Source organism: Corvus moneduloides, chromosome 2 (assembly GCF_009650955.1).
Source record: "Corvus moneduloides isolate bCorMon1 chromosome 2, bCorMon1.pri, whole genome shotgun sequence".
In the NCBI taxonomy this organism is placed as follows: Eukaryota; Metazoa; Chordata; class Aves; order Passeriformes; family Corvidae; genus Corvus; species Corvus moneduloides.
The window spans coordinates 1-141750 of NC_045477.1; the positions used below are offsets into that span (position 1 = coordinate 1).

Below are 141750 nucleotides of genomic sequence, written 5' to 3' on the forward strand. Positions count from 1 at the left end.
GGTTTTCTCTCCACAGCTTCTGCAGAAAAAGACACGATCAAGAATACGTACTCCAAAGTCATGGATGCGTATGGCCTCTTGGGGGTGTTAAGATTAAACCTCGGTGAGTCAAATATGTAGAACTTGACTTTTTCATTTGGGGAAGAATACTGTGCTGCTCCCGTAAAACTGGATCTTTGCAACAGGAACTGGGCTCATTTTTTTCTATTTGGTTTGTTGTTTTGGTTTTTTCTTTGTAGAGTAACTTACAAGTTTGGAGCCCTCCCAGAAATGAGGTAGTGGACAAAAATAACTTTCGGTTTTGCAATCCCTGCTCTTTGCAGTGTAGTTTCTCCTTTTCTTCTGTTGAACTTGGGAACGTATTCTAGATGTTGGTTCTTTTTGTACTTTTTTCAGGCAAACTGAGGTGGGCTTGCATGCCTTTAGCACATGAATGAATCAACATCCTACTATGCTAAGATCCATTCTCTTACCTGTGCCTTTCCTTGTTTTGCAGGGGACACACTGTTACATTATCTGGTTCTGGTAACAGGATGCATGTCTGTGGGAAAGATTCAGGACTCTGAAGTTTTCCGAGTTACTTCCACCGAGTTTGTGTCATTGCGAGTTGACCCAACAGATGAGGATCGTATTTCAGAAGTGCGCAAAGTGCTGAACTCCGGGAACTTTTATTTTGCGTGGTCTGCAACTGGTGTCAGCTTAGACCTGAGTCTCAGTGCTCACCGCAGCATGCAGGAGCACAGTACTGACAATAGGTTCTTTTGGTGAGTTCAGAATTGGTTCAGCAGGCGTTATGTAGAGTAATGAATCCTTCCACAAAGTAATGCCTGGCAAGTTTTTATCCTTGTCTTTCCCAGCTCTTACACGTACACCTTTCTCCCACAAATCTTGAGGAGATAGAATAGCGTTACTTGAACTCTTAAGGGCAGAAGTATGGTACTAATGACAGGATGTTTCTGTGAGCGCTTTGAGTTTCTTAATCGGAAGACACAGACAGATTTTTTTACTGCTTATATTGTATTTTCATCTGAACATCTGCTGTCGTATTGTGTTTCAGTTTTGGTGCCTCTTAGTTCTTCATCAGTTGTGTCAGTTTTTTAAATGGGTGTGGTAATGAAGCTTCAAAGAAAAAAAATTACTGTTTTGTACATTCTGGGTTCCAAAGTGGTGTCGTGTTTATAGGTATGTTCCAAGAGGGTTTTCAACTTATGAAAGCACTTCAGAAGTTTTGTTACTCAGAAAATTGCTGATTTTATTGAGACGGCAGGTAGGCTGTGCTACAAAGTGCACTTTGCTTGGCTGCTGCACTCACTATTCTTTTACTGGATATTTTTGAATAAAGTATAAGTTTTCACATAAAGAGTTTTTGGTAGAAGGAATCCTGCTGTTTCTGCCAATCAGCAGCTTAAATAATGCCAGTAACGCACACTGTCGTGTCAGAAATTCTGGTCCCTTCAACATCTGTTAAAAACGCTCTGTGTGTCCAAGAACCTCGGAAGGGTGCTGAAGGCTTGGCTTTACGCTGTTAGAACAGGTGAAAAGCTACATCCTTCCCTCTCTTCTGGCCAAAATACACCAAGCCAGCTCTGGCATATGAGCCAATGCTTCTCTAGTCTTTGCCACTATTTTGGTCAGGTAGAGGAATCTGATCAAGTATAAGACAAAATTATGAAGGTAGAAAGTAAGCTCAGGTCTCTTGTAAACTTTGCTATTTCAGGGACATTTAAATGAGAGTTACATCACAAAACTATCGCATGCCTATTTTCCTGTTCTTATTTGTGCTAGTAGCTGTAAATTGTAAGGAGTTAGTAGTTGGCTTAACAGTTTGAGCTGGATTGTAATTCCTTCCACTTACTTGATGGTTGTTTTCTCCCTGATAGGAACCAGTCACTGCATTTACATCTGAAGCACTATGGTGTGAATTGTGATGACTGGTTGTTACGTCTCATGTGTGGAGGAGTGGAGATCAGGACAATTTATGCAGCTCACAAGCAGGCAAAGGCTTGTCTCATTTCCCGACTAAGCTGTGAACGGGCTGGCACCAGATTTAACGTCCGGGGAACAAATGATGATGGTCACGTTGCCAATTTCGTTGAAACAGAGCAGGTATGTTATGCTCCAGTGCCCATGGCTTGGCTGACGAGCCAGTATAAGCCCACGTGTGGTTAGATTTTTGCTCTAAATCGACAAATCTCAAGTCAAGCCTGCCACCAGCAGATATTGGAATAGTTTCTTTGGTGCTAAATTAGGAAGCTAAGTAGGTTACGTAACTTGATCATCTTGGTTTTTAGTGTGGCTTATGGTCAGGGCATGCCTGGGTCTGAGTTGCAGTAGCTTAAGAAGGTGCTGAACTCCTGTGGGTAGCTGTGCTTCCTCTGAGCCCCTTGAGCCGCATGGCCGCATGTGCCACTTCTGGCCTGAGCTAATCTAAAGTAAAGAAACGGGCAAAAGGGATTTTTTGGCAAATACCAAAACACTGGTGTCTGGTGGCTCGGGAAAGATGAAAGCATTCCACTTAGCACAGCTCCTCTGAAAGGCAGCTTGTAAAGCCGCTGTAATTCTGCTGCCTTGGATTTCATAGCTCTGCCCTCATTATACAGAAATGGGAGAACCTGCTAAATCTTTCTTTGCTAGCTTTCCTTGGCTCACTTTCCATGATAACCTATTCCCGAGGGGTTGGTCCTGCAGCCGTGTTCATGCTCCTAGGTTTCTCTGGCTGACTCACTGACTCCTTCCAGAACCCAGGTGACTGAAGGAGGGCTTTGTCCAGGAAGGGCTCTGCTTCTACACCTCCAGTTTGAGTGTAGTCAGAACGCTCTTGTTATGCTTTCTCTGCCCGAGTTTCCTGGCGTGCCAATGTCACTGAATGGCTGTGGCGTGTTATTCCACTTCAGGTGTCCTTTCCTGGATACTTCATGGATGGTGATATGTTGGTTTCTGATGCAGGAAATCTGTGCAAGTGTTCTGAGTAGGCTGCATGGTGATTTTCTGTGCATTGGTGTTTATTTTAACTGTTCCTGCAGAGATGTCTTACCAAGTTATTTATCTTACTCCTAGTGCAGAAATTACTCAAGCCCAAATAATAAAAGCTGTATTTCCTTACAAATTGTGAATTGTGATTCTGCAAGGGAGCGTGAGAGCGACGGAACTTTTTGTAGGAATTGTTCAGAGAGGATGAAGAGAAGTCTCAGAAACGCAGTATTTTAGCTGGTAGTGTGGAATGTGTAATACATAAATATTTTATTTGCTCCACGTTTAGTTAAGGCTAAGAGGTCTAAAATCTTACACTGTGATAATTACTAATACTATGCTTTACTTCCCTTAACAGGTGATATATTTAGATGACTCTGTGTCATCTTTCATACAGATTCGAGGATCTGTTCCATTATTCTGGGAACAGCCAGGGCTGCAGGTAAGCAGGAGATAGATATAATTATACAGATAATTCTTATTCGTGTCCTTTTAAACATCATCTACTAGCCTTTGGGCTCTTCTTCACAGTTGCCTGTGAGGGTGAGGTGATCCTTTGGGAGCACGTTGGTGCTATTGTGACTCACCAAGCCTGCTCTTCTCAAATCCAAAAGTTGCTTTGCAAAAAGAATGTCCATTCTTTTTTCCATGTCTTCTCTTTGAAATTCTGACTTTTTCATCTTTTAAATGGGTTATCTAAGGGTGTCCAAAGAGACTGTTTTCTTCTGAGTTGTTCTTGAGAAGAAGTCTTTTCAAGAAGTCAATAAGGATCAAGACCTACTCTAGTAGATTTTCATCACAATTTTCTTGAAAGAGGGACTGGTTCAGCAGCTACTACCATGACTCATTTTTTACAGGAAGGGTTAAAAAAAAGTTTGTGCCTTACGGGGACTCTAGGTTCTTTAGACATTACCAGTATTTTGCAGTAGAACTGCTGAAACGTTTACATGCCTTTTACTCAAAATTACAATTTAATGTAATCTCGGTGTCGTAGGTGGGATCCCATCGTGTCAGGATGTCAAGGGGTTTCGAGGCGAATGCACCAGCTTTTGACAGGTGAAAAATGTCTAAAGCTTTTGTTAATGCACTGCAAACCTCTGATAAGTTCTGCTGCATCACAGAGATGGGATATGTTATTCCGAATGGGAGGCTTTGTCTGTACAAAAGTGGGATTCAGCAAAGCTGGGAACTGCCTGGGGATTGCTTATGCCTTTGAATGCTTCGTTGGAAAGTGTGAATAAAATTGATATTGAATACTTTGCAACATCTCACTCAGTGTTGCAGGTGTTGCTGTTCATTTTCTGCGTGCCAGAAGATGACTGTGGAATTTTTCTTCTGTTAACAGGCATTTCCAAACCCTTAAAAATTTATATGGCAAGCAAATTATTGTAAATTTACTTGGGGCAAAAGAAGGGGAGCACATGCTCAGCAAAGCTTTCCAGGTGAGTGTGACAGTTCTTTTGCTGTGCATATCCTTGGAATTTGCTTGTTTGCAAGGAAGCTTTTACATAGCGTTTGGAAACCAAATCCCAGGTGTGCTGTGCTCTGGGAGCTAAGATTGGATTTATCATAACAGCACTGCTTAAGATACATGATGTGAAATGAATTGTTAAAAGCTCTCTACATGATTCCTCTTTGATTCTGTTCAGATTGGTTACTGTACTGAAAAACTATTAACAGCAACATAGACAGTGTTGAGGGATTTTAAGTTATTTTCATATTTCATCCTTACTAGTGTCTTATTGAGAACATAAGTCTTCTTTACCCTATAAAATTGATGAATAAATACATGATACTTTATGATACTTAATGCTGTGATATTCTTTTAAGGATATTTCTTTTGGAATAAATGGGTAAATCCCTTAATATTCTTTTAAAAACACAATCTATCACCTTAAAGCTGCTTTGTGATTAGCAGGAAATGTTTGTTCAGAAGATGTTAACTATAAGTGGCTGCTTTCATTAAATCCCACTGGTTAGTTTAAAAGACAACGTCAGAACACTCTTGTTATGCTTTCTCTGCCTGAACCTTGCAGTTCATAAATACCAACCATTTGAGGAGCTCTGTCTGAAGCCAGAGAACATGGCAGTAGCCATCTGTTATTTTCCTTCTCCCTTTTCCCTCTGTGTTGTAGTGATTGAATAGCTGGGGACATTCACTGGGATATTTCCTGTATCCAGCCCTCCTGGTAGGATACAGGAGGGTTCCCAGATGTGCATCGATACCCAGGGCTTTGCCAACACTGTCTGAGCACTTAAGGGTTTTTCAGGAAATATTAGGGAAAGTTTTGCTCAAGCCACTCTCCACAGCAACCTAAATAATTTGGGTGGGTTTTTTATCAGTAGTAGTTGTTAAAGTGTTTACTTAACCCCCATTGCTGACAGGCATGTCAGTGACTGTTGGCAAAAAGGGGTTTCACTGAAATGACCTTGTGCAGGTGAAAGCATTTGACAGCAGAAGAGGCTGTGGGCTGCCTTGGTGACCCCTGGGGTAGCAAGGGGAAAACCTGACTTTGTGACAAGGGAAACAAAAATACACATGGAATGTTAATCAGTTCTGAGTGATTTGTTTCAATGGTGGTAAAAATGGTTTCATTTTACCTAATAGAAAGCAAATAAAACAACTTTAAAAATATTTATAGTCTCTTGTTTAGCTCCTACTTCTGTATGTTGAGGTACTGGTATATTTATACTTTTTTTTTCTGTTTACAATGCCAGAGCCATTTGAAAGCATCTGAACATTCAGCTGATATCAAAATGGTGAACTTTGACTATCATCAGATGGTTAAAGGTGGAAAGGCAGAAAAACTACACAGTGTGCTTAAACCTCAAGTCCAGAAATTCTTAGAGTGTGGATTTTTTTATTTTGATGGAAAGGAAGTGAAAAGGTTTGTGTGTATAACTTCCGTACGTTTCCTCAGATTAAACTGTGGTGCTGGGATGTGTTTCACCCCTCAGCAAGAAGATAAGAGAAAGAATGTTGCTTCTGTTATTGTGGTTTTAGTGTATCCTGGATGATGCTTAACAGCTGAAATATGAGTCACTTATTTTACTCTGGTAAGATCTTGTTTCATTCTGTGTATGCTCTAAAAATTTTCAAGGAAGATCTCTGTGAGACATTCAAGGGGCAGGAATTCATTTCAGGCCTTTGACCTCACAATTTTGTGAAAATGGTCGATTGTCCTTTTTCTGGCGGGCAGCCACATGGGATTAATGACTATTTTTCTATCTTCCTGTATAATATGCTGAGTATTTCCCTCAGTGATGGAACATACCATTTTCTGTGTGTTGTGAATGTTCATGTTCAGGGCAGTGTTTTTGACTGCACCTGAATCCCCCGCTTGAGAGATTCCTTTCTCTCAAGGCAGGATTGAGATGCATGTTTCCTGCTCTGCTCTGTACTTGTTCCTGATTCCTGGAGCAAAGGCTGTGCTTATCTCGACAGGAAAAGAGAAGCAGGGCAAGAAATAGGCAACATTCCTTCTCTTCTCCCTTCCACACCCTTCCTCCTTTTAACTCGTGTGGAGCGAAGTGCTGCGTGAGGTTCTCCCTGAGAAAGAGTTGCTGAATGATGAGGGGATGAGCTCCAAACAGCTTTAAAAGTGGCATGTGTTTTTTTCTTGGGTGATTCAAATAATGCCATCGTAAATCAAAATGCAACAGGCTGAAAGCAAAACAAAAAATTGTGGCTTGTGACAGCTCAAAGATTTGTGTTAGTGAAAGGTACAGTAAAAATGCTTGTGAGTTCATGGACCGTCTCCTTTGGGAAATGTCAGGCTTTTTGCTTTGTATTTCAAATCAAATGCAGAGATAGTAATGCCAAAGAAAAAAAAAGTCTTGAAGAAAGTTCTTCAGAACTTGCTGCAGCTTGTGGTTAGTTCTCCAGGTAAAGGTGCTGAAACCATACTGACCTTGGCACACGAAGTGGGCAGTGGGAATGACAAAAGTAAGGGGTAAGTGTGTGTCCTTGGGAGAGTCACTGGAATTTTGTACTCCTAGCTGAGCAAGCAGTACATGGATGCTGATTAACATGATCCTTTTGAGAGGTTTCTAGCAGGAGTTAACTGGGCTTCTCCCAAAGGAAGTGGAGCAGTTCTGAGTGCCTATGGGCCTCAAACATCACTTGAGCTCAAGGAGAGAGGCTTGTTTTTAATTTTTATGAGCAAGTAATGAGGAGTTGGAATTGGCTTTAGTTATATCACAAATTCTTGTTACTTTTAGTTAAACAAATTCGAGAACTGTCTCAGTAATTTTTTTTCCATTTTTGTTGTAACTTAAGAGTTACTTCTCTCTGAGGTTCTTTGGAAGTGCGTTAGTTGAATTGTTTGAAAAGAAAACTTAATCCTGCGTAACACTTTAACTAACCAAGCAAGGAGGATTGGGAGAAACTGAAGCAGAAAGACTAATGTTATTTGCAGAAAATGCCTGAGCTGTGTTCAGTGAGCACTTGAAGATCACCCTCTGTTGCTGACACGTTTATAAATATCCTTGTGGGGCAGGAATGTCGCACTGACAATGCCCTGATTTACTGCTCTGGTTCAGATCTCCCTGTCCCTGCCTCTGTTGAGGAGATGTGTGTTAGATGAGTTGTTTCACTTGTTTTCCCTCTCCCGTTGTCCTTGGCACAGATCCCAGAGCGGCACCGTCAGGACCAACTGCTTGGACTGTCTGGATAGAACAAACAGTGTGCAGGCCTTCTTTGGCTTGGAGGTAGGAAACTCACATCCAGCTGCTGCTTCTGGGGTACTTAGGCTGTAAAAGTAGTGTCACCTTCCCTAGGAAAGGTGAATGAACTTTTCGTGGGTGGATTTGTAGTGTGAGATGCTCTGACTTCTGAGAGAAGACCTTCAGCATGTTTGAAAGTGAAAAAGTATGGGTGCTGTAAGGTCAAACCTAGGAAAGTCATGATTTTTTTCTTTTCTGAATTTTAGTTATTTAAAACGCTCTTCTTAAGAGGAATTTCTGCGAGAATTGTACAAGGCATTGGTTGTAGAACAGACATATCTGATTCTGGAATATGTAGTGCTTGGCTGCTGCATTAACGCGAGTTTTCTATGGCATAAGAATAAATCTTTCTACACTCTTGATGTGTAGAGTACTTACATGTCAAACTTAGCTTTGAAGGTCTGTTTTTTCCTTTCTTACCCTTCTAAGAACTGGATAAAGATAATGTTTTTTTAAACCCATTGTGTCAGATTTTTCAGCAATGAGAATTAAATTATGATTTCAGCTGAAGTATGAGAGCTAAAAGCATAGAACTAATTAATAAGAAGGGAAATGGTTAATCCTGAAGAACTACTTACTTAATTTTAAAATTCTATTAAGTGAGATATATGAATTCTTACTTTATTTAGTACAGTTAGATACTTAAAATAACAGTACTGAACTCTGGATGACCCCCTGAAATAAGAGCAAGCACCCAATTTCTAAAACTTCTTGCTTATTTCTTCCTAATTTTGTCTTGCAAGTTTCCTTTTGTATCTTTCGTTGATTCCTGTCCAACCTTCAGAATTTTGCTTTTGTGTGTCTGTTATTTTAGGCTCCTCCTTCTTGCTGTCAGACACCCTAAGGTTTTAAAGATTTTTGAAAGCTCTTGAAAATAGCTTCTGTGTTTAGTTTGGTGAACTTTAAGATGAAAATATGTACAAATCTGCTAGATAATTATTTTCCTTTTTTACTACCTATCTTCAAAAGAAAATGAAGTGTTGGTGCTAATTACATGTATGATGCAGCCTTTCAAGTGTGATATGGTGACAGTTTGCTTGGAATGATGCATATAAACCCCAGATTTGTGGAGTTTTATGCATATATGCTGAAAAATAGGATGTGCGTTTTAACAAATATATTTAAAGTTTGGTTTTTTTTTTTGCTAATGTTGTCTTCACCTGTTGCAGATGCTAACAAAACAGCTGGAGGTATTAGGATTAGCTGAGAAGCCTCAGTTAGTTACTCGCTTTCAGGAAGTTTTCCGATCCATGTGGTCTGTGAATGGTGATTCTGTCAGTAAAATTTATGCTGGAACCGGAGCCCTTGAAGGAAAGGCCAAGGTAAACTACATCTTTTCAAATGTTTTAGCAGTGTTCACTATGGGTTTTAATAAATTCTGCCATTAATATAGCAATGGCAAGATTCTCTCTTTAAAAAATGTGTTCTTTGTAATCCTAAAACAATCCCAAACAAAAGGCAACCAACCGAAACAATTAACTTCAAATGGTTGGTTCTGTTGATAAGCAGGTCACGTTCCTGTACATCCCTTCCTAGGCGCGCTCCTGCCTCGCAGATAACACCATTCTGTGTAAAGGATAAGGCTCAAATCTTCAATTTCTTTAGAACATAGTTCGGAAAAGTGTATAGTCAAATTGGCTTTAGTTTCTTTTGATTCTTTTCACGTTTCCTCTGTGCCTCTGCTGTTATTTCATTCACTGTATCTCCTTTTCAAGTGTGTTTGATATGATGTTGTTTGTGGTTTTAGTGTTTAATAGTGTTAATGCTAAACAAGTTGTAGCTGATGGGTTTTGTTTGAATGTTTGTCCAGCTTTTTCTTTTTAGTTCTGCAGTTACTGAAAACACCACGAATTTCATTTCTACCCTGCTTTCTAACGCTGTGACAACAGTTCTGTGTTCCATGACGGTGTAATGTTTCTCTTCAGCTTGTTTTGTCTTGGTTGATGCCTGGGTTGTTCCCATGTTCTAATGCTGTCTTTTGGGTTTTTTTTCCTCAAAATGTTGCTTTTTTGTTTCCTTAATCCTGTCCCTTGCCAAGTGATAACCTGTCAAGACAAATAAATGTTGAACTTGTAGCAATTTTTGCCTTTAGTTCCTTCAAAACATCTTTTCACATTGTTCTTTCTGCTGAAGAATGTGCTGCTTTTCATTCCATGTTATAGCCGATGTACCCATAGCCAACTGTTTTGGATTTTCCATTATTTGTTCATTCACACTGTGCCAGGGTCCTTCTCTGCTCATGTAGGAGGTATCACAGCAAAACACATAAGAAGAAAAGAGCTCAGATAAACTTGTTGCTTATTCTGCCCCTTGACTGATGCATACAAGACTTCTCATTTGGGAATGCTTGTATTTTACTATAGAGTGGAATGTGGTTCAAGATGTTTAGTTTTATTTTCTCACAAAAATGTCACCCAGACTGCCAGGAAAACAGCAGTAAGTATTTTATGGAGTGTCTCCCCTTGTCTTGGCTTTGCCATTCAACCTTCTTAATTCTTTTTCCTAAATTAATAGTTTTCTATTTCATCTAGTTCATTTGGCTATTTGTTTGTTTTTTTTTTTTTACTTTAAAAAATGCATTTAATGTATTTACATTTCCATTTTTAATGTTTAAAACATAGAGTAGATGTCCTGGTTCCAGACTGTTAAACCACGACAGTACATTTACTCTGCTGTCTTTAGAATGATGCTGGATCCCTGCCCGGGACAGCTCTAATTAGTATCACATCTCATAAATCATACCCTAGCATCTCTGACACAAATCCTGTCTATTCAGAGAGGATCTTTAATGCTTGCAAAGCCATGCAATACTCGCTCTTGTTTCAATGCACATGACGCAGTATGTTTTTGAGTACTCTCAGTATATACTTTAAAATGCAGTTTTTAAGTTGCATTTCTCGTTTCTCAGATGAAAGTTTGATGCTTGAAATTGTTCCATTTCTTACTTGTCAGTTTGATTCTTCAAAGCCCAAGGGTACTTAGAAGTAAAATTGCAGAAAATTTCACATAGGAGAAAATTATTTAACCCTAAACGTGTTAATATACATTTCTATACTGAAAACCAGTTCTTTTTAAAGTATTACAATGCTCGTTACATCTAACTCCTTACTTGCTCTTTTTTTTGCTTTCTCTGGGTTCCTTTCAATTAATTGCCTGATATGTGAATGGTGAGTGTGGTTTTGGATCATCAGTTGTACATTGTCTGCCAGGAAGGAGCATATCCTATCAAAATCCTTCAAAATCCTGTTGCAGTAGAGTGCTCTCTGCACCTCATCCCCATTGTCTGCGAAAAGTTATGGTGTCAATTTACTTCCACTTAGCCTTGCCAAAAGAGTAGCTTCTGTCTTGTCTAGCACAATTCATAGAACTAAATCCTAGGGTAGTTTTATTAAGCTTTTACCTTCTTTTCACATGCATTTAATAGGCTTTCATGGACAATGCAAGCTGTAAACTTGGGAGTATTTTTTTATAATGACACAATCCCATGCAGCATCCCTGATGGATCACAGTCTGTATTTCATGTACCTGCAGTAGTGTGTGTTTACAGACACCTCACAGGCAAAGTACATGCAACAGCATGTGTAATCAGAATGGTGGTTTTGTGTGCCCACGTCAGCACTGTGAGGTTTGGAATTGAGTATGAGACTGCATTACGTGTTAGTTACATTATCCTTTAGGTCTGTGTGACCTTCGGGTACGTCTGCAGCAGCAGCACATTTTTCTGGAGACTCTTGTTTAGCCCAGCTGTGGACACTGTTCCTCTGCCATGCGAATTAGTCAGGCCAGAGTGTGCGGAGACGGTGTCCGGGTGTGTCTGTAGCCATGGATTAGTGTCTGTGTTCCTTCTGGGATACTGCATGAGACTTTGCATGTTCTTTCAACAAGTTAAGGGGTCTTAAGTTGAAGCTCTCTCTGGTTTTTTTAACATGGTTATTCCAGAATGTGACTTCTGAATTCCTATGTGCATAAACATATACCTTCATGTATCATGGTACTTGGACTCGAGCACTTGCTCATCTCTCACTGTTTGGGGAAAAGCCCAAAATCCCTGTCGTGGTCTAAACATGGCACTGTATCAAATTACTTTTTCAAGACCATGGGTTTAGGAAAAAAAAAAAAATTCCCCTCCCTGCAGCATTTTATTTTATTTAGTTTAATTTAAATCTGCTTGTTAGATACGCCTTGTAGGTATTACTGTGTTTACCATTTGGGGGTGGGGGGAAAGCACATGTAGCACAGTAGGCTCAGACAATTTGATTTAACACTTAAAGAAGAAAATTGCCTTAGCCCTTAAAATCATTAACACAGTTTACATATGTGCTACTGAATATTGCCAATGTATTATGAGCAGTGTCCGACATAAAATATTTTATACGTGTTCCTCTCTAACAGGCTGGAAAGCTGAAGGATGGTGCTCGTTCTGTGACCAGAACGATCCAAAATAACTTTTTTGATAGCTCCAAGCAGGAGGCCATTGATGTTTTGTTATTGGGAAATACCCTAAATAGTGATTTAGCAGATAAAGCACGGGCTCTCTTAACCACCAGCAGTTTACGCGGTATGTGTCTTTCAGGATTTTAATCTCTGATAACTATTTGGTGTAAAAAAGCTGTATAGAGTTTGTTTTCAAAGCACTGTTGGAAAGTATAAATGCTATTTTATGTTCTTTTGGCTTACTAAAAGACGAAAGTTACTTCTGCTTTACTAATAGTGGCAAACTAATGTGCTGCAGAAATTTCTTTACCTGTGTATGATTTGTGGGTGAAGTTCTGCATCAAAACCAGAGATATTTTGATAAGAAACTCTGCTTGTGCAGAGCAGCCACATGAGTCTTGAGGGTTTGGTACCAGGAAGGTGGTTCCCCTCATGAGAACAGGGTACTGAACCAGAATCCTGCATCCCCAAAGAGATGTAGCCTCTGTGGTCCCCCGGACTGCAGTCAATCCCATCTTCTGCAGGTCTGGTGGACAAGAAAACAGTGGCTCAGTTGTAGGGCTGGGTTCAGTCCTCTCCTGGGACATAAAAAATACAGGAGCTCGTATTTGGGCAAAGAAGGAACTTAAATTTGCATCTTGTTTCCAAGATCCCGAGTAATAATGTTCTGGGTTACTGCAATTTTTAGGGATTAATAACATTGTTAAATTTTCCTTTTCATTTTTTTTCCTTCCCCCTGACCCATCTCAACCTAGAATGAGGAAGAGTATGTCAAAGCGTCAGCGAAAATCTCTGTCTCTAGAAGAAAATCATTGCCAAGTTGTAGTCTTCATCTCGAGGGTCCACACCTTCATCCGATGTGGAATCCGAGTAGTTTTGTCCCATTTGTTTAGCACAAGGTTTCATGTTATTGTAACTTTTCTTATATCTGAAACCTGCTAAATTGACCTTACCTCAAAATTAGTTAAAATTTGTTTTCATTTCTTCTCACTTTTCCTGCGAATGTAAGCTGCCCTTTCCACGTTCGCAGCTCCTGACAGCTGAGGAGCATTAATCCCTCTTCCCTGAGATGTCTCTGCATTCTCTGCTAGGTGGCAAGTTAACTAGTGGGGTACTTCAACATGTGTGAATCCCTTATTAATGAAGAAGGAAAAGAGAATTTGCTAATCCTGTTGTGAAACTTTGTAGATTTTGCAGCATAAAACGTGTGCTTTAACTGATGCAAATGGTTATGTGTAATAAACTGTATATTAACAGCATGTTTTCTCACACATTGCTGGAAAATCCTGAAAAGCAATGACTTATTTGACTAATTTTTTCTTGTTTTCCTCTTACTGCATCCGTAGTTTCAGAGCAATCATTACAATCAGGTATAGTATAGTACAGTAAAATAAGCTGTAAATACCTGACCAGCGGTCGTTGTCCTCTGGCTTTTCTTGTGTCTGTGTAATATTTGGCTGTGGGCTCACATTTTCCTGGTGGTGTTTGGGTCTGACATTCCTGTATCCTAACATCCTTTAATCCAAGAAAAGTGAGAATCGAGGAGCTGAAAAATGTTGCAGTTGAACTTGGGTGCAAGTTAGGAAATGAGGTAACCAATTTGCAGGGGTTTATTTTTGCAAATGCTCTGGCTGTAAAGGAATTTGCCTTTTTATTTGGAAGCTTCTGTATTTTTTGCTTTGTTTAGGATAAGAGGTCAAATTCTTCAGTACAATTCGTTATTTCATCTTAATTGCTGCTAGAAGGCTCCACATGCATGTATTTGTGCAGGAAACTAGTCAGCTGTGCAGCACCTCGTGTTCTTGTTCCCAGAACACATTATTTAAAATAAAATATTTCTAATCTCTTCTCTTCACATTTTATTGCATGCTGAGCAAATTTAAATGGCCTTTACATGTGCCAATTTTGCTTTTCCTATATGTGTTTTACTCTACCTACTTAACTCTTAGGGAGTATCTAAAGAATGAAATCTGAGTCACAAGTAATGTATGTCTGAAATTGAGTGATTCACTGGCATTTAGTCAGTGTAACCAAGTGTTTATTGGAATGACCGGTCACACTCTCACTGATGGTATTACCTTCCAACTCCGAAAGAGGAGTCAACTATTTTTATTCATTTATAAATTATTATTGTTATTCTTATATTTTTATTATTTATTAGAATACCTATTTTTGTAGGAGTTATAAATCAACTGGTTTTTAGCATTTCAGGGTTTCACCTGGGTACAAATTGCATATATTGAAATATTCCTACAGGAATTTGGATGTAGCAGTAAAACAGTTCCATCAAGTTCAGTTGCATGGAATATCCCAAAGAGAATTTTAAATTAACGATTCCTTTGTAGAACTGATTTCCAAATTTCTGCTTGCCTAGGAAGAGCAGCAGCCGAAGTATTTTTGCTGCAAAATAACAGAAGATGTAACTGATTGGATTTCTGATGTTGGAGAGTGAGGCACAATTTAGCTGAAGAGATAAATAACTAGAAATATGTAGAAAAATCATGGTCTCAGGAGCCCTGAAAAGCACTTGGTTCACTCAATATTTTGGAAAGCAGTAGAAATTTTTATTTTTAATTACTCTAATTTATAAAAGGAGTCATTCTACAATTTAGGAAGACGGCTAGTTTAAAGATATCAATTTTTTGTTTGCAATAAGCTTGTTGTCTGTTCAGTTCTAAAGTTAGAGTCTAACCCGGTAAGGCTTTTCACATTAGGGTCTCATAACAACATCAGGAGTCAAATAGGCAATAATTGAGTTTTGCAGCTTTTCTTAAAAGCTTCTGTATAGCAACTGAATGATTTGGAGTGACTAAAAGGAAGCTGAAATCTACTAAATTTTCAAAAGAGAAAGAAGGAACCAGAGATGAGAAACCACCAAACTCTGCTATTCAACTTGCTTAGAGTGCTGCAAAGGCTCATCTCTGCAGGCCTGCACAGCTGCCTACGACACCAGTTTGGGTTCCTGGGGTTCAGCCAGCCCTTCGGATGATTTGGGTTCTTGGATGTGTTGTGGTGACAGCACTTCTGGGATTGTTTTCCCTTCAGTGGCCGGGTGCTGAGGTAGCTCCTGTCCTTGACACTCTGTGGCCTTTTGGGCATGTGCTCGAGTTCCTGGCTGGAGTCACCTGGGGTGTGGGTCAGAAGCAGATGTGGTATTTGGCTCTTGCCTGGAGGGCTCAAGTACCCTGTTGGCTCCTTACTGTCTTCTAGACTGCATTGCCCTGTATTTTCATGAGGAAAGCATGATCCCAAGTATGATCTGCTTGGAGCACCCCAAGGAGACGCCAACCAGTTCACTGTCTTTTCTGTGTGATTGGCCCGTTTATGGGTGTGTGATTTGTTCAGCAGGGAAAGAGTTCACAGCCAACAAACACAATATATTTTCCTCTCTTGCTTCCAGTTTTTGTCAAACCCAGTAGGGAGAGAGAATACCTGAGTTTTGTTTTAACCAGGTAGCCAAGATGATAAACTTAGAACAACTGAAAAGACAACAGCAGCTCACTAATGATCTTATTTTGGGGATTTAAATGAAAATACTGTTTCCAGCAACTGCGTATTTTTCTAGGCAGCGACAAGTGAAGGGAAGAATTCCATCTAATATTGTTTATGTTGTTCTTTTGGAGTCTGATAACCATGAGAACATTCAAAATAGGTAAATTAATATTGCTTAGGTAAAGTACCTGACCGTTGAACCAGCTTTTTTCTTTCTGTGTTTCTCACAATGTCCTGTACAGATGGGTTGTTCCTCTCTCTCCATCTGGCAGATAAAAACAAGGCACAGGTAAAGGCTGATGGGACAGAGAAGTGAGTTTAATTATTTTGAATCCCAGCCTACTGTCCTCACTAAAGCAGCTCTTTAGGAATTCAGCTGACCTAAAAATAATTGAGATTTGTGGTTTAAATAGTCATACTGTGATATGATGAAATAATGTACCTTCTCTATTTTGTTACTTGTAGTGTATCAGCCACTTTTACACTTCCAAAAACGAATATATCTGCAAGTTGGCTCTGTAACAGAGATTGGATTTCATAAATTTAATCTGTGAAAATGAGGTAGATACCCTTGTTGGTATGTATGAAAAATTATGGTTTCCTTAGAGAGTCACAGATGAGGTGAAAGAACAACAGATATTTATAAAACGTGGAAATTGTTTCCTTCGTGTATTATTTTTTCTCTATATAATTTTGAACAAATCACTGCTGGTTTTCAGTCAGTGTCTTACCCACACAAGTAATGTGTCTCTAAGGGTATTTTCCCCTGGGAAAGCTGCATTCCATGTGCTTTCACAGTTTAACTTTGTGCACTTTGGAAAGATCTCACTGCCGAGTTTTCTGAAGAATCATTCACTATGAAAATAATGTCTTTTCAAATGTTTTTGCAGCATCTGTAAAAGTACTGAAGAGCATGTGTGAGAACTTCTACAAGTATGCAAAACCGAAAAAAATCCGAGTCTGTGTTGGGACATGGAACGTCAATGGGGGGAAGCAGTTTCGAAGTATTGCCTTCAGAAATCAAACCCTCACTGACTGGCTTCTGGATGCACCAAAATTGGCTGGGATCCATGAATTCCAAGGTAGGATTTGTGTTCTGTCATGAGTTTTTCCTGAAAACTGTGATTTTTCTAAGTAGATCACAAACATTGAAACAGATATCACAGAATTGTAGAATTGTGTAGGAAGGGACCTTAACGATCCAGTCTCAACCCCTGCCACGGGCAAGGACACCTTCCACTAGCCCAAGTTGTTCTGAGCCCCGTCCAACCTGGTCTTGGACACTTCCAGGGATGGGACAGACACAGGTTTTCTGGGCAGCCTAGGGCCTCCCCACCCTCACAGGGAGGAATTTTTTTCCAAATAAGGAATTTCTTTCTTAAAATGAATATGTATGTGAGGTCTTCATTCTTAAGTTAATTAGAAACAAGAATTAACTCTTTCCATATTTACCTCGAGATCGCAAAAGCAAACCTGTGGACATATTTGCCATTGGATTTGAAGAAATGGTGGAGTTAAATGCAGGAAACATTGTGAATGCCAGGTGGGTGATCCAATCCACACAGTACTAGTTTGGCTGATAATCACCTTTTTTAAGTCACGTGTTATTTGAAATTTTGGTTTCTCCAGTGCTCGCAGTGTTCTGCAGTTCCTGTGTTTTGTATTGCTGGGAACAACAAATCCCGTGAAAATCTTCTCAAAAGCACGTGTTGTTGGTATGCTGTTCTGTATCAGATTGTGATCTGTTTAAAGGAAGGCTTCCTTCCACACTGTTAGTTTTCACTGCCATTCCATATATTGCATGGATATGTTATTGTGGAGTTGGGATTTTTCACTCCTAGCAGACTGGGTCATGGAAATACATTTTTCTCAGTGGTGGGTGATACCAGTGATAAATGTGTGTGTAGTCCTAGCACCATATTCCCTTTGTCCATTGTTTTCTCTGCCTGTTTTGCATTATTTCCTGGTGTTAGGGAAGGTTTTAACTCATTGGGAAGAGCACCTGAAGCCTATAATGCTGTAGCCTTTGTGCGGATTTTTGTCTTTTGGGTACCAAGTGTTAGCCTTGTCATCCCTGTTTTCACCATACGTGTAGTTAATGCTGTTTCCAGGCCTGATATTTTTCATTTCTGTCCAGTGCTGGCTCTGAAAAACCATAGTCTGTTAGGTCTCTAAGGATGTTTTCTTCTTGATCTGAGACTGTGGACACCTGTTTTATCGATTGAGCTCTAGGCTAGGAAGTTAACTCCCTAAAACAATTCTTAGGTTTTGCTCCTCTAGTCTAGGCTCATAAATACAGGAAAGATAGCCATGGCTCCTAAAGTTGTCTGTGGTGTTGGGAAAAGTGAGGCAGCAATTTGTAGAGGCTGAATGTGAAACAATTATGTCATGACAGTCTAGAACCTGTTGTGTCTGCTGGGGAGGGATTTGAGCACTATTTGCAACTTGGCCTTTGGTTTACTTCCTCAAGGGTTTACTTGAGGTTCTTGAATGTAGTTTAGTCAGCTCAATCACCAGCTAGAAACCTGCTCAGTTTTGTTTATTTCGAAACCTGGTGTTTTTAATCTCACTGCCAGCACCACCAATCAGAAGCTCTGGGCTGCTGAGCTGCAGAAGACCATCTCCAGAGATTACAAGTATGTGCTGCTGGCTTCAGAGCAGCTGGTGGCGTCTGCCTCTTCGTGTTCATCAGGCCCAGCATGCTCCCTTTATCAGGTCAGTGAGCACAGCTGGCTCCAGCTTGGGGCACCGTCAGCTTGCTTTCTGTTGCAGGATAACACCCAATGCCCTCAGAGCCATGTGGGGCTCTGAAAGAGCTGTTCCACCTTCTGGTGGAGCAGTGTTTAAGTTCTTTTATCTTAGTTTTTAAATGCCTCCTTGGTTGCCCAGGGAGCTTGAAAAGCTGAGGTTTTATACCTGTTACTGCTCAGTGGCTGTTGGAACTCGTTAAAACTAGCCCTGTGGCTGGAAGAACAATGTGTCCCTCCCAGCCCAGTGTCACACTCGGAGCAGTCTATGCCAGGTTACTGGAATGTTTAATAGTTGTTTCACTATTTCAGGGATGTTGCTGTTGATACTGTCAAGACTGGCATGGGAGGAGCCACTGGGAACAAAGGTGCAGTGGCCATTCGGATGCTATTCCATACCTCCAGCCTTTGCTTTGTGTGTAGTCATTTTGCTGCAGGGCAATCCCAAGTCAAGGAGAGAAATGAAGACTTTGTAGAAATATCTCGCAAGCTTGGTTTTCCAATGGTAAGCACAGTGTTCAAATTCCATAACAAATGAGAAGTGAAGTGCTTGGAGCTCCAGAAGTGTCATCCCAAAGCTCCATTTGCATTTTCCCCCTTCCCCAGATTCCTGTGGAAATCAGATTTCCTTGGGTTAGAGATCTCAGAGATAATTGAGTTCCCACAATGTTTATTTAGCAAACTAGAAGACTGCAGAAAGAATAGACCTTTCCAGTGTAATGATGGAGATGATGGAACATGAGTTGACTTGCATTTGGAATCACAGGACTTCACATAGGAAAGAGACCTTTGCAGATCCTTGACATGCAGTAGAACTTTTTGTAGGCCCAGGAGACAATCACCTATGAGAAAAAAATCGCTGGGAAACAGCCCTGTTTTCAGTACACAGGAGTGATTCTATGCTGTGTTCTCATAAACACCAAGGTGAAAATTTTATCAGTGCCAACAAAATGCTTCCTTGAGACTTAAAGCTGTTTTAAATCTTGTCATCAAAACTGTCGTTTGTTAATTTCTTGTGGCACCTGTGCAGGAGTCTTACATCTTATTTTACAGGGATTTTTTTGTTTCCTAAATTTGTCCCCACTGTCGTGTTTCAGTTTTCCTAGCAAGTACCATATCCAGCTGTTTCCTAAATGCTGCTATTTCAAGCTGCCAGTGTATCTGCTTGGTTTTACTTATGGGCAGTGAAAAAATCAAAACAAAGGGGGACATAAAAGTTTCTCACTCTAAACCCTGGAATTATACATGCTTCACAGCTAAAAACTGAATTTCTGAACCTGGAAGTAGTAAATTTGTCACTCGGTTGTTTTTAACTCCAGTGTGTGCTGCTGTTGTACAGGGAAGGATGCTCTTTTCCCATGACTATATTTTTTTGGTGTGGGGACTTCAATTATCGAATAGATTTGCCCAATGAGGAGGTGAAGGACCTAATACGACAAACAGAACTGGATCCCCTCATAGCAGGAGACCAGCTTATCAATCAAAAAAACTCTGGACAGGTATGTTCAAAGGTCACCATGCTTGAGAATACTTCATTTTTCTTACTGGTTTTAGTAATTCTATGATGATCCTGTAAATCTCTATCCTCAGCCTGGAGTTTTCTAATTACCATATTTTTCTTTTTATCTGATGCAACTATTTTAAAAGAATATTTGTCATGTTTGGCAAACGTTACTCTTTAGTTCAATTGTAATACGTCTAATGCTGTTACTGTTGGGAATAGTCCAAATGGCAACCTTCTTACTTGCAAAGAAAACACAGTAACAAAGTCTGAAGAAAGCTACAGCTTTTAGATTTGTAGGGTTTCTTGGTCTCTCTTTGCAGCTCTGTGTGGGAAGGCTGGAGATGGTAAAATGAGTGACAGTCCTCTACTGTTGGTTCATTCTGCTCGCCAGCACTTTGATCACAAGCAGTGCTTTTTCTGGTTTAGAGTCCCCTTCCATTTGTGCTGGTATCTTGTGCCACCAGAACAGGAGGCAAAACACTGGATATTTTTATTCTCTTTTGTTTGGGTTTTTTTTTTTTTTTTTTTTGTAACAGCTGTTTCCTAGAGAAAGCAAGATGTACGTTCACATGGGCAGACGGCATTGATTGTCTGTTAAGTGGATCAAAACAAGAAGTGTAAAGGTTTTGGAGACACCTCCAGCAGTTATAAAGCTGGAGAAATCTATGGAAGCTACCAGAATATGAAAAGGACTCCTGCCTGGGGAGCAGGAATAGCATTGCACTGTTGGGTTGATATTCCATGATTAGAAGCTGCTGGCTGGGTAGAAGCAGCTCCCTGGGGGAGCTCCACGGCTGTGGGCAGGTTCACCCCTATACCTGCTGCTCAGGGAAGACTGTTTACATAGCAACTCGCTCTGTAAAAGTAGGCTAGAAAATAATTTACTGAAGGCAAACAAATTAATTGTCTCAGAAGTTGTGGAACTTCTAGCATTTCTGACATTGATCTTCTGACGTTGGCTTTTTAAATTCACTGGATTTCAAATTGTATTTCTGACAAGAAAAGCAGGTTAGCCTGTGACTTGATGCAGATTCGACTGTAAGATCCAAGTTAGATTTCTATTTTACAGCTCTCTGAAGTGAAGGAAAGCTGCTCATACAAGGTTGAACTCAAGAATGGAGCTGGCTGAGTTAGCTGAAGGGTTTTATCTTGTGTCCAGTTTAAACACTTAATGAGTGAGAAGCTCACTTTGAATACATTGAATGTATTAAGGACTCCATTTTTTTCCTTTTTTTTTTTTTTTTAACCTCCTGCTTATTTGAGGGGGCATCTTGTGTCAACTTCTCCCTGGAAGTGTTCAAGGCCAGGTTATGTGGCACCCTGAGCAACCTGCTCTAGTGACCCCGTGGCAAGGGCTTGGAACTGGATGATCTTTAGGGCCCCTTCCAACCCAAACCAGGGTGTGAGTCTGTGAATTTGCGAGAACATTTGACATGTTCAGATAGATAAAATATAAATCTTAATCCCCAACTTTTGCTGACACAGGAACATCTAAGCACCAGATTAAAATGCCATGTTAAAGCATGGGTGTTCTGGGTGACCTCCAGTTGGTAATGACATTGAAGGAACAGTAGGTTGCTTGTGGGCCTGGGCTTAAAGATGTAACTGCTGGCATACTTCTGTTCATTGGTGATTGTCTGGGGCACTATTTAGTCATAGTGTCAAATGTTTTAAGGTAGATAAAATGTGGAGAAGAATCCATATTAACAAATAACAGGTTTTTTTGTTTTGTTTTGAGGTGTTTATACAGGTTCTCAGTGTTAGAATAGAGAATTCTGATTCGTTTCAAGCTGTTTCCCATCTCTTTCTGTCTTCTGTTGCTTACAGATTTTTAGGGGATTTCTGGAAGGGAAAATCAATTTTGCCCCTACATACAAATATGATCTGTTCTCTGATGACTATGACACCAGTGAAAAGTGTCGCACACCAGCGTGGACAGATCGGATCCTTTGGAGGAGAAGAAAATGGCCGTTTGACAGATCAGGTTTGAGGGTTTCCTTCAGTTGTTTAAAGTGCTCTTTAAGTGACTTAGAGGATCCATTTAGTGATGTTAACAGTGCCAGTGATGCTGAGCTCCTGTCCCTGGCTCATTAGGAGACAGAACACTTGTTAACAGACCTTCAGTAAATGCAGTGAGGCTGAACAAAGGGCCATGAATCAGATCCCAATTACTGTCATTTGAGGAGTGCAAAAGAAACTTGGGGTGGGGAGGGGGGTTCTGTAGGAGGCACTCAATTTGGATTTACTTCCTATGTTTTTACTTTCTACAAGTAGCACATCCTTTCAATCGCTGTATTTTTCCTCTTTTGTTTTCACTGCTGATTGTAGCTGAAGACCTGGATCTCCTGAATGCAAGTTTTCACAGTGACAGTAATGTCCCTTATACGTGGAATCCTGGCACTTTGTTGCACTACGGAAGAGCAGAGCTGAAAACATCTGATCACAGGTTCCAGTTTAATTTTATACATTACTTCCTAAGATTTAATCTTCATGCTGTGTATTTTGTTGCTCAGATACTCTGCTGACAGGATTTTCTTGTCTGTTTTTTCCAAGGCCTGTGGTTGCACTGATTGACATCGACATATTTGAAATTGAAGCAGAAGAGAGACAAAAAGTGTATAAGGAGGTGATTGCAATGCAAGGACCACCTGATGGTACTGTGATGGTCTCCATCAGAAGTTCTTCAGCAGAAGAAAACTATTTTGATGATAACTTGATTGATGATCTTCTTCAAAAATTTGCAAGCTATGGTGAAGTTATACTTATAAGGTTAAAAAAAACTTCTTACTTTTAATCTCTACTTAGAAAATCATGGAATGTTTTTGGTTGAAAGGGATCATCCAGTCACACTTGCTGCCATGGGGGACACCTTCCACTAGACCAGGTTGCTGTGACCTGGCCTCGGATGCTTCCAGGGATGGGGCAGCCACAGCTTCTCTGGGCAGCCTGTGCCAGGGCCTCCCCACCCTCACAGGAAAGAATTTCTTCCCGGTATCCCATCTTACCCTCTGGCAGTGGGAAGCCCTTCCCCCCCCCTTGTCCTATCTGGACTTGGAACTGTTGGAGCAAGTCCAAATGCATCTTCATTGTTCCCACCAATAATTTTCCTGAATACAGTTACTTCCTTAGATGATCTGTTTCGTTTTTAACATTTGTATTTGAACTTAAATGTCTCTAGAATTCATTTTACATACCTGTATGTGTCTCCGTTTTCAGACATGATTCTCCCAGGTACTCTTATTTTTGAGAATTTTCATATAAATTTTGTATTCTAGAATTAGGTTTAGTAGTTTCAAAGAACTGAAAAATGAGGATGTTTCGTTTTCACTAACCTGGCAATTGCACTATTAAGTGTTGTGGTATTTTGCTGATTATTGTTTCCAATTAATTTTGCAGGTTTGTGGAAGACAAGATGTGGGTAACATTTTTGGAAGGAAGCTCTGCTTTGAGTGTTATGAATTTGAATGGCATTGAGGTAATGTAAACATGACTGAACCTTCGTATAGCAAGAGAAAATCCAGGTTTTTTAAGTCTTCTTGTGTGGATTGGATTTTTTGTTTGTTCTGTTCCGTACTAGACTGTTGCATCTTTTCTTTCCTTTTTTTTTTTTTTTTTTTTTAATAGCCTCATACCAGTATGTTGAGTTTCAAAAGCCACATAAAAGGAGTATCAAACTTAATTTATTTTTAGGAGGAGTACTGTTAGACAAATTAAAGATCTCCTACTGAGGGGCATCTTCATCAAATGAGGAGTTTGGGGTGCTTTTTTATTATTTAAAAAGCAGAGTTTATTTTCTAGAATGAACCAGTTTAACATATTCATAGCCTGCAGTTATTAAAACTTAGCACTTCTCTACTGCAAACTCTTGAAAAATGTCAGAATTTCAGCTCGCATGGACTTCTATGGGGCCAGGATTTCATCTTTGTGAAAATTTAAACTTCTGACGTTCAAATTTTACTCGTCTGTGGCTGTTAGACTTGGAACGCCTGAGTTTACACATGGGTCCTTGGATCTGCTGAGGTGTCACTGGCGGCTCAGAAAGGAAGGGGGCTCAGGGTAGAATGTCAGTTTGCAGAATGAAGACCTGCTCTGTGCCATCCTCTAAAAATGACTTTATTCATGTTGTTTATGAGCAAGTCTGTTTTTCATTATGAAGAATAGTGTTTCTGTCAGAGTAAAGAAACCGGAAGCTTCCTGATGAATTGAAAAAGAGAACCGTAGGAGATGAGTTGTTAGTTTTTTCTACAAAACAAATATTAAATGGTGGTAATGAACAGTTTTAAATTACATAAATGTAGTTACTTACCAAAATGAAGTGAAAAGCAGAATGATTTTTGTTTAGTTGCAGGAATTCTGATAACCTTATTTGTGATATTTTCAGGAATTTTTTTTTTTTTCATTTTAAATCTAAAATGCTGAGCCTTAATATTCCCTGCTCTTAAAAACTTCTATTTTGTGCATACCTTTTTTGGCAATTCAGCTACAAGGAAGGATTATAAACATCAACTTGAAAAATCCAGATTGGATCAGAAGTTTGGAAGATGAAATGAATCTAGAGAAGATTAATATTGGGCTGCCTTCATCAACAAGCTCCACTTTACTTTGTGAAGATGCTGAGGTTACTGCAGACTATGATATGGAAGGTTTGTTTGAGATAAAGCACTCCTTATTTTGAAATGCTTACAGTCCTAAATAATGTGGTTAATTTAATGCGTATCTAAATACCTAACAAGTTTATGCCCATCTAAAACAGATTAGAAATCACATTATTTCCAACAGTATCTTGACAATCTGCTTCACTCTCATCTACATTTAAATATATTCTTAATTGACAGCTTACTCTTCAAAAGCACATCCACGTTGAGCCTTTTTTTTCAACACCATTCCACCTTTTGCAAGCAGAATTTATCAGAAATAGCAGATATCTTGCAATCCCCTGCCCAACCTTCTGGAGAACAAGTGAAGCTTTCCATATTGCAAACCAAGGAAATAACCTGTAAAGCTGATTGTTTCTTAGATTAATCAATTTCACAGTTGCCACACTGTTATAATTACGTTTACTATATATCTATCATATATATTATGCATTTGAAGTATTTTCAGCTGGTTTGAATACATATGCATTCTTCATGTATAATTTTGGGATGCAAGAATCATACTTTGGTTGCTGAGCTAATTCCTTGGAACTCTGGGGCTTTTTTTTCATGAAATCCCATGCCCAGAATCAGTTTTTACGTACTTCTCTTTTCTGGGGCTTGTTCTTCAGGAGACATCGATGACTACAGTGCTGAAGTGGAAGAAATCCTTCCTCAGCACCTACAGCCAGCGTCAAGTACAGGGCTTGGAACCTCGCCGAGCTCTTCCCCGCGTTCCAGCCCCTGCCAGTCCCCAACGCTGTCGGACGGACCCACGCTCCCGGTGAGACCCAGCCGAGCCCCAGGAAAAACTCCTGGACCACCTGTTTCCACACATGGTGTGTATTGCATGGCTCCCCTGCCTCTGGAACTGCCACACACAAGTTCTGTTGCAAAGTGTCTGTAGAATCCTGGTTCGCTCCAGTCGTACTCCCAGAATACAGACCCTTGCAACCCTTGCTCTTGTCAGCTCCAAGATATAAACTGTGATCAGCACATTTGTAAATTGGGACCACAATAAGAAACTTCTGTTTAAACACAGCCTTTTTTTTAAATGATGAAGTGAACCTGTGAACACAATGATGGTGTTTGGAATAGCTTCTAATTGAGTTTATTTTAACTGCCCAAATGCCTTGAGAATTCCGTTTGTAGCACTTTTTTCCAGAGAACGTAGTTCACAGATGGGGGTCAGAATCAAAATTTGAGATGCTGCAATTGGTAAGATTGTTCAGGATTTCATGAAAAAGCGTAAATTTATTAAACACACGAGACAAAAACTTTTTAGGAAATCTGCTTCTTTTCATCATTGGTTCATTCCTCGTTTTCCCTCTCTCAAAAACTTCTGGATTGTTGTTTCCAAGGCTGGGGACTTCCTGTCCTCTCCATGAGAAGAACTTGCTATTAGAAAAGCTTTGCTGGGATTAGAATGTCCCAAGAGATTAATTTTTGTGTTGTTGTCTGTCATATCCTTCAGCTGAATTCCAGACTGGTGCCCAGCAGAAGGAGCCTCCCCAGAGCCTGGAGCCAAAGCGTCCTCCACCTCCTCGCCCCGTCGCTCCTCCTGCACGTCCTGCTCCTCCACAACGGCCACCTCCACCCTCAGGTAATTTGGGGACCTTTTCAGGTACTCAGGAGTATTTGTTTTCAAGTCTGTGTGATGAACTTGAAAAGTGCAAACCCAAACTGCATATTACACTTGGGGCTCACTGTTTTTTAACTGAAATGTTTAATTGGTACATTTAAAAGCAATAACAGTATGAGAAATAATGGCATATTTACCATTTAAATATTGTTAGTTGGATAAGTTTATAAAAACTTATTTTCAGTTTTAAAAATGTGAAGTTTTACAGCAGATTTTACTCAACATTTTCACTTTTTATAGCATCTAATTTGAACTAAAATAGGAATGAACTTGTGCATTCATTGATTCATTGGTGTTCCTTTAATTTTGGCATCAGTCTATATGCATTTTATCATGTCCAAGTTTTTAATGTAGTCTTCATTTGTATCATCTGACGATGTGAACAATTGAGCACTAAGAGAAACGGGATATTCAGAAGCATTTGAGCAGCTTAGTTAATAACAAACTGACCCTTGTGATTTTTAACTTTCTTATTCTTTTTCTTCCCTCCTACTATATTGATATTTTTCATTATTGCTGCATTGATTTCTTAAATACTGTCAGGCGGTAGGAGTCCTGCACCTGCTAGAAAAGAATTTGGAGGTAATGCTTTTAATTGTTTTTGAATATGACTGCATAGCAAAACTGCTGTGGGGATCTGTTGTGACAATACTTAACGTGATGATTTCCAAAGGTATAAAAATGGGCAATTCTCCAAGTTACAGAATTGGATAATTCATGAATGTCAATATCATTTCTTTCTTCCCCCTCTGAGCTACGTTTGACTTTTCAGTGAAATAGTATTTCTCCAGAAGTTGGTGTTTTAAAGTCAGAGGTCTAAGTTGTTCCAGGCTTTTATTGCTTCGTCCTGGGTGAATACATTTAGCTATCTTTTCTAAAGTGCTTCTTCAAAGTAGTCTTTGTCCTTCTCTGTCATACGTTTTGCTGTCCTGCTTGGACTTAATTCAGCTCACCAATATGTGAGAGAGGGTGAGAATTGTTGGTGGCACTGAAGTACTTCCAGGCACTGCCCCTCAGTTGGTAGGAAAGAGGGTTTTTTGACAAAATGCTTCAAAAGTTTTGAGCAATCTCAGAAAATACATAAACTATTTTAATTTTACATAGTCTGTAACTATCAGCTAACTTTGGTGTCAGGCAAAAATGCACTTGACTCTTAGATACTGGTGAGACAAAGAGGTTTTCATGCCAAAAGTGTAATATTTCAAATGAGTTAAAATGCAGAAGCTTTAGAAAGCAGTTGATAGACGACACTCAGTATAGTTGATATTTAATTCAGTGTTCTTCAGTCCTGTGTAGTCTTCTGTGCACTGACAATCCTGTTTGCCTAGTTTGTCTCAATTGTGCAAAGACTAGTCATCTTCTTTTATCTTCTTTCCCAACATAGCTTTCCATAGAGTTGTAACTTGCATAAAACTTGCTTTTTATGCAATCATTTGAGACTGGAGTGTATTTTTTCATGTATTATTCCAACCTAAAGCTCTTCACTTTTTTTCTGCTCTTCATTTTCCACTCATGGTGTACATGTATATAAGTATGAATACTTTGCTTCTCAGGGGTATCTGAGCTCAGCTCTGAGCAACGTAGCACAGGGCTGGAACCAAAATAAATGTCCTTATGGGTTACTTTAGTGGGGAAAAGTCACCTGTTTCTCTTCCCTAGGAGGAGGGCTCCTAAAGCTCTGTGAAAATATCCCCGTACAGTGTGTAAGTGGATCAGACTTTGGGTTTAGACTTCCGTAGCACATGCAAAGGGACATTGATCATGTCTTTAAAATGTTCTGCCTTTTAAATATTACTTTTCCCCCTCACGTCTTTTGACCTTTTTTCCCCCAAGTGCTTCAGTCCCTTCAATGCCTATGGCACTTTTCCTAATGGCTTTGAAGATGAGAGGAGGATTTGGGCGTCTAAGTGTTTTAATTTGCTCATATTTTGTATCAGGAGCAACTCAGAATTCAGGTGAACAAGGCTCTGCACTCGTTGCAGGGCTTTACAAAGTGTAGACCTTTTGTATGCTGGTAAAAAAAAAATTTACTGAGGGTTCTATAAGCTCCAGTAAACAATTTAGTTAAAATTAAAATGTTGCGTTCTGTTTACACAAGATATTTTTAATACATTACAGATTAAATTTTCAGATAACATTAAAAACTATAAAGGCTGCTAATTTTCAGTTGAAGTTAATAAACTGGGACAGTAACATTTGTGGGTTTTTTTCCTTTAATACTAGTAGTCAGAGTTTTCCTGATTGTTGTGGTAAAGGTATTTATCATTGGTTTAAACTATTTTTCATTGTCTGTAAGATTAAAATATTCCTCTGCTACCCATTGTGATAGCATTATTGCAGCATGATAATTTTGCTTTATTACTGTTGAAGAGTATTATGAGTGAGTAAAATCTCAGGTATTTACCCTCTGTGCCATTTCTCTCCCATGTAGAGAATATTTTTAAACTTGCCCAAATCATCATGCCCAGAGATCTTGCTCTCCATCTGGTGCTCCAACGTATGAACCTGTGTCCCTGTGTCTCCCTTCCGCTGAAAGGAGCTGGCTTTAGTCATCATCCTGCATAAAACAAGAGCAGTGGAATGTTCTTGGGCAGTGCCCTGCCCCTGTGCAGCTTCACTGCTGCTCCTCTCAGAGAGACGTTCATGGTCAGAAACTTGCGATGGGAATTGGCAGAGCCTGGATCTCAGCCAGAAGAGATAACACATGCTAGAATTTAGCATCTTTGAAACAGGTGATCAGCCAAAGCAGAGCTCTGACATCTCTGGAGACAGTCCCATTTCAACCTCATGTGCAGCCTTCACTCTGCCCACTCTGTGACAGAACTCACAGATCACAGCTCCTGGGCAGATCCCACACATGGGCACATGGTGAGAAAGCAGGAGGCTGTGTCATAGCTAAGGGATGCCTTCAGTATTTCTCTCATGTCTGTGTCCTGCCATGTTTTTGCAGTATAGTTTTAGGAACCCAGTATATGCTTGATGATATTGCAGAAATAAAATAATTCATCATGGTTATGCATGTTTGAAAATCATCTTTCTCTCAATCTGAACTGTTAAACCAATTGATACAGCTGTCCCAGATGCACAGTGCTGCATGGAGGCAATTTAGTGATACAGTTCTGCAGGATACAATACATTCTACAAAGTGGGAAGCATTGCTTCCATCACATTGCTTATTCAGATGTACCGTGGCAGAAACAGACTACTCAGTGTTCTGAATGACAGGGATCAGGCTTAATGTTGCAGGGTGTAAGTGCCGTGCTCATTTATTCCCTCGTGTTTGAGTACAGGTCTGTGCTCTGCTTTATGAGAGGTTCAAGACGGGCATGTCAGATCACACTGGATAGCTAAAGGTTTGTGGAGAGTGAACATTTTGAAGAAATTAAATTCTCTTTCAGCTGCAATGTAAAATTAAAATAATAGATGTTACTAAACACGATTGTACTTGCTGATTTGTAATTCCTACCGGTCTGGTTCCCCATGCTGCTGCAGTTATTTCCTACAGGTGACTGTAATCTATCTAGACCAGAGTTAAAGTGTGTAAAGCTGTCTTGTGGCAGTGTTCTTTCTGGTTTTTCTTTCTCAATCTACTGCTTTTCTTATGCAATGTACAGCTTCTCTTCTTTCTCTGAAAAGGTCTTGGAGCTCCTCCCAGTCCTGGGGTAGCTAGGAGAGAAGTAGAAGGTAACATAACGATTTTTGTATTCTATAAATGGATTTCTAATTTCACTTGAGCAATATTATTACCCTTTTGATACTAAAGGTGGTTCCATGAAGGTCTTTGTCATGTAGGCTCTTTCTTCTTTTATTTAGCGTAGCTTTCACACAGCCAAGTTGCTTCCTGGTTTTCAATGATGGTGGGAATTGTTACAGAAGGCATGTGTGAAAAACTAAGTGAAAACTTAGAGTGCCCTAATCCAGAAGGCTTTTAAGGCTGACTCTCAGAGGAAGCTGTAGCTGACTGGTCATCAGAGTGACTCTTATACCTGTAACTAAATCAGGAATCTAGGGAGCCTGACTTTTCATAAAGAACTACATATTCTGAGGAGAGAAACTTCCATTTAAACCATTTGGTTTGTAATTTAATATGTTGCCTCTTTCTAAAGAGCACGATGTAGGTATTTTGATTCTGATAGCCAGCCGTGTGTAACACGGTTACGAGGAGCATTTCTCTTGCACCATTCTGGTTGGAGTACATGGGACTGCTGCTGGATGGGTCGTGCTTTAGCCATGCCAGCAGAGTCACAGGCTTGGGTTTCTTCCTCATCCTTCAGGAATGCATCCTTCACAGCAAATAGCAATACAAGTCCTAGTAGAGTCACTGGCAGGGTTTCCTCCTCTATGCTGCAATTAATTTTGGCCGCATTGTTGGTTCATTTTTCTAAATTGGCAAAATCACTCTATGCATAGAATATTTGAGGTTGGAAGGCATCTTTGGTGGTTATCCACTCCAGCTTCCTGCTCCAAGGAGGGTAAACTGGCACCAGAGCTGCATCACTGAGAACAGTACCCAGAAGCCCATTCTGACTGATTCCAGGGCAGTCTAATAGTTGGGAGCCAATTTGATAAACGGTGTGATGCACCACAGAGTTCCTTCAACGTACTGTCACTGACATGGTGACTTTGCCTTCCTGGGAAATAAGCAGCAGAGGCACAAGCCAGAATCCCGAACCTCTCTGCCTGTTAGAAATTGTGCACTTGTCTGAGCTAAAGGTAATTTTTTCATCTCTTGCGCTTACCAATTTGAATATTGCATCTGAGGTTGTCATCAGCATGGCCATGGGTGAAGCTGGTGCTCTAACAGATTTATCCCATGAATGCAGAGAGTGGGGTCAGGAAGTGTTAGATCAGTTCCCTTTGTTTTAACCACTGCTGGTAGAACATCTACAGAATACACCACAAAACAAAACAACTTTCAGCATAACTGAGAGCACAGGGTACCTGTACCAAACGGGTGTCTTTAGCTTGCAACAAATAGGATGTGATTTGAATAATTTGTAATAAAAAGGGTCAGATGACTTCATGTGTGCCATGGGATAAGAGTGTGTTAGTGACAGCTGGTGGGTATGTAATAACTTTTGAAAAAATGACTGGTATCTCCTTGCTTCCATTCTCAGTAGTAGTAATGTGACATCGCCATCTAATACCCATTTGTGGCTTATCTAACACAGATAATCTACTTTTTTTTCCATGCTTCAAAGCACAAAAAAGCCCTGGAACACAAAGAAAAGATAACTTAGGTAATAGATACATGCTTTCTACTAATTATGATACAGACAGAAGTTGATTTTGAAATAAGTGCTAAGTCAGTAATCTCTACTATCTGTTACAGCTCGTAATCAGCCTCCACATTCAGTGAGTACAACCAGACCGGTAAGTATTGCTTTCAAGTAATCTTCCTGCTAAGTGTCTGCTCTTTATTACATCAAGTTGTCTGTAAGTCATAACAGACATTAGAAATCTGCTAAATTGGCTGGAGGGTTTACAGCTTCTATGAGTTAATTATCTCAGCAATTCCTGTCTATTCCTGTCTACGGGGGTAAAAAAGCAGCGCATATATATGTGTGTATGTGTGTGTGTATATATACACACACACACACACACACACACACACACTGGATGTAACTTGATTGTTTTGCACTCTGCAATCACATAATAGGCTCCCAGATACACATTTGACATCTCCTTTCAAATAACTGCGAAGTTACTCTTTGTATTGTACATTCTTACTGGTTGGTGTGATAAAATGCATTCTCTTCTGTGCTGGAACGTAATTTGTGATAGTAGTTAATTGCTTACAGGCCAGATGGATTACATAAGTGCTTGACATCTTATGATTACTTGGTGTGTTACGGAATTTTGTACCGTGTGTTAAAGATTAATTCTCATAAAGGTCTTCGTGTAAAAATGAAACATTCAACTGTTTCAACATATATTAGTTCTGCATTTCATTCCTTTATTTGTGGAACTGAACTGAAGGAAGGGAATGAAGGAATTTATGGGCATTCAAATGCTTCACTCCATGCAGGGAATCAAGAGATGGAAGATACCTGCCTAATTTTTCTTAACAGTAGCAAGTAGGAGCCTTGTGAGAGGGAAGAGGAAAGTGTTTTAATAGGTACAGGTCTTCTTAAAGAATTACGGAGAAATGGGATTGTTTGGTGATAATTTTTTGACTTTGCAGCGTATTGCAGTATTGGAACTGCTGGAAACTACTGTTGAAAGTCTCCATTGAAATAAATTTTACTGATTGATTTGTCTTAAAGAGATTGATTCTCACAGTGAACAATTCATGATCTTGGCTCTTTTTTTATTTTCCCGGAAGTGTAAAATGGCCACCTCTAAAATTTGGATGAAGAAGAACTGGTGGATATATATAGGAAAGAATGTATTCATTCATCATGTGTGCTTCCCTTTTTTTCCATTTTTTTTCTCCTCATAATCTGGAGCTAGCACAGGATTTGCCATTTTTAAATCAGAAGAAAATCGGATGTACAGAAGAGTCTTCACCAGTGTCTTGGAACTGGCATAAGAGCAACATTTTTTTGTCCATATTATGAAAACAGAAAGTACAAAACAAACCAAAAAAGGCTCCAAAAACCCCAAACATAATAGAAGGCCTGAAAAAACATCTAAGATGCCTTAGCTCAACCCTTGTTTGGATTTCCTATCTAACATTCCAGGACTTGAAGGGAGCTACAAGAGAGATGGAGAAAGAGGAACTGTTTCCGAGGATCTGGAGTGCCAGGACAAGGGGGAATGGTTTCAAACTGACAGAGGGCAGGGCTAGATGGGATATAAGGAAGGAATTGTTCCCTGTGAGGGTGGGCAGGCCCTGGCACAGGGTACCCAGGGAAGCTGTGGCTGCCCCTGGATCCCTGGAAGTGTCCAAGGCCAGGTCGGACGGGGCTTGGAGCAGCCTGGGACAGTGGAAGGTGTCCCTGCCTGTGGCAGGAACTGGATGGGTTTTAAGGTCCCTCCCAACTCTAACCACTCGTGGATTCTAGGAATGTTTCTTTCCTTTGTCTCAGGTAATTTCTGGGTTTCATTTCAAGAATTTCAGGACCAGGGACAGTAGCTGCAGTGGGTGCTGCTTCCCACTGAGGGATCCTGAGGGCTGATTGGCACTTCCTTTCTTTCCTGTTCCTGTTTGATTTTTTTAATACATTTTGGTGTATAATCCAATCATCTTCCTGCCTACTATCGGAGTATTCAAAGAAATAACAAAACACATCTTGGCAATCTCAGACCAGACAGGAATTTCTGAGATCAGGTGGCTGAAAAGAGTTTGGAACGTTGGTGAATGGACTCAGCCAAGCATAAGGAATCGAACAATATACAAAGTCAGGGACACGTATCTAGTAAAACTAAGATCACAAATCACACCTTTTTTATAGTGGTAACGTTTCTTTGCTTGTTTCTAATTAATTTGTGCAATAGGATTTGCTCTGAAAACCATTCCTAGAATGTCTTCTGGTACACAGCATTTTACAGGGAACAAATCTTACAAACTATCTCATCTTACAGTCTTTTTGCCCTTGAACTCTTGCATTTTATCCCAGGGCCTTTTATTCAGCTTTCAGTGTGGTCTGTGTAATTTACTCTTCTTCAACTGTAATCTGGAATAGCTTCCTGTGTCTCTTTAAGTACTGATGTAGACTTTTAAATTTACGTTCTGAACGTATTAACTTTTCTTCCATCAACTTTAGGGAGACTTCAGCCTTCAGATGAGGCAGAATGTGTGTTTCATTAATAGTGCTTGTTGAGAAACAGGAGACTTCCAAATAAAGTAGTTGTTCTTGTTGGTTTTGTTGCTTACAACAATTCACAGACTTAGGTAAATTATCTTATTAATACTAGCAAAATAGTAACTGTTTCTAACATCGTTGCACAGGTAAGTATTTCTGTGAAGTTGAAAATGGTTGTAAAAATCCTTTGCTTTGAATTGAACCATCATCATGTTTTGAAAATACATTCTTTGTTTTTGCCTGTGCATAAAAAAATCGGTTCAGTAGCTGTTATCAAAGAATTTATTTTTCACAGAATCCTGATTATCCTGAATCATTTAGCAGTAGATGACTACAGATCCAAAGTAGAACTAAAATACTTTTTTTTTTTTTTAACCAACTTTCCTGTCAGACTGTTCCTCCTCGAGCTGGAGTTATCAGCGCCCCACAAAGCCATGTCCGTCCCTCGGGGGCAAGGCCAGCACCTGAAACTCAGACCAAACCAGTCGAACCACCCAGGGGTAAGTTTCCTTTGGAAGTTAAATATAAATGTCACTATTCAGTCAAGAGCTACGGTCCGTGGTTTGAATGCTTTGTTTTCAACAGATGTCTCCACTTTTCACTAGAAATTGAGATTCTTGAGTGTAATAACATTTCACAGTTTGTGTTAAGCATCCAGAAGTATTGCAGACCCTTTCTAGATGCTGATCTCAAGATCACATGAGATCTTGACCCACAGATTTCATGGTAGCAGAGAAACTCTGCAAAGATGGTTTTGGTCTGAGCATGCTGGTGTGTGCCATTGTGGCTATTGATGACCAGACTCTCTATGCACTGGTTGTTCTGTACTCGTAAGATTTGGAATAGCTTTTATATCTGACTCTCAAAGCAGCTTCCTAAACTTACAGTTTAAAAAAACCCTTTATCTTTATAAATACATAAATATACATTTTATAAAAGTGACTTCCAAAATACTTTTCGATACAACTGAAGTACATTTAGGAGTGACGTGGCTTCTGGTTCTCTGTTTTGTGTAAAATCACAGCATGGTTTGTGTTGGAAGGGACCTTGAAGATAATTTAATTCCAAGCCCCTGCCTGTGGGCAGGGACACTTTCCACTATCCCAGCTTGCAGCAAGCCCCATCCATCCTGGCCTTTGACACTTCCAGGGTTCCAGGAGCAGCCACAGCTTTGCTGGGCAACCTGTGCCAGGGCCGCCCCACCCTCACAGGGAAGAATTTCTTCCTTATATCCCATCTAACTCTGCCCTCTGCCAGCTTAAGCTTTAGTAACAATTTTTAATGGAGATCTGCTGAGTTTTTGATGGTTTCTAGTCTCATTGCCATGAACACCTGCTGTTCTCACAGCCCCTTCCTCTGCAGTTCGCTCTGGTGCTTCTCCACCCTGCCATCCTTCAGATTTGTTACAATTAGTTACCCTGAAAATCACTGGAAATGTACTTCCAGGCTCACCATTGCTTCCTGAACCGCTAAAGCCTCAGGCTGCTGGACCTGCTCAGCCCAGCGCTCCCGTGCTCAGGATGCAGGAGCCCCTGATCCCTGTGGCACCGCATCAGTCTCAGGCAAGTGCCCCACAAAGTCTGGAGCGCCCCCAGCCGCCGCCCCGTAGCCGCTCATCTCACAGTTTGCCTTCTGAACCTGCTCCTTCCCAGCAGCAAGTAAGTAAAAAAAAAAAACCCCTCATAGATACATTCTTTCACTATGTAAATTAACACAGCTTGTACTGGATGCTGCAGACTTGTGAGGAACCCCTGAAGCAAACACAGAAACAAAAACAAGGGTCCAAAGATGGGATTCAATGGTTGTGGGGCCCTAGGAGAGTACTAATTGCTGATGTATTGTCCATGAATAACATCTTAAATACTAAACATTGAATTAAGGATTTCTTATGATGGGCTTACAACTTATGGACAGCTCATTCATGAAGTTATGTTGTCATTTGGCAACTTTGAATGGAAAAACTCAATCTAAAAAATTAAATTTTATAATGATATGTGCATGACAAGCTGTATAGTAAGTAGCTAGCACAGGTTTTAAATAGTTACTGCATGATGTGGTGCTTTATGTTGGTGATCATTCATTATTTATCACTGTATGATAAATAAATGAATAAATTAAATCAATATATTAATAAATACTTAAGAGAAATAGAATTCTCCCCATTCCCCAGTGTCAGTTAAAATACAGAAACCTATCCAAATAATGTGAAAAATTCATACAGCAACATTAACATTGTGTTCTCTGGGACCATTTAGACTGTTAAAATAAAAAACCACCAATTTTTTCTAGGAAAAGCCATAGTTTCTTACTACTGCTTAAAAATGCAGATGCAGGTTTTCAGTGCTGCTCGGGTTTTTCCTTATGCCCACGTCTGTAGCCATTTTTTGCTACAGCAGTTAATGCCTGTTTTGTACCACAGGGAAGCAGCCAAATTCAGTCCTTAGTGAGCTGATTTTTGAATTCAAATTGAAAAAAATCTTTAAATGCTTTTCCTTTCTTTCTCCTGAACCTCTTTCTTTGCCTGTAAACTGCTTTTCATTTTGGAAACTTAGACAAAAAAATGCAGTTTTCTGAGGAAAGGTCTTTAAAGAAATACAAGGTCTTTTGAGAGGTAGTGAATTCCAAGCCCATCCTTCTGTGCAAATCTTGATTGTGATATTGAAGAACCTAAATCTCTCCTTATAAAAATAATTGCTTGTACAGTGTGAATATTCAGGACTCTGTTTGCATCCATACATTGAAAAAGAGAATTAGTTATTGTAAATAGATTGTCTTTATTGTAAAGAAAGCAGATTCTAGTTTTTCATAGAATGAGAAGCATTATGGCTTTTTCGGCTTGCAAAACTGTTACTATAGATGAGGGATTATACCAACACAGTTCCCAGAATGAGAGCTATGGGCCTTTTCATGTTAATAGATTACTAGAATGAGACCATGCCTGCTCAGATCCTTTTAATTCGTCTCCAAAAAGTAGCACAATCAGCTGCACAATGAATGTCTGTATGGAAATATCATTAGAATGGACTTGAGTTGGTTTTCTTTATGACCCTTAATGGCCAAGCTTACAGTAGAATGCAACAGAAATTGAAAATTTAGTGTAGTGTGTGTAGTAAATACTTGTGGTTTGTATTCATAGCTCAAAACATGGCTTTGTGAAAACTTCTGGAAGTATTTTTAACATGAGGTTGCTTTGTTTCTTGGATTTTCTTCCTAACTTTCTTTCCTTTGATGTCTGTTTCTCTTTCACAAGCAGGAGCAACCGTCAGGGTAACAGGTATCTGACTATTTACCAATCTTGTATGTGGTCTCCATCTATTCAAGCAGAAAAGATGTATGAATGATGTTTTCATACATCTGCAGTCCCATCCCTGTTAAAAACCACCTGTCTGCATTCATGGATTGACTGTCATACCATAGTTTGCTTTTTCCTTTCATAATGGGTTTAAAAATGAGACTGCATTTATTAGTGCCAGAGAAGCTATTTTGCATCATCATCTTTTGTGAAACAATTGGACCCTCACCTATGTTGCTTACTCAGTGCTGAACCTCCTGGTCTCAGTCTGTTTGGGGAAAAAAAGATCAGCGTTGGCAATAAATGTCCTCTTTAAAGCAAATAAATCCTGATGCTATTGCACTGTCAAAATATTTTTCAAACTAAACCCCATATTTCACATTTCTCAGGGAACAGAGAACTTACTATGACCCAAAGTAAAATAAACTGTTACAATTTTAAAAGCATTTGGTTCCAGAATTACTCAGAACAAATTTTTACTTAGAATAAGGAGCAATTTGGATTCCTAGTTTCTTTGGGATCTTGTGCTTTTAAATGGCCACAGAGTTTAACCAGCTGGTGCCAGGCTGCATTTGATTTCTATTCCTTCTACAGTTCAATTTTTCACATTTTCCCTTAAAGTTACTCAATGCCTTTGTTTTAATATTATTTTGCAAAAGGCTTCAACTATAGACGGCTAGTTCAACTGTTTGGGTATATTAAGTTTATCTGTTGAAATCATAAAATCTTCTTGTAACATTTGAATTCTTAGAAGCTGTTTTAACTTCGGCTTAATTCATTTGATATGGGGAAGTTCCAAACTCTATTCTGTCGGTGTGCATACTGAACAAAGTAGGTACTCCACCTTTTTGGACAGTTCATACGAGGTAAAAAAGTTGCATTGTTGTTTGAAGCAATGTATAAAAACAGGAATATTTTGGTTTTAAAAGCTGAGAAATTCTGTGGAGAAAATGATCTTCTCCAAGGGTAACTTGTTATTTTAAATGTGAAACCAGTGATTGTCCCTTTCCATGCCAAGAAGTACTGGAGATGCCTACGGATGCCTGTCTACATAGAAATGTCTGACTGCATATTCTAATAACACTAATGTTTCCTTTCATTGTAGTGCTTTAATGCTGCTTGTAACATCAGTATGATAAATTCCCAAACAATGTAACCTGGAGCTTTTCATTTCATAGTTGTGCTGGGCTATCCCTTGTTTACTCTACAGTAGCATTTCCCGAACATTTTCTTACCCAACTTTCACTTAGTGTTTTTTGCTAGGATTGTGACCTGCAGGAAGCAGGTTCCAGCTGCATCAGCTGCTGAGGGGAGGAAGTGGTGTTTAACAACTTACAGGCTTTTTGTTAGGCAGGGGGTTCAGGCTGTTGTTTCTGTTCTAGTTAAAGCAAAATTGGGTTTAAGCTTCAGCTGACGAGTGAGAATGGGGGAGATAGGAATAACCCAGAACCAGCTGTGATTCCTGAGCACGTTGTTTCCTTTGCAGCTGAATCCCAACGGGACATGCATCACTAACCCTGAACCCCAGCTCAACAGTGACCCTTTTGAAGACCTGTCATTACAGCTGCTCGTGTCCAAGATGCAGACGTCTGTCCGAACATCACCTGCTCCAACCTTAAACCAGAAGGAGTTGATACAGTTGCCTTCAGCAACACAAAGAAGTGCTGATAATTCGAAAACTGTAAATTGCATGCCAGCAATGCCTCCTATTCCAACCTTTCACTCATCCCAGGAGCATCAGCACAGCTCTCCAAATCCCTTTATTACTGGGCTGAACTGCTCAAATCCATTCACTGAAAGAACTCCTAACGCTGGGAACCCCTTTAGGACAGAAACGCGGGAGTCTGGGATAACCTCACAGGTACTGGTAGGACCTGCTGCTTCCCACCCATTCCCTTCTCTGCCCCCCCCCAGCTGTAACACAAGCAAGCCTGTATTTCCTGTAGATGCAACTGAAAACACATTTTGCTTGCGAAGTAAATCTCTCAAGGTAGAAAACATACAGCCCAAAGGGTGGGTGACATTTGACGAGGATGAGAACTTCAACATGAAGCTAAAGCCATCTGCAAGTGTCCCGGATTTTAAGCGACTCGGCTCCGGGAAATCAGCTGGATGCCCAAGTTTGCTGGGAACTGAACAGAAGACTTTCCTTGGTTCGGACTTTAACTTTGATGGTGACTGGAATAAAAGTTCTACTGATTGCTTCTGTACAATGCCAGCAAGAAAACCACCTGCACCCCCTGTACCATCCAGAGCAACCAGCAACAGGTCCCCCGCAGATCCCTTCCCCTCCCCGGCACCCAAGGTGTCACCAACTCATGATTTTACAGAAAGATAGATGGTCAGAGATACATGAGGTAATATTTGTTGCTACATTTATCCAGTAGAATAATTGGGCATTTGAGATTATTCTGTGTGCAATAATTAATTGTAAAATGCACTGAAACTTAACTCTGCTCATAAAAAGCCACTTCTGCTTGTGTATAAATTTTGAATATGTATATATGGTGGAGCACAAAAAATTGTCTGAAGTTTATTAAAATCCCGATGTAATAGTATTTGAATACACAAAAAGAGATGGGTGAGCTACTGTCTCACTAAAATCTATCAATCCTGGACATAGATTTTGCTTAGGGAGCTCTTTCATTTCTGTTCCCCTTTGTGGAATTTCACAAGAAGAGGCTCCCTACTGGTAGCCTCCCCCCTCCCTTTTGACTGTTTTGTTAGTTGATATTTATAAGTATTTACCAAAGAGCTGCCAAAGTTTATTGAGATTTGAATGTTGACAAGTATTGTTTAGAAGCTGTTTAATTTATAACAGAGGCTATGGATATTTGTGAATCTTATATTTGAATTTGAGGCACAACAAAAATAGTTTACTTTCAGAATAGAAACAAAACTTTGCATATTAATATATTAAATTACTCTCCTGCGTCAGTACATTTCAGTTATTAAATCCTATTGTGACATACACTCACTAGCACTAATTCAGAATAATTGTTCCATATCATCCATTTATTCATTACTATTTTAACTATACTTCTTTTTTTTTCCACAAATTGGAAACAGCTGATACAGCAAGCTTTTCCTCAACCTCTGGAAAAAAAATCCCCTTGGCTTCTGAGATACAAAGCAGTATTTACCAGTTGCAGCCTACGTAGCGTGCCAGCCAGGGGGTGAAACAACACGCTTGGATTGTATTTAGAGTAGTGAAACACCCCAGGGCAGCACACTTTTTACATCCTCAAATGCTCTCACAGTATGATCCGTGAAATAATCCACTATTCCTTCGGACAGCCCCTGGTCAGCCATGAGCTGCAGCCGCCTAGAGGAGTGACAGTGAGTTTTCTATTGCGCTTTTTTCCGTTCAGGTCATTCAAGTTGTACATTTGGAACAGCAGTGGTACTACTTGTGCTTCAGTGTGTGAGTTACCTTGTTTTATGCTGTTGCTGCAAACATCTGTGTGGTTGATGTTTTGGTATATTCTTACATTAGCAAACCAAATTTGGGGGGGAACTTTTGCTAGTGGGAGTCACGTGATCAATATGTTGTCAAATATTTAATTGCAGTGATTAAAAACTATCTGTCTGAACTGTACCTGGTGTGCGGCACCTCTGCACTTCACAGGACTGTGGGGACCACGGGGAATGCTCCAGAATTCCAGCACCTGTATAAATATACATATATATATATATATATATATATGAGCTGTAGTAAGGCGCTGCCGTGTGTTGACGGGGGCAACGAGCAACAGTAAACGCTGTGAAAACACAGAGGATGGAGGTGGGACCCACTCCCCACATGTCCCTGGACTCTGTTCCCGGTGTTCCCTGTCCCAGTCCCACTCACCTGTCCATGGCTGTTTCCCCTGGGACACCCAGGTATGTGTGAAATATTCCTGCCCTTATGATCCCGGTGGTTCCTCTCTCTCTGTGCCCCTGTGTTACCAAATCCTCTAAAATGTTCAGGATAAATAAAGCCCTCTAAGACCATCTTTTTAGTGTCAGCGAGTCAGGCATTACTTTACTCTTGGCCAGGGGATGTGTGGCTGACAAAATTCCAGCCTCCACACAGACCCTGACACAGAACTTTTGCACTTACTGATACGTTTTAGTAAACAAAGACGTTAATGTTTACTGGTTCTAAATTACATAATTATCTTTCATTCATTAGTAATCTGTCCTTTAATGGTTACTGATTTCTCACTTCTTACGCTAATTAGTCCATATTTTTAGTCGTCTTCTATATTTCCCTTTAGTAGGGAATTTCCAATGCTGAATCTTTATCTGGTAGTTTCTGCAGTGTCCTTGTGATCCATAAATTCTGCTTTCTAGATGTCCAACCTCACCACTCCCTCTTTCTCCCCCGGGCTTTGTTCATGGGAGCATATCAGAGTTAGTTTCTCGAAACGGAATGTTTCAGTACTTTTGCCAAGCTGTTCCCACAAAAATAGCTTATGACAATTTTTCTAAATGCTGGCTGAGAGCAATTTAAGAATAGTCCACTATTTATAATTTATATACGTATAGGTGACGATTAATTAAAATAATTAATTTAAAAGGCAATTAAACTCCTTAACTGCAATTATTGAGACGTTCTAGTGTTTCCAACACCGGGCGCGGCGCGCGAGCCCTTCGAGCGGCTCCCGTGCCCTCACGGGGTGGCCGGAAGCGGAAGCGGCCGCGGGACCGGCGGAGGCGCCGTTGCGGTGGCGGCGTCTCCGGAGTGGCCCGGCGGATCCCGAAGGATCCTGGTGCTGCCGGCGGGGGCGGCAGCGGCCCCACCGCGCTCTCAGGGCGTCCCGAAGCGCCGGGCGCGGCCGGTCCCCGCGCTCCCTCCGTGCCTCCGGTATCCAGGGACTCGGCTCCGTTGCTGAGCGGCCGCCCCGCCCCGGCCATGGTGCGGCTGCATGTGAAGCGCGGCGGCGAGAGCCAGTTTCTTCTGGAGACGCCGGGCAGCGCCCGCCTGGCCGAGCTGGCGCCGCTCGCCGCCCGCATCCACAACGGGCGGCTGAAGGTGCAGCGCCTGTGCTCAGGTACCGCTGGGGGCCGCGCGGGGCGGGAACGGCCCTCAGGCGCCGCCCGGGCAGCGGGAACGCGCCGCCTCCCCACTTAATGGGGCCGTGATCGCACAGTGCCACCGCGTGTGAATTCCCGCCTTTGGTATTATAAGTGAGGGCACTGCACAGCGCTGAAAATTCTCTCGCTGTGTGTGCCGGCAGCGGCTGCTTAAGTCACGGAATCGCGGAATGGTTTGGACTGGGAGGGACCTGAAAGCTCATGCAGTCCCACCCCCTGCCGTGGACAGGGACATCTTCCACTATCCCAGGTTGCTCCAGGCCCCATCCAACCTGAACTTGGACGCTTCCAGGGGCAGCCACAGCTTTTCTGGGCAACCTGTGCCAGGGCCTCCCCACCCTCACAGGGAAGAATTTCTTCCTGATACCCGATCTAACCCTGCCCTCTGTCAGTTTGAAGCCGTTCCCCCTTGTCCTGTCACTCCAGACCCCTGTCCAAAGTCCTCCTTCAGGGCACTGTGAAGTGCTCCCTTATGACCAGCAGTCCCCCAACAGGTGTGTGAGGTTATATTGGCCACCACATGCATCCCCTGACATGCAGTGGAGTCTGTGATGTGTCTGAATTAGCGCTGAGTTCACTTCCGAGGCAGCTTTGAAAAACCTTTCCTGCCCCACCGTAGGGCTGTCAGAGTAGAGATTCCTGTCAGGTGAGCCTGACCTGGGGCTGCAGTTGACCCACACCTGCTGTGCACCAGCCACGGTGTTTGTGGGGTGTCTGAGGCCATACTGAGGCTGCTCTGAAATTTAAAAAATCTGACTAGGGAAATACCAAAAAGAAAAGGTTTATGGCCAGAAAGTACCATGCAGGTTTGTGTCCCTGCAAGTGTCATTTGTTATGTTGTTTTACGGGTATGTGAAATGTATAAATTTCAACATTATTACAGCATCCGTATCTATATATATGTGTTTATAGCCCTCATTATTTATTCCCTGTACTTACTTGTTGAAAAACTAAAAGCTAGGGGCACAGTTTACCTGCATGTACATCATGTGAAAGCCTTTTGGAAATGGACTATAGTAACAGAGACTTTTAATCTTGTTCTCTAAACACTCTAAAGAGATGGAGGAGCTAGCAGAGCATGGTATTTCCTTGCCATACAATATGCAAGGACTGGCAGATGAGCAGATCCAAGAGCTGAAGTTAAAGGATGAGTGGGCAGAGAAGTGTGTCCCAAGCGGTGGAAGCGTCTTCAGGAAGGATGAAATGGGGCGAAGAAATGGATTTGGTAAGTCAAATGTAAATGCTTGCTTCTCTCCCTTCAGACACAGATAATCCATAATATAATAGGGAACAACAAATCCCTAATTCTGGAATAGGATAGCCAAACTAATGGTTAAACACACAGGAATTCTGTCTTGGGTTACAGCCTGGGGTAATGCTGATTTACAAGCCTAAAGAGCAGTATCTCTCTTCAGCACATAAACAATCACCAGGAGCAAGTTTGACTGTTCCAGTTTAGTTTACTCTCCCGATTTGTAAATGTACACTTCAGAACTGGTTTTCTCCGGGGACTCCAAGATACATTAACAAGTTGTTTTTCTAATATTTCTTTTTTCTCATTGCCTGGGACTCAGATTCACTGAACATGTGTTTGTAAGTGGGAGGACAGCCTTATGATATTGACAAAGTTGGAGTATTGAACAGTGTGTATATGTAAGCCAAACCAAGTACTGTCAAATGATGCACTTAAGTGGGACATAAGCTGGGAATGAGTATGCTTTAGCAGTATTTTTGTTTTTGAGGACAGGCTTGTTATATCAACTAAAACAGGTAACTGTGATATGAAATGTACAGTGAATTTGCAAAACTGTCTGTGCTATTAGATTGAGATTTTAATTAGAACAAAACACAACTGCAAGCTGTTATGCCCACTTAAAGCACATCCGCTAGTACGGTCCACAACAGGCCAGCAAGGAAGGAGCCTTGGTTTATGTTTTGGAGGGTATGGGATTATGTTTGTTGCTTTCTACTTAGTACCTTTGTCCCAAATGAAGTTCCAGGTCATAGAACCATGGAATCACAGGATGGTTTGGGTTGGAAAGGACCGTAAAGCTCATCCTGTTCCAGTCCGCTGCCATGGGCAAGGACGCTTCCCACTAGACCACACTGCTCCAAGGCCTGTCCAGCCTGGCCTTGGACACTGCCAGGGGTCCAGGGGCAAATACCAGTCGCATGTCTTTGGGGAAAAGTGAGTTTATTTGTCCTGTGAAAAATACTGCTTGTTTCTTAAGTTAGTAAGAAGTACAGGAATGAACTATCCAACTGGCAAATAGGCTGTAGCTTGGTGGTGTTTCTCCTGCTTTACGATTTCATACTGTTTCATTTGCTCACACTGGGGTCTGGACAGGTTGTGTGCTTGGTTTCTTGGCAGTAAGTGTAAACTATGAAATATGTATCTTACTTTTAGCTCCAAATGAAAAAATGCAGCAAGTTATAAAGAAGACAGTAGAGGAAGCCAAGGCATTAATCTCTAAGGTAGGTTTCCTCAAGTGGTGTGTGGGGCTTTCCTAAAAAGTGCTGTGGAGCTGGGCATCTTAAATGAAACCAGACTTTTCAGTGCAAGGACTGACAGTTGTTGCGAAATGCCATGAAGTGAATAGCATAATAAAATCTGACATTTTGGTTAATGATTTTCTTCGAGGCTTTTGGTGAGTGGTTCAACAGGTTAAGGAATCAGATACTAAACTCCAAGGGAATGCTGGCAGCCGAGCCCGTGTGGAATGATTAAAGCACGTTCACCCAAAGAACGCATCCACGCAATTTGCTATTGATGTGTTCTTTGGGTGAATGCTTGTCATGCTTTCTGGTGAAAAATTAACTACATTCTGTGCTGTTCTTGGAGTTCATGAAGTCTTTTGACTTTTATGTGCAATTAATTGAAAAATGTGTTCTAATCTCTTAGATTATCACAGAATCACAGATGATTTGGTTTGGAAGGGGCTTGAAAGGTCATTCAGTCCCACCCCATTGCCGTGGTTAGGGATGCCTTCCACTAGACCAGGTTGCTCAGAGCTCAATCCAGCCTGGCCTTGAACACTTCCAGGGATGGGGCAGGGATTAGGCCTTGGTTTGGCAAGCACTTGGACTCATGCTCAGTCCTGCTGAGTGTGTGCGTCCAAAGACAAGCACAAGGTTTGCCCTGATGGCATGGTGTTCTCAGGTATTCGAATTCACATTACCAGATCTATAGGTGCTCTGTGTTGTGTTTCAGCTTTTGTAGGACTTTGCAACACAAATTTAGTAATTTGTGAATGGAGTTAAGGATAGTTTGGGAAGTGGTTTATTTGGTTCACCACTTGATAAAGACAAAAGAGAAGAAATGTGCCTGTGTATTTGAGGTTGCACTGGCCAGTTAGCCAGATCAAGAACGTCCACAAGGAGGCAACATTCCCTTACCCTAGTACTTAAGAAACTCTTAAATCTGTTGGGAAGAACTTAATTTCTTCTCTTCCAGATGTCATGTTTCTTCTTTATCTCTGCAGTAGGATTTAGAATGATCTCAAGTACTTGGTCTTACACGTCTCTGCATGAGCTGTGCAATTTGCCAAGCTTTACACTTCTGCTCATGTGTGCTTTACTTTTTTCTCAAGTTTTAAGCCCCTTCTCTATCCCTCACTTTAATTCTGCTGGCTTGAATCATGTTCATGAGTCACAAGTGCTTGGAGCCAAAGCATTCCTGTCTGGTATCTGTGGTCATATGTGTCCTGGTTTGAGTCCTGTGTGCCACAGGCCGTTGTCTCCTGCACAATTTAGTGAAGATCTCCTTTTTTTGTTTCCTCCCCCATCCCATGTAAGCAGGCGAAACAGAGGCGCCAAAGGTGAGAGATGTATTCCAATGAGGAAATTTGCACTCCTAATATCTTTGTGCAGCCTGTTAGCTCTGCTCAGATAGCCCATCACTGAACCTTTGAACTAGGCACAAAGCAAAGTCTTTCTGCAGGTTTGTTTGTATTGCCAATGATCCTTGTCTGTATTTCAGAAACAAGTTCAGGCCAATGTGTGTGTTAATATGGAGATGGTGAAAGATGCGTTGGAGCAGCTCCGAGGGGCTGTGATGATTGTGTATCCAATGGGATTGCCTCCACATGATCCAATTAGGATGGAGTTTGAAGATAAAGAAGACTTGTCAGGAACTCATGTATGCAGTGATGTATTCCCTTTATATGTAGTCCCTGGGTTAAACATGGGCTATGCTGTTCTTCTTCTTATCAGTGAAGGTTGTTTTCACCTCCAATATGGAGAATTTGTTGCCCAAGGTGTTTCTATTAGATCAAGATTGAATGGAATATAAATAAAAATGCCATAGGTGAGTATGAGGAGAAAGACGTAGAAGTAGAGTGTAAAATTACACTTCATGTAAGGAATTCCAGAAAGATTTTTTTTTTTTCCCCCAGAAAAAAAAAAAAAATCCGGTTTTGGAAAAAAAAAAGCAAGAAACAACACTCCCCAACTCTTCACCTTATTTATTTTGTCACAGGCTGGAACCGAAGTTATAAAAGAATCGGAAGCACAGCTGTGGTGGGCAGGAAAGCAGTTGGAAGAAACAAAGTTGCTCTCTGACTATGTAGGCAAAAATGAGAAAACAACCATCATTGTCAAGATCCAGAAAGTGAGTATTGCTCGGAGATTTCTCTACAAGTTCCTCACCCTTGGTTATCTGTTCTCTGTGGGAGAGAACTATCCCTAGGAGTGTAAAATGGATTAGATTAGTTCCAGCTTGAGCATCTTAAAACTGTATATCTATTTTATGGTTTGAATGGATTATACTCTTGAGTTTTTCTTCAGTAATTCTTTAGCCTGTCAGTTATGTATTATAGTTGGTTGCTACTTCTTGCTCCATAGTGTTTTTGTCAAGTACAAAGAGGTATTTAAAGAATAGATGAAATACAAACTGAAAAGTTTTATGGCCAATCTTGCCACCTGCAGGTTCTGCAGTGCATCCCTGAGAAGGGGGTAAGTCAGGTGATTTATGTGTTTGTCACTTAGAAGATCAGAATTGCTTTCTCTTTCCTCTCAGGGTCACTGGAAAATGGTGTGGCATCTCAGTAGCCACTGAAGTCTAGGGTCCCAGGAATGTTGTCTGTTTAATTAGCTGAAGGACCTGCTCAAAGAATGTGCTGCAGTATAGGAGTTTGTCTCTGCCTAAACTGCCTCAGACCCTGTTCGTTCTTGAGAGCATTCACTATGTCCATGCAAGATGCTGTGTTTGCAGTTGCTGACAGCAGGTGTTTTCTGCTTGGTCCATCATTTCTTCCAGGAGTACAGTAGCCTGGATAAGCAATTTCCTTTTATATGTAGTGGTTTGTAACTCCCTTACTTCCCTGCCTTACTGAGTGCTAAGCCATCCTGTGTCTGTATTAGCAGGGGTGCTAAATATATGGGCATATCCTGAGATGTCTAGAGTGACATTAAAACAGATGTATTATGTCTTTTAGAGTGGAAACTTAAGTAAAATAGACTCAATCCTGTTGGCATCTTCCACTGATGCCCACAAAATGATTCAGATTTCACAGCATGATTCAGATACAGAGATGAAAAAATAAACCTCACTTGAAAAAATAACCCTTACTTCCCTGTAAGGATAGTGAGGCTCTGGCACAGGTTGCCCAGAGCAGCTGTGGCTGCCCCTGGATCCCTGGAAGTGTCCAAGGCCAGGTTGGACAGGGCTTGGAGCAACCTGGGCTAGTGGAAAGCGTCCCTGCCCATGGCAGGGGCTTGGAATTAAAATATCTTCAAGGTCCCTTCCAACCCAAACCATTCTGGGATTCTATGAATGCAGAAGCAGTTTCTCAGCATTTATTTTCCTGTCCTGAGGGACCTTATTAAATTTGACAATCCAGTTGTCTAAAGAAAGGTTTTTGATGTCTCTGTGTAGCAGCTTCTCCTTTGTATCACAAATGCCATCGGCAACATTTACAATTTCCCTTCCAGAAAGGACAAGGAGCTCCAGGGCGGGAGCCTGTGATCAGTCATGAAGAGCAAAAAGAGATGATGCTGTACTACTACAGGAAGCAGGAGGAGCTGAAGGTAAGTGTTCTTTTGGAGCCTGAGAGCTGAGCTGCTCCGATAGAGCTCAGGCTGCGTCCCTCACCGCCTCCCTCCCCTCTCTGCCACAGAAACTGGAGGAGGAGGACGACGACTCGTTTCTAAATGCTGAGTGGGCAGACAACCATGCTCTGAAAAGGCAATTTCACGGTGTGAAAGACATCAAATGGGGTCCAAGATGAAGCTCTGCAAACCCCTTCTTAAGCTGCTCAGTTGATGCTCTTGTTTGCAGCAAGGACCTGTTTTGTGTGTGGTAGATTCTTCTGACAGCAGCTGAAATTTTCACTTCTGTGGCCTTAGGTGTTCAATAAATGTTCATATTTCTCTGTGACTGCAGCAGCACTTCTCTCTGCAAAGAATTCAACCAATTCTCTTGAAGTTTGGTATTTTATTAGAAACTTGTAATTTGGATATGGAAGTGTCAATCTATTTCATAGATAATAGGTCTAGTAAATATGCACTGGAATGTTTGGTGTTGTTCAGTGGTCTTTATACTCTCTTCTCATTCTTACTGTTAGATGGTGTTCTCTGGAGAAGGTAATTTATTTTATAGGAGATGAGCTTCCCCCAACTAATCCAGGGAGAATGAAGGTTTTTTTATGTGCTTGTTCACATTTCGACATAGCTGTTTCCAAACCATCGTTTTGAAATGAGGTAGCCTCTTAATAATTGTTTAAAGGAAGTGTTTTTGTATAAACACGAGTAACATCCTTGTGGACTGCTTCATTTTCATTATTTGCGTTTAGTTTTTATTGCTGGTATATAGAGGTTGACAGAAATTTGTATACAAAAGTAAGCATCATTTGCAGGTAGATTGAATAAATAAACCCAAGTTTAATAGGACCCGATCTCTAAGATGGAAGTAAAAAAATCATCACTTTCTATATTGGTATGGTTGAAGAGACACAGATCAAGTTAAAAGTTGAGTGTTTGCTGAACTCGCAGCTTGAAGATTGGATGCAGAAAAGATAAGTAATGCCATTCAGTGAACTGTTAATGGTGGATTTACTTCAATCGATGATTTTTTTATTTTTAGGGAAGTTTTGTGTCTGGTAGTTTTTCTTGAATCTCAACTTTACAGTAATATGGCTTTTTACAAGAAAAATCAGCTTTTCTGAGTTGCAAAACTTCAAATATTTTTTATTTTAAATTTATTTGGAATTATTTCACATGGCAGAAAAGTTTTCTAACAAAACACTTGTTCTACCACTTCCTAAGAGGAAAATCAGTGTCCTGGAGCTTATAATATTCTTATTTCCCCTCTGAAAGCAAGGGAAAAGAAGGCATAGGAAATATTTAACAGAGATTCTGCACTCCTTTGACTGCTGTTCTCTGCTCTAATTGGTGCTGGATTTTTATTTGGCTGAGCAAACTTTCCAAAGCATTGATGCTTTTTGGAGTTCCCACAACAGTGTTTGTTGATCTGCTGGATTCATTTATTGTGACTGAAATTGAATGAACTCACTGGACAAAGATTAAAGAGTACAGGAGCCCAGGAAAGCCTATAGCTATTTAACTGCGCAAGGAGATAATGAGATAGAAACACCACACATAGGTTTGCAAATTTGCAAGTGTTTTGTCTTTCTTTTAAACCACTTATTTCTAGAAGTTTAATAGTAGCCATGCCCTTCCAGAGGGAAAATCCATTCTCTCCCAAAGGAGACACACAGGAGAATATTGCTAAACCTTTTGTTTTGTGGCCTTATCACCATCCTGATGAGTGGAAATGGTTTCCACACGTGGTTTCATTCCTTTTCTCCTTTTCACGATTTTGCTTTCCCGCATTGCTCTGTTCTCTGCCTTGCCCAGGATTCTGGATAAATAAAAAGGACTTATTTGTTGCTTCCTGCAACCTCACCCAGCATTCCTGGTGACAAACTCGAGACTATTTTCAAGGCAGGAGTGGCGAGTTCAAACAGCTACACTAGCATTGCATGTTTCCTTCCAGCTATTTATGACCCAGCTATTGATGCTGGGTCATAAGCATTTCCAGATGTGTGTCATGCCCACAGCCTTGTGTGGGGCACAAACCAAATAGTCCAAACAACTTGCAAGCTCTCCTTTGCAGTATTTTCTCCTTAGGTTGCTCTCCTGGGAAATTGCAGGGATTTTACTGCTGAAACTCCATCCCACTGCCAGCCTTGAGTGTCCTTCCCATAGCATCACTGCTGCTGCCCCATGGCACCCTCCCCGTGGATGCATCAGCCCTCAGCCTGGAGGGGGAGTGGATTCCAGCTATGGCACTTCACCTGCTGGCTTTTTCAGGGCTTGGGACAGGTAAGTGCATACCTCGTTAATTTTCTATTTTCTCTACTGGATACTTTTTCTGCAGAGGGTGTTGTTTCAGAAAGATCCAAATAATTCAATGTCTGTTTATCAGGTTTTCTCATGTTTTTTTTCATTCTGACTTTCAGACTGCTGTGAACAGTGAATATTTTGGAATGAGGTGAACTGCTAATTGACAGCTTTCCCCAATTAGACTTGGAAAGTGTATGCAAAAAGAATAAAATAGCAACCCAAATTCAGACTATAAATAGTTCAGTCAGAGGAACAGATCCTGAGTGAAGCTTGACCTCCCAGCCTGGAGCAAAAGCTGTTTCCCCTGCCCTGATGACTTGCTTGTGGAGCTGGGGTTTGGACATGGTTTGTCACTACATTGGAGGATCCATTTAAACGAGTATGCATTATTAAGCACTGCACTTCTTTTTCCTCAAAACACATTCCCAGTGGCTGGGAAATGGGAAGCAGCTGGGAAATCTTGGGAAGCAGCTGCTTCTCTGGCACCTGCAGGAATTTCTTACTGTCCGCCCACAGCATGTGGTGGCAGGCGGGGAGGAAAATCAGGAGGGGATCAGGTCTGTTAAATCACTATTTCAATACGAAAGGTCTTTTTCCTCTGAGGCTGTAAAATCAAGGAGAGGAATGGGAGTTGGGAAAAGTGAAACGTTTTGCCCCAAGGAAGGGACTAACTTCTGAGTTTGCAAACTGGTTTCTGCTGATCTGCTGCACTGCAGTTGTTTTGTCACCAGGAATGTAGACCCTGGTTTCATCTGGGAAGCCCAAGGAGGGCTATCAGATGGGTGGGTGTGTGGATGAAGTGAACAAAACAGGGAAAGGACCTGTGTGTCCAGTGGCAGGAGCAAAGGCATTGGGCACAAAATGAAACACAGGAGGGTCCCTCTGAACATCAGGGAACACTTTGTCACTGTGTGGATGGCCGAGCACTGGCACAGGTTGCCCAGAAAGGTTGTGGAGTCTCGTCCTTGGTTGGACCAGGTGCTCTTCAGTGGGTCACCCCTAGGGCACACTGACTTTACCTAGCCTTGGGCAAAGTGAAGTCGGGAGGAAAGATAACTCCCAGCTTTTGTTAGGATGGCAGCTTCTGACATCCGAGGCTTTCCAATAAAATGAGGGAAGAAAATGCACAAATTTTAGTGGCTATAAACATTAACTGTCAGACAGATAACTTCCAGAAATGAGCCAGCTGGGTGTCAACTGGCCTGTGGGCCTCAGGCTCTCCAGGAGGGAGTTTCACCAGGACTCAGAGTTCTGGGTAGCCCAGCAGAGGAGGGGGCCCTGGAGCCCCTGCCCTCAGCCTGCTCCAGGTCAGAGCCCAGCCTGCTCCAGTAAAAGAAGAGGATCAGGTTTTTTTCACTAGTATGGTCTGTCAGCAGAGGGAGTTGTTGGGATGTCCATCAGTCCCTTCGTATCTGACCAGGAAATGGGTGGCACCTGCCCCATGAGTCAGGAGGAAGGAGCCAGCTCTGGCCCAGAGCCCTCCCCAAAGGCAAACTTGCCTTCTTCCACCCTCAGGACCAAGGCATGGGCTTCTCCAAACCAAAACCTATTAATCAATATCGTGCATAGCACAGGTTATGACGACTTCCTACTGGAAAGGGGAGAGCAGTGTCCCAGAGGGAATGCAGCCAGGCTCCTGGACTGTGCCTGGCCTCTCCTGCAGTTTCCCAGTGCTCTGGATGACCTCAACCCTCTGTCCATCTCCTTAGCCTCTCTTCCTTCCGCTGATAGGATGCTAATTGGTGGTGAGATTTTTCCAGTTGAGCACAGACAGGATTGTGCCTTAGTCATCTGAGCAAGATCCCTTCCTCCCTTTAAAGTTTTTCCAGGCTTAATTCGACTTTGTATCAGTAGGAAATGACAAGTCATGTCACTGTTTTCTTTCCAAGTGTTTCATACTACACTCTACCTGGACACACAGCATCTCAGTGGGGAAGCACAATGAACCCATGAAGTATTACCAATAGGAAGTGACATTTTTCCTCCTTTTGTTCAGTAAATTCCCTGTGGGCTGCAGCTAAAATATTGGAGACGTTTTTAAGACAGGAAGGCTGTTGTGGTTTCAGCTTAGATACATTACTGATTTCATTTTCTGTCCAACTGAAACCAAATCTGTCTAGTCTAACAATTTTCAAGTGAAGATTGCGAACTGATAAAAAATCCTGAGAACATGGCCTGTGTTCAAGTGCTGGCTCTAGCCCTGCTTTAGGATCAGAAAAATGAACCCAATGTTTCCCTTAAGTGTTCTTAGCATGTGGCAAAGTCAGGAGTTTTTTATGAAAGCAGCAGCCATTTTGGAGCTTGTCCTTCACAGATCTGCCAGCACAGATAGCAGCCGGAGCACATCTCAGGCGGGTCTGTTCTGATGGTTTAATACATCTGCTTAAATATTTTCCACCTTTTTTGATATTCCTAAACATGGATTTGGCAGTTGATCCCAAATTACAATGAAAAGTAATCTGTAGCATAAATTAAAAATGTAGAGTGTTTTTCACAGAAGGATTTATAGACAGTCAAGGATATGAAACCCTCTTTTTATTGCATATATTTCTTTTTGTTTTACAAATATTATATTCACTGATACAAATGTTCCTTCACAGAAGGTACATTGTTGTTTTTTTTTTTTTAAAGGGATAGGGTGTCATCCAAAATAAGCCATTTATTGTTCATTAATATAAAATGTATTCATATTTCTAGGAGGTGTCATATCCAAACCACTGTTCATCCAAATTTCCTGTATGATCTGCTCCCTGCGTTCAATCCTTTCGGCCAGTTCTGCTGCCTCTGCTGAGTTATAACCTGTGTAAGAAGGTCTGTAAAGTCCGTCTGTCTCACCCTGGGTGTTGGAAAGGGAGGAATCCTCCCCCTCCTCTTCCTCCTCCTCCTGTTCACTGCTTTCGTAGGCTCTGGCACTCTCTGGCACCAGCTGATCCCTCTTTCTGTGCAATTTCCGGATGTCACTAGCACACGACATGCGGATCACCAAGGCACACAGCGTGAAGAATAATCCTACACAAACACTGGACACAAACAGGAGAGCGGCTCTTTCGGGGTGATCTGCAGGCAAGAAAGCCAGGGCTTAATTGCTTTACAAACTGCCAAGGCTGCCTACAAACCCCCAGCTGCAATTCCCGCAGTGTTCCATAGCCATAAGGCATCCAAACCTCCCAACACTCACAGCCCAACCCTGCCAGCTCTGCCTCTCCAAACTGCTGGGCAAAAATGCAGCCTGCTTATAACATCGTAAAATAACAACATGACCCCAACCCTTTACGAGCAGCTCACTGCTGTTGTCAACCAGCTACCAGAACTCTGCACACCTTTTTTGGTTTTTCCAGCCATCCTGCCAAAACAGGCCTTACCCTCACAAACAGGGGGCATGAGAAGAGTGACTGTGGGCTCAGCAGGGCCTTAGCAGCATCTCCAGGCCAGGCTGAGTAGGTAGCACTTTTCTTACTTTGCACTTAGTGTTGCTAAGTCACAAAACCTGCTTTGTCTCACGGCAGAGACGGCTGAGTTTGGGATGGCTTTTCTCTTCCTCCCCCTCTTCCTCCCCCTCTTCCTCCCCCTCTTCCTCCCCCTCTTCCTCCCCCTCTTCCTCCCCCTCTTCCTCCCCCTCTTCCTCCCCCTCTTCCTCCCCCTCTTCCTCCCCCTCTTCCTCCCCCTTTCTCTTTCTTTCTACTACTCCTTGACGATCCATGTATGTACGCAGCCCAACATTTCCAAAGACAGGTGTTTCCAATGCTCTCACAGGTCAGGGCCAGGTGTACAAAACTACTGAACATCCAACAGTCCCAATTGAAAATATTAATTTCAATATATCTTGGCTGCAGTTGCTTAGAGAGTTTGAATCCTTCAAGGCAGGAAATATTCCCTAAATATCAATTATGCTGGGATTGTCCCATCAACCAGACTCTGATTATATTGTAATAATATCATTACCATAAACGTGGGATTACTAGTTGTAACCTTTGGATTTGGTCCTCCCTTTTCCCCATAATGCCATGATCTAGTGAGCCAAACAGTATCAGCCTCATTTTCCTACCTCTAATGTATGCAAATGTAGCCAAGTAGTTAGAGCTAACAATAGTTCCATCTTTCTTTGGAAGTCTTGATTCCCTTGGATCAAGGTCGACACCTGTGACACGAGGAGGGAAGGTAAATTCAATGAAGCTACTAAACTCATATTCACCCAGTAACTTTCCAGCTAACGAGTCCACCCAAAACACAGGCAGGCCAGTGCTGTGCTGAAGGAGCTGCAGAACACTAGACCAAAAAATGGTTGCTAAGTTGAATACAGTATAATTAACAAATTATTGAAAATATCAAACATCTAGAAAATGGCAAGTTCATTTAAAGGAGCCTATTGCCAAGTGAAACCCCTTGTGCCTATTCCCATTGGGTTTTCTGAAATAATTTTACTTCATGAAACTTCACGGTTCTCCAATGGCCTTCCCAGCCCAAACATGCCATGTGCTCCTGTTACTGGGGATAGCGTACACACATCAGCCTCATCCTTAACTTTGTGGCCTTTGAAAAGAGCAGGTGTTGGCAGAACTTGTAAAAGATTCTTCACCCTGAAACAACTACAGTTTCACTTTTGCTCTTCCCAACGTGCTGGCTCTGGGCAGGTCACCCTTCCTGCAGCGTTGCTGGGACTGCAGGACTGTGCTCACATCCCACTCCCAGCCTGTCCGTCCCCCTGCTCTCCAACAGGAAAAGCAGCTCTTTCAGCAGGGTTTCCACTACTTCATCCCAAACCCTGATTCTGTGGTGGTACATACCATCATTCTGTTTGATGGAAGACTTGTTATCGGGGACCAGGGGGTTGACAGCCGTGAGGATAAATTTCGGAACTGCAGAGACAAAAGACAAATTGTGTTCTGTTAGTTTTAAGAACCTTCTCCCCAGTTAATTACAAATCCCTCTGCTAACCCTGGGTTTATTAACTGGGTTTCTGACAGTGGTATTGAAGGTTGGACTCGATCTTGGAGACCTTTTCCGACCTTAATGATTGTATGGTTCTTGCAAAGTCAGGGCAGCTCTGGGCCTGTGACTGGATTTACACACACCAGCCTGCTCCAGGAACATCCGTGCAACTCCATACAGCCTGGCAACCTGCCCCTTGTTTTCAGCCCCTCAAGGGTGTGCCAACCAGTGGATGGAGACAAAATTGGCCTCTTAACTTCAGCATAAATTGGGCTACAGCCAGATGCTAGGTTGCATCTAGATACTGGGTTTGGATGAGGATAATTCACTGTAATTCTAAGATAAACGTTAAAGTCTTGCATGATGTCATTTGCGAAGCCTCTGAGTTGCTGAGGAGGAAAGGGGGGAGGATGGGAATAAATGAGCTGCATCTCTCTCATTTCATTAATTTATTCCCTTGATAAGTGTTTACAGTCTTCTTCAAATAAAAGAACTACAAGCAGGTGCATTGTACAGACATTGACGGTTCACATATTCTGTGTTGGATGAATGGGCCCTTCTGACAGCCAGATCTTGGCACCTGTTCCTGTACTATGTGAAGCCAGATTGATTGATTTTCAGACTGATTGTGAGAGAAAAAAAAGAAGAAATTTCAAGTATGACACTCACCTCTATCCCACATAGAAATATTTGCCAAGAAACAGTGTTGAGAGAATTAAAGGGAACAGAGGTTTGCAGCTTAAACAGACGCTGAGGTTTGCAGCTTAGCATAGTTTTCATTTGGAAAACAACTAAAAATAGCACTTTTTTGTGAGCATAACTTTTCTTTCTGTGTGGGCTCAAAGTCAGAGCTGTTTCCTTTCCTCATGAAGGAATACTTTTGGGACTCTTGGCTCCTGTTTGCAGTGGAAGGCCAACAGCTACAGGGGTAAATAAGCTCATTTCTATTTTGTCTTGTACCTCATGGTAGTTTATAGCTGTTTCCCCCTGGCAGAATACTTTCCTTGGTGTGTGGGGCAGACAGGGAGCAGGATTGTTTCCAGCCTGCGGTCTGCATTTGCAGGCCTGGCTATTCTGAACAACATGCCTGTGTTGTGAACCATGTCCTGGGAGGATGCTCAGTCTCCAGCACCGATGCAGGACCCAGAGCTCCTGTTGCATGGCCTGGGACTCCTTCCTCTGTGCTGGTGTCCCTCCTGCTCCCCCTGCAGGGGGAGCTCCCCAGGGCTTTGCTTGTTCTTTTTCCCCCTATACCATTCAAATATTTATTGTAGGGGAATGTTTAATTCAAAATTGCATGGACAGAAAGAGCCTCTGGCTCCTTGCAGTGCTCATTTTCATTACGGTGCCTTTCAGACACAAGGACCTTAACTAGGATAGGCTACATCAGGTTGCTGAACCGAACAGCTGCTACCAGCATGAGGAATTCTTATTAAGATAATAACATCTGTACTACACCTTGTGCCAGCACTGCTTTGGCAAGTAGGAGTCAGTCACGTCCTGCAGGCTGCCAAAGGCAGCACACAAAGGGACTCTGGCATCCAGGGAGTGCGGATCCTCGCGGGACCACAGGAGCCGTGTTTCCTGAGAGAGGATTCCAGGATCCTGAAGTGCGGGCTCAGCAAGAGCCAGGAGGTCCCACCTTGCACAGACAGGAGATGATTCTGAGCAGATCACTGGGGGCACTGAGACTTCAAGAAACTAGCGCCTCTCGGCTCCTGCCATGTTTTTATACTGTCAGGAATGAACTGCAAATGTAAAAATGTAGCCAGACTCACTACCCCTAAACGGCTGCTGACCGCTGGGTGGGGCAGCATGGGGTTTTTTCATGTTCCTGACCACGATAGAAATACTTTGAAGTGTGACACAGCCCTGAGAACAAAAGTGCTCTGGTCTGCTGCGTTCCTGTCATTACAGGGGGAGGTCTATTTGCATTATCTTGGGAAGCATCAGACTAGCAGGCATCTTCTAGTGAGGAGAATGTAAAACTGTGATTCTGGAATATTCCAAATTCTTCCCGTGTTGATTAGATGATCTGTAAAATAATCAGATCTGCAAATCATTGGCTAGTGCTTCACATTGCACAGCCCAGTAAGATTTGGCAGAAGAAAAAATCTTCCAAATGTGCCAGCAGCACAAAAGAACACTATTTGTTACCCACGTGTTTTTGCAAAACCTCATCCCTAAATAACAGCATGCATAACTCCAGTGCAAATAAACTCGCACTGCTTTTCTGATACACAGATGTGCAAAGAGGAATGACTTGTTGTAGTTATGCTTATGCTAATCGGAGAGAATTATATTAACTCATTCATAAAGGCAGCTGCACAATAATCTAATGTATTGGTGCAATGGCAGATTCCTGTATCTCTCCAGTAATAGGAAGCTGAATTACTGTACCGCCTTTCACAGCTGACAACCAATGCTGGGGGAGACTGAAAATCTCTCAGGGCTCATTTTCCTCTGATCTTCAGGTAGAGGTGATCTGGCCATCAATCCTACACTGCTGTTCTCAAAAGCATGTCTCGGGTAACCTGTGCCCTTTGACCACTACTTACTAGGGATGCAGCCAAGGGACTTTGCAGTATGTAGCTGTAGAGCTGCTCCTAACAAAGTATTTTAGGGAATTCTGCTTGGCTCTTATGAAAATATATTAGTCTATAGGAAACAATATGGAAAGCTGTTCCCTCTTGTCTGAGGAATGAGCTGAAGTATGTTTCAATCCTGCAAGGGATGTATAACCTCAAATCTTTACTTTTCATAAACCTTCACTTCCCTTTCCATGAGAAAGGAAACCCCTCTGTGAGGGAGAAGCTGTAGATGTGCTCACATGAATCAGGTTTCAGGACTGGGCTTGTACACAGTGCTTCAATTATGCTGGACTGTTTTACCTGCCCTGATGCCAGGCAATGCCAGGTTATTTTTCCTATCTCTGTTGCAGGTGAATTCTGTGGAACTGACTCTTATCTGGATAGTATTTCTCAAAAATATTGAACTACATACTTGATATTTTATTGTCGGTTGCATTTTTTGTAGCAAAAAACTCCTTAAGTCCAGAGTCTTTGTTAGGTGCCGCTGTGCCCAGGGGATTGTTCGTGTATTGTGTGTGTCTGTGTTACAAACTTCCTATGTTAAAGGGAAGTGCGTATTTAGGAAGGCTCAGTGCACATATGTAGACATGCGTGTCTTTGCAAGCAGAAATGAGGGCTTGAAAATGATTGTGCATTTGCTCTTACCACATGCATAGCTGACATTAAGGTATTTTGTCACTCCAGGTAGGCATGGACTTCCAAAATCCCGGCTAGTGACAATGATTTTGCATCTCTGCTTCCCATAACACCTTTTTGATAACACTTCCAGCGCTGTGTAAGAGAAACAGTCTGAAAGAAAAAACACATATAATAAATATACGACTCTGGTGTTAGCCGAAATGAGAGCTGCTGGATGCAAGACTAGAGATACAAGTCTGCATCTCATCTCAGGCATAACTTTGCCTAAGCAGGATTTCAGTATTAAATATTAGGATTTGTCAATGCAAGGAAGTCAGCTGCAATAAAAATGTGAACTTGCAGCAAGTTAACTCTCCCGTGTTGCCTTCCAGGTGCATACTAAGGCTGCAGGAAGAGTCCTGTTGAGCTCCAAACAGATGCCCAATATAAGATCTCGATGTACCATTCAGGATGTCTTGGAAACAATAAGCACATCCAAATCGCTCTCTATCTATTCCATCTCAAATCAAGAGAGAAGAAATGCTGTTTCCAAGTCTGTCTCTCAGCCCTGGGTTACTGAGATGAGTCGACCGGACACCCAAGTTCAGTTCAAGTCAGGTGAGATCAATTTTTATGTGCTGCAACAGCTTAGGCTGCGGGGAAGTTCAGGGTATTAAAAAGCAGCTTTTGATTTACAGTGAAGAGGTCAAAATGGGCTCAGTATTTAACCAGGGAAACATGTGGCTTCCAAAAATGGGTTTTGCACTGGAGGTGAAATTACTTGACTGGGAAAGTGTGTGAGTCACATTCTGCTTTAAAAAAAAAGAACGTCTCTAAATGTGATTAAGTTCTCTGTATCCACATGTGCTAAACTCCAAGCCACAAAGCAAGAAACACCCTGTAGTTTTGGTTTCTGAATAGAAAGGATGCAGAATGGACAAGTCTGGATCAAGTAATACTTCTCTGAATCTTTCTGCATCACTGCACACACTGTGGCTTCCTATGTAGGACAGATATGTCTCACTCCAGGCTTCTGAGGCGAGGGCGCTGTAGAGGTCTGAAACATATTTCTCGGGACATTAAAACAGTCCCTCTTCCTGCAATAAAGGATGGCACCCAGTCAGCTGCCAACTGCTGAAGCTCATTTGTGCCTCTTTAGAGGAAGGACAAACACTGTTTGCAAAGACACTCCAAAGGTTCCCCAAATCTGTTTGGAAAGAAGAGAAGGTTTGAGACTGAGTTCTTGACATTTAATGTGTGAAAATGGGGCAGATTTGTGGTTTTTAGAGTTAACTCCCTGAATAAGCACCGAGTAAGTCATATACCTGGGCAGAGTCATCAGGAGATATTGGGCTCATCCGTCTGGCAAAGGGCTCGTGAGTTACTTTGGACATGGATTTTAGGAGACAGCTCTTCCTCTGACCTTTCAGAGACCTAAAATCCCCGTACCTGTGTGTCCCAAGAGACTGCTGGAAGGCAGGGAAGAGCTGACCTAAAGCAGTGGGTAGTTCTGATTAAGTAACTCAGCAGTTTTAGTTTCCCTCCCTGGCAATTTCAGATAAGTAAAGATATATTTAGATGGACGTTTTAGGCAGCCAATAGCTTACTTTGGCAAGTACAAAACCAACTGGAGAATATCAGGAGGAATTACCGGGTGACTCATGAATGAATGGATTGAGAGCACAGCAGCAAACTGAATTATGTTTTCTACAGAATTTTCTTTTATAAGGCTCGTGCCTTATAAAAACAGGAGGATGCTGTGCTGATGGTTTTCTACATATTCAGTGATATGGCAAGTGTGTGTTTCATTTCAGGTTTGGTAGGCATTTGCTCATGTTTCTGTGGGACTTAATAGCTTCTTATCATCTCTATCCATGTTGGATTTGGCTCCTGTACCAGTCATTATATGCCTGCAGGTTCTTGGCAGGCCAGTTTTTGGAGAACCTCCCAGGGCTTGCCTGGTGTCATAGGTGAGTGAATGCAAACTGTGGCTAGTTTCTTCTGCAGGACAGGACAGACGTTACCTGGAAAGACTTACAACATTAAAAAAACCTATTTAAAACTTCCTGCGTTCTAAAAAGATTTTGGGTTTTAGTGATTCAATCCAAAATCTTGTCTGGTTTATATGCATCCTTGCTACCTTCCCAGTAGTTCTCCCAGCAGCTATGATGGGAATAACTTGAATAACTTCCCCTCCTCCTGGTGAAACACCTTATTCCAGTGACTGAATGAGGAGAGGTCAGTGCTGTGTTTGGAGTAAAGGAATTCCATGGAATGGCCCCAGAGAAACCATTAATTGGGAGATGAACATAAATATGCAATGTGGCTTCTTTCTGGCTAAGTGCTGTTCGATCTACACAGATATCCCTGGGGCTTGTTAGACTGGTACCGTACATTTTCAATAACCTGCTTCTGGAAAGGCACATTCCCAGAGTGCTAAAAGGCTGGTGGCATCCAGCAGTGGTGGACAAGGCAGCAATGTGTGGCTGGGAAAACACTCCATTCTCCATGCCTTTCTCCCGAAGTTGGTTGTTACACACCAAGAGTGTCGGTGGATCTTTTGTACCAGACACTGCTATGGATGGCACAGGGACACGGGTGTCAAGACGAGGTTCTTAATGCAGTAATAAACTATCCAATCTGACTGCAGCTATTTAACAGTTGGAGTACAAAGCCTTGTTTCTGCAGGAAAGGCTCTTTCAGCTCCCTAATTAGCCTTGTTTGGGAAAGTTTTGGCATGCAAATGACATGCCATAAATCATGCAGGCTTTAATGAGAAGTAATTTGTCTTCTGGTTTCTTAAAGCTTCTCTCAATTCAGACAGGAGGAGCTTTCCCTCCCTTTCTTTCCACCCTGCCACACAAGACCTGCAGGTGATGGAGCATCTTGTGCCAGGCCCCAGGGACAGCATCCTGTCCCACCCTCTCCAAAGGTTTCCAACTGCTTTCATCCCCAACTGCTCCTTATGCCGCTTTATGTGTCCTGGGCTGTGTCCACCCACAGAAGAATAAGGAGCTCGCTTTTAAAATCAAAGCAAAGAAATGCTTTGGTTTTAAGCTGAAAGCAAAGATTTCACACCTTCAAATCAGGATGCCTTGTGCTTTGTGGAGCCCAAATATCAGCTGTGGGGACAAGAACTGACAGGGGGAAGCTATGGAGTTCGGAGCAAGCTAAGGCTGCAGGATCCTAAAGAAAGTTGCTGAAATAATATGGTAATTTATGCAAGAGCATGGCACGCAAGGTCCCGCCTATGCATCAGAAAAGGGCCACTTGAGCTGCTAATTCCAGCAGAAACACACAATGTGATCAGCAGCACTTTTGTACCAAAAAAAACCCCACCAAACTTGGTCTCTCTTTCCTCCTTGCACATGCACGTGCAGTGTGGGGGATCCATCGCACCAAACACCAAGGGCAAGAGACAAGTGGGGCTCTCCGCTTCCTGGCAGCAGGAGCCGGACTCCTTGCTCCTGCATGTGCACATGCAGGAGTTCCTTGGCTCCTTTTAGACTTGGGGGCCAGGTGTACTTTTCCAAACCTTTCACAAATTTGAGCCATGAAAAAATAGACCCAAGAAACTCCTGATCTGCTGGTAAAGAAAACATTACTGGATGAAGTGATGTGTGTCTCAGAGTGCTCCAAGCAACTTCCACCAGACAAATCTGATCTTCCCTGTTCGTCTCAGAAGAAAGTTACTTGGACTCTAAAAATGGTGGCTGGTCTTTTTTTCCCTTCAGTCGCTCCTCATCCTGCCACTGCTCTGAAAACCTCTTCTTTTAAGGGGGTTTTTCCTTGACAACGTTTGCTGGGGCCAAGGGGTGCAATGGCTCCTACTGGCACCTCTTGAGGCCCAAAGCACCTACTAAGCTTCTCAGTTTTCTCAGACTGACACAGGCAAGGACCTTTTCATATCTGATGTCTGCACACAGAGAGAGCTGACTTAAGGGGTTTTGTGGTGGAAGGAAAACGGAACTATTTTATCCTTACTTTTGCATCCCCAAAATTGATTTGACTCCTGTCTCCCACGCCCAAAGTGCCAAGGCGGTGAGGAAACATTTCCAGATCTGCCTACAGCTGCTTGTGCCTTCACTGCCGTTACTTCTGATCTCAAGAGACATTCCCAAGGGACTGGCTCACACCAGGCAGAGAGTACATCTCTTAGTAAGAGACAGAAACCAAAAGCTTTTCAGTCAGTGAATAAGAGGTGTAAGGCCCTTTGAATTGGCTACAATATCCAAACAAACAAACAAACAAAAACAAATAAAAAAGAATCACAGCATCATAGAATCCTGTTACATTAAAAAAATCATGACACCTAGTTGGACTGGAAGGAAGCTACAGGATGTTGAAAATCCCTCTTGCTTGACTTTCCTCTTAGCTGAATTCCACAGGGAAGAGGAGACTATGACAAAGCTTAACCCCAGGGTATGTCATGGCACAGTGCAAGCTGTGATGGGAGTTGGTGAATTCTCCACCTCCCCTCTCAACCCTCCAAAAGTGGGGCCAGATAAAAGGGCTGCACTGGAAGGAACCCCACCTTCCAGCAATGAGAACCATGGCAGGGGTGTAATTCAGGGCTGTGTTGGTCCCTGGTGCTTGAGGAGATGCGCAGCTGACCAGGCAACGTGCATCCAGAGGAATTTCTGGGAAGGATATTGCAGTGTTCTAGCTTGCAAGTTGAACCTAGGGGCAGCCCACTACCAAGACTTCTTTCAAGTATTTTCATGTATTAACAAGAGTAATTTATTATTTGAGAGGTGTTTGTTGAGCTGAATCTTCCTGGTGCTCTCTATGGTAACCTGTTCTGGCACAATTCTTTAACAACTTCTGGCCAATAAATTTTCTATTTCCTCATGCACATGTTAGTACAAATATGAAAAGAGATAATGGGTCAGAAAAGGCAACAAGTCACACAGGAACAAACTGCTATAGTTTCCTGCTTTGGTGCTTGGCACAGTGGATTCCTCTAGGCAGAACCATCTGCTACAAAACCACACCCAGAATTTTCTTGTGAAGTTTTTGATAGTCTTAGTAAAGCAGAGAGGTTACTTGCTGGAAGTTCTGTGCAGTCTTAACAGTACCAGGCATTTGGACAGCTGCAGAAGCTGATTTTTACTATTAAACTGGCTCAGAAAAGCAGTTGCATGATGTGGATGCTAGATGTGGAGGTGAGGGTCAGGATCCTACAGGTGCTCAAGGCCACACAGCTATCTCCCATAGCTGAGATGGATTTATATACTTTATTTCCTATATGGAGAAGAGCTTTTTGCCAAAGAATTGACATGTTTTCCTGGGTTCCCTGTGAAGCAAAGCTCTGAAAATCTGTCAGCTGATTTGACAGGTGGTTCACAGAAAAGCAGTGCTTGAGAACACATCTGTCCCAACCCAAAGCTGCTGTTTGTCATTGCTATCACACATATCAGCAGGTAGCCAAGATCTCGAGGTGCATCCAATTCAATACCCAGTACACCTGACAGGACCATATCAAGTATGGAAAGATGCAAAGCTTTTGAGCTCACCAGAGACTTTCTATGCCTGTCATTAGGACCTACAGATGACTTCTCTTCTGCGTAGTGCTAAAAAAATCACCTCACAGTTTCTCTGTGAGGCAGTGAAAGAACTGGAAAGGCTTGAGCGCTGCCTTTAGGCTGAGTTGCACCCATGCGAGCAGAAACAACAATGGATGTGTTTTGGAGCCAATTTAGCTTTTGCTGTAAACATAAATAGGTACACAGACTCTGATTCGAGAAGGAAGAGCTGTCTTAAGTCATTACATTCAAATTACCATTGTTTTCCCGGAGAGAAAGGTACACAGTCACTGCAGAAATCTAATCGTGCACTACATCTGTAGGTGCTTAAATAACCACACAAATAAGTTTCAGGCTTGAGACAGATCTGGAGTCAATTGGATCTGGCTCCTAAGTGCCGAGTCTTTTGTGATAACTGAATGTGAACTCCCATGCCACACAGGGGCTTTTGGAAATTCTACTGCCTGCAGAAGGTCACTGGTACCACGCAGGAAGAGGCCAAGCACTTCCATGAAGTAGTAGGAAATCTATACAAGGATCTACCTTCTGTAGATCTGATTTGTATTTGTCTCAGGTTTTATGCTCTCTCCTATTACTGGTGTCTTAGGCTGCTTTATAGAGCACAAAACCAGTGTCAGCCAGGGTGTTGCTGCATAGGTGCTTGTAAACAGGGGCCACAGCAGAGCTTGTTGCATTTGCAAATTCTTTCTCTTTATCGTGGGAGACTTTATCCAGTAGGAAAGGTTTGCAGAATTCTGATCTGTGAACTGTGAGTGCTGACATCAGAGGCAAGGGAGTAATTTTGAAAGGTCAGTGAAGTGCAAGGTACAAGTGTGGTGGCAGCCTCTCTCGATCAGCTGAGACATCTGTGCCCTGACTTGTGTCAGCCGTTAATGCCAGCATCGTAAGGGGTGTGGGGGCCTGCCAGAGACCTGCTAAAATGTTTCCTCTGCAGAACAGATAGGCACAGCTAAGTCTATGTGAAGGCCCGAGAGAGCCGATGTGAAACACAGACACAGCAATATTAAATAGATTCTTGTCTAAGAACAGATTGCAATTTTCAGCCAATAAATTTTTAATAGTATCTATGTAACTAAATAGAAACATTGGCTTGCAGACAAAGGGCTCTTAAGATTAATTATTGATCTCTTCTTGATGTTTTGAGAGATGCTTCTCATAGATGACACTTAAAGCATGTTTCTTAGGAGCAACGTTAAGCCTTTGCACAGGGCTGGCATCAGTCATGCAAGCCCTTCCCTTTGTAGTACTCATCTCATGCTGGCCTTCTCCATGGCATGACAAGTTACCATCACGCTTTCAGTGTCACCACTGAACATATTATTCAGTGTAGTACTATGTATGTAGGACATTCCTGACTTGGTGCCAGAGAGAAGTCCCAAGTATGTTTAACTTTCTGATGTGCCACCACAGCCTTGGAGTCTAGCCATACAACAGCATCTAAAGCAACGGCCCTGCCTCATGGACCCTCTCCTTACAGTCTGCAGCTAAGGCAGGGAATATCTGGCAGAAACAGGTATCAGAGAAGAAGGAGCAGTAAGACACAGTATCGTGACACTTGTGTCACCTGGTCATTGTCAGAAGCTGGAGGAAGCAGAGAGGCAAACAGTGAATATTTAGTATATGTCACCTAAATTCAAGACAGACAAGAGAACTAGTTTTTGATGCTAATCATACTACAGACTGATTAACTGTATGAAAGTTTATTACTTTGCTGCATTTATTACTCTATGTTGCTCCCTCTTACTGGGCAGTTTGAGAAATAATCTCTCTCACATTTCAACCACTGATGCTTTCAAAACACCATTGCTCTTGCATCTGAAGTTTCTCCCCACCTGTGTCCCCTCTTCCCTGTGCTCCTGCCTGGACAAGGTTCCTCAACGGTGCCCAAACGTACCAAAGGGGGGTGTGTGCTCCGCCTTTGTTGAGCAGACGCTCTCCTCATGTGCCCATCTGCCGTAGGTGGCTGAGTAGATGATAAGGAACTTGGATTCCTGACAGTGGAGCTTCAGTTCCTGGTTTTCACATGCTGATTTGGTTTTGTATTCAGCTAAAGTAGAAGCAAACAGCAATAATAGCATGAGGCAATTTATTTAGCTGCACTGTTAATAGCAAATAGCAGCAGGACAGAAACCAGCTTTCCTGCAAATGCTGTTGCAAGTGACATGTGGCACCTGTACAGCCAGACACAGAGTCAAGAGCAGAGTGCTTCTCCCAAATGAGTTGCTCCCAAGTGACTATCTAGAGCCTGTGGCTGCTTGTTGAACAGAATAAAAAACCCTAACTTTTGCCAATCTCCTCTCCCAGTGGAACAGCCTCCTTGGTTTCCTGGCTTGCTTTCCTGCTCAGTAAGAGAAGCTTCATCTTTCCCTTTTGTCTCTCCTCAGGACACTGTTGCATTCTACGCGTGTCTCAGCTGCCTCTGCACACTCATCAATCACGGGCAGGGCTGGCACTGCTCAGTGACAGCACTGGGGGAGAGGGACAGACAATGGGAGGACAAAGGCCAGGATGGGGTTCCCATCCCAAGGCAGACAGTGCTCTCAGCTGTATTTGCATGGCTCCACCAAGGTCAGTTGGTTTCTCTGGGCGGCACCTTCAAGCAGGGGCTCATTTGAAAGTTTGGCTGGCAAAGTGATGTGAATTAGGACCCTGAGAAAAATCCCCCCCTCCCTTGCTCAGCTGGCACAGGCACCCTGGCAGCACCCTCAGCAGAGGTGGGGAAGGCACTGAGCTCATCTTCATGGCTTATCGCTCCTAGGGAAACCCTTTAAATCTGCTACCTGGCCAAGAAGGCTCTTCCTGGCCTAAGCAGCCACTCTGTCCGTGACATTTTACCTTCTTGAGTCTTCCTGGTTGAGCTGTGTTGCCAAACCTTTTTATGGCAGATAAAGCCAGGGAGAAGAGTTTATTCTCCTCCAATTTTTTTTGTCCTCAAAAATGTGGAAACAGGAAAAGGAGATTCCTGAGCTGAGCAGAAGAAAAGGGAGACCTTTTGTTAGCAAGTGATGTCCCTGTGAGTGGAGGGTGGATGCTGGTTCTTGGGGAACTGGAGAGAGAAAAACCTCCTATCTACTCAACATTATTGTTTCATCCAAAACAGAACAGATAAAACAATGGGTTAATGTTCTTGGTAACAGTCCCGTTTCTTCCGTTTGAGCTCATCAACACCTACAAGCTTAAGTCTAAAAAAGAGTGATTTTGAGAAATACTTGACCTGCTGCAGGTTGTGACTTCTGCAGAAGCACCTGCCGTACTGTGCACCAATAAATAGGTCGAAAACCTGGGTTCTCTGCCCAAGGACTGACAGCCTAAAGCTGAGCTCTGAGTCTGGCTGTGCTGGAGGGGCTGTGGAAGTACGTATAACCCCAAGTGGTATCAGAAAAGGAGAAGAGCCCAAGATAAACCTCTGCAGGCATACGGCAACAATAATTGTAAATAGATGAAAAGCTAAGAGATCTGGGCAATTGCTTAAGTGCCCACTTGAAGGAAAGGAGACTGCAAAATATATTTGAAGTTATCCTGAAGTGATTTCCTGAGTAAGGATGTTTTCCACTGCCAAGACTAACAATATTGGTATCTTACCTACAAATACAAATTTCCTGTCACAAAAAATCATGTAATTTGCCCTGGAATCGGACTATTTCTCAATCCTGAAGGCAGCACATGCTGCTAAATATGCTTTTGACCAGCTTTTTAAGAATTCAAATCACAGAAAAGACTATATACTCAAAAAAGCTCATCTCCCATGGGAAAAAATATTAAGCAGCTTCCAAAAGTAATAAACAATCCAAATTCGCTTTTGATTAGTAAAAAGAGATTTCTAATGACACAGACACTGCTATGACATTCAAATCCACCTACTATTAATAATGGACTAATTGCAATATGCAAAATGACTTAAACTATTGATATAATAAAACAGATCATGAAATTTTTCAATTTCAGGCTTTTTTTTCCCTAACGATTGGCCCTGTATATCTCCCTGGGAGTTTCTGAGTCAGTGCTTTGCCAAAGGTAACATCTGCCTACTCCACTCCATCTTTCTGCTGACTTCCACTTTCCAGTGTGAGATTGCCCTTCAGTTCACTTGCCACCTACTCCTGTTCTACCACTGATGTATATCTTAGTGCTCTGATCAAAGAAAACCCCCTTAGTGCTTTCTCCTTTGCTCATGGGTTGGTATTTCTGAGTTGGCTGGTGAACTTACCCATAAATCATCGTTCAGCTGTTTTCTCTGGGACCCATTTCAGCCACTCTGGGGATTCACTGCCAGACAATCTGAGCCCCCAGGCTACTGGAGCTTGTTCTCATATACCATAGCAACAAGGAGAACGATTAAAAACCACCAATAAAGGAAACCTCATGAGGATTGTCTTAATCGTTCTTCCATTTTCTCATGTTTACAAAGTGGATTCTCTTTGAGGTAAGATTTGTTCCTTCACATACCAGCATCGAATACCTGCACAGAGCATAGGTGATTCTACAATAAAAGCCTCTAACCAAGTCAGCACATGTATCTTCTGGCCATTATTCCATAAGCGGGAGGTATTTTTGAATCTTTGAAAGCTTTAGGCCCAGCTCCTTAAGTATTTTTGCATATTCCTTCCTAGGATACCTTCTTCATCATTTGGATCCTTAGCCCAAGCATCTGGTTTTGCTGTTCAGCTCTTTCTAATACGACATTATCATTGCAATCTCACTAAAAATAATTTCCAAAACATTTTTCCTTTCTAGTCTGATGTCTGACACCTGCCCCTGCCAAACTACGCTGGTCATTAAATTGGCAGCCAGCACCCTGAAGCTGCAAACACAATGGAGAGCTAAGGTAAAGTAGAAAAAAACAATTTGTTATCAATCCAAGAGCCCCAAAATTTCACATGGATTTATGCAAAGCCTTGTGCAGTGGCATTTTAACCAAAACAAGCAACCAAACATGCAGAAAAACACATTTGCCTGATAAAGATTACTTACTAGGTTTGCATTTAAAGGAGACAAGGAGGAATTTAGTGGTCCCTGGACACAGATCAGGCCCAAAAACCCGACTATTGACAAGGAGTTGGCAGGATCTCAGGTTTTGGCATTCATCCAGTACTTTCTAGAACAATGGGCAAAAAGGATAGTCTTGACAACAAGGTATGAAGCTATACAGCAGTGAAAACACTTAGTTGTATTTTGTTCTACACAGGAGAGAAACCACAACTTTTTGGCTATAAACGTGCAAGAAACATCTGTATCATTGGATCTAGGCCATAGCTCCACTGGAATTGGAGTCATGGCCAACTTTATGGGAACACATTCATCACAGCCATGCTCATGGCAAGTTAGGATGTTACCGATTTGCTGTTGTTTGTCACTTTGCCCCTGGGGAGGTTGGCCAAATTCCCCTGGGTGCCACCAAAGCCTCAATGGTGCAGAGCCCAGAGCAAGTGGGGACACACTAAGCCCCCAGCTGTCTCACTGACATGCTTGAGACACTTGTACACTCCTGAGCACATTTATGGGAGTGCAATGTCCAGGAGAAGCATGGCAACTCTAAAAGATGTCTTTTTAACCACTTCTTCTTGATCTACTTACATGTACCTTAACATGCCCTGTAATAATCTTCACTTGAAAGAGTTCTGACTGATGACAAGCACAACCCGAGCTTTAAGCCATGTGTAGGACCTCCTGCTTAAGGGACACTTCCTTCTTGCTTGCAGTTACACACATGACCAGATATTTGCTTGACTTGCCACGAGCAAATTTCAGAACTGGTTTGAATGGATAGCACGGATCTGCAAGTCTATCCTCAGCCTCCTTGTCTTGTTTTGTGGGGGTGTTTTTTTATGCTGTTCTAAGGCCATATCTACTCCAAATTTATTGGCCCAGCAATATATCCTGGTTCTTACTGTACAGCTTCCCTGGGAGTGGGAACAGAGGAGGACAACAAACAGGCCAGCAGTGCTATACACAAAGTGTCACTTGGTCTCTCTCCCGAGCTGGCAAAAGGACTGAGTGCTCCTCCTGCTCACACTGGTGCTCCCACTCCAGCTGTGCTCTTGGAACTGTAGCTGCAGAAAATATTAAGACATTGCCAGGGCAAGTCTGTGTCCAGTTTTTAACACAGTCACAAGCCAAAGCACCTAAAAACACCCAGTTTAAATGCAGCAGTGTATTTAGGAAATTCTTGTTCACCTCCAAAACTCAGTTAAGAGAGGGCTTTTCTGTCATTGTTTTTGGATAGTCTGTGTGGTTGTGCACAGGATTCATGATGTTTAAAATCACAGCAGGCTGTAATAAGGAGGGTGTTTTCTCCAGTTACTCCACTCTTAACAGGAGTAACTGTAATATACCATTCTAATAGTTTTAGGTAGTCCCTCAAAATCTGTGGGAATTTTTGCTTTGTTTCTCATCAGAAGAGGTCTTAGTCATACCAAGAGACCAAATCACAAATTTACCACTGCGATGGCACAAGCTGCATTCCTATTTCCAGGCTGAGAGAGTTGGCAGTGGCTGGATCTCTGTTGTCATCAGTGGAAACCTTCCCTCCCAAGCAGCAATGACACACATTGGCAGCACACTGCCAGTGATCCTACAGCTCCCATTGTCAGAGGAAGAGGACATGCATCCAACACTTTTTGAGCATTAAATGCACTCTGAAGAGTTTAAAAGGGAAGGAAAGTACAGCAGACTTAATTTTATCAGTCCATTCTCCTTTTACAGAGTTGCAAGTCAAACAAATAACTCCTCCTAAGTTGGGATAGTTCTGGAAGGGACCAGTGAAACAGTTACATCTTAAGTAAATGGAGATAGCTGTCCCCTACTGAGTCACCTTCTGTTTGCACCTGAGCTGAATCATCTCCTGAGCATCTGTTTGTGTTTTCTCCTGCCTAATGTAAACAGCAGTCCCATTTTCTCTCATGTTGCTGTGCAAAAGCACGCAGCCACAAAAGCAAACAATGATACTCAAAATAGTACCGGGCAGTTACTGTCTCTAGCCAGATCCAGCTTTGCAGTGGTCCCTCTAACAGGAGGTCTCTGTAATACGTGCCTGTGATGCTTCCTCCTAGCTACAGGGCATCATCTTGCCTGCCTGTGCAGACTGCAGATCTACTTCCCAAGGGAAGGGGAGGAGGGATGAGGTCACTGGTGCTCTTTTCTAAGAAACCAGTTTACAAGATGTGTCCCTTCTCCTTAACAGAACTGGAACTTCCTGAGATGCACAGCATTTGTATCTCACACACTGATGGCCCTGACAAAATGCTTTCATGCCTTTGATCAGCCACGGTGCCCGAATGATGATGGTAGTTTATACAAGAGTTACCCCATGCTGTGTTTATTATATTCAGGGGGAAAAACTGCCTCACAAAGGCACTCACAAGCCCAAAATAATCATTGGTGCCACTTTGCTGCAGTCAGTCATATAACATCAAGGATGCATCTGGACTGCTGGTTTTGGTGGAGAGATGTACTTTCACATGGCCCATAGGTCATGTCTGGAATGTCCTCAAAAATTGCAGTACATCATGGACGAGCCACACTTATAAAATTGCCCTAATACTGTTTCTGGAGAGAGGATATTACTGCCAAACCACTTCATAATACCCTTCAACTCAGAAAGGGTGGAAACAGACATTCCCTGATGCCAAGAAGGAACGTGTAGTCTACAGACACAAATGTTGCAAACTTCATCAGAGCTTCTGTAGAGCATTTACAACAGTTTAGCCGACAGAACGTATTCAGATTCCACTGACTGCTCATTTTTGCAATGATTTACTGAATTTGGAGCAACACTGGGTATTTTTCACTATGATGAAACAAGCCTTTGACAGCAGTTTAAGTCAGACCTTGTTACAATAGTCTCTACAGCAGAAAGTAATAATTGATGAAGTATAAATCATTTTAAGCTATACTGAAGCAGGCCCAGCAAACAAACTGTAGGGTGTTGCTAATACAAATCAGGTAGTCACAGAAATGCAGGCATCTGCAGAAATGCTTGGGATTTGCTGTTTAGCTGTTGCTGTGCCTTTTCAGTGAGGGAGGACAGGCATGGAACAGTGCCAACCAGGGATGTCATCTTATTCACTGGATTTGTAACCCAGCTCTGTCCAATGCTTGTGTCCTCCCCTGGGGTCAAGCAGAGCCTGTGTGATAGATTAAGACTGGTCAACTCAGTTATGACCAGCCCTTGAATGGAAAGGAGCTGACTATTTTAGGGAACTTTAAAAATGGGGTTTCCAAAGCAAGGCTCATCACAACGGAAGGCAATCTTCAAAGTTCTCACAATCCTATGGTAATACCCTGCTGTCCAGACAAATCCTTCCAGCTGTAACTCTTTTGGTGGTAAACTGCCATAGGTACAGTGTCATCTCATTCAAGGTTGAGAACACTTGCACAGAAATGGCAGGGAAACTGTCAAAAACATTCTGTACCTTGAGAAACCTTTACAACGTGTGGTACCTGCAAAGAGGTGGGTGCCACGCAGTTCCTGGGTTCTGTCATCCTGGTTTCAGGCTCCCAAGTACTGCACATGTGGGGGTCCTGCCCATAAAATGCTGACTGAACACTGATGGTTGAGTGCCGAGGGCAGTGCAGGCTCAGGTGCTGCCCATCGCAGGCATAGGCGGTGTGATTCTGCAGGAGCTTCGTTAGGTAACCTAGAAAATATTCAGCTCTGTTACAACTAGCACAGGAAATGACAAGCTCGTTAGATAATAAGAAAACCACAATCAGTTTCCGGAAAGGGCATTGTAATCAAGGTTATACGTCTGGCCCGCGGCCACCCAGTTCTCTGAATGGGTCACCCCTTGCGTGCTCTTAGCGCTCCAGGCTGGAAAACACGAGGTCTCATGGCAGGGAGTCCGAGCCCTCCCAGCACTCCAGCAGCAGCAGGATGTGTTGTACGGACAATATGTGGGCTCAGACCCTTGCCAGTCGTGGCTGCTCACAATCCCAGGGCATGTCTGCAGCAGTCAGAAGGGTATTACTGGGTTTTGTGGGCCAGGTTCTTGCATTCCATCTGCCTAAGGTACTCCTTATACCTCTTGTTAAAAGGTTGTGCTGCACTTTTGGGCTCGTGGGCAGTTGTGTTTCACATGCTCTTAAGTAAAAAGGAGAAAAAAAACCTCTCACATTTTCTTGTGGGAACATTTTCTTATTGTGGCTGAATCGGGGGCTTTTTTGTATCATTAAAACAAAAATTCATTTTCTCAAAGAAAATACTGAGAAAGAGTTCACTCCTTTTAATTAATTAAAATTTGCCCTTTAAATAAAATGCGCCATTTAATTTTCACACTTCTGCCCTTCATAAACTTTCCCCAAAGACAAGCGATTTTCAAAAAGGTTTTTAAATAGAAACTTTAGTACTCCAAGCAAAAGATAGGAAAATCATAGAATCATAGAATGGTTTGGGTTGGAAAGTTCCTTAAAGATCACCCAGTTCCAACCCGCCTGCCACCTTCCACTAGAACAGGTTGCTCAGAGCTCCATCCAGTCTGGCCTTGAACACTTCCAGGGATGGGTCAAACATTTCAGTTCTCTGGCATCTTTTCCAGCTCCAGCTGTGCATCTGGATAACGAAAATCAGGTTCCCTATCAGTTATTAAGTCTGGAGGAAGGAGAAGCCTGCTTCATTGTTACCTATGTCCAGAGCCCAGGGGAGGACGGGAGTCAGGCGGATGCACCTTCCAGCACAGCAGAGCTGTAGGCGAGTTCCCCACCTCAGTGACCTCAGTCTGAGCACTGGCACTGGAGCTGGGACGGAAGAAGTTTCATGCCTTGCATTTGCAGTCTGGATCTCAAGGAGACCAGTCCAGCAGCAATCCCCACAGCTTCTCACAGGTTAAAAAGAATAACCAAACCCACTACCAAATCCATCCCCTGCATTTTCTGTGTAATTGAGATCACAAATAATTGAAGTTCCCTGCCGGAGCCCCTCCTCTCTCAGCCTGTTCCTGAGACATGCTGAGTGCTGCCAGAAAAATGGGCCGGATGCCCAGTTGCACCCAAGTGACTTTGCTATGGCCAGTGCTGCAGAGGGGCCTCCTGTGGCATTTGCTGAACGCCTTGCCATCACCATCGTGGCATAAAGGGCCACAGTGTCAGAGTATTCAGCCCTACATGAGTTGTGGGCACTCAACACCCTCAAAGATAGGACCCACTGTTTCTAATCATTTCAGTTCTTCAGGTTTTAAGTTACGTGGGGCCAAGAGTGCTGTATACAAAACAGTCCAGTATTCCCTAAAGAATATCAGCTATGCTGCGATTTGGATGAGTTCCCTGGCATCTTAACTGCTACTTTGATCCTGCAAATTCCTAATCCAGCATCTAAGCACCTTTCTTCAACAATTGCAACTATTCAATCCTTTAAAAAAATGTCTTTATAAAAAGCTTGCTCTGGTTCTGTACGAGCAATATGGTTCACTTGTAAAAATGATATTAAATGGACTGGTGAAAAGAAGACATCTTGCTCTCCAGCCTCCCAAGCAGCTTAAACATGACTCTGCTGTTACTAAAATCCTTGTGTATTTGCACACAATAAAGGATAAAAATAGTAATGGAAATTGCTGAAACCTAATGTTCTCTGATAACAGGAGTGGTGACGTAGTATCTAAATTGCTCATCTCACATGGTAGACCATGTAAACCTGCATTTTTCATTACTGCACACACAGACACACGTGGAGCAGTCAGTCCTTTGCAGCTCACAGCCCATGCTGAGGAAGGATTCCCACTCCAAAAGTCATAATTTCCTCTTATCCTTCTCTGAAGAACTCCAGGTTCTTTCCTGTCCTCATGCTGGCCCTCTCCTCGTAATGGGGCACTGCCTGCCCTGCACTCAGCAGTTTTCTCAGCAGCTGCTGCTTCTCCTCCTTTCCTGAGCAGTATGGCCTTGTAGTCACTCTGGTAGAAGCTTCACCTTCTTGAGACCATGAGTATCTCTCTGTTGTGTACTGACTTCTGTCCAGAAACACGTTTTCCCAGATGGAGCAAGTTCAGCCAAACAACAGTGTAAAGTTGGGGGAAAATCCAGTGTGATCTCTAAAAGTAATGACAGCCATAGTGATCAGGAGTGAGGGCATCGTGAGGGTTGGACTCTTCCTGGGGCAGCTTCCTGTCTTTTCCTTTTGTGTTTACTTCATCAGTATCTGTTAGTTGTGAATTTGGGGAAAACATTTTTTTAGTGTCTAAATATGGGAGCTGGAGGCTGTTCCTGGACTACAGCAGACCTCCAAGTCCTGGTCCCCTGCCTGTCAGGGAAGTCCTCGCTAGCTCCTTGATGGCCAAGGTGATTCCCTTTCCCTGAAGAGCAGGGCAGAGGGATGGCTGGAGCACAGCCAGCATGGATGGAGTGAGGACACGGTTCTGTGTCCACTTGGGCTGGGCAATCAGAAGACTTGTGAGTTAACGGGGTTTCTTACCTGAGCAAAGAGAATCATAACCAGACCCTATAAAAACCTTAGATGACTTAATGTTTTAAACCTAATGTTGTTTTTCTTTCATTGTGTTCTGGGTTGGGTAATGGAGGGGGAGATGGTGTCCAGCTGCAGCAGTCACTTTTCCAAGTGTCATTCTGCAATGAGGAAGACTATAACGTTCCTCTTTTTCCAGAAATAATAAATATCACTCTTTAAAACAATATGAAACTATACCAAAAAAGTTAACTACCATGAGAATTGTCTAAATTAGAAAACCTTGGCAATACTGCCGTGTCTCAACAACATCTCTACGCCTCTGTGTGAAAGCCCCACTAGGCACTTTCCCATTTATCTAGGGCACACATTCATAAGCAATGTATGGGGTGCTCTGCATATAGAATCATGTATGAGATGTTAGAGACTGGCTCAGAAGTTAAGCCTAAAGCACACAGGAACAAAAAGATCCCATTGATTTGGAGGCCAGAAGGTATCATCCCACCCAACTGTCTGCCTAACCCAGACTACTCACTCATTGTAATCTTTTACTGAGACTCAAAACACCAGTGCAGAATCCAAGCATAATCCTTTCTTCCAGAATTAGCCAAATTAGTCACAGCATCCACTCTGTTGACAAAGAACTTCAGCTAAAAAAACCATAGCACCAGAGAACCACACAAAACACTGAGGCTGAGCAGCTGAACAAAGCTTTGAGCCTTAGTTTTTACTGAAAAGGAGGACTGATAAACGATAAAAAAAATTACTGACAAAAATAACTGGCATAGGAGAATAAACAGATACTTCTTTGTGTGAAAAATAACTCTTTAAGAGGTTATAGCATCTCATATGTAACCACTTGCTCCTGGCATAATCACTTTGAATAGCAGCAATAAGGGTAGCAGTGGACCTGAAGGTACAGAAATCCAGAAAGAATTTTTTTTCACTCAAAACCTCTGAAAATCTGGGAACTTGGAAAGTTCTGTATATGTTCAGTTCAGCTTGTCTGCCCTGGCACGAGGTCCCCAGATGGAAGGATCAAGGAGAAGAGCATTTCAGGCTGTGAGCCCAATGCCCAGCACACACTAAAAGCAATCTCAGCATTGGCTCAGGTACTGTCTTTTGGGTAAGAGAGCAGGTTTGCAATGCAGTATTTTTAGAGGCTGAGGCTGCGTAGTCCACAAGCTATGAGGGTCCTCAGAATTGGGCCTTCATACACAGATTTGGTAACATCAGTTCCTGTGCATTGTTCAATTTGGTTTAATTAGCATAGAAATTTGCTGGATCACTTTAAAGACATACCAACCTATTTTAGATCAAAATAAATCCAAATAGCACGCGTATTGTTGTGGGAGTCCCAAAAGGCTAGTCCATCTGGTAAATCTCCATCAGCTCCCACAGTGATGTGAAGAATTGTGCCAACACTCATTAAAAATACACAAGCCAGATTGGTGAGTTTGAAGGAAGAGATTTCATGCAGTGATAACAGAATTGTTAATAAACTCTACTACAAACACCATTAGAAGCACAACTCTGATATTGATTGGTGTTGGGGATCCAGCTGCAGTACTTCTCCAGCAATATTTTCTCCGTTGTTTTGTGAAGGAAGCATTGAGAAATTAACTCCTGAGTTTCGATCCCCATCCCATCTGCCATACCCTCTGGTGGTCTCCAGAGGCAGCTATGCCACAGATCATGCTGTGCCAGAGTTACTCTGTCCACAGGGACTAGGATCTGCCTCTTCATCTTGGCTGTCTGCAAATTCTGCCTGTGGCAGCTGGTTTTTAGGACTAGTAATCGCGGAGGGCAAAATGTTACCCAGGAAAGACACTGTTTCTAAAATTCATGACACTATGTTACTTGCTTCATCATTTTATTCTTTTTTATCTAAGTGCCTTGTAAACATCCTGTTTGACTCATTCTAGCCACACTCCATGTCTTTGATCAGTAAGAAATACACTTAGGCAGAAGCATTGTTTATTCTTTTTGCTGTTCAGAAATGAGCACAACAGTTTTACCCAGCAGATGCACATTAAAATCTGTAACTCCTTAATATATGCTTTCTTGCATAGTCACCAATCTGATTTAATTTCCCTCCATGGCTTGTTTTTTTCAGCGTGCTGTTTTCCACTGTTCCTCTCAACCCTTGCTCTCTTTGCTAGTGACTACCATCCTACTGACTTCAACCTTTCACTTGTACTGCAGAGACAGCATAAAAGGTTGGTTTTCTGTGCAAGGAAAATGTTTTTCGTATCATCACTCTATTTTTTGTATAATCTAAGTCTTTTTTATGCGAGGATAGCTGTTTACTTGGAAAAACTAGGGATCATCTAGTTTCTGTAATAAGATAGTGACCACAAAACCCCATTCCATTTCCAAATGCCTTCTTTGGTTTCAGAGCACCCAAAGCTGTTGCTTTTCTTCTTCTTTTTCAGTCCTTGAGAGTTGTCAGTTGCCCATTTCTAAAGGAGATGAAGCTTATGAGATCCTGACCTCTGTCCATCTGCATTCCCTTATTCAATTCAACACCTTTTAAGTTTAATGGCCAGTTTCAAACCTGAAGGGTGTGGGGCTCGAAGAAATAAAGTTCCTACAAGTTTCATGGAAATTGAAGCCTGAGCTGCCACTTTCAACTCAGTCTCAATGACTAATGCTGCAAGTGAATTGGCAGCTGGAGAGACAGGATGGTTATCCTGGAGAGTCATCAGCCTGATGCCAATGCAGCAATTTGTTACCACTGGCCTTACTGAGAGACAAAGGATTAACTCTGAAAGAAAATGTTTCAGTTAGTAGTGAGGATGCTTTTGGGATAGTATGGCAATCAAAGCAGTGATTGAGACATCAATCAGGTTTTTCACGAACTGCTTTATCCACATATATGCTTTCCTGAGGAGGTTGTCTTCATTTTTTTCCCCTCATGGATCATAACATGAATCATAACTGTCTTACTGAATCTAATTATCGCTGTGTCTTAAATCTGAGGGTCAAATTAAGCAAGAGTTTGGTTCAACCTAAGCCAGAGAGAAGGCCAGGTAACCAGCAGATAACTCAACGCAAAACCTCATTCACTCCCAGTTTAAGCAGGGTTTCTTCAGAGAGCAGTAGCACACACAGGAAGCCAAGTCGTGAACTCTTCCTAGAAAAACAAAGCCAATGAATAAAAGAACAGGCCTGTAACTTTTTGGTTACAGTTTCTCCAGGAAGCACACAACCTCTTCCTCCCTGTGCTACTCGGCTCAGACTTGCAGTTAAGTGAGTTACATTTTTGCAGAGTGGGAAAGCCCATGAATCCTGCACTCACACACCACGTGCCTGTTCTCTGTTCCTCACATCCTCCCACGGGCGTTCTCTGTCCTTCAGATCTACGCTTCCACACTCCCTTGTGTTGTCTCCTAGGAGTGATGCCTGGTTTATTGTATCCCAATGGCTTTCTGAGGAAACTGGAGAGATCCCTATGCACTACTGTTTGCTCACTCGCTTTCTGTTTTTATTTCCTTCTTGTGTCAGGAAGAGGCGAGTTGTTCTTGATCCCTGAAATCTTGGGTCTGCAGTAAACACCACCCTACAGTCAGTTATGCTTCTCTCAGCTGTTCCATGAAGTTAGAAGGGCAAACATGTGTCCCAGGACCTAATATGGAACTACTGCAGTAGAAAAGGAAGATTTTCTCCATCCCATCTAAAGAAGCTGACAAGAGGCATGGGTTACGGGTGACTTTAAGGCTCTTTTCTGCCCTTGCCAAAAATCCTCCGTTTAACTGGAGACAGAGTAGCCTCTTCTAGTGCCATTAACAAGAAGTAACAAGAGAAAGGCTCTGTGGGCAGCAACTGTTTCTGGAGACCGAATGAGAGACTCTTTATGCCCTAAGACAAAACACTTGTAATGTTCCCAAAGACTGCAAGTAGGAGAACCCTGGTGACTGGAGGAAAATATTTCCCTGAAAACTCAAATTTATGAACATGAACCTCCATGTTCCCCAAGAGAGCCAGGGGGCTGTTCATTGCCAACTCAGAAAACAAAACACAGGTTTTGTTTTGCAAACAGAACTTTGACTCAAACTCTGTTGTTTTTTTTTTTTTGTAAGCCCACTTATATTTGACCTTCAGAAAACAATCAGAAAATCTGAGAAAATCTGAAAAAATCAGTAAAAATCAGAAATCTGGCAGCTCACATCTGCAGTGCTATGATGGTTTATAGTACAGTAAGTCCAAGCTAGAAAAGCACAAATACACTCCCCACTTCACTCTCAGCGCTTGATGATTTTCTTTACAACAACATTTCTTTGTCTTCAACTCGGTTCTAGCCTGAAGAAATGAAAAGTCAAAGAACTGCAAAATTATTCTGAAAGAATAATTCTTGTCTTCCCATCCAAGATTAAATACAATGAAGAAAAATAAACAGATACTTGTGGGTTGAGACCCTCATCCAAAGCCCAGTGAAATCCTTGGGAATCCTTCCAGTGACCATAGGCTTTCAATTAGGTCTTATATAGTGAGTGATGTTTTAAAATTAATTCTAAATTAAGAGCCAAACCTCACTGGTATTTAATTTGTTGCCAGAAGCCACACAATAGACCTTTGAAGCAAAACTCTTAAAATGCCTAGAAATTCAGATTAAATGACTCACCAATGTTGGACAAATAAGGCACAACCACGCCTCCTTCTGTTCTTCAGCTCCCTTAAGACACTATTTTCTCTGTGTTGGGTAATATATCAAAATATTTCAATTTTAGTTGTAGATTATGGCTGGCAGATGACAGAATTCTGGTAAGTGGTGACTGATCAGACAGTGCCTTCTCTGTCTGGGGACACTTCCAACAAAAGCTGAGTATTTATTTGGAACAAGTCTGTAACCCCTTTCTCTAATAAAGTTGAGACTGGAAGCTCTGCCTTACTGGGAAGGATAGCAGCAGCAGATGGAACAGGAAGGCAGGGGGGAGCTAATCCCTGCTATTTATTTTGAATAAAAATAGCATATGGTGTGTCAGGTGCCAGCACTCTGCCCAGAGCGAACAGAGAGAGTTCTGCCCCAAACTTCCTGCCCCAAAGCTGTGAGAATCTGACAGACTCAAACATGGTGGTCTCCGAGTGGTGGAGCTCAGGGACTCAAGTTTTGCGTCTCGTGTTTGAATTCCCCAACAAATGTAGGGGCAAGAGCGTCACGCTACCCCTTAACTCATTTCGGGAGAGCTTTGGGGGCAGCATCCCTTCTTGGGGATATGAAGACCTAGCTTACTGTAACTGTAAAGGTCTCACAAAATCTGTAAGAACTTGACAGGAGCAAAGCTTTTACTTCTCTAACAAGGATAACTAAATCTCATCAGAGGATTTAACAAAAAAATATTAGCACATCTAAAATGTGGTTTCATAAGTCAAACTTCCTCAGAAAGGCAAAAAGAGCTGCAGGGACAGGCCTGAAACAAAACCTTGGGTCTCAGCACCATGATCTAAGCTAAAATCTCAGTTCTGACACACGCCTCTTTGTTCCACAGAACAAATCCCAGACCAGAGCCCTCTTCACTCAGAGAAACTTTAAACCTGACTTTGAGGTTTAACTCGCATATTACTGAAATGAAACATATTTCTAAAATTAAATGTTTTTCTTTAAATAAAGCAATGAACACTTTCACTTGACTTTTACAAGGCAGTATAGAGAAGATGCATTATTGCATCACTCCTGCTAGCACTTCTTTAAATATCCTGGTTGAAGGACACGCTGCAATTGCCACAGTGAGTCAAAAGAACTGACTCAAGGAAATTTATATAGGCTTTTATCTCGCCAACACAAGGCCAACAAAAAAACCTCTGCATCATTGTGGTTGGTAGTGATTGATCCTGCCACGTTACTACAAACAAAGCATTTGCTCAAAGCGTTTGTTTGCTTTCCGTTTACCTGGGGGAATCTGGGATGGGTGAATGCCACAGAACTTAATGGAAACTTTTAATGCAGAAAGGTCACAGGAGCAGATTATATTTCTTGGGTGAACTTTGCTTTTTCATTAGATCCACTTGTTTCTATGGTTGGGTCAGGAGACCAAGTCTATGGAGTTAAGGTGATGCACAGTTCTGTCTGAACTGTTTTGGAAGAAAAGACAGAAAAGTTGACACCAGAGAACAGAGATTAAAAGGTTCTCCCTAAGCAGCGGCTGCTTTCTGTTCACATCCAGAAAGTCATTCCTCACCCCAGTTATGCAATCACAATTACTTCATTTTTAATCTTCAGTTATAGCCACATTTCTTGGAAGCTGCCCAGAAAACCTAGCTGGGACTCAGGTAAAGAAAGGAAGACTGACTGGTGGGTGAGCCAAGGAGGTGCGGTCAAGCCTGAGCTCAGAGCAGCAAGGAGAACAGAAAAAGAAAGAAGCATTAAAAAAGGGTGAATGAGTGTTCCTCAGTGTTGCCAGAGAGAAGGAGTTTGTTCCCAGATGGATAAGGGGTCAGTTCACTTTGTCAACAGACAGGGAAGAGGTGGGAGGAGCCATGGGGATAGGATGGAGAGCTGAGGCCTTTTCCCTCCGCCAGCATGGAGAGCAAGAGGATGAGAGGAGGTGAGGAGCAGTGATCCCTGCTGTGGGGAAGGTACCCTCAAAATGCCACCATCCCCAGCCAAGCCAGCTCTCCCTCAGCAGCTGGGCTTTCTATGGCACCAGAACACCTACAGTGTGAAATACTGTAAAGAAGTTTGCTGATTTTGCCAGCTCTTATTTCACCTGTTTTGAGAACCAGTCCTTGAACATAGAGGAGTTGTGAGGGAATGGCTGTCATGAGGCCCTGATGTCCTGAAAAACAGCCCTTCTGACAGTCTCCTGGGAGCCCAGAGTATTCAGGATTTTAGTTCCCAGAGACTGGAGAACTAGCAAAATTCACAGCAGCCCCCTGGAACGGGACCTGATCCAAAACGTGAAAGCTGCAAGTGATCACTGAGAAGATAAAGATATATTTTAGTTAAAAGGTGTGTTTTGAAGAATGGGCATGAGGGGAAGAAAATTCTCTAGTTGTAGGATCCCTCTTATATTCGTGAAGATCTAAGGAAAGGACTGTGGATTAAATCTCTCTTCTTCCAAAACTTTCAGCTTTCAGTTTAAATTTGGGCAAGAATACTTGGATTCCACTTTGAAAAATTAATTACACAGAGGACTGCAGACCTCAGAGCACACCTCCGCTTTCAGTAACCAATGAAACTAATAGATTCATAGAATCATTAAGATTGGAAAAGACCTGCAAGATCATCAAGTCCAACCTTTGAATTTCTTGTCCAAACTTCTAGAGAAACATAGATTATGCAGATTTTTATCATATCAACATTACTTCCAATAAGAGACACGATTGAGTTGTTCTCACAGAGCTGAATTTTGAACTGCTGGTGGTGTCTTTATTTCAGAACATTTTTCTTCCCTAGCAAATACCAATCCACAAAATGTTATTGCACAGTGAAGAAATGCCTCTCTAAAAAAAAAAAAAATAGAGCAAGAAATTTTTTTCTCACAGTTAAAAGCTGGACAGATGAGAGCAAGAACCTGCAGCTCTAGACAGTAGAAAGGATATAGACCACAAATACAAGTCAAACTTATAAATAAAGTAATAATAACCCTTCACTATACACTGCTCCCGGCTCCCCTTTCCAAAACATCAAACAGATCCCACGAGGGTGCATCTTTGGGTTGTTACAAGCCAACAGCGAGGTCTGGTGATGAACAAATGGGCTCTGAGCAGGGTGGAACTGCTGGCACGATTTAACACTTGCATTAAGGGAACAACAGAGATTACATGGGCAGGTGTTGGAACCTGGCAGCAGTCTAGGAAGGAACTCTGGAAAGCTGTCAGAATGGTGGGCAGAGGAGGAGAGAGGAAAAGAGTTTGGGTGTTAGGGGTAGAGGCCTGATTGCACTTGGCAGCTGCAGGGCACTGCTCCTTTAAACGGGACAGGTTTGTGGCCACAAATATTCAGCAGAGTTTAGGAAAATCGAGTTGCTGTTCCTGCTGAGGGAGGGAGCAAATAAGGGAAATGAGCAACTGCACAAACTCATCTCAAAGCTGCTGTTACGGAGCTTGTAGTTCTTCAACAGTATTAAACAGCCTGGGGATGGCACTGCAGGGTGTCGTCTCACCTCTGGCAGCTTTTGAAGCGGTACCTGCTTTTGAAGCAGCTAAAAACTTCTCCCTATGCTCTGGATACATTTTTTTTTAAAGGTTCCAGTAACATTTTGATCTCTTCTGTTATTCTGGATTAGATCTCCATGTTAAAAGTAAAATGTGAGCAGAATTTGTTCAGGCCTGGGAACTTCCCAGTCTGGTAAGAACTCTGGAATCTGCTTTTCTTTTCTACGCTTTATTTACTGAAATGTCTGCATGTCATGTTTAATATTGATCTCTGGGGTGAGATAGCTTTTTTTCTCTGATCATTTTACCTATTTGGAAAGCTCAGTGCACAATGAATACTGAAGACAGCTGTACTTCTGAAATTAATCTTGGATAACCTTATCTAAATAACATCATTTGAAAAATGAACAGACTTTTGTGAGAGGAACTTTCCTAGATAAGGGAATAATTTTTAACTCAGTGGCTAGTTGAAAGGGAAAATTTCAACATTTGTTTTATGTTATTGTGGAGAACCACCATGTGATTCCAAAACTAACATCCCAAACCAGCAGTTAAGCAAAAAAAACCACCAAAGAATGAGACAGCAAGCATTTAAAAGCCTTTTACATGTGAAAGGAATTTAATATGAGAAATGTAGCTTATCCAAGTACGTAATTCTGGTCTTTAAATTTCATGGCTGCTTGCTTAGAAATTTTCAGGCTTGTGGAGCCGAACGCAATTTTAAAAATTACAAACTGTATTTTTCTGTTGCTGGGAAAATAGTTTCTACAGAGCCATGACCAGCATTTTGAACTGTATCAGCACGAACTACATTAAAATGCATAACAACACATTTTGACTATTAATTATATATTAACTTTGTTGCAGTGCACTCAACTGGCTTTTGGGAAGTTCTGCTCTGTTCAATACGGGTAAGGTTTGCTTTCTGCCCTAGAGGCAGTTCCTTAAGCTTAAGGAATATGCTGTGTTCGCTGTGATAACGTAGGAAGGAGAGAAGCAGCTCTTCTAAATAACTTTCTAACAGCAGTGGGATGCCCTGGAGCAGTAGAAAAGGTACAAGAGTGCAGTTTTCACAAACAAAGAACAGAGATTGCTTCCTCATCTTGATGGAAACAAGGATATTTTCCCAGTTCCTCCAGTCACTTCACTTTGCACTGACGCAGCACCCTCCCAAGGATCACGTCTGTGATTTCTGGTGCCTGTGCTCCCTGCGAAGGGACTCCCCTCATACCGGTGCTACGAGGCTTCCCTCCTAGCAGAGGGAAGTACAGCACTTGTTCGCTCCCTCAGGGCCCGACTCCAAGTCTCCAGGAGAAAGTGGGAACCTTTCCAGGGACTTCCACGCACTTTTGGTCAGGCCCTGGCCGATCCACCCACAGCGTTCCCACCGCGCAGCGACAGCTCAGCTTCTCGTGTCCCTTCCCACCTGGCCCCTCTGGAAAGCCTTAAACCTCTCCTCCTCCCTGCCTTCTTCAGGGCTCATCCGACCTGCGCTCCCCGGGGTGCAGGCCCGGGACACGGCCCCGCAGAGGGGATACGGAACACGGAGCGCTCCGGGGAATACGCGGCTCCGTGCGGCGCTCCGGCCGGGAGCCCGCGGCCCCTGCCCTGGATGTGGCGGGTCCCCGCGGGGCATCGCGGGGAGCTGGCAGCCCCCGCCAGACCCTGCCCGCGGCGTGCCCGCCTCCGCCCGGCCCCTCGGAGCCCCGCAGCCCCCGCAGCCCGGAGCCCGTCACGCGGTGCCCGCCCCGTACCTGAGAAGTCGGCGAGCGCCGCGACCTCCGCTCCGCACACAAGGACCACGCAGGACAGGAGGCGGAGGAGCCGCCCGGGCTCTACCTGTGCGCGGCGTGGGTGCTGCCCCGCATCCCCGTCCCTCATGGTGCGGGAGAGGGCGGCTCGGGGCGGGGGGGCAGCCCCGCCGCTTCACATGGTGCAGCCGCTCCCGGCTGGCGGTGCGGCCCCCCCGGGCCGCCGGGCGCCCTCGGGGCTGCCCTTGCCCCGCGCGGGAGAAGAAGGAGGAGGAGGAGAAGGGGGAGAAGGAGGGCGAGGGCGGAGCAGCCCTGCCAGCGGCCGCGGCGGGAGCGGGTCCAGCCGGCGCGGGCACTTGGGACGCGGGGGCGGCGGGGAACGGACGGGAAGGGACGCGGGCTCCCGGCGGCGCCGTGCCGGGCACTGCCCTCGGCGCACATCGTGCGGCCGGGCTGACTCAGACCCGGCTGCACCTCGCCCGCCCTCCCCGGCTCTCCCCACCCCTCTCCGGGCAGTTCGCGCCTCCCTCCTGGTCAAGAGGCTCGATTTCACCGTCTCCCCCCTCATTCTTGCTTGGCAATGGTTGGAGGACTGTCACGGACTTAACACACACACCGCGACTCATGTGGCCACATTTCCCCGCTTGTGTTTTTCCCCAGACAGGTGCAAGGTGCTCCCCATCACTCCCTGTCCCCCGCAGCCCAACTTCCCTGCTTTCCCTACTGCAGACGTCGTCGCCCCTCCTGCCGGACCCTTGTGCCGTTCCTGCCCTTACACCTCGGCTCACGGGTCTCTGAGGGAACCCAGGTGGGAGCTGCGCCGGGCAGGATCTCTGGATGAGGGATTTCAGTGGGCAAACAGCACTGACTCTTCCATGTTGCAAAAGGACTCTCTCTGTTTCCTCACTCTGATGGTGTGTGACACCATCTTACCGCAGCCCCGCAGTTTTACGACTCTACTTCAGCATGCCTTGAGTTTGAAGTGTGTAGGCTTAGCTTAAAGTTTTCACTGCAAAGTGAGGAAACATCTTGAAGTTACTTTGAGAGAGTTCAAGTTGTTCCCTGAAATCTTTTGTGATATGGAAAAGTGAACCAGTGAGAAGTTCAAACAAATTGTCATTGCAACCTGCTAAACTACCTTCAAATATAATTTGGTGCTTCTTTTACGATATGAGAGACTCAAGGGAATGTATCAGGACACTCATTTCCCAGTTCCTATAAGAGCTCTCCCCAGGAAAGAGAGCTTAGAACTAACACCGAAAATGGGGCATGAAAGCATCTTTTTTTCCTGGGGCTGTGCTGGGGTATAAAATGGGTAAACATAAATATCCAGCTGTTTACATCCTGCCATGCATGTTCATACTGATCTTTCTCCGGAAGAAAATCCTCACGAGTGAGTAGGTGAAAGATGATGGAACCAAACTAATTGTGTTAGATCTATTCATCTCCTGTTCCAACTGAAGTTGGAATGCATCCAGATTTGAATTTCCAAACTTTGGCACCCCTTTTCAGAGGTTACACTGAACTTTGACCAGCTTGGTCTTCACGTTTGAATCTGAATCCACTTTTGTTCCTGACCCTCTCCCTCTTCAGACACAAAAAAACAACTGGGTAGCACATATATTAGAGTATGCTTCCTTAGTCTTGGGCAGATAAGAGCAAAACAGGTTTCACATGAACCTGTCTGAGGTCAGGGGCATTCCATCAACTTTTACTGAGCTCAGATAAATGGGATCAAAGATGCCGAAATAACAGTATAAAATCACCCTGAAACATCTGCAACTGCAAACACAGACGGGGAGAGAGAACAGTAGCTCTGCAGGTGAAGCCCTTGCTTCTGGTTGCTTCAGATAAGGACAGTGTTTGCCTCTGAACGCAACCCTCTGCCTTCCAGCTGGATAACTGGAAGGAGACTTGTGGGAGCCTCCCCCTACTCCCCTACTTTTTCCCCTTGACCTTGCCATACCTGATCATTCAATCTGACACTTCCTGCATTTACTGTCTCAGGTCAGTCCCGCCAAAGGCAGAAATGAATGCTGGGGAACAAGTAGCATAGATTTTTACAAAGAAAGCATTTGGAGGCCATACTTGGATCCTCTAGAAAGGTGTTTAGATGATTAGGGTGAACTTACCTGTCTATCCCAACTTCCTACCTGCCATAACTACGTATCTGCCATAACTTTAGGTGAGTGCAGTCAGATGCTTCAGGATGCCAAACCTCCACTCCCTATACAGCCAGTGGAGAGATTTCTCATATTCAGGCCACCTGCGACAGCTCTAACAAGAAGTGTTTTGGCTCCTTCTCTCAGATCTGCTCATTGATCCCTGGAATGTAGATGTCAATAATGACAATTCACTCTGAGTGACTGAGTTCATGGGTCTGTGACAAGTACACCATCAATGCAGAAGAATATATAAAGCATCAAAAATAACTGGGAAGTATCCCGTACTTGTGCTTGAAAGACTTTGAATCAGAAGGTCTGCAGATGAGAACTTGTGAATCTTCTCTTCATGGTAAGATAACATAGCTTTTTCTAGCCAGGTGGTGCTATAAGAAAAAGACCGTCCCAAAGTGCAGGAATGAGCTTGGTATGCTCTTGGCACTGTGCAGGTATAACCCAAAGGCAAGGGCAGTTTCCAAGTGGAATGACTGAACTGGGAGTTCAAAATGTAGGTAACCTCCAGGGAGGTGAAGCAGTGAGGGTTGAATGACAGCACAAGAGGCAGCTGGGTGCTCCTGCTTGTAGATATCTGCTTTTTAGGGAAGCCTTCCTATGGAGGAGGAAAACCTACGGACACTGGCTGACAGGAATTCAAGACATGCTTTCAGTAGAATGGTGCTGACATTTTTTAACATATATTTTTCCCCCTCTGAATGGGGGCTACTTTGCTATTCAACATTAACCTAAGCCCAAGAAACCTAAAGTATAAAAAGTATTTTTGCGAATCTCTGCTATTCCCTGTGATGGGTAGTGCTTAAATAGTAAACGTGGAGAAAGCAGTGTAAAACACAAAGGCAGGAAGGGAGAAAATGTTTACCATGATGTGCAGAATGTGTCTCTTTGCCACAGCCTGGAAAGCAGCTCCTAAAAGCTGGCAATGCTCAGTAGCTGGAAGACAATACAACTAATCCAGACATGCTCAGCATGTAGAATTACAGAATCTCAGCCTTGTCCTTTCCTCACAAGCAACAGGAATTAGATTCCTTTTTTTCCCCAAAGAAAAAAAATCACATGAAAGCCCATAAGTTAGAATCCAGGAGAGACATCATGTCTGCTTCAGACAGTTTCCCTCTTCTGAACTTGGGGAGAAAAGAAATCATTTCACAGTGTCAGAAATGCAGGAATTGTGTTGTTGCATGGAAGCTTTGCAAAGGCAAAGCCAAAATCTGAGCACTTAACTTCTTTTTCTCCATATTATTAATTTTTCCCTGAACTTCAGCCAAACTACCAATTTGGAATTCATATGATGGCTTAGTGTATGGAAATTCCGATAAAATTAGTGCTGTCAGTTAAGAAGTAAACAATGTGAAATAAAAGAAAGTGAATGGGAGAAAAAGAATGCAAAATAAAATAGACAGTTGAGTTAGATGGCCTAAAATTTTCTGTTAGTGAAAAAAATCACTAGATCCATTGTACAATAACAAAAATTGTCAGAAAAATATCTCAGAAATACCGTTTCACACACACATATGCACACACACATACACGCACACGTCTGTGTGTATGTACACTTCTCCCCACTATATCCCTTACTGCTTTTTCTTCCTGCTTTCTTCCCTATAATTTTTTTAGGAACTGATATATGTAATTTTCATTCTATTCTCCCAGAATAAAGTTTCAAAGGAGTTCTCTAACGTTCTTTTTGGCTTTTGAGGATTAAAACAAAAAAAATTAATAAAATCTAAGAACAAAACCCCAGACTTTTCCCACATTTTTAAAAGCTTTATATTCCTGCATTCTGACGCAGACAGAATCTACAGGACAGTTCAAACAAGTGGGTTGCTATCCTCTCTGTTTCTATGGAAATGAGTGTCAGACCAGTTAAAACATAGCACTTTATAGTAATCACTATATGGTGATTATTTAAAATAACAGCACATTTTTCCCAATCCAAGCTCTACTTCTATGGATACAAGCTGAAAATAATTGTAGAGAAGTGTGTTCCATAGTTTTTTTATAATTCTAAATGTGTTTTGGAGGCTGTAAGTTGTCACAAGGTGCTATGGATAATAAGATCTAACAAGATCTTCAAGTGTGCTGTAATTTGAACTTGAGAGGACCAGTTCTGTGAGCCAGAGTTAGGAAACATTCTCGTGCGTGTAAGTAGAAGTTTGAATGAATATTGAGTGCTGTACTTAACCCAGCAGGTTTAGAAGAAGGGGAAATATTTGCTGTTTTCTGCCGTTTTTTGACTCGCTTCAGAGAGAGCAAACTCATCTGAACAAGTTTTGAGTTTTGTGTTCATGAGCTGCTCCTTGACCAAACTAGTCATAACACCATAGAGACCCTGACCAAGGGTCATAACACCAGTCAGAAGACCAAGACAGAAGATGTGACCTATGAAGTCTGTAAAGCCAATCTCCTCACGTTTCATTTGGAATGAAACCTCACTCCATTTCCTCACCACTCGCGGCAGAAAGTCCCCACTCCTTACCCTCCTGAATGCTGCCAGTCTTGCTGGCACTTCTCCTGTACACAGATTATTTTTTCTAGCAGTGCACCTGGCACTTGTATAGACACGAAGTAAGAGGCATGCCCCATCTTACAGAGCTTACTGCTGGAAACAAGAGAAAACATGACCTAAGGTGGAGGCAGAACAAATGCTCCAAGGGAAAGGTCCTGGCTTTGTTGTTCTTGCCCTCTTAAAGCACCCAAGTCATCCCTGGTCAACTCCTGACATGGCACTTCAAAGACACATAGGAAAGACTATGTGTCTTGCCTCTCAGTTTAGGAAGGACATTAGGACAGAGTGGCTGGGTGGACCACAGCCTTGGAAATCAACTCCTTTGTGAAAGTGCTTTATTATGGGTGTATGAGCCTGCCTTTGATGGGTTGTTGTCACTGTTCCCCTTTAATAAGTATTTAAGCTAAGATTTTCCAAAATGACTAATGGTTATGTACTTGAAATTCAAGACTGAAGCTTTTTAAAGCCACAGAATCAATGTCAAAACACTGAAAAAGCTGTGGCTTTTCCAAGAGCCTTGAAAACATCAGGCTTCAAGGTCTCTCGAGTTAGGTATGCAAAGGCATGGAAAACTGGTAGTGTTTCAGAAAAGAGTAGCTCATATCAATATCTAATCAGTGGAAGTTAATAGTTTTGAGATCCAGACCTCAGGCTAATTCAACCTGAGCACTGTGAAATTAGAAGCAAATAACAGAATTTGAAAATAATATTGCAGCATTTCTTAGTGCCTGCTTTTCCTATCAGGACTGTAAGGGCTTCCTGGTAAATTCTGTGACTCAGTGACTGTGTCAAACTAGCTCAGACTGGATGATACTTGAAGATTATTCCATGTGTAGAAGGTGGGAAGGATTTCAGTCCACAGAAGATATCTCAAGTATCTCAATAGATACTCAGAGCTGCTTTCAGCACATACCTCCTCTAGCTCTTCACAGCCTGCTCATTGACCTCCACACTTTTCTGTCCTCTTCCCTTCTTTTCTGATCTTTCCACCCATCTTCAGCACCTGGGCATGCAGCCCAATTCCAGACTCACACCATGCTCTGACTCAAACCCCTGGTGCTCATAATGCCTTGTGGACAGGTCCTTCCATATCAACAGGCTCTAGTATTCCTTGTGGGAGGAAGATAAACTGCCATTAGTCAAGCTTTGAAATGCACTCCTTGCACTCCAGCTAAAATAACTATGGGACTGGGGGAGGAGGAGGAAAAGGAGGAGAGGTGATTTTGATTTACAGCATCAAGAGTGAAAAAAGTTGTGGTTTTACTTCAGCCTTACCAGCCCTCATCTCCTGGGTTCACACACTGTACTTGCACATCACCTGGACTCCTCGACGCCGAACTTCTGGAATTCAGGCTCTGCAATGACTGTGTCTCCAAGTGTGTGAGCTAGCACTGGGCTGATCCGAGCAAGGATCATGGGAGTATGGGGCACAGGGCATTTGGACATGTGATGACAAAGAAATGATAGTGTTGGGAACATCCCCTTCTCGGGAGGCTGTGCTGAGGAAGTGGTCCTGGTATCCCATCTCTTGGCAGCATCCACCCTCTCTCCTTCTGTGATCCCATGCCTCAGGAAAGCAGGAAGATTTGACAAAGAGCTCTATTTCACACTTGAAATTTTGGGAAAAAACAAAGGAAAGCTTTCTGTGGAATAATTGTGTAAACTAAGAGTGAACATTGAGAGAGTTTTAAAGATGTGATTTTGGATTAAATCCATTCCCTCTGAATGCTTTCTGTAGTTAATTTATACATATAATGAAAAAATTATTTTAAGAAACGAATGCATTTCCTACCGAAGTAGTGTAAGGTAGGGGACCACAACTCACATATGGCCTTGAAGTGAAACCACCACAGGGGTTACTGTAACTGGGGCTCCAGTGGCCAAATACCAGTGGGTTTAAAGAACAGGTTTGGGCTGGGATTAGCATGGGCTGTACAGCTGTGCTCAGGCAGAGGTGTGTCAGCAGTCCGACTCAGGGGTAGTCACTCATCTGTAGGGAGAGGTTGTAGGTCTGGAGATCAGGCTGAATTTGGGAAGGGTCACGAGGATGTGTTTAGGGAATGATGTAAATGCGTATCAAGAGACTTAATCTGGAGGGGTGGCAAGTAGTAGCTATAGAACAGCAAGCATCTACAGCTAAAGGCTGGAGATAGGGACTGGCTGAGCAGGACAGGAGTGTTTAAGGCTGAAATCAGAATAGAAACCTTGGTGAAGCTTTTGCATAAGAAATGGCTTTATCTGCCAAATCAGATTTTTGCATTCAGGGTTGCATGAGTGAGGATCCTGCAGCAAAGAAAAAGGTTCAGGTTTGGGAAGCAAAGGCAAGTTAGGCAGGACTGCAGGGCTGGAGCTTGGCTGTTTACATACTGTTCAGGGCAGTAAAGTCTTCAGAGGTCGTGTTGTGGCTGAGGCAGGAAAGGGTCGCTTGGCTCAATTAGTCTCATATCTAGAACTGTTCCTTGAACAAGGTGGAGAGCTGAGGTTCATGCAAGGGACCAGAAATTGTTTTTCAGACTAGAAAATGCCAGAGGGGCAGTGTATAACTTGGATATGATGATATGTTCATCTGGCAAGAATTTTGATTTTCTGAAAACTGGGCAGCTCAGAAGTTACTACTTGACTCATTTGCTGCTTCCATCTGTTGCACACGTAAGCACAACAGAGCAGATGAATTTTGTCTGAGCCTGAGGTCTTTGACTGGCCCTCCATAAATGCAGCTTGCCAAAAAAACAGACTTGGGGGAGGAAAGTTGTCAGATAGAATAGAGAAAGACAAGGACACAGGCTTCAAAGTGCACTCCAGCAGAACATGGAAGTGACCTGGACGGAAGTGAAACCAGCAGTCTGCTTCTCCAGCCTCCTGGAAGCCTCTACACAGGTAATGAGGGGAGAGAATAACTGAACTTCAAGGTGAAATAAAAATAATTTTCAGTAGCATTTTCCAGTACTCCTTAAAATACTAGAACTCCTATGAAATATGGTGGAATAACTATCAGGCTTGTAAGTCCGGTCACTGGGACTTTTACCTTGAAGATCTCAATATGGGTACTTCGAGCTTCTTAAAAGCTGTGTGAAATCAAATAGTTTTTCTTAGTTCTACTAGCTCCAGCCTTCCTTTTCATCCCCTCAATAACAAAGCAACTCCCTCTTGAGAATGTTATTTACTTTCTGTATTATGTGCCTACCAATTTCTGGAATTGCAAATGTATTTGGATACTTGCATAAATTTAAGTTTCAGGAAAACCTTAAGGCTGAAACAGGATTCCAATCATCCAGAAGAAGCCACCAAAAATGTTTTATGGAAGAAGTGAGAAGTCTGTACTCTACCTTTGCATAGAATTTGCTATACTATGGTAAATTCCAAATGGAACGGCCATCTAAACAAGCAGAAAAAGAGTTGGAATGTAGCGAGTTAAATTTAAGTATTCCTGGAAACAAGAATTATTAGCAGAGCTTGGAGCACGTCGTCACTAGCAGCAGTAAGATGCTTTTAGCTTTGTTCTCCTAAGTTACTTGTAAAAAGCCCTTGTATCTAGTGTCTAGCAATTCCTATTTTCCCATTTCCTTTTCCCCCCAGTCTCATGTACTCCTTTTATTTTACCCTTTTGTCTTCTAACTGCACCTTCTTTTATTTTGTTCCACCCTCTGTTCTCAAAACATCACAGCACCCTCCATCAACGTGAAAGCGTTCATCCTAAATCTTAGAATGACTGTGAATGTTGCCCTCTTCTGGATCACTTTTTTTTTTACAGTATTTTGCTAAAAAAATAACAGTTTGAAAAACCCCAGAAAGATACTAATGTTGCCTTTATTACTTGCACATATGGGAGGAAAAAAAAAGTTTGGATTTGGATAGATCTTTATTTTCATTTTTTCTTACTGAAATAATCTCCTTTATCTTCCACTACTGTTTCAGCTGCTGTCATTCCATACGTAACAGTTTATTGGAACAAGGCTTTTACAATTCCTCCTTATCACTGTGCTTGTCCTGGAATAACTCTTGCTGAAAGCAAGGGAAGAGTTTAGATTTTTGTTAATCTAACCCTGCCGTCTCGCAGTGGGAAGCCGTTCCCCCTTGTTGTGTCACTCCCTCCCTTGTAAATAGTCCCTCTCTCTCTTTCCCATGGGCCCCTTCAGGTACTGGAAAGCCCCAGATAGGTCACCCCGAAGTCTTTCCCTTTCCCGCAAAGAGAGGAGTATGTGAGGAAGTTCTCTCCTCTCCCGGCTTCCCGGCACCCCGCGCGTTTCCCTTGCACTCCTAAATTTAATCCGTGTTGATTCAGGATCGCAGTGGGCTGCAGTCCTGGGAAACTGGGATGACAAAAACCTTGCAAGCAGCGATGGATGAGAGACTGCTGAAGATGGGATATTGGGAAGGAATTCTCGGCTGTGAGGGTGGGCAGGCCCTGGCACAGGGTGCCCAGAGCAGCTGTGGCTGCCCCTGGATCCCTGGAAGTGTCCAAGGCCAGGCTGGACGGGGCTTGGAGCAGCCTGGGACAGTGGAAGGTGTCCCTGCCCGTGGCAGGAGGGTGGGACGGATGGCGAAACGAGATGATCGTTACGGCCCCTTCCAAACCACTCCACGATAACTATCTTTAACTCTTTTTGTCCACTTGGGCACTGATCGCTCGGAAACCCCTCACGCGAACGCTCGGCCAGGCCGGGCAGGGGCTGCCGGCAGCACCCCACCTCCCGGGGGCGGGACGGGCCCGGGCCGCTCCCGCTCCGCCCGCCCCTTCCTGCGGGAACGGCGGCGGTTCCGGGGCGGTGCTGGGCTCCGGCATGGCCGGGAAGCGGAGCGGCGAGGCCGAGGAGCGGAGTGGGGAGCCCGCGGCCAAGCGCGCCTGTGGCCCGCAGGACGAGGAGTTCAATGGCGCCCGCTTCAAGGCGCTGCTGCGGGACCCCGCGGCCGCCGCCAAGGGTGAGCGGGCTCTGCTGGGCGGGAAAGGCGCGTGCTGAGGCGGCGGCCCCGGGCTGCAGTCGGCCCAGGGGACGTCGCGGGGATGGCACCAATGCTGGTGGTGATGGTGATGGCGATGGTGATGGCGCTGATGGGCAGGGCCCGGCCCCCGCAGCGGGTCCCACACGTGGCGCTGGTGCCCCGGTGACGCTGTGGCTTTGCAGGGCTGGAGACCTTCGTGGCCGTCGCCAAGACGCTGCCATCGCCCCGAGTGTACGATGTCGTGGAGGGATACGTGAAAATTTCCATGGAGTGTGCTGAGATATTCAAGCTTCTCGATGGAGAAAGGAAGCCTGAAAGTGAAGTAAGTTGGGCATGGGGGTTGAAAGTCACTGCCTGACGGCTACAATCCCAACAATCCCACCCTGGAGAAGAACCAACAGAAGGTAACCAGGGAACGGTCACGGCCCTATGGCTGCCAGAACTCCAGGAGCGTTTGGACAAAGCCCTCAGGCACAGGGTGGGATTGTTGGGGTGTCTGTGCAGGACCAGGAGTTGGACTGGATGCTCCTTGTGGGTCCCTTCCAGCTCGGGATAGTCTATGATTCCAGGAATAAATGCTTTGTGGTGTAAACAACTCTGATAATTGAATATGGGTTTGGTTTGGATTTTTTTCTGGAAGTAGCAGTGACAGAAGCACCTACCAAGTGGGAGATGCTCTTTTCAGTTCATAGATGTTCCTGGATTTAATGATACACACAACCAATAGTCCCGTCCAAATCAAGCTGTTCAGGTTCTTTAAATGTTATCAAAAGACCTTTCAGGAAATAAGGGGATCAATAGAAGCAGTTAAGAAAGCAAAACAAAAGTGGTCCAGTTAAAGTAAATGCTTTTAGATATCTCTCTGATACATCAGTATTTTTGAGAAGCCACTGGTAAAATTGACCTAATTTTTCTCATCTCAGCTGGCCACAATTTATCCTCATCAGAATATGATGAATGAACAAAAGGTTCAATAACTTTTTGCTGTGAATGCTGGTGCAGCATTGCTAACTGCTTACAATGTAACATTGTATTGTGTTCTTTTTAACCATCACTTGCTGCTCTTTGCCTTACAGTATCATTTTTGTCTGTGTAATGACAACCTGTGTTGTGTTTAGTGACAGGCTTTCGTCAACATCCTTTTGCTAATAGGGGCTAATGTTTGTAATGGGCACAGCCCCAGTGCTGTATGGATTTTGGGTTCTTCTAGAAGGTATTAATTGCAAGACTGGAACAGCCCAGATGTTTTTCTCTGGCACGTTTCATTTTTCATCATCCACTTAGGAGCTATTGTCTCTTGAAGCATTGATTCCTTGAAACTACATGCTCTCAGAAGTAATCTTTTCGAAGAGGAAGCATTAATTTGGCAGACAGTCTAGAACTTAGTGTCACTTTCATATGTGGAAGCTTTCCTCTTGGAGTAGGGTTACTCTTTTTATTAATGGTGGTTATTACTGTTTGCTCAGCTAATAATTTCAAGTCTTACCTGATATTGTCAGATATCAACATACTTCTTTATCCTGCAGATGCTGTTAATCTTTCAAGCTCTAGAAGCCATTTTACTGAGGACAGCCAGTGACCTCTCCCATTTTTCTGTTGTGGGAATGAACATTGTCAAAAAGTTGATTCATTCCTATATGAAACTGGTCTATGCTGCTTTGTATTCTGAAAATCACAGGTAAGTCTTCCTGGTTTTCTGGTGGAGAATCTCTGTCACTTGATCTGGAGGAACTGTCCTAGACATTGCAAAATTCATCTTGACTTATTGCTAATAATCCGCCTTCATTTAAAAATCCTATTCCACTTGTCATAAAGTAATTGCCTGTGGAAGTCTTTGCAAAGTGGAAGCTCTGATACAACAAATAATTCAGTGCCGTAGGCTGCTTTCCTGAAGCTGTAGTTTTTGTCAGTTGGGCCTGTCCTGGTGAAAGCTAACATGGGTGGTACCTTGAGTCTTGTTATTTTAATGCTACTTGATTTGTGGGGTGAAATGTACTGTGTGGAACAGGGCTGGGCAGTGTTCTTGTGATGGCAAAAAGAGCTGCTCTTGAGTGGTTTATTTCCCTGTGTTTTTTGGAGTCAGGTTTTACATGTTTGTAATGGATTTTTCTCTTTCATGCTGGCTTTTCTTGTGTAGTTTTCCCAGCCTCTTAAATCTGAGGTGGTTTTAGGTTGTTTAATAACTAACTGTGTTATCTAGTCCAGACCAAACAATTTCTCATGCACATGTGGACAGGGTGAAAGACGTTGCAAATGCCCGAGACATTTCAATACAAACCTGGGAGGAAGAGGAGAGGAGAGAAAAGAACAGACTGAAATTGGCTTGTCCAATGACTCATCTTTCAGTCTTTGAGCAGAATTGGAGAAGCTTTCTCTGCTTTCCCAGTTCATAGACACAACTGTGCTTCCTGCTCTGCACAGTTGATCTTGTTGCAAGCAGGCGTTTTAGCTGGACAGACAGTCTCAAATAGGTATGCTGGAAACAAATTTTGAAGCTGTGCAAGATCTGCACTTCTGATTAAGTGTTTAAAGTTCAGCTTCTGGAGAAATCCTTCTAGAACCTGCACAGAGGAGGCTGCGGATTTCTGATGGGAGATGCTCTGCATTTTCTGTGTGACCTCTTTGATGTGCAGAGGGATTTTCTTTACTGTGTGTCTACATGGGATCTCTGCTTGAATCACATGGCTTTTTACAGATTGTCCATGACAGAAACATGATGGACAGGTTACAAGCCTGTTCATGGATAGTGGCTGTTCAGATGATGGAGGTCTGCGGTCTTGTACCCAGTGGCCCTGACATAATCCCATTGAAATAAATGGCAAACCTCTATGAATTTAGTAGTTCGTAGAATCATAGAATAATTAAGGGTTGTCTAGTCCAACCCCACTGCTATGAGCAGGTCATGTTCAAGCTGTTATTTTTGGCACTTTCTCCCTTTTAAACTACTTTATAAAGGGAATATCCAGCCCCACATTACGGTTTAATTTTGGGAACGAGTGTAAAAAGGCGTTTCCTACTCCCTTCTTCCTTCTCCCCTCTTTCCCAGCTGCTGCTATTACTGCCTAAAATAATTATTTTGTTTGTTTAACTTCCCTTCTATTTTCCCTTTAAGTTTTAATCTCTTGGTTTGGTGGTTTGTATAGCCATCATCCCAGAAATAACCTGCAGGTTTACCTCTGTTTTTTTTTTTTTTTTTTAGGATGAGCCGAGGGTGCCTCACGCTGTTGTCGGCAATGGTGGCTCAGGGCCCGGATTCAGCAAGGGATGTGTATAGTCATTTTGATTTCAATAACAAATACCTGCCTGGATTGTTGAAAAAAAGGTGTAAGAAGGTAGGTTAAGGTGCTGTCTGCCATGGAATGCTATACTATGGCTCCATCAGCTTTTTTAGCCAACTATTTAGAAAAAAGCTGTTGCCACTGTTTCTTCGCTGTATTTTCATCTGCAAGAACTTAACTCTCCCGTCCCGTCCTGTGTCAGGCTGAAGTCCTTGATTGTGCCTGACTGGACATATGAAAGTGCCTTGTGTGTGTTTCCAAGAAGCTTTGGAGAAATACAAATGTACGGTTTCTATGAACTGCCCTTCTAGTGTCTAAAACAGAGTTGAAGTGATGGTAAACTCCTGAAAACTAGTCAGTCTTTTTGTGGTTTGGTCCCACTGAAGTCAGTGGAAGTCAGAGAGGGGATATTGCCCAGTACTAATACAGAGTAATTGCATTTGAAAACATAAACAAGAGTTCTGAATAGTCTGTAGCTGGAAATCCTTAAGAAGAATACGTGAGTGAGGAGAAAAAGTCACTCCCTTTTTTCCAGAATAAACTATCTTGTTTCCTCCCTGTTTACTAAAAATAGTCAGGATTGACCCAAACCAGTGCTTTAGAACAAGAATATTAATGTGTCCTTCCAAATGTAAGCACATAACAAATCCAGTATTACTTTCAATGCTGACATACTATTTCTGGATTTTAAAGATGACTTGCAGAGTGAATGTGTACGTTTATGTTGGGTTTGTGCCATCTGAGATAAAATTCAGACTTTTTCTTTATAAAGCAATCAAGTGGAAGGCAAAAAACCAAACACATCCCTTTTTCCCTGGAACCACCTTTTATAGTTGTGGAGCTGTCGCATTCCATGGGTTTTGAGCTCACTGCAGAAGCTGTCTGCAGGAGTATCTGCACCCTTTATTTTAAATGCTTGGGTGTAGGCTGTCGATCACAAGCTTGTTAGATACGCGAGTAAGGTACGAGGAAACAAGCATCCAGAAGGTCTTCCTCTTGCGCAGCTTTCAGTGAAATTATGTCACAACTGGCTGTCAGAGGTGAGTTTTTAACACAAAAATACTCAGCCCAAAGCTTACAGCAAAATCTTGTTTCTTTCTATTTATTTCTTCTTTGAACCCTTTCAGGAGTCCCTGCTACCTTATCTTTTGCCTACTCGGAATCTTCTTTCAGGCTTCTTTACACGCAGCTTAATTTTGCACAGCAGGTGTTGAAAGAATTGTAAATTGTGGCGGTGCTCTGTCAGGAAGTGTAGTGATAGAGTGATAGGACGAGGGGTGACTTTTTATTCGAAAGAGAGTAGATTTACATTAGATATTGGGAAGAGATTCTTGGCTGTGAGGGTGATGAGACACTCTCCAGTACAGGTTGCCCAGAGAAGCTGTCACTGCCCCATCCCTGGAAGTGTCCAAGACTGGGTTGGATGGGTCTTGGAGCAACCTAGGATATTGTGAGGTGTCCTTGCCCATGGCAGGGGTGTGGAATGAGGTGATCCTTAAGATCTCTTTCAAGTCAAACCATTCTGTGATTCAGTGTTCCTATCCAATGATGCTGTTACAGGCCAAGATCTCGCTGATTCCACTGTGCCTGAATTGGTAGTTTTATATTAGCCCCTTTTAATGGGCATTCTTGTGAACTGACTGAGCAGTGCACAAGGGAGGAAGTTCAGTGATGCAGTGTTTGGCATGAAACTGCTGTTAATATTTCCTTCTTCTTTAAATTTGTGACCTGGTCTCATATATTGAGAATTGAAAAGCACGTGAACTAGTACATTTTTCTTTTTATGTTAAGGTGAACTGCTTAATGCAAGAAGTTTTTTAGCTGAGTACGCTGTGGATGAATTGCATGTAAATATATGTGTAAGGCTATATGCAATGCATTTATAGAATTTGTTTCATTTACCCATTTGTGGCACTTCTAGGGATAATCAGCAGCTGCAGTATCAATTTTGCAGCTGGGAACAATCTGTGTGCTAGCAGTATTTTTAAATTTTATATTTTTATGTTTCCAGGGGAGAACAGATGTCCGCATGGCCTATATTCAGTTTGCTCTCTCCTTTCTCATTGCTGGTGATAATGCAATCTTGGCACAGGTGCTGGAATTAAAAGGTACTTCATAATTGCTTGTTGGGTTTTTGTTTTCAAGGCACACTCATTTATAGGTGATAATAAATATGACCTAATTAAAAACATGAACCAGGTAGAGAGCACTAATAAGAAGCAAAATAAATATTTTTAATCTTATTACCTGAAAAGCTTGAAACTTCTTTGGTAGTCTAGTAAATAGGCCTCTTCTGCTTGAGAGCAATATGCTGTCTGCTAAAGCTTTGCAAAAATAGAGTCTTTGGTGACACAGATGGGAAAAAAAGGTAAATCTAATATAAAACTTTGAGGTCATAGAGTCAATAAACAGAAAAAAAATTCATGGCCTCCAGCCTTGCTCGTAAGACTGTAACAGTGCATATGCTGCACTAACTTTCTTTTTAAAAGTGTTAAAGACTGTGTGTACTTGATTTGCCTTTCTGCCCTGTGAGTTGTGACCCTTGGTAAAGTTATGAGATAATTCAGAAGGGATCTAGAAATACTGTTTGAAAAAAAGTCCTTAAGCCATTAGCTGGCAGCCGGTCATTTCTCGTATGGCGAGGGACTGAGAACTGGCTGTAATTATCTACTTCTCTTGCTCCTGCTACCCCAGGGCTGCTGATTTCCTTTAGGTGCTGGCAGTTGTTCAGTTCTTTCAGGCTGGGGATTGCACACCTCGGCCCAGTCAGTACAGCTGGCTTTCATTCCCCTGTAAGAGCCCCAGGTTCTCTATAAACTGAAGTTGTCTGACTTTGGGATGCACTGGTGAGCCAAAAGATGAGGCATGTGGTTGGAGATGGAACCTCCAAACATTTGAGAATCATGCAGTGAAACAATTGCAGGTGCTTCAATGGAAAGAATTTGAATTTACTTAAATTTTAGTATGGCATTTCAGGGCCCAAAATGTATTTAAAGTTGACAGATGCTGTAGCAGTGTTAATCAGCAAATTGGCAAATTAGCCAGTCAAGATGAAAGTAGGTTTGTCAGCATTGCTTGCTCATCACTGTAGTCATAGACACATCATCCTTCTGAACTCTGATTGCTGCCTTTTGGTTGATCCTGGAATATAACAGCAAGGTAACGTGGAAGAGGAATGGGTATGAACTCCCTGCAGCATTTTAGTATGAAAGGAGCTATCACATTTTGACTTAACATTTGAAATGTTCTCTTAGATTTCATTCCAGATATTCTTCGCTCTGAAATAAAGGAAGACAGAGTTTCTACTGTCAATCTTCTGCTCTCCACGCTGAGAACTAAGGTACGATGCACCCTTGAAACTGTGTTGTCCTGTGTTTTCTGTTTTCCTCACTGTTGGAAACGGTTCTGCAGTGATTTCTCACACAATGTTTAGTTCTTAGGGCTGCCTGCAGTGTGCAGCTGCAGTGTCTGTGACTTATCACATGTGTTGGAGGTTGGTAGCTTGGATTTATTACTGTCTCAGGATGGAAGTTTGTTCTCCTTTTCCAATACCCCGTTTTAAGGAAGTCACTGCAATAGCTTTTGCTTGAATGCTAATTTCAGCTCATCTTCAGAGTGTGATGTCCAACATAGTCTAACCTTTTTGTGGGTTGGGACTGCATCAGTGCCAAGCCTGAATGTCAAAAGAACTGGAGTATTCTTGGCGCTTCCAGTGACAGTAAGATTGGTCTTTCAGTTAATCAGCCTCGTGCTGAAATTGGGAGCTCAGCTAGACTTGAGTGGGTTTGTTAGCTCTGAGCTGGGTAACCATGTACAGTCGTCTTTCAGGAGAAAAAGGATTTTGTGTGATATTAGTACAGGGGCTGAGGTGTGAAAGGGGTGTCCAGGAGCTGCTGGTTGCAGTTGAAGGGTGTGTGGTACCGTTCCCCAGCAAGTCTTGCCATTGAAGCCACATCCTGTGGTCCTGCTTAGCTGAGTTTTGGACTCACTGCTGGGATGACAGGGTTTCTGCTGCAGGAGATAAATTCTGTCAAAGATATTTCTTGGTGGGGTGGAGGAGAAGGGAAGTCTTGTAAAACTGTCTTCCCAAGAACAGAGAATTTGTTGCAAAAAAGAAAGGGTACATTCCACCCGCTGTCAAAAAGTACTGCTGGAAAGGTAAGGCTGCTCCTCTTTGATGTTGGTTTTTCTGGTTCTTTCATGGCAGACAGAAATTACCTCGTGCTGTATCAAGGATGAGACAGCAAACAGGGAAGCAGGAATTGCTGAAAGGTGTGAGAGTTGGTTTAGTGGTGGCTGCCTTTCCTGTGCTGTTACGTTCTGAGCATGTGCCTGCCTCTTCCCTGGGATGCACTTGTTGCTTGTAGAGCAGCTGCAACTGAGATGTATTTTTATTATCTATTATTTTTTAATATCTATTCTGAACTACTGTAGCAATGTTGCATAAGCTGTTGTATAAACAGTTGAGAGAATGAAGAAAAAAATAGTTTCAAATTTAGAGCATAACCGTAAGAGCCTGCCTCAGACTCAGACTTTTCACAACTGGCCAATTAAAGCCGAAAATGTTCTTTCATTTTGCTGTTGCAATAACACAAAAAAGGAGGAGAATAAAAAAGCTACCATTTAAATGTAAAATAAACCTCCTTGAAACTTTGTTTTCCAAATGAAGCTTTTCCTGTATGGGAGTCATACATCATGAGCTGCTACATTATTGGTGGACCCCAGCACACTGTATGACTCATTCAGCTTAGCAAGAAAAATCAGAATTAAAACAATGCCAGCATTAAAACACAGCAGAAGAACTTTTGAGAAAGTTCTTCCACTCTGTATTCCCTTTCATTCAAACTTTATCTGTAGTAGGCTTTACCATGTCTACCCCTGGGTTCCTATGGTTCTAGTCTGTGGCTGTGATGCCTTAAACATGGTCTGTGCTCTTCAGTTGAACGTGAATGCCTGTCCTGTCCAGCATGTGCAGGGTTTGCAGAGGTTGGTGTAGGGTCAAGGTGGAGCAGGAGCATGTGAGGAAGGTGTTGACAGGACAGGCAGAACCTTTTTTCTGCCCTAGTGAGGAGAGCCAGCTCTGTGTGTACTAGAAGAATGAAGTGTGTTTATTTTACCATGATTTTGTGATAACTTGCAATAAATAGAAGAGTTTGGTTTTTTCTCATTGTTTTCAGGTGGTTCACAACAAATATATCACCAAAACGCAGAAGGTGCGTTTTTTTACTGCAGAAGCGTTGCTTCACATCGCCTCACTGTACCGTTGGAATGGGATTACTGATGTCAGCCCTGGGGATTTAAAGGTCTGGTAATTTATTTCTTTGTTACTCTTAGTCCTTGTGCTGCCTTTTCCCCTCCCCCCCCCCCCTTTGAGTGCTCAGGTTTTGAAACAGCTCCCAGTTGCTCTGAGCTTGATGAGCTCAAAAAGAGGAATCTACTGAGCCTATTCTAAAAGATTTCTGTTGCTTCTCTGGCTACAGATTTTTCGCCTTTGTGTCTGCCCTCTTGTATTTCCTCTACCAGATGCTTATGACCCTGCCACTCCCATCCTGATATACTGTAAACACCCTTTGGAGATCTGTTTCTAGTAGGTGTCTGCTTGGAGCTGTGCAAATCTTTGACCCCATTCCTAATGGGGCATTTCAGTTCTGAATAATTTTAAGTTCTTACAATTCCTGGCAGTCCTTGTAAGTCATATGGTTCACGATTTCCCAGCCACAGTTGTCAAGAGTCTTCTCATCCTTAGGGATCTTGAGTTGTTCTGGATGTAGAAGGTTAATGGAATCATAGAATCACAGTCCTGAAGCTTCTCTTCTTAATCTGAACAAAAGCCAAATTTTCTTTTGGCATTTCTCTAAGAGGAGCTGTATAAAATGTCGAGTGAAGCTGATATCTGTGATGCCAAATCTCATATGCCTCCTATACTCCATTTTGGTTTTTATAGGTGGCTCAAGGTTCTGAAGAGGTGGGAAAAGCGGTGGTACGAGAACTTGTGCATAGTTTCTTAATGGACCTCTGCTGCTCTCTGAAACATGGCATAACGTTCTATGATCCAAGTCTTGGAACTTCTGGCAAGTAAGTCACTGGGCAGCTGGGATTGTGCGTGGATTTTTTGCTAGAAGCAAAAGAGACCTCACTAGTTACCGTGCGTGGCCTGAAATATGTGGTATTAATTCAAAGTAATGACTGTCATGCAGAAAACATGGAGGTAAATTCAGTTCTTACTTCTCTGAGTATAAGCTCAGAAATTACACCAGGAGGGTGAGAGGTCTTGCCTTCAATTAACAGTTAGAGGAGCTGCAGAGTTCACATCCCATATAAAGTGTCAAAATAAGGATTTCTTACTTAAAATAATTTTTTTTGTCTTCAACAGGGGAGGAAATGTGGTACTTCTGCACTTCCTGCTTGGTTTAAAAACTGCAACAGAAGATGAAATGGTTGCTGATCTCATGGTGAATATTCTCAAAGTATGCCCAGATTTGTTGAATAGATACTTCAAGGAGACCCGGTATTCCTTTGTTCCTAGAGTGAAGTCTGCTTGGATGGACAACATGAAGTTACTCAAGAAGGTAGGAGTATGGGTGATGGTAAAAATCCATGCTCGGAGCAGGAGGCTCTATAAACATTTAAACTGAGCTGGGAAAGAAGGAATTGGTATAAAAAGTAGTGGAAAACATCACGTCAGTGACGTGTTTTTTGAGATGCAGCAACATCAAAGCTCAGCTAGAAAAACCTATTGTCCTTTGTGAGTGTTCTGCTGCCTTCTTGTTTAGCTTAAAATGGGCAAGTAAGATCTGGAATCTGTTGAAAAGAGATGGCCTTTAGCTGGGATGCTGGTTGCCTACAGAGGGTCCATTTAGTTGAGTAGGAATCTGGAGGATGCTCTGTAACATCTTTGCATAAAAATTGACATTTAATGTTGCCATTACTTTCGACGAGTCAAAATCCTTCTGTAGAATGCTCCCCAGAAGAAGCTGTCATCTCTGGGACTGTATCAGAGATATTAAATTTTTGGGTTTTTTTTCTTTCAGATCTATGAGGCTCAACCAGAGATCTCCAATTCTTTTAAGACTTCAGAATTTATTCCTCTTCCCAGGTTGCTTTCTATGGTGATGGTAACAACAGTCCCTGCAGTGTGCAATAAAATAATGTTCACCCAAGGGTTAAATGTAAGAGCAATCTATAGTATTTCAGTGATTTTTCTGTTCCAGTTAGTACTGTTTGATTTAAGTGTGTGATCATTCAAGAAATTTCTGAAGTTGGTTAATTATGTGTTTTGTATTGTCTACCCCAGCATAAATATGGCTTGGGGAAGCACTGGAAAATTAATTAAAACCACAGATAATGATTCCAGGTACCTTTGACAAGCACCAGTTCTGCCACTGCCCGCTAGTGGTTTAGGCTGGGAATCTGAAAACCTATGGATTCTTTACTGCTAGCCAAGATTTCGGAAATAATTAATTCATTGACAAATTTTAGCGCACATTACAGATTCTGTGCAAAGCATAACGGGAATCACCGAAATGTCACTAATTCGCTTCCTTCTTTTAGTTGCCCAGCACGGTGGTAAAGCACAACATCCTGTCACTGGTATCCATGGTGCTGAGAAGAGCCTTGAGGAACATTGAACACTGTTTATCTGAAGAAACTTGGCAAAGGTCACAAATCTACACGCTGCCGGCAGTGCAGGAGTTTGTGCAGCTCTACAGAGAAGCTGTCAGCAAGGTAGAAAGAAAGAGACGCTTGGGGGCTCACAGGAGGCGTTTTGCACGCTGCAGACAACTGCTCTCCTCTGTACTTTCTTCTCAAGTGGTTGCAGCCTAGGAGCCAGGAGATGGTACCCTGGGGGAGGCTGTGGATTAAATGGTGAGGTAGGAGCCTATGTTTCCTGACACAGCCGTCTGATGGGAATGCAAATAAAATTCTGGTGAGACAGATTTGTAACATCAATGGCTGTTGTGCAGCAAATGACTTCCAAGAGCAGGAAGCAAGTTCTCCTGGTTCAAGTCAATGTAGCCAGCAGAGGTTACTCAGTAGTTACTAGACAAGAGAGCACTTGAGTTGAAAGGATACCATGAAGAAGAAGAACCAAACATAAATTTTTCACAGGAAAGCTTTTCAATAAAATGTTCTTTCCAGTGCTCATATTCTGCAGAAGTGAAAGTACAGTGCTTGATTTCAGATCATTCCCTGATTGCACGCAGAGTCAGTTCCAACCTTTGTCACAGGAGCTTTGTCTTACAAAGGAGAGCTGTTGCAATTTACCCTTTTTGCTTTTAGGTTTTACCAGACATGAATAATATAGTGGCTGTCTGGCAGTCCCTTCTGAAGCAAGAGAGAGAACACTGTGGTGGCCCAGCAGAGAAAAAGGAAGGTGATGTCTCCACTGTGAAGGCAATGACTGAGACAGAAGTTGCTGAGCAGCATGGTAGGCAAAGCAGGTGGAGTTACCCCTTCTTACTTCTGTGGGAATGGGTATTGTGAAACCCTCATCCCACCCTTAACTTCAGCAGAATCCAGATCTCGCTTGTGCATTTACTACTTGCCTTTTCTTTGTTCAGCTCTTCAGGCCATTAGAATTGCCTGAGAACACAGTTTAACATAGAGGCTGCCACTGCTACTTGAAGGCTAAGCAGTTTGGCTTTCTGCTGTCCCAGGATCACAGAATGGTTGAGGTTGGAAGGGATCTCTGTAAACCATCTTGCCCAACATCTCTGCCTAAACCTGGTCACCCAGGTCCGTGTTCACACAGCTTTTGAGCACCCCCAAGGATGGAGACTCCAAAACCTCTCTGGGCAACCTGTGTGGGTTCTCGATCACCCTCATAGTCAGAAAGTGTTTCCTGACACTTGGAGTGTTTCCATGTTTCACTTTGTGCCCAGTGCCTCTGCTCCTGCCACTGGGTGCTTCTGGGAAGAGCCTGGCCTCGTCACCTTTGCACCCTTACTTCAGGTGTTAACATGCATTGTTGAGATGCCCCTGAGCCTTCTCTTCAGGCTGAACAGTCCCAGCTCTCCCAGCCATTCCTCACAGGAAAGATGTTCCAGTTCCTTCACAATCTTTGTGAGCCTTTGCTGGACTCTCCCCAGTGTCACCGTGTTCCGGGGAGTCCAGACCTGGACACAATGCTCCTGGTTTGGCCTCGCCAGTGCTGAGAGGAAGGAGGAGCTCCCTGACACCAGAGCCTTTGGATCCTTCCCAGGCAACCTGCTCTCCTGTTGGGTGGCCTCCAGAGCGTACTGGTGAATGGGGCTGTTCCTTCTCAGGTGCAGGGCTCTGCTGCTCCTCTTGTTGAACTCAGCCCTCCTGCCCTTGACCTTTCCATGTTAGTAGTTGTTTCACAGCCACAAAATAAAGCTGGCAGGGAGACTTATATGCCTGAAAAATAGTTTTTCGAGAGATTTTTCTTTGTCCAAGTTATTTTACTGGGAGGTAATTTTTTTTTAGCAGTTAGTTACTGTGGCTACACGAATGCTTGTATTGATGTAACACAGGAGTGGCATTATGAGTGTCGTAAGAGGGAGAAAGGTTGGAGTGAAGGCTTCAGGTTTCCTCTCTCAAACCCAGTTCCTCCTGAAGGGCTTGCTTCCACAGTCCCATTGCAGGGAGTAGGAAGTCTCAGAATTGTCTGCATCTTGGCCAATGGCCTGTGAAGTTTTCCTTGTAGGGCTGGAGATGAATCTGCAGCCACTTTTGCCCTTCACAGGGCATATTCCACAGAGAGACTTCCTGGAGCAGAGGGTTTTTCAGTGGATGTCCTTCTGTGGATCCCTTTGGGCAGCAAAATAGTTGTCAGCACTGACACTCCAAGGCTTGGTTGGCAGAGTGCTTGTGGAAACCAGTGGAGCAGCTAATTCCAGCAGAACTGTAGCTGTAGTTCCTCTGCATTCTGAGGTGGAAATGCTGTGTCACTTACTCCTAGCTCACTTTTTACAGCTTTATTTTTTCATTGTGGCCACTGCAGAATTCTAATGGGAGCTGAGACTCAGGCAAAGAAAGTTTATCCATGGCATTCATTCAGTTCTTCCTACCTCCCTGAGGAAGACCAAATTAACAGGAAAAAATTAGGTGTTAAATGTTTTGGCTGTCCTTCACGTACTTTGTTTCCTTTCATTAATACTGGATGACAAGTAGCTTTTATGCCTCCTCATGTTACAACTGAAACCTGAGATGGCTTTTCCTAGGAAGTAAACAGTTGTCTTAAGTGCTGTTGGTGTTTCTCTCATACAGGTATTAGTTGTCTGCCTCTTGCCAAGAGCTCACACTGAGAAAGTATTATTTTGAAAGGGGAAAAAGAAAGAAAGAAGTCTTTAACTGAAATAATAAATTTGCAACAAATGGTAGTGTATGGTCTCCGGCACTTCCCCAGCCAAACCTACCTGACATTAGTTAAAAGTAGTGTTGCCAGAAATCAGCAGCATGACCATATCCTTTCCTTCACTTTTTTCCTGTTGTTCAGCCTTAAATTAAACAGCAACAGGGCTGGTGGGATTCTTACAGTGAGTGTTCAAGTGTTCAGGTTGTGTTTTATACGTGTGAGCGCTTCTGAGGCCAGTTAGGAATCGCAGCTCTCAATCTAAGCACTGAATAAGCAGATTTCGTTTTGAAAGTATTCACACAGGAATTCTGGGGAAGGAAACTGGAGATTCCATGGGTGTTTTTCTCGTTCTTCTTGTTGGGAAGATAGCAGGTCATTCCCTAGGCAAGTCTGCTGGAAATACAGTTAGTAATTCTCATGCTGGATTATGGAGGTGCTGCCACATTGTGCTCTCTTGCTATGAAGGAAGAAGAAACTAATTATGGAAATGCTTTGTTTAGGTTCAGATGATGCTGAGACACTGCTTCTGAAAGCTGCACTGCTTCAGGTCATATGTCTTTATCAGAAGGTTGTGCCCCACTTGGTAGCGCGGAGCAGCTTTGATTTTAGCAAGCTGCTAAAAGGTATGTGATGGATATTTCTATTTCCTCCACTGTTTTCTCTGGCTGTTTACAAAGTCCACAGCAGAAGGGAATGTTTGCTTTTCTGTGGAGATAAAAAACTGTTTTCTAAAAGTAGCCCATTTTAGTTTCTCCATTGTGTTGGCATTTATTGTTGCTGTTTCTGCAGTGCTCTGGCACTGTTAAATTCCACAGTCAGCTGTCAGCACTATGTTGCACTCCAGTCTTCCTCTCCGTGTGTCATATTCTTGGAAGTGTTTGGTCTTCGTGGGCTTTGAATTCTAATCTTTCTGAGGAAGGCTTATCTTCAGCTCTTAATGAGGTTTTTTCTAGCCCTCTGTCAACAATCCACTATCAGTAAGGTATTTCCAAACTCTGATTAGCTGTGACGATAACGAATTTTTTGAACGGGATAGTGCACAGAAAGTTTGGGGTGGGGGAGAAGCACCTCCCAGTTTGCCAGTGTCCTCTGAAAAATCTTGTAATAGAGATTCAGCCTTGGTAGAGTCCAGTAGGACAGAGCCCTGGAGGGCAGAGAGGCCTTAGAATGCTGGCTGATATCATAAACCCAAGGATCACCTCCTCCAAGCTGGGAGTCCTGACGAGGAAGAAATTGCGCAAAAATGCTAGGAGGCTTCCATGGATGGATAAGGAGATGATGAGCAAAATCACAGGGAAAAAAAAATAAGCTTTCAGGAGGTAGAAGTGAGGACATGTGGCCTGGGAGTAATATATGGAAATTGTATGGGAAGCTAGGGGTAGGGCTTGGGAGACTCAGGCTCAGTTAGAACTGAGTCTGGCCAGGGCTGTCAAGGACAATGGGAAGGGCTTCTATAGGTATACTGCCAACAAAAGAAAGCCCAGGGATGATGTGAGCCCTCTTTGGAAGGAAATGGGAGACCTGATTACCTTGGACATGACGAAGGCTGAGGTTCTCAATGAGTTCTGTGCCTTGGCCATCAATGGCAAGTTCTCCAGTCAAGCCTCCCAAGTTGGGAAAGGCAAATGCTGGGACTGGGAGAGTGAAGATCCTGAGGCCGCTGTCAGAGAGGGTCAGGTTCAAGCCCATCTGAGGAACCTGAATGTGCTCAAGTCCATGGGACCCGATGAGATCCATCCATGGGTCCTGAGGGAACTGACAGGCGAAGTGGCTAATCAACTGCCCATTGTATTTGAGAATTTGTGGCAGTCTGATTAAGTTCCCACTGACTGGAAAAGGGGATACACAACCCTCATTTTTAAAAAGGAGGAAGTGGAAGACCCAAGGAACTACAGACCGGTCAGTCTCACCTTTGTGCCAGGCAGGATCATGGAGCAGATTCTCCTGGAAACTCTGCTAAGGCACATGGAAAACACAGAGGTGGTTGGTGACAGCCAGCATGACTTCACTAAGGGCAAATAATGCCTGACAAGTTTGGGAAGGTCCTCCAGTACTGCTCGTGGTACAGTCGATACAGCCACATACAGCTGAGACTGGGAGAGAGAGCAAAGGGTTGGTTGGGCATCACTGCCGCCATCTGTGGGCCACCAGGGCTTGTGGGCCACACAGCTCAAGCAGCGATCTGTGTGTTAGGCAGGGCCTGGGATGTGTAAGGATGGGAGTTATGTAAATGCCTTAATTAACCTGTCAGAGAAAAAGGGGCTTTAAACAAAATCCCTCTCTAAATAAACTGTCTCCTGCGTGAAGTTTTTCCTCCCTCTGTCAAAGCATGTTTAATTGATTTTTGTACTTCATGACTCACCAGATCACATACCCTGTTTATCCCTTTATTTCTTGCACTGGTCTGCTTACTTCCAACTGGACAAAAGGCAGGACGCCTTTTCGGGAAGCAGAGATCTCTTTGCGGGTCTTTTTGGGTACATTATGAAATAACAAAGTTAAACAGACTGGAAAATAAAGTGTTATTCTCAAACAAATGTAATGAAGTGAGCCTGGATATTGATTTTGAAGAGAGATGGTATGGTAGAAAATGGTGTAAATGAATCACGAGACCGTGTTTTCTCAGATGTGTCAGTGTGAGCGTTCTGTTGCTCTTTCTGATCACCCTGATGGAAACGTTCACGACAAAGGCAGCATATTTTTCTACCTTGTAGCAATATGTTCTTTAAATAGCTGGTGGAGTTTTATTGTTTGATCTTACTGTTGGATTGCCTTGGTGGCAACTGTTTAAAAGTATTTTTGTCTCTCTAATGTGGGCCACAAAGATCCTACATGGGCTCTGAGAGGCACAGGCACCAGTGCTTTGTACAGCTGATGTCCCCGTGTAATTTACCTGCAGGTCAGGTGTGAGCAGCTCAGGTTTTGATCACACTGCAGGAGCTGCCTGACCTGTGACAGAGGAAGTGAGGTTATGCCTTTGCTGGTGATAAAAATGATGTAGGGAGAGACATGAGTGTAAAGTCCCATTGTCTGGAGCAAATATTGTCATGGTATGAGTGTTAAGATTTCCTGTTGACTTAAATTCTGTATTTTGCTCTCCAGTTTATCCATCCTGTAGGTCACAGCTTTTCAGGGTTGCTGAGATTGATAAAAGAGATTTTATACTCCCATGTAGGACCAATGGTTTGTGCTGGGGTCAAGTGATGGAGTCTCCCTCTGAGGACTGGATTCCCACCTTGGGCTGGCCAAACATAGTTGCAGTATGTCTGGGGACCCTTTGATATGAAGATCTGCCAATTGCCAGGTGTTTTAAACCCTAAAAGATGAGCATTCTGAGATCTCAGGAAGATGGACCAAACTGAAGTTGGTTTCTTGCTTTCACACCTCAGGTATAGTCACTGAAAAGGGCCTGCGGGAGGAGGTCCCTCCTCTTCTCCAGCACCATATACTGAAAGTGGCTTTGGAACTTCCTGCAAACAAATTTGCCTGGTTCAGAGTACAGGTAAGAGGCTGATGCAAATTTATGTTTCCTTGGACTGTTGTTCTCAAATCTTTCCATCTGTCATTGCCTTGTTTTAAATTAGTCCAGTCATTTTAGGTGGTGACCTTTTATAAGACCAACAGGAATTACAGTCTTAGCAGGAGTGAAAAATCCCTTCTGAGCTGGAAGGTTTTTTACAAGGACATCATTTTTTGCCTCCCTGATGAACACTGGAGAAGTTCCTGTAGCTCTTTGTGTCTCTGGAAAGGAGCACAAGTGAGAATGTGCTGGTTTCCACTTGCCTGGAAAGCCTGAGGTTGCAGACCAGGGAAATGAACCACTGATTGGAGCCATCCCACCCTTTCCCAAGGAAGATTCCAACATTTTTTAATGCTCTCCACAATTAGTGGAAACCATCAGGGCCCCAGCTCTCTTTTTTACTGCAGGCTTGTAAAATAAGAACTCTGTCTAGAGTTTGCTTGCCATGTCAGGAGAAAGGAGTGGACCTGACTTTGAGGGGAAGCAGAGACACCCATGGAGTGTGGTAACGGGGATAGAAGTGGAATGACTGGGGAGTAAAAGATGATTAATGAGGGAGGTGGCTTTGTCTTGGGTCCTTGTAGTAGTTACGGTGTCTGTTACTTCTGTCTTCTTCCGCTTTCCAGGAAAGCATTTTACAAGTGGGTACAATGATCCTGGCTCGTTGAATGCAAAGGAGTGTAAATGATCCCATTCATTTCTGGCCTTGGGATTTTTGGGCAGGTCTATAAAATAATATACTTACCTTACATATCAGTCTCAGTGCAACATAGTCCTGTACAGTGTTGCTGTAGCAGGGAAATTTGAATACATTTTTCTTGTAGGACATCTCTGAGTCAGAGAAGATATCTGGTGAAAAATCAGTCTTCTATTTACTGATGAAAATGTTTGTTACAAGTACCCATTCTCATCTGAAAATTTCCACCAAAAAATTAATCATTAAGGTAAGAATTTGAATTGAATTATCAGTATATTCACTACATCCCGCTGGTCTGAAATTTCAGGATTGTAAAATTTTTCCTCAAAGCAGATACCTTTACTGCATGGTTGTGTGGTCAACAGAGTCTCCTTTTCTGTTTCCTGTGACTGCTGTTGGAATTTGCTGTCACATAACTGGCTATTAGCTAGATATTTTATGAAAATAAATGCTGTGAACTGACTTTCCTGCAGCAGTTGATGAAAGACTCAGGAAAATGTCTTTAATGTTTGACCACCCCCTAGGCTGAATTAATTCTGACACTGTAATAAGTCAATATATTTTGTGCCTGCAAAGGTCTTGACATTGATCAAAAAGAGATTACTTTTGATTTTGATTTTTGTCACTGTTTATTTAATCTGTACTTCAGCACTCCAGCCTTCCTAAAGCTTCAGCTAGTTTGCTCTGGTCTTGCAGAATAGGCCTCTCTGTTACTGTCTGATACAAGCTTTGATGCAAGGAGTACTTTTTGTCTTAAAAATTAATTTAAATCCCCTGGTGTTAAAATCCTCCTAAAACCTAAGGCATCATTCCATTTAAATGAGTTATTTGACTTTTCAGAAAAACTGGCCAACAAGTCCACAAGACACCAGTGGCTGTTGTTTTCAGCACCTTGTTAAAAGAGGATGTCTTTTAGTTATCTAAGTAGGGGTAAAGATTTACATTAGTAATAAATGCAACCAAACTATCCTGCCAGGAGAAAATCCAGGAGGCTGTTCTGGCCCTGAACAGGGCTCCTCGTGCAGTGTCCTGCAGTATTCATGGCACACAAATTTGTACCCAGCTTTGTGTATTTAATCTTTGCATTTAGCTCCAATCACAGAGTGCTATTGTAATATTCAGTCAAGCAGACCAAAGTTACAGTGATTGAATTAGGGTTTAGTTGCCCTTGATCCTTGCAAGGGATCAAAGGCAGGTTCACTTGGCCTCCCAGTAATGAATGTCTCAACTAAAAACTGCTCAAAATGTGTTGTTTTCCTGGTGGTTTTAGATTCTTTTGCCAAGTGGGAGCATGGACTGCCTGACTTGTTCTTGTGTCCACTTTCCACTTCAGTCCATGGCATTTTCTCTGAAGGAAATGCAGGAGCAGGGAAGTTAAGGCAGTTACGTCAGCAGAAAGGCTGCTAAAAATAGATGGTAAGGACTTATTTTTCTACACAGTGCCATGGAGCTGAAGGCTTGTTTTGGATTTCACATTCTGTTCCTGCGTGTTTTCGTGAGAGCTGCAAGTGCATTTCTATTTCAAGACTCTGCCAAAAATAGTCAATTATGTTAAAATGAATCCTTTTTCCTTCATTTTTTCTTTATTTCAATTAATTACCCCGTCAGATTTGTGTAAGCAGCAGTTATTTTTAGAGATGCTGGTGTTGTACAGAGTAAACACAGAACAAATGAGTTGTGATAGCTTCATTTGTATTTTCTGTGTGGAGAGGAGGAAAGGCACAGATTCATCCTGTGTAATTGCAGTCATTTAATGTAGGTGCCAGCGTCAGGAAGCTGGGCAAGGCTTCCTCTCTTGTTGAGAGTGAGGGACAGGGAGTTTAACTGTGGTGTCACTCCGATTCCTTCCTCTCCTCTTCTCCCTCCTCCTTTCTTCCTTGTAGAGCTGGAGCACATGGTCACCAAGCTCCTAGTTGGGGTGCCTGAGGTCAGGGCCCGAATTTAGAGAACATGGAAGTGAGGGAAAATTTCTAGGTATGTTACAGCCTGTTTCCTGGTTGCGGTATATCTGGGTCTACCTCACCACGCCCAGCAACTTGCACTTCTCTCTGGACCTTGCTGTGGTCACAACCCACTGCTCATTTATGTGACTGCTTATCCATCTGCCTAATTTTTTAGATTAATTCAATTTACAAATAGCCTGATTTAGATTGAATTTAGCAATGATTTTCCTTTATGTTAGATCAGTAGTTTTCTAAAACTCCCCTACAGGCTATTTTTAAGGTGCCTTTTTTATTTTTTTCCTGCCTGTGATGATGTAAAGATGTACAACCCTCTGAAATCAGTATAACCTGCTCTCCAAAAATGATAGAAGTAAGATTTTTATTCTCAACTGTACAGTTAAAGTCCCCCTAGTGAGTGGGAATAAGGCCTCTTGAACTGATAGGGTGAGGAGCGTAACAGATACTTCTTTCCATCAACATGCTCTTCTTTTTTTCTTTCCCGGAAGGAGGAGTCATGAAGTTACTATACAAAAAGATCTGTGTCTCTTGGGGTTTTGTGTTTCAGGTGTTTTGAGGTTTATTTACACACCTCCCCCTTTGTTTCCTGGACAGGTTTTACGTGACAGTGGAGTGTTTGAGTACACATGGAAGGAACTTTCAATTTGGCTGGAACACTTGGATAATACAAAAGAAGACCAAAAGGAAGCAGTGATTCAGTTTTTGGAAAGGGTAACAATGTTCAAATTAACTGGATAAACAATGCAAGGAATAGTATTAGTGGAAACGAGAGATATTGTTGCTATTGTTGAGAAACCTGTCAAAGATCAGTGAATGAATTTGGAGAAAAGCAGTGTTTGGGATTCTTTTTCCAAGGTGACATCGTTCTTGTCTCGGATGGGAGGACAGCAAATTGATCTGGAGGAAAATGAAATCCAAAAAGATCAGTTGTTATTACAGCATTGTTGGTATAAAGGTAGAGTGTTGTATGTGTGGGTAGCTTTTATCTCCTCTTTAGGTGCCAGAATTATCGGACTTCAGTAAATCGTGATCTTTTACAAGAAAAGCTGACAGTTCCTGTTTACTCTTCAGGATGTTGAATGCCCAGCGCTTCCTTTCCAGCGCAGTCTCCCCAGGGACTCAGTCTGTGGTAGCAATTTAGATGCCAAATTGCAGCGGACTTTTTGTTTTCCCATCAGTGTCCCCTGTAGAGCAGGAACCTGTAGACAGAATCCTGCAGAAGTGATATGGAAGTTGTCCTCCTAAAACCTGCCCAGCTTCTAACCACTTTTAGCACATCGTCTTTCTTAGCAACATACAGTTCCTCTGCACTCCACAGCTTGTGCACTTACCTTTCTCTCTAACTTTGCTGACAGATCCTGCTGAAGCTGGTGACAAACCCCTATCCCTACACAGACAAGGCAGCAGACCTGGTTCAGGAAGCCAGCATGCTCCAGGTCACTATGTTTAAACAGGACTCTGATAACATCAGCATCCCTGTCTCTCACATTGATGGTATGTGGTAACCCCTCAACAACAGAATGCCAGGACTTGGGGCTACGTTTTCTAGCCATAATCAGCAAACTGGGGATGGGTAACTATAGAAATCCTGTTAAGTAAGGACCTTCAGGATTCAGCCCTCCACATGTGCTTGGTATCAGAAGTAGAAGTCAGAATTGCAAAGTAACCACTTTATCCTCAAAAGCAATTTCTGATGTGGTTGTGCCATTTTAACAGTATTTGAAATCTGTCTTCAGGCTCTTGCAGCAGCATTTTTTAACTAAAATGGAAATTTAGTCTTTCTCTCTGGGGCTGTTCTTAGAATCATGGAATCCCAGAATGGTTTGGGTGGGAAGATATCTTAAAGCTCCTCTAGTTCCACCCCCTGCCATGGGCAGGGACACCTTAAGTAGCCCAGGGTGCTCCAAGCCCTGTCGAACCGGGCCTTGGACACTGCCAGGGATGAGGCAGCCACCGCTGCTCTGGGCAACCTGTGCTGGACAGCAGCATTGAAAGGCAGAGTGAAGTTCAGCTGTGATTTTTGTGTTGCACTTAACATTCTATTACTTGACAAATCTGGCTCTCATCCTTTTTTTGATTTTTTTTTTTTGGAGGAATTACAAAGATGTCTTTCATTCCTGTAGTGTTGTGTTCTACTTCTGTTGTTTTTCCAGTTAGTCTGGATCCTCTGCTTAGATTTTTTGTTCACTTATTAGATGTCCTGGATATGGTGGATGTCCTGATCGAGGGCAGTGATGGCTTAGATGAAGAAATTGGCTTCTCTTTAAATGAAGACATGATTATCCAAACATTCCCCTTCAGTGCTGTTGTCCCTGCTGCGTTAGAAGCCAGGAATGTACTGTTGCTTCAGTCTGAAAATGGAACAGGTACAGACTTTTTTTGGTTTTATCTATCATCTCTGCCAGTGGAGTGAAAGTGGCATCATTTTTACCCATTTTTCATAATTTTTTACCATTTATCATTTTTTACCTTGAGACATTTTATTATCTTCCCTTTGAGCAGAAGGAGGTGCAGATCCACGGTGTTTCCTGTGTAAGGGAGACATTAAAGCTCAGTAGGTGCTTCTACCCTTTTTCCCTGACCTTAAACAGAAGAGACACTGTCCCTGCGTGGGCAGTCTTGGTCTGGAAGTAGTTGGCTTCAGTACCACAGTGTTTTAAGAGCAGAGTGTGGAGATCATGAGAGGGAAGTGGTTTCCATGGCAGCTCTTCCCGAGGTCAGGGAGAGAGGACTGCACTCTTAAGTAAGAAATGGATGCATTTTCCAAAGAAAACTTCTTCAGAATAAAGCTATGGTGGCAAATATTGCAAAGTTCTACCACCTCCTTGAGGAAAGTGTTGGAGTCACAGGGGCATCAGGTGGGCTTGGAGCAGGATTTGCCAACCCCACAGCACCTCACTAAGTCGTCTGTGTATTTGGCAGTCGAGTGGCACCTGGGGTGGACTGAAAGTCCCAGTTCTGAAAGAAAATTCTCTCTATTTAACTTGCACATGTTAACTGGGGTGTGAGCCCCCCCCAGTATCAATCAGTTCTCTGAGGTGGTGCTTGGCAGGGGTCTTTTCCTATTAAAATATAGGCATGTTTAGCACAACACAGTGAAGGTGGATTATTCACTTCAGCAAGAACTAATGTGTGGAGGATTTTTCAGGTGCCTCAGTGGGTCAGGAACACTTGTCTAGGTCACTACAAACACCTTTTGATCTTATTCAGTACTTTTCTGAGTGATGCTCTGTGGGCTGATGCCTCGGAAGTAAGAAGGGTTGCCCCAGTGCCTGTGCTCATGTCAATAGTTTCATTTATTTTTGCTTTTCTAGGAGCACACATTGTGGAGTACCTTGTTGCTGTTTTCACTGACCTCCTACACTCTCAGAGAGAACCCCTTGCCCTCTGCTTGATGTTCCAGCTGTATGATAAAGATCTCAAGTCTCTGAAAGTTGCTAAGTATCCTCAGCTCTACCAGTTTAACCAATACTATAAACTCTGGATACCCCAGCAATCTCAGGAACCTGTGGTATGGAATACCTGAAGTCACTGAATTCTTGAGCCAGTATTCCTATAAAAACCTCACAGTTTATAGAGGTTACATTTCCATCAGAAGGAGCATTTTTATTGAGCCAATTCTGTATTTCTTCTTGATCACATTGGGACACAAATTTGCTCCAGGGCTTTCCTCTGATGACACAAGAGAGCTTTGTGGTGGTTGGGAGGTGATGCCAGGGCTCAGGGGTTGTACACAGACCCCTCACCAGGCACAGCAGAGCCTAGTGTGTGCCGTGGCCTGAGTTCACAGTGCCTGGAGTTCCCCCCAGGTGGGTTGGGGATCAGAGGCCCCTTGGGCTGGGTTTGGTGAGTTTTTCTGCAAGGCCAGCAGTGAGCACTACAGATTCCCCTGGGAACACTGCTGGACAGCTCTATTCTAGCAGGACTGCATAGTTGTGCTCCTGGAGCTTCAGCCCGGGTTCAGCTCAGACCTCATCTCAGAACAAAGGTGGCTGAAGAGATTTTTGATTCATACTCATCATTATTTTTCTGTTATGCTTTTTTTCACTTTAAACAGTTTAAAAACCACAAGGAGGTAAACGAAGAACCTACTATGACACTGGATTCTGTATTCACCACTTTGCTGAAGAGAGCTTATGAGAGAGGGAGCAATATCTTACTGGAAGATCGTGTTCAGACCAAACTGAGAGAATTGGCTTCCTGGCTCCCACCTGAACAGCTTTTGTTGGGAGCAAAGCATGTGCTGCTATACCTGAAATCCACAGTGGAGAACTTCGGCAGTGTAAGAGCAATATTGTAATAATATTGTAGTTATGTTTGGTTTATTTTAATGTAGAAGGTACAAATGACTTGGCTGTTAAAACTTAGGTTCCAGTTCTGCAGCTTTTCCCTGTACTTGGCTCTGAGGCTACAGAGCACAAGACAAAACTGCACCTAATTTGTAAACAAATGTCAATTCTTCTGACTGTTGAGGAGTCTTGGATTTACTTTGCATGGGTTACCTTACTGATCCATGTGAGTGCAAATAAGCTCGAGATTTTAATCCAGCTCCTGGGTCTCCTTAAGAAGCCTTTCCAGAGAGTAAAATTCACTGGCCTGTGTAACATCAAATGTCACTGTATAAATGAAAATCTATCAATATTTATTATTATTTATTTATCAGGATTCTACATAGGGGAGCAATTCCTTCCCCCACAAGAGGTTGTAATCTTAAGTAGCTCTTACTTAACTCCCATTCCTGTTGCATAATTATCCTTCTGCTCCCATCCTCCTCTTTTCTCCACTTCCGAGATGTCTTTATTTTCATAGCTTGGTAAAGCTTTGGGTCCTCAACTTGTTGACCTCTATGTGGACATGCTGAGCAGCTTGTTGTGCCGGGGCAATCAAATAAGGCTGGATCATCAGCAGAAAAGGGAAGAGCATCAGGCTGAGTCGGATCTCTTCATGGATGAGGAGTGGCTGATGACAGAAGAGTCTTCAAATGACAAGGTACCAGATCCCTTGATACAGAGACACCTGTTAGTAAACTTTGATTTGATTGATTCTCTAGGGAGTAGTTCTGCTGAACAGAGAGATGCTGTTAAGGTCTTGGAGGAAAACTTAGGAACATAGAGCATGTAGTCCAGCAGTTGCAAAACTACTGTCTGGAGATGCGGCTGAGCTGCATCACCCACAGTCTCAGCCCTGAGCTGGAGCACAGTCAGGAGACGTCCTGAAAGAGATCACTTCTGCAGAAAAAAATTCATTCTCTCAGCCCTGTGTAAAGCCTTGTTATGACAATTACGTACTTGAGGAGTGAATTTTTTCCCCTCTTTCATCTGTTCCATTAATTTGTGGAGATTAGAATGGAATTGTGTTGATGAACCCCAGAATATTCAGTTTTCCTCTGGAGATGTGCTTAGACATGTCTAGAATATTCAGTAGAACAGCATAAATCCCACAGCATAAAAGTTGGAAGAATGATATTTATGAGCTTGTAATTGATTAATATTTTTATCCTCTGGCCAGCTAGTAGACGATTTCGTGTTCAATAATTATAATTGACAAGCTGTGGAAAATAGACAGATGGATGAGTTAATTTTTTACCCTGGACTATGATTATCCATTAAGTGATATTGTTACATCTGTTTGTTACAGACACTGGAAGATATGCTCATCTTGATTTTCAGACATCCTACACTGGAGAGCTGGTTCCTGGCATTGGAACTGCGCTCTATTCCTCAGCCTGGTTTGAACCCTGTCACCGTGAAGCTCCTGTCAGCTCACCTCAATTCCGGAGTGCTCCAGCTGCTGAAAACATGTGCCCCCATCCTGCAGAGCATCACAGCAGATCACAGACATGTGTTGTCCAAGTATTTTGAAGCTATCAAAAAAAGTGTCCTGGAAGAGCTGCAGGCTGTGGGGAAGGGCAGAAGCCAGGTCTGTCCCAGGAAGTCTCATCAGCTGCAGGCTCTGGAGGAGCTGCACATGTACATGAGTGCAGCTCAGCTGAAGGAGATCACTTTAACCATGCTGCGACTTCCTGAGATGAGCTTGACTGCTCAGAAATCTGAAAAATCCCTTAAGAAAGGGAAACAGTTAAACTTCTATGGACAAATTTTGGTGCAGCTCCTCACAGACAGCTACCAAAGGCATCCCCAGCAAGGAGAACTTCTGCTATCCACAGAGCACATTAAAGCTTTGGGGATATTGATGTCAGCATCAGCCAGCAAAGATTTGGAGAAAGTTTTCCTCCAGGCTCTTCACAGTGAGCCAGCCCTGGCTCTTGCAGTTGGTGTCGAGGTGCAGGCTCACTGCCTTGCCCAGCGCTCGTGCACCTCCCTGGCCATTGTGGCCATGCTGATCCAGCACTCCAGGACTCACCTGCTGCAGTTCGAGCTCTGGTGTCTGAGCAGTGCCACTGGGAAGTACCTCAGGAAACACATGGAGAGCTTTCTTCCACTCATTAACGTGTATTTGCAATGCAGAGACCAGTATGGTTTCAGCCGACCTTCTGCAGGTAAAGGCACCACTGAGCCCTGCTTTTGATTCAGGAGGCCAAATTTAGGGTCTGCTGGCCTTAAGGTATTGGAATATCCGCACAACAGATAGAGGTGATAGAACTTAGATGTCTGACCTCGAATGACTTCTTGTAAGTACCTCTGCAGCACTAAAGGTGAAGGGCTGTGCTGAGGGTTGGCTGTGAGACTGAAGTCAAGTGCTCTTACAGTTACTGCTGCCCAGGATTTCTCTTTTGAAGCCCTTATTTAATGCTTAGTGCATGTGAAGATCTGTCATTGGGCTTCTCTTGGTTTGTACAGGAGGTAAAACCTTTTGCTCGGGCACAGATAGAACAGTGTCTGCATGGTTTTTTCAGAACCTAAGCTTTCACTTTTACAGAGTCCAAAAATTTCCTCTAAAACAAATCTCCGGCTGTAGGCTGGCTACAGTAATGCTCTCCTAGGCTGGCAGTCCAGAACTTTCCAAACCCACAGCAGCATTGCATCTATAGACTAGTGTGTTAAATTCTCTATCACCAAAAGGATGAGTTAGAATTCAACTCGGTAGAACAGGATCACTTTGCTTTCATTCCTCTTATTGCCCAGAAATGTAAATAGGAAAGGAAGCAGGCTGACTGTGGCTGTAGCTCTACCTAAAAGGTCACGCAGTGAAAAGACCTTGTCAGCAGCCTGGAAGTAGAGGATGGGTAAAGAAGAGAGCCTCTCTGTAGCACTTCTCTGTAGCAGATTAGCAGCTGCTGTCGCGTAATTTCTTTTAAATTGAGTAATCTGGGCCTGGATTAGAAAGTGATTTAAGTGATTAGAAAGTGTGTTGTTGTTGTTGAACACCTGCAGGTGGTGGAACCTGTGCCCTCTGCTCTCCCAACAGTTGTCTCGGCCGTCACGCCTGTCCTGAGGAAAGCCCTGTGGAAGGAGCTCTGCGCTGGGATTCAGGACACAGAAGCATCTCCTGAGGCCACTGTGAAACTGCAAATTCTTTCAAAGTTGTTGCCACCTTCAGAAAGCAAAGGGCTGCACAGCCTGATGGACCAGCTTCCTGCTGCTCTGGAGAGAGCAGGGAATGAAGAGAGGTGGGCAGTGTGTGTGTGCCTTACTCAGGGCTCAGTTTGCCCTGGGAAGCACTCTGATTGGAATGGGAGCAGTGACAGCATCGTATCCTCAGAGAATCTGTTGCTTTGCACTTTGGCAGCAAGTCATCTTTAACATACACAAAAAACCAAGTTAAAATATTAAAAAAAAAAAAAATCAATAACTATCTCTCTGCAGTTGGGCTGTGGCAGATGCCATATCCAGAGTGCTTAAAAACTCGGAGGAGCTGCATTCCTGGAGGAGACATCTGTTGTCAGCCTGCATGAAGGGGTTAGTTGCCATGTACAGCAGCAGTAAAGATGAAAGCAAGCAGGAAGTGGAGAGGTCCATGCTGCTGAGGCTAGAGGAATTACTGGTGAGACTTCTTACCTGCTTTGCCACAGTGGGACTGGATGCAGATGTGTGCTTGGGCACTTGTAGATTTTGTAAATATAGATTGAACCTGACTTCCTGTTTTATGGAATCTGGTTTCCATGGGCTTTTAATAGCTTTTGTAGACTTAACTTAGCCCTGATAATCCTTTATATGAAGCAGTTTTATGTTCTTGATGATGGCTTTCTGCTAAGAATCCCCTTTGAAGACAGGTGTATGAGGTATTTAGGAGGAAGAGATCAAAGGTTACTAGTGGTTTTTATTTTTTTTATTAAAAAAAGGTGATAGAGACACTTCTGCCAAGATCCACCTGCCATGCCATCTGAAGTCTGGGGCAAAAATCTGGTTGATCATAAGTAGAAATCCGGACTTTGATCCTGAAGAACACTGTTTGATCACTCCCTCTGTAGTATTCCCTTGGTTTGAATTCAGTAAACACCGATCCCTGTAACACAACACTGAAGGTCTCTGTGAGCAGTGAATGTCTTTGCCCTCTCACTGGCTTTTGCTGAGATTCCCTTGTAGGACCTGGCTGACTCTGCAGGCCCTGGGGCCACCTCACAGTGTCCATCCTGAGGGTGTTTCCAGCCTGGTGAGGTTGGCACCTGCATTCTCAGGACTGCTTATATGTGCAGCTGTCAGTCTTCTCCACACTGATGGGTTTGTTGTGGTTCCCAGCTCCTCAGGGCACATCAGTTGTAAGGAGCACATACACCCAGCCACTGCCTGGGCCAAGCTTGGTTAGTTAAACCACACAAAAGCCTGGTACCCTGTCTCTTGCTTTGACTTGCCAAGTTGTGGTTCCTTTCACACTTCAGGAGTTTGAAGAGTTTTGAGCCACTGGGTTTTTGGAACCTACAGCCCGGCTTGCTTTTTAATTCCATGCAGCCCATATGTTCCTCTGTTCCCAGACGAACAAAACAACACTTGCAGTTTCCTTTGAACCAGGAGGTAGGATTGTTGTATCCAAGAGCTTTTTTCCCCTGTTAGCCTCTGATCATCCCATCTGAGTCTTTGGCTTGCATGTTTATAGTGTGTCCCTTGAACAGAAATTGCTGTAGAAGCTCTGTGTGCCAATGTAAACCAACACCTGTTTTTACTCGCTACATGCAGTACGTGGTTGAAGAGGTGGACCCAAATGACTGGTGCAGCCTTGTGAAGACAGGACTCAAGTAAGTGTTTTCATTTTAACTTGCTTGGGTTTTACGAAGTTTTCTTTGCCGAGTTCTCATTTCTTAAACAGCTTTGTATTTCAAGCAGCTTTCCTTGGGTTTGGTTGGGATCTGACTTCTCTGTGATCCTTCTCCCAAAGGTACCGTTACAGAGATGAAACATTCCTGAGGGTCCTGAATGCTGCCATCCAGTTACTATACAAGAAAGAATCCTCGTTTAGTCAGAGCTTAGTCAAGCTCTCCAAACTCCACATGATGGTCACACAGCACTCTCTATTTTTGTCAGCCATCCTGAGGTCAAGAGAAGAAGATGGCAAGAACATGCAGATAAGAGGTATTTTTTAATCATCTTCTTCCCATACTAAATAGTTAATCTTGCCTTTCTTGCATTATATTCTCTCCATCCAGCACAGCCACCTATGTAAATACTTGCAGAGTTATTAACAGTTCCAGAATATTGACATTTGCCTTTGCATTGTACCTCTGCTTGGATCCAAATGTTACATTCATCTTATGCTGGTTTTAAACACTTCTGTCTTTAAAACTACTGGAAAGATGTGTTTGGGTTTTTATTTTGGTTTGTTCGTTTGTTTTTCTGGTATTTTTAACCCAGTTGAAGTCTTGGATTGATTCTTTTGGTTTCTGTGAGGCAGTTAGTGTAAGATCACTAAGGTGCACATAGGTCCTGGGATGTTTAAACCTGCTTTAAAATAGGTTGATACAGGAGATTTAAAGTTGATTTTGCAAGTTTTATTAAAAATGGTGATTTAAATTACGTGTATTTCATATTGCAGCCTTTAATGAGGACTATCCTTCCAGAGGAATATAAACTGGATGCTAGTTCCTGTGTAGGATTGGCTTTGTTTCTTCTTTGCTGGCAACTGAAATCCTGCCTGAACTTGAACCGCATTTAATCTACGTAGACCTCAGCTTTTCCCCACTGTACAGGGGTTTGAGATTCAGTGATTGAAGGAGCTGTGTAAGAAAAGGGGGGGAAAAATTCTCAGGGCAGCATGTTGGTAACAAATTTTGTGTTTATTGGCAAGCAACATGTAAACAAGCTTTCAAGTTTTAAAAACCGATAAGAGAAAAAAGCTCTTGTGAAGTCAACAATTTAGTGAAATTAAAAATAAGGAATAGATTTTGCTGCTTGCTGTACATATGTATCTTACCTTTAGACTGTATTTCTGTAGATCAGCAGGATGGATTCTCTTGAGGCCAGCTGCAGTATTCCAGAAGCTTAGTGTCACAAGTGCATTCACTCAGGCCAATACTTTAGGAGCTCTTCAGTTTTGCCATGCATTTTATATTTCTGCACATAACTAGGGTCAAAGCTCAGGCCTTTTCAGATACTGAGAGTAAAGAAATCTGGAGTCGTGTCTTGAGCGTGCTACAGCCAGCCTGTGTGCTTTTGAGGAACCTGATCACTTGTGTTCTCTGCTTCTCAGTTGGTTAGAGAGCAAAGGTGGATAATTGAGGACAGAGTTCCTGTGGCTCACAAACTGAGTGCTGAGCCCTGCAGGAATGCACAGTGCAGAAGCATTCTGGTAGTTACTGCAGGTGCAGTGGGGACTTACAAGTTTTTGCTGTGAATTCTGGAGTCCTTGAGGAGGTTGCTGGGATGTCTGCCTTTCTCTGTGCAACTCCTGAGCTCATTCCAGATGCCCTTGTGGGGGAGGAAGGAGTGGAGCTGTGGCAAGATAGGGTACAGCACTCCTTTTTAACCAGAAAGTGGGTGTGTACACATGGAAAGCTTCTGCAGAGTAGTGTGTTCCACCCTGGGGACCTCACCTGGCCATGGGACTTGTATGTTCAGCTTGGGAATACTGTTTTAAGATGTTCTCTTGAATTAAATGCATCATAATCACCCTTTAGTGTATTGGAGAAATGGGCTGTGGTATCTCTAGAGATAGACGTTGATGTAAAATGCCCAGTGTTGTGTGTGCATCCATTGGGAGTGGGTCTGGGAGTGTTTATTTGTGTTCTGTGCGACTGAGAGCTGCAGGGCTCAGGCTGTGCTTGTTCCAGAGGCGCTGGTGGACATTCTGCTGACAGCTGTGCAGCTCAGCCCCTCTCTCTGTGGGAGCAGTCACCTCCCCGTGCTGCTGGGAGCCTACGGGGCCACACTGAGTGCTGTGGGTGAGTGGCAGCCTGGCAAAGGCACTTCCTTCTGCATCTTGTACTTGTCTCCACAGGTCACTAACTTTGGGTTCAATCTTGGGTTTTAGATCAGAAGATACTGCTGCTGCTTCAGTTGTATGAGAAGAATAATCAAAGTCTTATAAACTCCAGGTAAGATGAGCACCTGACTTTCTTGGGCAGACTACACACAGATAGTCTCACAACTGCTGTTTTTCCAGGCTCTCATTTTTAAATGGAGGAGACAGTGAACAAGGTCAAACCTAAAGGTGAATGTTGCTTTTGGAAACGTTTTTTTCCTATGTATTTCCTATTCTTAATGTAATTCTCTTGTGTTGCCTAAACAAGAGAATTCTCTTGTGTTGTTTTGGGTGTCTGTGGGTTAGATGAAGGAATGTCTCATTTCTGGAGTCCCTCACTCTCCATAATTGGGACCCCACTATAGGGGTCTCCTCACAGTTGGGAGGCTGAAACATAAGTCCCTAGTGGACTTTTCCCCTTTCCTGTGCCCAAGCGTCCACAGGAAAGTCTGTTGCCAACAGTTCTGGTTTGGTCTGCCTTCCTTACGTGCCCTTTTCTGTCCTGGAGGTAGGGGCTGAAATACCACCAGCAGTGCAAGAGCACTGGCTCAGGCAGCTGAGGCAGGTCTGGATCCATGTCCCTTCATGCAGCTGCTGTCATTCTTACCTGCACTTACAGCTTAAATCCATAGGTACTTCTGAACAGATACATTCTGACTTGGATGGACAGGGAGGGCGGGGAGGGCAGAGTTATGCTCAGACTGAATTTGAAAAGCTTTGGGATGGATGGAAAAGGTGTTGCCAGGGAAACGAGTTCTAGTTTCAAGTCCCACAGGGTAATAACTACAAGTGAAGACAAAATTTCAGTACTAATTGATCTCCTCTGTAATTGCTTTTGGCTCTGTTGCCTAATGCCTTTACCTTTATCAATGTTTTAGGATCCTTCTGTGGGGTCCAGCTGCTGTGGAGCATCACAGGACTTGCAAGAGTTTGGGCAAGTCCCTGTGGCAGCAGCCAAGCATGGAGGAGATTCTGTGTCTGCTGGATCGAGAGAAGATGATGAAGACGATTCTGTCGTTCCCTCAGCATCGCCGGCTGCTGCCATCACAGGTGCTTTTGATTCAGCCTGTCCATGGTTACCGTTCTTTGGATGTGCACAAAGAGCCTTGAGGCATTCATTTCTTGCATCCATGTAATACATTGCAGTTTGTTTCCTTCAGGAGAGTTATTTCAATTCATAGGAGGACTGGAATTAGTTCTTTAGGAGCCTTTTCAAATTAATTGCAAGATATGGGCCACATCTTGTCAGCAGGGGTGATTGTGCATTGCAAAGGTTGTCATGTATGTGAGATTGGGACTGGTCAGCCCAAGGATCCGCTGTCAGTGGGCTCTCCAGCCTTTCTTATGGTTTGCTGACATGCTTCTTTACCTGCTGGTGCTGGTCAGGGGAAATAGTTGTGGATGTACCCTCACAGTGAAAGCCGGGTTTAAACACAAGCAAGTCTCACCCTGTGTTCCATCATATTTTACAAGGTGTAGTATCAAGTGGTTTATAATGGGATGAGGTGGTTTTGGAAGTTTGAAGCCAAGCTTGAAATTGATGTTGTTCCTTACAAATACTGGTTTGGATTTGGTCTCAGGGGATACAAGAGTCACTATATAAAGATGAAACAGTCAAGAGCCTTGATGACTTCTATGATCCTTGTTTTCTACTTCAGCTCTTCAGTGAACTCACCAGACCAGGTAAAGTGAGTGTTTGTCTTTAGTATTTAGTGTCAGGTTGCTCTGCTTCAGGAGCTGCACCTGGAACTCTGTTATCCCTGATCCAAGAGCTAACACTGCAAGGAATTTGTGCCTGACTTTAGAGGAAAGAAACAAACTACTGTGAGGGCTGTGACTGAATTGGCTGGAGATCTGGCCTGTTACAGGCTGTGGTTATAGAACAGGGAAACTTCAGTCAACTCATTTTCCACCAGACAGATGGGCATGAGGCCAGTGTGTGTCACAAATAGGCTCTGAAGTATCAGCAAGTTTCTTGTCCGACATGACTCTGCTTTGCACATGTACATCCCTGCTGTGCTCCACAGACACACTGTCCCTGGAGAGAGCCCTCAGGTCAAAGGGCGACAAGAACCCTAAGGGATTTCCTAACCAGCTCTCTCCCTGTGTGGGTTATGCTTAAGCACTGTGTAGTTACTGCTAGATTTGGCTTTCCATAGCAATAATTTAGGAAGCAATTGGCAGGCTGTTAGTGTCTGTCAGTGAAATCACACAGTCCTTTGTTCACCCAGACCCCTGCAAGTACAGCACCTGTTTGGGTGTGCTTGGCCTGTCCTTAGCTATGGTTTGAACTGCTCTGTATAATCCTGGCAGCAGGAAAAGAACTGTCTTTAAGTCCTCAGAGGAGAAAAAGAACCAGAGCTATTTGACATTTTGCAGTTGAAGGTTCTTACGCATTCCAGTTAATGCTGGGCCTTTGAGGGGCACAGGGATGAAGAACATGGACAACTGGTGTCTTTGGAACCTAGTGTTGATAGCTGGAAAAAGGATGCTCTGCCAGCAACACCCACCCCATGGAGGGAGGGATTTGGTGTCTGTGGCAGCCCCAGCAGCACTGCAGCCAGGTGGTGGCTGCTAATGTGGGAAGCACCAAGGCTGAGGGAACTGCTGCACATCATGTTCTTGTGGAGCTGGAAAGACAGAGGCTATCCTGAATCTGAACCTGGAGAGGAGAAAAATAGCCCTCTTAGCTGCTCCACAGAGAGTGAGAGTCTGTGTCCTAAGAGGGGCATTTTTAAAGGGCCCAAGTGGTTTAGGAGTCCAAGTCCCATGGTGCTCATAAACCATGTCAGCTGCTCTTGGAATTCCCAGTTCTTTATTTATTTGCTCTTTGTACTGGCTGCACAGTGCCGTCTGAATTTATAAACATGGACTTCTTGCACGGTGTTTAATGCTCGCTGAGGAAAAAGTAAGTCTGGAGTTGGGCAGATAGCAAGTTCTATCTATCTTTAGCTCTGATAAGCATCTTGTGGAAAGCTTTTCCGTCCTGGTTCTCAAGGTCCCTGAAACAAGCTGTATGTCAGACATATAATTAAATTGGGATTTTTTTTTTAATAGCAGCTTGTTATTTTATGTTAGTTGTTGAATGCACTCTCCAGGGTCAGCAGGATGGAAAATATTACCACTGCATGTTTTCAGTAAAAAAAAGTTTTCCAAATAAATCTTCCTGTGGACTGCTGAAGTGAGAACCTTGGATTTCTTTCTGTGGCTCTACTCCACGGTGTGAATGGTTAGTGCACATCAGCAGTTCCCCAGACCTGCAGCCTGAAGGACAGCCAGAGTGGTGACTCTGGGACAAATGGCAGTGGCTGGTGGGGAAGTGGAGACCCTGCTTTACCATGCCCATAACCAGCAGAGCTGGGTAAGAAACTGCCAGGCATGCAGTTGAGTTTTAGAAGTTTTAGCAGTTGAGAAAAGAGAGAAACAGCCCAGGTGCTGGTGCAGGGACAGAAATAATCTGTGATTTTTTTACATATATATATATAGATATGTATATACACACGCACCCTAGTTTGTGTGCGCAGCGATAGGGGAGGAAATCGGTGGACCAAATGCAGGTACTTGGCAGTAAGATTGCAGCCCCTTCTTAAATAGGAATATTTGTTTCTAGAAACTTCCTCAGTGACCTTCAGTGTGGGTTGCAAGAAAATACATTGATATTATTGCTAAACTCACAGTACATTTGTAGCTGGTGAAATACCACTGAGGTGCCATTCCTGGAGATAAGGTGGAAGTTTCGTACCAAGTCATTTCTAGCCATCAGTGGGTAGAAATGGCACAAACCCTTCAAAACACACAGGACACAAGCCCTGAAAGGAGAAACTCCAAATCCTGGTGGCAAAGTGCTGTGGAAGATAAGTGTTACATTGGAGGGTGTGTTTCCTGTTGGGCTGTTTTCTGGCCACTGCTGGATTTTGTTTTACCCAGAAGGGCTCGGGGTACAGCTGAGTACTTGGCTCAGAACAGGCCTACCAGCAGAGTCACTTGTGCCTGCACAGGGACAGCTGCTGTGGTTTATGGGCTATTTGTGTGTTATTCTCCTGCCCTTTCTGTTACAGAAGCTTTTTAGTGCTGGTCTTTCAGGCACCCAAAAATGCTCTGGAGAGATGAATTTTCCTTCTTGTTGCTCTTTGTACTCAGCTTTCCTAAAACAGTGAGATACAAGATGTCTTTACAGAATTTACCCCTAACTTTGCATGGCCTAGGAGGCAGGATCATCTCTGTCCCGCATAAATGAGAACAGCCCCATGAATTTCAGCTCAGGTAAAGAATTCCTGTTCAGAGTGAATTGCCAAAGCCTTTTATCAGCTGGAGGAGCCTTCAGCATCTGCCGAGGTCGTAGTTTGTGAGGGTAGAGCCAGAAATGGGTGCTCATGAACAGAAATGTTAAGGATTATAGACACTGGGACATGTCAGTACTAACACACTGGGTGCTTTCTGTCTCTTTTCCCCCTGTTCCCCCACAGAGTGTGTGGTGGCATGTCACAAGTTTGTGGAAGTTAATGCCCTGGGTCTCACAGTGGCTGCCCTCAGCAGCTACGACTCCAACATGAGAGCGGCTGCGTATTTTGTCCTGGCTTCCTTCCGCTCCCATCTGGAAGGGGCTCGCTTTCGAGAGAAGAGCCAGGTAAGGCTCAGCTCCGTTGCCAGTTTGGCAGGTGAGACCTCCTAGGGCATGGACGTGTGTGGGAGAGATGTTGCCTTGCTCATCCATCTACATGCATGTGGTGAGAGAGCTAAAAGAAGCTTTTTATCCTCTCTCCCATCGTTTCTCCTCTACTGCTTTGTGTTTCCTCCTGTTATAATCAATGGAGAGAGAAAGTGGGAAATGTGTTTTAGAAATTCTTAGGAATTTTGTTTGTAGGAATGGAAATCTTGATGGAATTGATATTTGACCTACGGCCTGTGAAATGTCCCAGAAGCTGATTTATGTATTCATGCTCCTGTTGTGTTCATTTGGGCTATGGTTCAGGCTTCTCTCCCTGGGCTCTTGCAGTTGCTGTATCTCTTGGATGCTGTGCAGAATGGAATTGGGCAGCCAAACCTCAGGTTCACCTTCTCCCTGACCCTCTACATTGCTCGTGTGGCACAGCAGATCCTGAAGCCAGGTACTGGAACTTCCTGCATGTGTCACTGCGAGGGTGAAAGACAAAGCCATGAGGAATGCTGATCTCCTCACCTGCTTTGTGCTCATTCACTCTCGACTGAGCTTTTCATTCTGGGGAAGAAAAGGGGAGGGATGGGCAGCAATATCATGAGCCTCAGAGCAAAGGCCTTCTGCAGTTCCTGGGCTGTTCTCCTAGCTTGGAACACTACAGCACAGTACAGCTTCCATTTGTTGTTGTCCATGGTTGTGGATTGGGAACGTTGTCCTCCTCCACAATAACAGCTTTTTCTCTTCACAGAGGAGCACATGTATATAAAGGTAAACAGATTCCTTCTGTCACACCAGTATTTGGACCTGAGGAAAGTACCAGGTTTTTTCCAGCTTTTCTACAGTTTTGATTTTGAGGTAAGAGTCCCATTTTAGGTATCCAGTAATTCTTCAGAAATTTATAGTAAAACACCATAAAAATATAATGAAATCTCGTTCTCCCACAGGTGGTTAATTAGAGGCATCTTTGTTTTGTTTCGTGTTGGAATTAAAAATGTTATTTCTGCAGGATTTTTGTTGTTTTCTTAATACTAACACACAATGGGTTGTGCTGTGTGTGCTCTGTGAGCACAATAAGCAGAATGTTCTGCCCCAGCTAGTTTACATTCATCTTTGAGGTTAGATTAGTAACGTTGACTTCAACTCAAGTGTTTTAGTAACAGCAACATTTAAAATTCCGTTTCCACTGCATGTTTGGGCTGCAGACTGACTGTTCCTGATGGATGTTAGTGATTAAATTTGATAGGAATGGAAATGGAAAGGTCCAGAACAAGCCGTGGTAAGCCCTGAGCTGGCACTCACAGGGAACCAGGGTTTTGTGCTCTTAGGAGCAGGTATTATTTGGGAATGTCTAAATGTGTAATAGTGGTATTTTTCTCTGTGGCTTCCAGTACAAAACAGAGCGTGAGTGGATCCTCAGATTTCTTGGGGAAGGGCTGCGTGACAAGCACTGCTATGAGCTTTATGACTACCAGAGGATTTTCCAGATCATTCTTTCCTTTTTCAACAGTCCTTTGTGTGATGAGGGCTCCCAGGTAAGAATTTAAAAAGAAAGCACCATGAAACCCCAAACCACAGCAGTTTGCATAGCTTGGAGATCTCAAGTACAAAGCAGAAAGGAGCAGCTGACTCTGCCTTTGCCCTCTTGAAAATCTGTTCCTTGTTGATTTTGTGTGTGTGTGGAGGGGGAAATAATTGCTTATGTCTAAACCAGTAACATCATTATCCCCTGAAACTGGAACAGGTTCCTGCCATCATGGAGCCTCGTGTGAGTACCGTGGTTTTGCTCCTACAGTCAGGACCTTTTCTTTTTTGGGGATCTCTGTTCCCCAGCCAGCACATTTGTTACCTGAACAGTGCTTCAGCAGGAGGGAAACTCACGTGCCAGGAGCTCTCAGGTTTGGGGGCATCCACTCTGAGTATTTCAGGTATCAAAGCCTTGAACAAAAAGATAAAATTGTCTTGCTGCCTGAAGAGTTCTTGTAAGAGTAGCACCTGTGGTATGAAGCTTTGAAAGGAGAATGTCTTTTCCCTGGGGTTGCTGAGAGCAGGTGGTGTTCATTTTGCCTGGAAGTTGATCAGATACTGGTCAAATTGCCAATTCTGAGCTTGATAGTTAGATCCTGACTATTTCTGATTCTGTAAAAGAACAAGTTATATTTTCTGTTTCAGAGTCGTATTCTGGAGATATTACAAAGTGCTGCCCGTGTCACCAGAGCTGCCTATGAGCTGATACAGGATCACAGCCTCCTCACGTGGGTCTTGCACAGCTTAGAGAAAAGGTAACCAGAGAAGTACAGGAGAGATGGGAACAATTTTACTGCCCACAGTAGAATAATTATGTGACTGAGTATGAAAACAAGGGTGACAGACAAGGAGACAGCCGGGGGCACCAAGGACTGTGCTGGCAGAATTTACTGAACTCTGAGGTGTCCCTTGTGTTTTTGAGAATAGAATCAAGATGCTTTCAGGTTGTGGTGGGAGGGATGATGGTGGAGGGGCTTCATGGTTTGGAAAACACTTCCTTGAAAAACTGAGAAAGCAAAATGGAACCTTGTATTGGTGTCTTCACCTTTTAAATTTCAAGCACCCTCGGTTCGCATCCTGTGACAGGACCTGCTGCACAGGAAGTGGCACAGTAATGGATTTGAGCAGTCTAGAACATTCCTTCTCTCCTTGCCTCTCCCTGACACACACACAAAACCTCTTCTGCATAGAGTGCCCTGACACGTTGCGGCAGGTGCACCAGAAGTGCACTAGAATATGCCCCCCTGTAGGTGATGGACCAGCTCCTGGTGAGGATCTGCCTTCCAAATGTGTTTTTCCTTTTTTTGTTTTGTTTTGTTTTTCAGGTTTCTGGAAAACAAGGTGATAAATAAAATTATTTCCTTACTCCATACTCTGTGGCTAACAAATTTAGGAGACAAGAGAGAAAACAAGAGTCAATCCCAGGAAAACAGGAAACTTCTTCCTGTTCAGCTTGTAAATGAATTTCTATATGTTTTGGTCACGTTAATCAAACATATTCAGTAAGTCCCTTGTTTGGTTTTTTATTTTAGTCAGTTTGCATTTCATCCTCTGTCCGGTTTGAACTTTTTTAAGGCCAGATGTATTTCTTTATCTCTGGTAGATTAATGCCTTTTGTCACCTTCAATTTGAATGTTGAGTAGTGAATTTGGATGAGATTTTTTTGACAGGAGGGTTTAGGTGTTTGTGTACATGGGGAATAAAGTAAACTTTGATGCACAGTTGCTGTCAAGTCCTATGTCCTTAATTCCTGGCCTTTCTGACAGTAAGGATTAAAAACTGTACTTATTAATTAGCATGCAGGAAATTATGTGGCACTTGTGTTGTCTTTTGACAGGACTAATGTAGATCTGGCCAAGCTGACTGAGTTCTTCAGCACCCTCAGCTCTGTGCTGGAATACCGTGCTGTGGTTGTTGAGGCTTTTAGGGAGATGAGGCGTTTCACGGTGAACGACAGCGTCCTCTCCAGCAGGGAGCTGCTGCTGCTGCTGCATAAGTGGAGCCTTGTCAGCAAAGACCTGCAGCTGCAGGAGGACCTGCAGGCCCTGGCTCAGAAGTACCAAAACAAAGAATTGCTCAGTAAGTGCTAAAATACTTCAAGGAAGGCCTATTTTGTTGCAGCTGTTACAAACCAGCAGTACAAGTGAGGCAAACTTCTCTGGAAATAGTACTAATACCTTCTGTCAGACTGATGTAGCTTGAGGGAGGAGGAAAGGAAATGGAAAGCCATTTTTCAGATCTTCCTTGTGGTGATTGCTAACCTTAACACACTCTGGAAGCTGTGGAAAAACACAGTTTAAAACGGGAAAGAGCTTTAAAATGAAACAGTTGCAAATCTTGTGACGGGCTTTGAAAAATGGTATTCTTTAATGAAATCTTGAAACAAAAGGCCATGCCTGGAGGCTTTGTGCTCAAAGGTTTGAATCATTCTGCGTGTGGATGGGGATCGCAATAAATAGATAAAGCAAGTGAAAACTGAATAATTGACTTTTCTTCTTGTCATCAGTGTTTGAAGAAAGGAAAAATATAGCAGGAGTTGTGTGACTTCTCTCATTCTCTCTGTGAACAAAAAGTGCAAGGAGCTTGGGAGTGGGAGGTCTTAAAACAACACTGGTTTCCTGCAGCAGCAACTGCTTTTGGTGCACATTAAAGCTTCTGTAGGTGTGTTTAAATGTTCTGGATCAGTTAAGAAAGTATCATGCATTTAAGGAATACTGTAAAAGCTTTAGCTTTTCTAAAGTTTCTCTCACCCTTTAAAACTTCTCAGAAAGACCTTTGGAGTATCTGATATGTGTTTTGGTGGTGGTTTTCTTCTTACAGAAAATATTAAAGACAAGAACAAACCTCAAGTCTCATCTCACGTGTATCGTTACACTCAGAAGAACAACAAGGTGGAGGAAGATGACACTGCTGCAGACCTGGAAGTGTCTGAGCTGGAGAAATGCAGAGAACATCTGAATTCCATCCTTGCCCATTGGGAGCCTACTTTCCCAGCACCACCTTCCAAACAGGGAGGGGAGACCCTGAGACCCAGTGAGCCCGGGGTTGAAGCAGTGGCTGTCACCTGTGCATCCACTCATGTCGTCACTAAGTGGCTGGTGAGGTCCCTGGCTGAGCAGAGCCTCCTCAGGGAGCAGGATGTGTCACCAGCGCTGCGGTGGCTGCGGAACCGCGTCCTGCCGCACCCGGCAGCCGTGCGGGAGGTGCTCAGGGATGAGACACTGAGGAACAACCTCTTCAAGCTTTACACCCGGCTCTGCCAGGCCAGCAGCACCTCAGCTGGGCTCTCCAAGGAGCTTGGTGTGTTCAGTTCCATCATGCTCCAGCTCGTGGAGGAGCAGGGCCTGGCCAGCACCTTCCACGAGCTTGTGAAATCCCTGTGCCTGTCAGCAGCAACAGAAGAGGATGTGAACAGGACAGGTGACTTGACTTGCTCTTATCACTCATGTGACGAGGCAATGGTGGGAGGAAGTAGGAAGTTCCATGGCTTTTTTAATCCATTTAACTAGTTTTCCCATATCCACCCAGGCTCATAGCTTCCCAAAGGAGAAGCTGTTTCTTTGGTGGGATGGGGACAGGGGTGGGCAGCACAGAGCATGGTCACACTGTGTGGTTTTCTGACAGTACAACACTCACACTCCCTCAAAGAAACTTCCCTTTCAAGGACTAAAATGGAACAAAAGGTATTAAAAAAACAGAACTCCAAGAGGGAAGATAGTCTGCAAGGAACAAGTCTGCATGGGCTTGGATGCTGATCCATGTGCTGGTCAATGGTAGCAGATGACAGGTCAGTTTCAAGCTGTTTTATTTAACAGGAAACTGGTTTGTTCCTTCTTGTGAGGAGGATCATTGGCTTTGCATGGGCAAAGCCACCCAGATTGTCCGTCTAGGAAAAGAGTTAGGGAACTCTTTTAAAACATAGGCCTGGAGGTAAATGGCTTGGTTTGGTATTACTGTGTGGAAATAGAAGAATATTTGCTCTGATTTTTCTCTCGTCTCTCTTCCACAGCTGTTTCTGTATTCCTGACTTCCGTTTACATCGGGGACATGTGGCTTGGAGCACAGGAGCCGGATATGTTACTTACCCATGTCAGATTGGTCTGCACTAGTGCAGCTTATGAATTACAGGATGACTTGGAAACTCAGACACGAGGAGAAGAAACTATTATGTCTCTTTGCAAAAAAGTCTGGCTACATCAGGGCATTAATTCAGGGAACTAACCCTTCTTCTTTAACGTTCTGTGCTCTGCCATCATCACTGAGCCATGAAAGCCTCCTGAGCTGTTCATAAAGATCAATATTTTATTAATGTGTGCAAACTCGGGGAAGATTTTATTCAACATCTCTCAGTGGGACATTAAAGCTCCAATTTCTCTTCAAGAGGCTGAGACACAATATTACTTGTATCATTTTTATTACAGGCATTTTTAACTTTTTGAAGAACCAGAAAGACTGTGTACATGTGTTGTTAAAATCCATCTTCTCTCCAATATAGGATGGGAAACAAAGGCTGCAGAGCTTCCTACGGTGAGGTGTAAGTGCAAATAAGGAGGAGCCAGAGGTTTAGTCATGATGATTTACTATTTCTTGAAGAACTGGGTTGATTTCATGATACCAATACCAGTAAGAATAGAAGAGTGAACTTGGGAATCGTGGTGGTCATCTTGGGTTTAAATTAAATGGTTTTTAAAAACATTTATATCAGAACTTGTCTCTTTTTATTTCCCTTTTTTTTTTTTTAAATTAAAAAAATTTAAAAGCCCTGACCCATCACTGCTGCTGCAATGTGCAACCAGTGCCCATCTGATCACTTGGAACAGGTGAGAGATGGAACTAAACCCCAAAGGATTTGCTGCTCATTGATTATGCATGAGTTTTATTGGGAATTCCCTGTGAACTCTGATCCATTGTTCATGAATGTGGCCTTGAGGGTAGTTGAACATGCTCGTCCAGACTGGCACCCATGCAGTGCCAGAATGTGAACATTTGAAATGTAAACCAGGATTTATTAAATTGACTCACAACTGTGTGCTGTTCCCAGGTCCTTTGTACAAATTCTGCAGGGAAAAACCAGAACTGCACATTCCTTGTGACATGTATTGAATTTTTTGGGAGGATAAATAAAAATGAGATGCAAATTAGGGAATTGCTTCTAGAGCTAAGTATTCTTGTCCAAAAAGAGCCATCAGCTCTGTATCAAGACTTGAGTTAAAAATATTATTTCTTTAAGAAGCTGCATGCCTCTGAGAGGCTACGTTTTGTGTCACGTAGATTTCCTAGGGGCTGACATCAGGTGGCCCCGAGTTCAGCCGAACCGAGCCGAGCGCAACGAGCGGCCCCGAGTTCAGCCGAACCGAGCCGAGAGCCGCCGAACGACCGAGCCGAGTCTCGCCGAACGACCGAGCCCCGCCGAGTTCAGCCGAACCGAGCCGAGCCCTGCCGAGTTCAGCCCAACCGAGCCGAGCTCCACCGAACGAGCCGAGCCCCGCCGAGTTCAGCCGAACCCAGCCCCGCACCACCGAACGACCGAGCCCCGCCGAATTCGGCCCAAGCGAGCCGAGCTCCACCGAGCAGAACGAACGGGCCCGAATTCAGCCTCGCCTCGCCGAACCGAGCCAAATCGAGCTCCGCCGAACCCAACCGCCTGCTCTCGTGACCATTAATTAGCGCGAGGGCAGTCACTGCCTAATGAACTCCTGCCCGACCCTGCAGTGCCGTCCGTAGCCGCGCGATGGCCGGGCCGCCCGCCCGCGGGACGGGGCAGCGGGAAAGCACCGAGCTCTGGGTGTTTAACGTGAGGCGGCGGCCGCTTTCCCGCGCAGCGCCTGGGCCCGGCCGGCGCCGCCGAGCCGACGGAGCGTTGCCGAGTTCGGCCGAACCGAGCCGAGCGGCGCCGAGCGCAGCGCCTGGCCCCGAGTTCAGCCAAACCGAGCCGAGGTTTGCCGAATTCAGCGGAACCGAGCCGAGCTCCGCCGAACGACCGAGCTTTGCCGAATGCAGCCGAACCGAGCCGAACGCTGCCGAACGACCGAGGTTTGCCGAATTCAGCCGAACCGAGCCGAACGTTGCCGAATGACCGAGCCCCGCCGAATTTAGCCGAACCGAGCCGAGCCCCGCCGAACGACCGAGCCCCGCCGAGTTTTGCCGAGCTTCGCCGAATTTTGCCGAGCCCCGCCGAACGTTGCCGAACGACCGAGCCCAGCCGAGTTCAGCCGAACCGAGCCGAGCCCCGACGAGTTCAGCCGAACTAAGCCGAATGTTGCCGAACGACCGAGGTTTGCCGAGTTCAGCCGAAACGAGCCGATCCCCGCCGAGTTTTGCCGAACCCAGCCGAATGTTGCCGAACGACCGAGCCCGGCCGAGGTCAGCCGAACCGAGCCGAGCCCCGCCGAACCGAGCCGAATGTTGCCGAACGACCGAGCCCTGCCGAGTTCAGCCGAACCGAGCCGAACGTAGCCGAACGACCGAGCTTTTCCGAATTTAGCCGAACCGAGCCGAACTCCGCCGAACGACCGAGCCCTGCCGAATTTAGCCGAACCGAGCCGAGAGCCGCCGAACGACCGAGGTTTGCCGAGTTCAGCCCAACCGAGACGAACGCCGCCGAACGACCGAACCCCGCCGAGTTCAGCCCAACCGAGACGAGCTCCACCGAGCAGAACGAACGGGCCCGAGTTGAGCCTCGCCTCGCCGAACCGAGCCAAATCGAGCTCCGCCGAACCCAATCGCCTGCTCTCGTGACCATTAATTAGCGCGAGGGCAGTCACTGCCTAATGAACTCCTGCCCGACCCTGCAGTGCCGTCCGTAGCCGCGCGATGGCCGGGCCGCCCGCCCGCGGGACGGGGCAGCGGGAAAGCACCGAGCTCTGGGTGTTTAACGTGAGGCGGCGGCCGCTTTCCCGCGCAGCGCCTGGGCCCGGCCGGCGCCGCCGAGCCGACGGAGGTTGCCGAGTTCGGCCGAACCGAGCCGAGCGGCGCCGAGCGCAGCGCCTGGCCCCGAGTTCAGCCAAACCGAGCCGAGCTTTGCCGAATTCAGCGGAACCGAGCCGAGCTCAGACGAACGACCGAGCTTTGCCGAATTTTGCCGAACCGAGCGTAACGCTGCCGAATGACCGAGCCCCGCCGAATTTAGCCGAACCGAGCCGAGCCCCGCCGAACGACCGAGCCCCGCCGAGTTTTGCCGAGCCCAGCCGAATTTTGCCGAGCCCCGCCGAACGTTGCCGAACGACCGAGCCCAGCCGAGTTCAGCCGAACCGAGCCGAGCCCCGACGAGTTCAGCCGAACTAAGCCGAATGTTGCCGAACGACCGAGGTTTGCCGAGTTCAGCCGAAACGAGCCGATCCCCGCCGAGTTTTGCCGAACCCAGCCGAATGTTGCCGAACGACCGAGCCCGGCCGAGGTCAGCCGAACCGAGCCGAGCCCCGCCGAACCGAGCCGAATGTTGCCGAACGACCGAGCCCTGCCGAGTTCAGCCGAACCGAGCCGAACGTTGCCGAACGACCGAGCTTTTCCGAATTTAGCCGAACCGAGCCGAACTCCGCCGAACGACCGAGCCCTGCCGAATTTAGCCGAACCGAGCCGAGAGCCGCCGAACGACCGAGGTTTGCCGAGTTCAGCCCAACCGAGACGAACGCCGCCGAACGACCGAACCCCGCCGAGTTCAGCCCAACCGAGACGAGCTCCACCGAGCAGAACGAACGGGCCCGAGTTGAGCCTCGCCTCGCCGAACCGAGCCAAATCGAGCTGCGCCGAACCCAATCGCCTGCTCTCGTGACCATTAATTAGCGCGAGGGCAGTCACTGCCTAATGAACTCCTGCCCGACCCTGCAGTGCCGTCCGTAGCCGCGCGATGGCCGGGCCGCCCGCCCGCGGGACGGGGCAGCGGGAAAGCACCGAGCTCTGGGTGTTTAACGTGAGGCGGCGGCCGCTTTCCCGCGCAGCGCCTGGGCCCGGCCGGCGCCGCCGAGCCGACGGAGCGTTGCCGAGTTCGGCCGAACCGAGCCGAGCGGCGCCGAGCGCAGCGCCTGGCCCCGAGCTCCGCCGAACGACCGAGCGTTGCCGAATGCAGCCGAACGTTGCCGAACGCTGCCGAACGACCGAGGTTTGCCGAATTTTGCCGAGCCGAACGCTGCCGAACGACCGAGGTTTGCCGAATTCAGCCGAACCGAGCCGAATGTTGCCGAACGACCGAGCTCCGCCGAGTTCAGCCGAACCGAGCCGAACGTTGCCGAACGACCGAGGTTTGCCGAATTTAGCCGAACCGAGCCGAGCCCCGCCGAACCACCGAGCCCTGCCGAATTTTACCGAACCGAGCCGAACGTTGCCGAACGACAGAGGTTTGCCGAATTTAGCCGAACCCAGCCGAATGTTGCCGAACGACCGAGCCCGGCCGAGGTCAGCCGAACCGAGCCGAGCCCCGCCGAACGGCCGAACCGAGCCATGTTCAGCCCAACCGAGACGAACGCCGCCGAACGACCGAACCCCGCCGAGTTCAGCCCAGCCGAGACGAGCTCCACCGAGCAGAACGAACGGGCCCGAATTCAGCCTCGCCTCGCCGAACCGAGCCAAATCGAGCTCCGCCGAACCCAATCGCCTGCTCTCGTGACCATTAATTAGCGCGAGGGCAGTCACTGCCTAATGAACTCCTGCCCGACCCTGCAGTGCCGTCCGTAGCCGCGCGATGGCCGGGCCGCCCGCCCGCGGGACGGGGCAGCGGGAAAGCACCGAGCTCTGGGTGTTTAACGTGAGGCGGCGGCCGCTTTCCCGCGCAGCGCCTGGGCCCGGCCGGCGCCGCCGAGCCGACGGAGGTTGCCGAGTTCGGCCGAACCGAGCCGAGCGGCGCCGAGCGCAGCGCCTGGCCCCGAGTTCAGCCAAACCGAGCCGAGCTTTGCCGAATTCAGCGGAACCGAGCCGAGCTCCGCCGAACGACCGAGCTTTGCCGAATTTTGCCGAACCGAGCGTAACGCTGCCGAATGACCGAGCCCCGCCGAATTTAGCCGAACCGAGCCGAGCCCCGCCGAACAACCGAGCCCCGCCGAGTTTTGCCGAGCCCAGCCGAATTTTGCCGAGCCCCGCCGAACGTTGCCGAACGACCGAGCCCAGCCGAGTTCAGCCGAACCGAGCCGAGCCCCGACGAGTTCAGCCGAACTAAGCCGAATGTTGCCGAACGACCGAGGTTTGCCGAGTTCAGCCGAAACGAGCCGATCCCCGCCGAGTTTTGCCGAACCCAGCCGAATGTTGCCGAACGACCGAGCCCGGCCGAGGTCAGCCGAACCAGGCCGAGCCCCG

General features: G+C 43.7%; 4 protein-coding genes and 2 long non-coding RNA genes across 8 annotated transcripts; 4 read left to right on the forward strand and 2 right to left on the reverse strand.

Moving 5' to 3' along the window:
* The first annotated feature begins 6 nt into the window (after positions 1–6).
* On the forward strand, positions 7–38762 carry SYNJ1 (synaptojanin 1). The gene is given in 34 exon segments (XM_032094381.1): positions 7–103; positions 497–764; positions 1881–2106; positions 3329–3412; positions 3965–4026; positions 4316–4412; positions 5689–5858; positions 7599–7680; positions 8865–9017; positions 12097–12253; positions 13476–13499; positions 16512–16703; positions 17080–17164; positions 18198–18283; positions 18286–18315; positions 18318–18336; positions 18681–18873; positions 19708–19737; positions 19739–19867; positions 21700–21856; positions 22201–22318; positions 22426–22641; positions 23269–23347; positions 24353–24515; positions 25139–25345; positions 25981–26109; positions 26692–26730; positions 29785–29832; positions 31350–31388; positions 31481–31521; positions 34288–34396; positions 35343–35554; positions 37147–37170; positions 38675–38762. Coding segments are annotated over 33 exon segments (3708 nt in total). The 5' UTR covers positions 7–60; the 3' UTR covers positions 37168–37170; positions 38675–38762.
* Positions 38763–39911: 1149 nt separating this feature from the next.
* Positions 39912–41867, reverse strand: LOC116436940. The gene is made up of 2 exons (XR_004237100.1): positions 41769–41867; positions 39912–40856 (listed from the first exon to the last, which is right to left on the reverse strand). It is a non-coding gene; the product is annotated as an uncharacterized LOC116436940 (long non-coding RNA).
* LOC116436902 (cilia- and flagella-associated protein 298-like) lies at positions 41854–49155 on the forward strand. 2 transcript variants are annotated; one of them, XM_032094358.1, is made up of 7 exons: positions 41855–42224; positions 43325–43492; positions 44675–44742; positions 46247–46405; positions 46745–46876; positions 48199–48294; positions 48384–49155. In XM_032094358.1, exons 1-7 carry the CDS (start codon positions 42086–42088, stop codon positions 48492–48494), a joined length of 873 nt encoding a protein of 290 aa, XP_031950249.1. In that variant the 5' UTR covers positions 41855–42085; the 3' UTR covers positions 48495–49155. The 2 variants fall into 2 exon arrangements, with proteins under 2 accessions (XP_031950241.1, XP_031950249.1); XM_032094350.1 differs by lacking the exon at positions 46247–46405 and having other exon boundaries at positions 41854–42224.
* Positions 49156–53130: 3975 nt separating this feature from the next.
* EVA1C (eva-1 homolog C) lies at positions 53131–85916 on the reverse strand. 2 transcript variants are annotated; one of them, XM_032094307.1, is made up of 8 exons: positions 85535–85910; positions 72734–72930; positions 69266–69389; positions 66189–66341; positions 58776–58919; positions 55395–55466; positions 54656–54748; positions 53131–53667 (listed from the first exon to the last, which is right to left on the reverse strand). In XM_032094307.1, exons 1-8 carry the CDS (start codon positions 85659–85661, stop codon positions 53270–53272), a joined length of 1308 nt encoding a protein of 435 aa, XP_031950198.1. In that variant the 5' UTR covers positions 85662–85910; the 3' UTR covers positions 53131–53269. The 2 variants fall into 2 exon arrangements, with proteins under 2 accessions (XP_031950198.1, XP_031950207.1); XM_032094316.1 differs by lacking the exon at positions 66189–66341 and having other exon boundaries at positions 85535–85916.
* LOC116436939 lies at positions 53335–79478 on the forward strand. Its single transcript, XR_004237099.1, has 4 exons — positions 53335–53421; positions 59141–59366; positions 66679–69119; positions 73828–79478. It is a non-coding gene; the product is annotated as an uncharacterized LOC116436939 (long non-coding RNA).
* A 9046-nt stretch (positions 85917–94962) lies between the features above and the next one.
* URB1 (URB1 ribosome biogenesis homolog) lies at positions 94963–137164 on the forward strand. The gene is made up of 39 exons (XM_032094271.1): positions 94963–95137; positions 95341–95480; positions 96685–96836; positions 98358–98490; positions 100448–100544; positions 101691–101776; positions 103614–103739; positions 104381–104511; positions 104810–105005; positions 105468–105605; positions 105988–106161; positions 106717–106864; positions 109255–109377; positions 112144–112256; positions 113099–113218; positions 115527–115643; positions 116288–116426; positions 117128–117298; positions 118247–118443; positions 118990–119214; positions 119742–119921; positions 120570–121431; positions 122301–122502; positions 122699–122876; positions 124007–124065; positions 124206–124399; positions 126094–126204; positions 126294–126357; positions 127163–127334; positions 127865–127967; positions 130751–130911; positions 131281–131392; positions 131690–131796; positions 132330–132473; positions 133111–133220; positions 133791–133967; positions 134303–134544; positions 135286–135885; positions 136475–137164. The coding sequence occupies exons 1-39, from the start codon at positions 94999–95001 to the stop codon at positions 136684–136686; spliced, it is 6855 nt and encodes a 2284-aa protein (XP_031950162.1). The 5' UTR covers positions 94963–94998; the 3' UTR covers positions 136687–137164.
* Positions 137165–141750: the final 4586 nt, after the last annotated feature.

Coding starts and splice junctions, on each gene's coding strand:
- LOC116436902 (XM_032094358.1), top strand. CDS start 42,086: ATGGTGCGGCTGCATGTGAAGCGCGGCGGCGAGAGCCAGTTTCTTCTG. Junction 42,225..43,324: donor GGTGCAGCGCCTGTGCTCAG/GTACCGCTGGGG, acceptor AACACTCTAAAG/AGATGGAGGAGCTAGCAGAG. Junction 43,493..44,674: donor GGGGCGAAGAAATGGATTTG/GTAAGTCAAATG, acceptor TCTTACTTTTAG/CTCCAAATGAAAAAATGCAG.
- EVA1C (XM_032094307.1), bottom strand. CDS start 85,661: ATGAGGGACGGGGATGCGGGGCAGCACCCACGCCGCGCACAGGTAGAG. Junction 69,390..72,733: donor TGGCACCCACCTCTTTGCAG/GTACCACACGTT, acceptor CCATTGTTCTAG/AAAGTACTGGATGAATGCCA. Junction 66,342..69,265: donor CTCCTTTAAATGCAAACCTA/GTAAGTAATCTT, acceptor CTTCTACTTTAG/CTGAATACAAAACCAAATCA.
- URB1 (XM_032094271.1), top strand. CDS start 94,999: ATGGCCGGGAAGCGGAGCGGCGAGGCCGAGGAGCGGAGTGGGGAGCCC. Junction 100,545..101,690: donor ACAGGTGCTGGAATTAAAAG/GTACTTCATAAT, acceptor ATGTTCTCTTAG/ATTTCATTCCAGATATTCTT. Junction 133,221..133,790: donor TTGCACAGCTTAGAGAAAAG/GTAACCAGAGAA, acceptor TTTGTTTTTCAG/GTTTCTGGAAAACAAGGTGA.